Source organism: Lepisma saccharinum, chromosome 4, assembly GCF_977018435.1.
Source record: "Lepisma saccharinum chromosome 4, izLepSacc3.1, whole genome shotgun sequence".
NCBI lineage: Eukaryota > Metazoa > Arthropoda > Insecta > Zygentoma > Lepismatidae > Lepisma > Lepisma saccharinum.
Genome location: NC_139232.1, coordinates 76,243,523 through 76,365,223, shown reverse-complemented (window position 1 = coordinate 76,365,223; position 121,701 = coordinate 76,243,523). Strand labels below are relative to the sequence as shown.

The following is a 121,701-nucleotide window of genomic DNA, read 5'->3' as shown; positions in this document are numbered from 1 at the left end:
TGTGTATATGAAATAAAAACTTGGCCATTGAGTAAAATATTCTGATATGTGCGAATAACGAGGGAAATAAATATTATCCAGAGACTGTTGAGGATAATCTAATGAAAAAACAGGCCGTGAATGCATCTGTAGAACATCCTGGTATTCTTGACAAAACGAATTATACAATTCTATCCACATAGCAGATTTTCTGTTTGTTATTTTTCCCGTTTCATATAAGTGTATCATATTTGTTAGTACATTGTTGAAAGGATGCTCACAATATGATTTCACTTTGAAGAGCATATTTGCTGCTAACATCTTCTGTCTACATGAAATGGAACATTCACCCGCTTCCATGTATACTACTGCGTTTGGAGTGCTGTTCATAACTCCTAAACATCTTCTCAAGAATTTCCTCTGTATGACATCAATGGAATTCAATTTTCCTTCTGTCAAGTTACACATTGCCAATAGAGAATAATCTATCATAGGCCGAAAATAATTCTTGTAAAATAAAAGCATAACTCGAGGATGACATCCCCACTGAGTATTTGCTATTGCTTTGAACAAATTAAACACTTTTTCTGATTTGACTTGTATTGCTTTAATTTGGTCCTTCCAAGTTAGTTTTTCATCCAAGATGACACCTAAATATTTTACTCTGGATGTAATGGGAATTCTTGTTTTTCGGGACATTGAGTGAACTATTGGAGGTGTTCCCTTTTTACTAAAAATTGTAATATTAGATTTTTCCATTGAAATGGAGAGTTTTTTACTTTCAAGCCACTTTTGCACTTCCAATATTTGTTCCTCTAAAACAGGAAAATCAGTATGAATTTGTGTCGTGGACATATAGATACAGATATCATCTGCATATTGAAGATAATTGACTGTTGGAATTAATTTCCTTTTCATCCCGATCATATATATGTTGAATAACAAAGGACTTAAAGGACTTCCTTGAGGTAACCCTTTGCAGGCTGAATACGGTTCTCTACTTTCACTGAAAAAGTGGAAATATACAGATCTTTTAGTGAGTAACTTCCATAATATCAAAACATAGTTGTAAGGTATTTTTAGCTGTTGTATTGTTTGGATTAGGATATTAATATCTACATTATCATAAGCTGCGCTTACATCTAAGAATGCAGCTAGTACAATTCTGTTTCTTTTCAGTGAGTCGAAAATATACGAGGAAAGAGTGATTAATCCGTCTTGGCATCCTAATCCCTTTCGAAATCCTATTTGTTCGAACTGAAATATATTTTGGCTTTCTAAAAACCATTCTATTCTTTTTTGTATCAGTTTCTCAAATATCTTTCCTATAACTGACGTCAAAGCTATAGGTCTATATGATTTACCTACTTGAGGGTCCTTGCCTGTTTTTAAAATTGGAATAATCAACTCTTTGGACCAATCTTCTGGTACTTTTCCATTATTTAAGAATTTATTAAAAATTGTGCACATCGCCGTTAACGCTACATCTGGAAGGTGATTAATCATCGAATAAGTAATTCCATCCATCCCTGGAGCAGATTCCTTACTGTTGCCGATGATTTCATAGATTTCCTCTTTTGAAATTGGAGTTGCAAAACCTTTCGCCGAACGTAGTTTTGATGTGTAACTACATAATTCATTTGGTGTTTCAATTACTCCGTCTGACACTGTAGGTATGAGTTTCTGAATAAATTCAGTCTTCCAATTTGATTTCAAAGGGACCACATTTGCTGTACGAGGATTTTTGAGCGACCTAAACTTATTCTTTCTTTGATTTGGCCACAGAGCGTCTGAATGCTATCCTGTTCTCCGGATTTGGTTGACGTGAGTATATTCTTGCTAATTCGACTGTATGTAGTTTTGCTTCAGCACACTCCTCTGTCCACCAGTATATCTTTGGGAAGTGTTGCTGACTACTTTTTATCACCCTGGGACAACTCAAGTCCATCGCAGCCGAAATGATTTTTACGAACTCCTCATATGTAATATTATCAGGTTTTAATCCATCATTCTCTGAGAAATAAATATTTAAAAGTTTAGTATAATTAGACCAATTAGCTTTGAATACTTTCCATTTGCGAATAGTTAATATTCTTTCATTTGTTGCATGGCAATAAGCCAGATAAAAATAACATGGATAATGATCGCTTGTTCTCAAGTCCACATCGGCCTCCCATGTAAAGTCTGCACAATACTTTTCTGAAATTAATGTTAAGTCTATAGATGACGGATTACTTCCATTTCTAGGCATATGAGTAGGTGAACCATCATTTATTATAGTTAACTGTTCAGACTCCATCCATTCAACAAGAGTTCGACCCAACTTATCTGTTGCTTGTCGACCCCACAATGGGTGGTGGCAATTGAAATCTCCAGTTATGATTAATAGAGTCTTGAATGAACTAATCATAGACCTTAAATGTTTCACTGCAATTTTTTGCGATGTATAGGAAGATGGTATATAGGTCGAGATAACGGTAAATATTTTATTCAAAATTTGCACTTGTATTCCCACTACTTCCACCCGATATTCTCGAAGAATCACTAAATTGGGATTAAATGATATGGGTTTGAATGCCAGACTTTCATGTACAAATATACCCACTCCTTTTCCGCCTTTTTGATTAATTACTGCGTGATAATTTTTTATTTCAATTGAAACTCTTCCATCCCCCCATACTTCACATACACATATAATGAGAGGATGATGCTCTTCTATCAGTTTCATGAGTTCAAGTTTTCTTGAAGGAAACGAGCATAAATTCCATTGCACAAACAAAAACATATTTTGCATGTAATAACTTACTGATTATTATATTTAATGTTGAGCATCTTCATATGATTCAAGCTCTTCAATAAGTTTCAATAACTGTGAAGTAATATTTGCACAATCGACTAGAATATTTTCAATTCTCTGCACAGTTATGTTCGACGTTTTGCCATAACTTGTAACAAACTAATCATTATTTGCTTTTGAGAGTCATATTGTGGGATGCTAGTCCGTAATTTTTGTTTTTCCGTTGTTGTCACTAACGTTGGACTGCTTTGGGAATTTAGTAAAATATAATCTGGTCTTTCTTGTTCGTTTTGGGTTTGAGGATTGTCACACGACTTTAGATTTTGCACACCTTTATTTTTCATAACTTCTTTACTTTTAAATATCTTCCAAGTCTTCGATCAGCATAACTATTGCTCATGTTGTATAGATGAGGTTGAGAAGATTTCCAAGAACATAAGTTTCTTGATGTTCCTGATTCCTCATCTCTTAGAGTGGCCAGCACCTCATATCTGTTACCTGTTGTAATTGCTGACCTTGGACAAAGGAAGACTCTGCTTTAGTTGTTTTTAACTCTGGGAAATCTTGTAGTATGTTTGCATAAGAATAATCGTCTCTCTCGGTCATAAATGAACTACTAGAACTAACTTTTCTCTTTGCTTCTTGATATGAACAGCCCTCATGTGCTATCACCTTCTGAATTTCTCTTTCCTCTTCCCACTTACTGCACGACCTCTCAGTTGCAAGATGATTTCCTGAGCAATTTATGCATTTAGGTACTGCAGTACATATATCATCATGTTCATAATCACCGCACCTTGGACATATCGCTTTGGACTTACAAACATCCTTTGTGTGAGAGAAATGGAAACAATTCCTGCACTGCATCACAGATTTTATTTTAGGTTGTACCTGAAATATGTTACTGAGTAGCTTTACATGCGAGGGCAACCTTTGTGATTGAAACGTTACGCTGATCAATTTGGTCGGTTTGAACTCAAATTCCCCATTTTCTTGATAAATCTTTTTTTTCATTCTTTCCATTTTGATTATTGGAATATTTCTCTCAGCCTCTGCTTCATCTTGTACTTCTTCTAAATTTATATGTAACGGTAACCCATATATTAGTCCCATTCTGTGTAAAAGACTCTTCAGGATTTTGACATTTACCTTATATTTCTTCTGAAACTCTTATTTACCTTATATTTCTTCTGAAACTCTTTGTTCAAGTAAAAGTCATTTGCATCATTGGATGTTAAAAAGTAAACCTTTGCACGATTAGGACCCGATGCCTTAACAAAATTCACCTTAATTCTAGCTTCTCTTAAGTGACTACCTAACATAATAGCACTAAAGCTACCAACATTGTGTTCCACGCCTTCAACAAGAACAATATATGGGCCATCGTGCCCAGGATAGAATAAGTCATTTTTATTCACATTGTCCTTTGATTGCATTGTACGCTCTAATACGTTTGCTTTGAAAATTTTTGGAGCATTTATAGATTCCTCCTTTCCACTAACTTTTGCTCGATTTCGTTTTGAGTTCTGACTTTTTGGTTGCTTAGCAACCAATTCAACATCCATATTTTCTCCGCCTTTATTTGAAGACGTATCCTTTTTTACTTCCACTACTTCATTCATCTCCATTTGGACGTCCTCTCTGCTTTGATTAATAATTTCCTCGCTAGACATTTTCCCTCACTTGAATGAAATTTGTTGAATTTCTTACAAGCAGGAAACTTTATCTGGATGGCTCAGAGCCTTCCATGCTATCCAGATTTAACACTGATTTATCTTCTAAATCACAAGATTATTTAATACTAACTTACGTTTCAATAAATGTACTGTCTTGTAATAACACAGAACACTTTTACAATAAAAACGATGATTAAATCCACAATTTAAGCTTGAATTTGTCTAACGCAACTAGCTAATATTTCACCACAGACTATCATGAGCAATAAAGTACCAGTTATGCAAGTTCAGCCATACTTTTTTAAATCTAATTGAATGAAAAAAAAGTACAGCTTATATTCGACATACCTAAAAGTAGTGCATAATTTTAAGACAATTTATTCTTAATTAGCACTACATGCCTTCTAAAAACACGGCCAACAAATTTTAAACAATTTTCGGTAACATGTTAGCAAGTACTGTTTTACACTAATTTTGGGATGCTGATTGCAGATATAAACTCGAAAAACACCCGGCACATAAGGTTTTCTTGTTATGGTAATCTGTATTTTTACCTTTGCCATATAATTTATGTGTAGATTTGACCTATTACAAACACCATTCAGTAATCATTTTATATTGTTTTCTTTGATCTCTACATCTAAAGTATGTAAAATGATAATATACAAACACAGTTAAACATTAATATGAAATAATTATATTTTAATTTTATTTAATTATAATTTCATAAGTTAACATAAAAGTGAATAGTCACACATGAAATGACAACAGAAGTCCAAACGTCTTTTTGAGATTTACTTCTTTCTTTTGTGTGGTGTAAGGTCATCCTTCCGCAGAAACCAGCAGTAATCTACATCATCCCTGGATCCCATCTTCCATCACTCGAATGTCCTGGTGAAATCGCTCTCCTTCTTCATCATTGACGTCGCCCAAGTTTTCTGGCAAGGAGTTCAGATGCGAATGGAGAAAATGGATTTTCAGTGACATTCGACACCCAAAATATCTGTAATTTTGCAGAAGGTTGTCCACTAATAACTGCCAGTTGTCACCTTATGCTTTCTAAGGAAACCTTTCACCACCGATACAAAAGATTTCCACGGTACGAGTTGCTTAGTTAAAAGTCTGGTTTCAAAATGTGTATCGTTCAACAGTTTTCGGATTTCAGGCCCAACGAAAATTTCTTCTTTTAACTTAGCATCACTAAGTTTCGGAAAAATTCGCCTCAGATATTGGAATCCTTCTCCTTCCTTGTTCATTGCTTTGACAACATTTTTCATTAGTCCCAGTTTAATGTGAAGTGGGGGCAACAGAATTTTTTGAGTGTCAACCAATGGCTTCAACTTGATATTAGCTTCACCTGGAATGAATTCTGTCCTCTATGGCCAATCTTTCATTTTGTAATGCTTCTCTCTTGCTCTGCTGTCCCACAATCACTGTATTTCGTGAATACCCCTTGGAGACTAAGTAACAATGTTATTACCTTAAAATCTGCACATATCTGCCATTTGTGTTTCTCATGCTGTATGCTTGTGAGAATTCTTTCATACTTTCATAAGATTCTCGTAGGTCTACTGAATGTGCTACGGGAATTGACTTTTTTTTTTTTTTTTTGTTTCCATTGTGTAATAGGACAGCCCTCAAACTGAACTTCGACGAATCAATAAATAGATGCCAATTTGGATCATATGCGAGTCCCAAGTATTTCACAAGAACATTAATATCATTACAATAGCATAGAGAATTATCCATGCTAAAGTGGGACGACAACATGTCATTTCTCTTGCTAAAAGCTGACACTTTAGTGTTTGCAGCCAATAGATGCCATTCTTGCAAACGTGACGCTAAAAGTTCAGCTTTTTCTTTGGACAGGCATAGGTCTCGAACAAGATCATTTAGTTTCTGGAAAAAATAAAATCCTACCAGGGATGTTTATATCCCCTTAAAAAGAAAATGGAATTGAAAGCATATAGAATACCATTTTTTTAACTATGAACAAAATTGAAAAATCACTCATGTCCAGTCATGAAAGATTTCTCTACCGAAAAGAATGCAGCCTTGTTGATTAAAGGACACCATTCTGCAACTGACCAACCTCACGAAGCCTAGACAACAGCAGGCTGTTTTCCACTTAGGTTTTATGGCACAGTGCTGATATTTTATGTTTTAAAGGAATCACAAAAAAACTTGTCGATAGGTTAGATGGATACATGTTTGAACTTGGCAATAGAAATTTGGTTAAGTTTTCAGTGTTACTGGTTCGATAGCTCTTTTTGTGTACGAGTTTGGGTTTTCTTACAATGTAAATACACTAAGGGTTTCTAACTTACATGTAAATGTCATCATAAGACTTAATGACCGACCTAGGTTAGAAACAATGTTCTAAGATACTTAGCGATGCAAGATAATAGTTAATTTACCGACTCGTAACATATACAAATTTGCATACCCCGAAACACCTACCTCTTGAAATCACAAATATGCCATTGAGTTGGCACCCCCCAAAGCAAAATGCTTCATTCACATACTGGTGTCAGTACATCGAGTTCATTGGTGTACTGACAACACTGACTGTTCATCTTGACCCTAATGCACCATTTCCAACTGAAATTTCAAGATGTAACTTGCTTGTACTCAATCCACGTTTCATTGATCAGTGACCACTCAACTTGTGATACAGAAAGGAATGCTTACCACAGTTACAGCTTCTTCGATTGCTCAGTAGTGTTGAGGAGTACAAACTTAGGGATGTTCAATGATGGCTTCTGTAGCAGAATAGCATAATATACTACAAAAACAGAGATGACAGGTTTGTAACCTGCGTAATGCAAGAGTTCATTGTGTGTCAAATCATGCATTTCATCAGTTTATCTTTTATTCCAATTGAGATTAACCCAAGAATCATAAAGCAATATAAAATAACGAAAATAGAAAGAAAGCAGGAATTTGCAATGTTGCCATATATCTCAATATATTTCTGTTTCTGCTTTCTCCTTGAGGAAATTTCCAACTCCTGAAAGATATTCTAAAGAAAAGAAGAAGAAAAAGCAACTTTTCATATCTGTGGTCTATAGATTGTAAATATGGTAGTCTGATAATTATTATTTTTCATTTGTTTTTTATAGCAACTCAGAACTTGCTTTCTGGATACACTATGTACAGTGGGAAGCATAAGTATTTCCAAGCAAAATGTGGATTGACATGTTCATGCTCATTTTTTTAACCAATGAGAGTTCCAAGAGTGAAACAAAATGTCAAACAAATTGCTGACAGCCCCTCCACCCGCATACTTAAAAATCTATTCCTTAAAGACACGTAGGATGTAAGAGAAAAATTATTGAAAATAGTCTTCGACAATTTGCTGAGCAATACTTGTGCATCCCACTGTACTTCTGCAGCAGGTGCTTTAGGAAATTTAAAGCCAACGCATAAATATACAATGTATCATCATCTTTATTTGACTTGTCACCATTATTTTATTTACCAACAATAGAATGACTGAGAACAGAGCTTAAACTCTAATTGATAGCACCATTTCCAGTATGGCTTAATATTCAATTTGGCTGCCATTGAAACTTTGCAACCATTACAATAATAGTAATATTACTGAGGAAATACATTCCCCTACAGAAATGTACAATTCTTGTGTAAAATTTTAAAATAAATCCATGGAAATAATATGTATAAATTTCTGTACATGAAAACAATAATCAAATTTGTACTGCAAACTTTACTTCATATATAATCAGTCTATCTGGTTATGCAATGTGGGGGGAAAACAACGCAATAAGTAAAAAGTTTGTTTGCATTTGAGTTTGAATCTTTCCTTACAGGAAGAAAAAAATCCATCACCCATATACATATCTAATGTTTAATGCAGAAAAGTTTCAACAACTACTAAAACAATCACAACAAAAGTGCATGAAAATAGTTTGCAATTATAAAAAGGAGAAAGACAAAAAAAGAAAAGACAAGGCACCACTAGCAAAGTTAGTTCTGCAAATTGTGGAACTTTCATGATTGTATCTCATACCACAAAACAAAACAAAAAAAAAAACAATAGTATGTGTATCCATGATAATATTATAATGTATGCGCATTTGTGTGTATATATATATAATGTAAAAGTATATATATAAAAAGAAATTCAAGTATACATCATTATTATTTAGTCCAAAACTACTACCTCGTATGTTTGCTTAATTTTTGTGTTTAACAGAAACTATATTTATTTTTTAATATATGAAATCAGAAGTTTTGGACCAAAAACAAATTATGTTTCCTGGGAAGACTCAAGTCAACATCCTATTAGTCAACCAACTATCAGAGTCCAATAACAAAGGCCAGGGTCATCTCTGCAGCAAGACAGTGAGGGGAAGTGAGAGCCATTCCCATATTATGTGTTTATATATGTGAGTGTGTGTGTATATATATAATATATATATAATAATATATATATATATATACACACACACACACTTACTTACTTATGTAAGACGTATGAGCAGAGGAATTGTTGATATATCCTCATTGATTTCTTAAGGTTAGTAATTAAATATCCCCTTTTATAATCCCAAATTAAATATGTATCTGTCTTCTTTACATGTCTTCAACATATTTTTTAAATCTATGAAACTAATCAAAAGATGTCTTCAAAGACAATTTAGCTATATGGGATATATATAAATATTTTTTTGGTTAATTTCTAAAAAAAAAAAACAAAGAAAGAAAGAAAGATACATATTACTGGTAATAAGTTTCATCAAGAATTCCAAGAATCACATCGAATCCCGTTGCATACTGGATGAGAACACACTGTAATTAACGACGTGGTCCCCAGGGACTGGGTGCGGTTGGAGGTGCACCAACTTCTCCAAAAGATGGGAACTCCTCTGTGCTGGCTGTGTTGGGAGCCTGCTGTTCCCACGGCCCTCCCTTCACAACAAATCCCTGTCCTCCCTGGCGAGATGGTGCTGAGTCATCCTCACGGGAGAAGCCTCTTGTGTAGTGATTTCTGAGCTCTGCATCAGCAACATCCTGCAACTGTTTGTGCAAAATCCAGTTAACAGTTATTCGTAGTAGGTGTATTCATATTAATAAATAGGGGCATGCATATTTTGTTTTTAATGAAAACACGAAATGTGAAATAACACACTGAAGTGTTAATTTTTTATGTATTTGAAAGGTGTGAGGTGGATTTTGCTACCATGTTTTGTCACGAAATGATGCAAAATGAACCGCAAAATGCCAAATAAACTCAAACATGAAAATTACGGTTTATTTACCGACGTGACACCTTCTGAGGTCTGAATTATCCTCTGCATTATGTAAATCACAGAAAATTGATTAATTCTACTGTAAATAATTGAGAAGCAAAAATGGACTCCCTTTACACACGAATAAACTTAATACTATGATAACTATATAAATGTACTATAAAAGTGAAATGTTAATTTTATGTAATAATTAAGGCCCGGGACTTTATGTTATAACATATATTTTATTTGGCATCGGCTCGAATAATGGGGTGAGATCTTTACGTACCTGATGAAAATCAGCCAAAATAGATGAACTTGATGGGGCATGTTTCGACATATTTTACCAATATTTTAACAATACTCAAGGACTGGACGTGAATATGGTACAGGTGGAGGAGATGATTCGAGCTGACAAGCGTGTGACGATAGACCGCATAGCAACTGCAATAGGGTATTCTCGCAGTTTAGCGTAAAGTATAACATATGCTCATTTGTATTTCCGAAAAGTGTGCACGTGGTGGCAGCAAATGTATCATGGATGAAGATGAACATGAATTCTGGCTGGGACAGCAGTCCAAAGTCTTCTATGCAGCAGGTTTTGAGGCTGATAAGCGATGGAATAAGTGTATCAACGTTGGTGGAGATTATGTTGAACAATAACTGTTTTCAAGTCAGTATCTCGCTTAGTATTTTTTTTAATAAATGTTTGTGACCTACTTACTGAATTACCATATCTCATAATTTTTACATTATTATTTCATTTCTATTCTTCCAAAATTTCAAATTGTAAAATCCAAGTAGTATTTAATTGTTATCAAGGAAAATATTTCAACTACCATTACTATGATGTATTGTTAACATGCGTAAAAGATAAACACTGCTTGCAAATATTACAGGAGTAACTTGACAAAAATACAGCAATTTTGTATTGAAATATCACCAATTCAAGAATGCATGCTTCTTTATATAACATATATGATTAATTGATTGATTTGGTGTTTGTAAGTCCACTTTATGCACATTAAGGCTAATCGGGACTGGGCCTACAGTTTAAAATGAGATCCAAACCACTATGTGCCTCTACCGGATATTGAACCCGAGACCCCTTGATTACAAGGCTATGATGCAACCACTTTGCCATCAGGGAGGCACTGTAACATATATGATTCTATTGTATTGAAGTATAAGTACAACAAGCAACGAACACCATTAAATAGTAGTTTGGGAATTTTGTACCCAATCGTTCTTAGATATATTCATTATTTCCATAATGAAAATGTGTTAATTTCACATTATATGCTAACCTTTGTAATATATATACAATTTACTGTGAACATGAGGATGACCTACATTTTAACTACGTTTTGAGACAATGTGTACTACTTTTTACTTTAAGTTATCTGCTACTTTATGTGAGGCAGAAATAGCCATGTCTTCACATATGTTAATAAGTGTAAATTAAAGTATGCTACTTACATATTCTTCTTCCAAGTTCAGAAGGTGATCTTTAGCATCAAAAACATTCTCTTCAAGACCAATAATTGTGACAATATCTGGGTCCGGATCAGTGTTGCGTGGAAATTTTATATCAACTTTAAATTGCTCCATTATTTTACGAATATTGCGCCCACGAGAACCAATCAGGCGAGAATGCACTCTGTGATCAATTCTTGTCTCCTCTTTGACCATTTCATCCTGGAGAAGAGAACACCTAAAATCATTATTCAGTTCTTGGCACTTAGCTAATAAAATTTGGAGTTATTTGAGTCCGTAGTGTAATATTTGTGAATCAGATCATTTTTTTGGAGCTGTGGCATTGTAATCTCAAAGACAAAATATACATAGAAATTTCAATGCCTACTGTACTCACCATTACATTCTTTTTGTAGCTTCCAAAGCATTTTTAAAAAAGTGTACCCTAAAAGGTGGAAAAATATTTTTGGACATGTTTATTTCATTGTTTTGTTTGTTCACGCTTAACATGCTTTTGTTCCTGAAAAGAAACTTCCTCCATAGCTATCTTCCAAGACATTTTACAAACACAGGCTTTCACATTATTTTCTTCACTTTCTTTCCAGTTACAAATTTCAAAATCAAACTTTGTTGTGGCATACTCATCTTCACATGCATAAAAACTAATATTTTTATGCAAATATACGACAATACTTTTATTACTGTACCATTATTTTGTCAGTACAACAATTGTTATTACTAGGTTATGGAAAATTAACAGAAAAACTATCATCTGTGAGAATAGCAATAGCAAAAACAACCAAAAGTCACAAATTGCAGTCATACACACAAATATTACTGACTTTACTGACCATTCTCCACCCCTAAAAATGGTAACATTCACTTGTATGAATTCAAAACTCTGTCATATACCAATGAACTAATTGCATGGCTTACCAATTCATTAACTATTTTCATGATAGCATCCCTTGCTGTGTAAGTGTTCTCTTCATAGCCAGTAATTGTTATGATGTGCTCATCAGGGTCTCCCTTCTTTGGGAAGTTAATTGAAACATTATGATCTTCACGGATTTTAGTGATAACTGCTCCTCTTCTTCCAATTACTTTTGGATGATACTCAGGATCCACTTCAATCTGAAAAGTAGAATTGAAAGAACAGTTCTGTTACTTCCATCTTTTTATAAATTATGAACATGTTCAACATGGTAAATATAATAAAATATATAGAATTATTAACTACATTATTTATTTATAAACAACACATGGATTATATTACAGCATACGTGGCCTGTCTAAAAAGCATCCGACCTTTCCTTTTCCTGCGGAAAATATCTATGGTAGGTTGACTACACTCTGCACAGAGGTGAAGGGAACATTCATGCACGTGCACACATGTTGGGCATGTCGAACCCATCAGTTGATGAGAGGCAGCTGGAGAGTGAGGTAGTGTTTCTGGGTAATGTCGCATTTTCTTGTTCGCTAGGATGACTGAATGAATAGAGCAGTGATACTGTATCAAGTTTTAGCAGAAGCTTCGGGATACACAAACGGAAACAATTCGCAAAATTTAACAGGTGTTTGGTGATGATGTCATGGGAGTTACCCATATAAGGGCTGGTACAACCGCATCAAAAATGGCCGCACATCGGCATTCGGGGAGGCCATCATCAAGCAAGAATGTAGAAAACATTGAGAAAGTGAGGTCCTTGATAATGGAAGATCGTCATTTTGCAGTTAGGGTAATTGCTGATGACATTGGTATTAGCAAAGATTCTGTGCATGCAATTTTATGGGAGGATTTAGGCATGCACAAGGTAGCAGCAAAACTTGTGCCCAAGCTGCTTTCGCAGGAACAGCGAGCAATTCAACATGAAGTCAAGACATGCTGGACTGTCAACAGGGATGCAGAGTTTCTCAACATCTTGATAACTGGAGATTATGATGATGGACATGGCTCCATGTGAGTTCTGGTAGTTCCCGAAGCTAAAATCTCCACAGCCGACAGGACATTATGCGCAACGCGATGGCAGAGTTGAGACACATTCCAAAAGAGGCATTCCAGGAGTGTTTCCAGCAATGGCAGGTTTGTTGGGCTAAGGTGTGTGAAATCCCAAGGGGACTACTTTGAAGGGGATTAGGACGTGAACCATACCAGCCAAGTGACTTTCTTTTCCTGGCATAAAGTCGGATATTTTTTTAGACAGGCCATGTATAACACTTCAGAAATTTAATTTCTGCATCTTCAGACCCAATGAACTACGAAGAAAAACACTTTTATGTGACATAGTTTGTTGAGTTAACAGTTTGCTGTTAATAATATATTGTCCCATCAAATGTGCAAGACACTAATTCAAAATGTTTGTGGAACTCAATTCTAATTTAAAATGTTGCATCAAAAATAGTTATGATACAAAACAACAAATAATAAGCTTAGTAAGAGGATAAAAATTACACATGGCAAGCATTTATGTGAAAGATTTGTTTCCTTTATACATGTTGCAATCACAGAGGTTGAGAAACTCTTATCAAAGAAGAAAGTACCAGCAATGTATGCAGAAGAAATGCTAATTAGCTTTAAAACTATCTTTAGAAAGTTGATCTTTTTTTTTTTCAATTTGAGAACAAAATTTACCAGTTATCAATCATGGGCTTGCAAACTTAGTTATGGGGTATTTCATAAAGAAATCAGAAAAGACAATGAATTAATAAATTTTACAGTATGCAATTTTTTCTTTTTAATTTATGAAGAAAACTTCCGCTCATATATACAGAAATGGAGTACCATCACACCTTTGATAAAAGTAACAGTGAAAAAAATACAGTCAACTCTCGATTCAACGACCTTTCACAGTTCCCGGGAAAAGGGTCGTTATTTTGAAGGGGTCGTTATTGGAATTTGCACCAATTTTCAGCTTAAATGGAGCTCAAACAGACACAAAGATGCCTAGGAGATTGTAACACCATTTATCCTGGTAGTTATACAACCTGTTATGCACCTGTTATGTTGTGAGAAGGAAAATAGAACATGAAAAGTTTTCACAAAAAAGAATTTAAAATAATGTTACTTTCTTCCAATTGTGCACAGTCGTTGCTTTTCCAGGAAATTTTTACAATTCTAGTTCATGTGAAACCCGTTTGCACCGAGACCAATGGAAAGGAAAACAATCTCTCGCTTATTGCAAGCGAAACTCGAAGAATCTTGACACCAGTCAGACTGGCGCCAGCAAAAGTCGGGAGATAATCGGGCAGAATGAATGTTGGATTTTATACGGGTCTACTGGAGCATTGTCTGTTACAACTTGTAAGATTGGATCTCTTGGGAGAAACAACGCCCTGGATGAGTCATTGCTGTTATCAGCAATCAAGAGCTTTGCAGACGCTAGACAAAACACTGGCGCCAGCTGCATCGTAAAAACAAGGAGACCGGCTGGAAGTTCGAGCAACAGGTGCCGGAAAAGAAAAACCCAAGCATTTTAAAGATCACGCAACAGTAACTGTCGAAGACGGAACTTTTAACAGCAGTGTAAAGATGAAAGAAATGACCCTTTCTTTACGTTTTACCATGCAACAGACAATAATACGGGCAATATTTCCTATGCAGACAACAGCATTAAAAAAAATAAGAAGAAATAATAAAAAAAGAAAGGACCTGAATTCTGCAATTATCAACATTGCCGTGCACACCAGTGGCGGAGAATGAGCCAGGGAAAGGGGGGGAGGGTCCTTTTTTTTTTTTACTTGTTCTATGGTTTTTGTTCGTTTTCAAGAATATATCCAGAACTGGTTGCCCCATTTTAGACGTCAAAGGAAAGGAAGAGGGGTGGGTCCTCTTCCACCCTCGCCTGTAATCAGACCGTGTGCACACACGAGCAAGAAAATCGTGGCTGAAACAATCTGCATCCCCCCCCCCCCCCCCACACCCAACGTTTGCTGACAGGGAGAAGTCAGTCAGCCAATGGAACACTTTTTTGGCAGATAGTACTACGTCGACACAATTAGGAAAACGTATGAAGTGGGAAACGGGAGTTATGATGCACGTAAGATCAAAGTAAACTTTTGTGGAAACCTGGATGACAACGCATTAAGTGGGTTGACGATCTTCAGTTCGCCTATGTGGTTTTGATTATCTCTAACAGTTTCGCTTTTTTATGAAGTGTTGCAGGGAACAAAGAACACGTTTTGAATGAAAGCGGTTACTATTAGTTGTCGGCTACAAGGCCGAGAGTTGCTCACTCACGGGAACCTGTTGAACTGTAGGTCAGAGCTGAACAGATGGGCAAGACTACCAGGCGATACGCATCTGTATTTTGGAACATTCCTGCGATCTTATCTCTCAAGGTGGTATATTTATCAATGAGAGAGATTGACCTGCCATACACATTGGCAAAGACTCCAAGTCCAGCAGTCATTTCACAAAATAATTCTGCTTGTATGCTTTATAATTTTGTCATTAGGAGACATTAAATCTCCATCCTGCAAAGTATACTTTACAGCTAGACCCTTGTTGCTGCAAAAACTTAAATCACCTCTTTCAATATTATTTTAGACCTTATTTATAGTTTTACTGTTCTTGTTAAAATAAAAAATGTTCTTTACTTACCAATTCATGTATAGTTCCCAGAATTCAAGGAATTTCCAGTATATGGGCATCCTCCACTTGTAAAACTTTTGGTTCCCAGTGCAACTGTGCAACATGGATGATAGTTTTGCAGTATGTTTTGCACTGTTTGCTTCACACATTCCAATTTGTATTTTTGTACAAATATGTTCCTCTCCTACCAAAATGTTTACATGAGTAGGTTAGGCAGGATTTGTTAATTTTTGCCTTCGGTTTTCCCCATTTTTGCTTTTCTTTACGTTGGATGCCACATGAAAATGCAATCATTTAAAGTGTTGCCCAGGAGTTGCAGTTTGAATGTGTATGGATTGAACTTTGTTGGACTCCAAGCTATTTGTCAAGTGTTAGTAGCAGAACCCAGATTATCTGATTGCATTTTAATAGATATTCCCTCCATGTTAATATCCTGCAAAAATAAGGAAATCTTACCTTTAATTCATAGGAACGAGCTAACTTATCCTGGCGTTCAGCCTCCAATTGCTCACATCTCTCTTCAATGGCTTTCTTTGCAAGTTCCACACATTCTGGAGTTCCTGTCACCTAGAAACATAGAGAAGTATGAATTAATATCAGTTGTGCACACAAATCAGGATAAACGTTTTGGTTGTGGGTTTATTGAGAACTCGCCAAAAATAATTACTTACGTGAAATTTTGAAATTTCATATTTCCGCATTGCACAATTTAATGGTAATATCCTATTAAATTAAATTATATTGTGCAACGTGGCAATACAAAATTTCACGTAAGTAATTTTAAACTGCATTTACCGCATCCATCATGAAGTCACCAAAAATAATCCACCAAAAGAACTTACTGTTAACTAGGGCTAGGATTTTCATGACAGCATATTTATTTTGGTAAGGGTGATGTGTTCCTAAATGTATAGAAATTCATATTATGAAGAAACTAATTAAATTAAGGTGCTTTTTAAGGGCATATTTTGGCATATTTAACCATTTCTGTATGATAGAGCATATTTTGAATGATTTTCGGTCATATTCAGAATATTTTCACTTTTTCAAGTAATATACAGTCATTTTCGAAGTGGATTCATTCTTACTCCCAGGTTTACTGGAGGTGTGTTTTTTTTTTTCTGCAGCAACATCTCTCTCATTTTCATTTGAAAATTTACATAAAGTATTGATTGTGGATTGCAATTCAGGGCCCATAAAGTGAACTAAAGATAGTACGTATGTGAAAATATCTCCGCATTTAGATATTGATGTCTGAAACAGTCCGGTTATAAGGGCATAGTTTTAAAATTATAGTGCATATTTTGTACAATTTTAGGTCATGAGAGCATATTTTATTTTGCATATTTTGGTGATTTTTAGGTCATAAAAATCCTAGCCCTACTGATAATGCTTAGCAGAGCTTATAATATTCCACTGAAGGAAAATAGTTTTTTTTTTCTTTCAGGAAGTTACGTTCATTCTGTTATTGTCCCTCAGAAAGGCGAATGTTCTGGCACAAGTCTTTTAATAGGCCAATTGAGACTGGACCTATAGTCTGAAGTGGGGTCTGAACCACCAACAACCTGTACCAGGAATCATAACATGGGACACCTTGATGGCAAGGTAACAGCATTAATCACATGCTTATCAAGGAGGTGAATATTTTTGTACTGATTGTATTAATTATTTACTTGTTGGTTTGACTGAGTGAATGTCAGCGTGACCATAATTTCACAAAATTATCACATGAGTGAAATGGGAATTGATTAAATTCAAGAGTAATCAGAACTTCTGTGGAATCCTAGATTCTAATAGGGTGTACAGTCATGGAAAAAAACACTTCCCCCATATAGGCTTAATACAAGTAGTCTTATGGGGGAAGCATTTCTTTCCACGACTGTACACAGAAATTGGGTGTGAATGGCATGATTTTTCATGATCACATGCAGGATTATACTGATTGGTACAACAAGGTTCAAGGTAAAACAAGATACTTTCTAATACAGACACCGCTAGTATTGGCCAATATACAGATATATCAGCATCAGTATCGGCTCAGCCCTAATAACATTGCTTTTGACTTACCTTTATTATATCCAATTTTTGATCAGCAGGGGACAAAACAATGTGAACATCATATCTATCCATCAACTCTCTCACATCTCTGCCTTTCTGCCCAATAATTGATCGATGAAAATCAAAAGGAACATTTACCTGGAAACAGAAATGGAGAAATTATTTGTGGAAGAAGAATATCAATATGACATATCAAGAGGGAGTACTGATATTAGTATCTGTAATAGACTACTTAGCAAAATTCAAGATTGTTACTCTACAATGGTGTGTGTGTGTGTGTGTGTGTTAGCTTGCTAAATTCTTGAGTTTCAGAGTAATGAGTTGCTACGTGTATCAAGTAATAGTAACATGTTGCTTTTTGAAGAAAACTAAAGAAACTTGTAGTGCTTTTTTTTTTAACTGTTCAACTCTACCTTTAAATTCCTGTTTTTGTCTGTTACTTTGCCAATTATAACTGCCCAAGCTGACTTGTGAACAAATATACAGAACAATTTAAAGAAGAATGTAAAATATGTAAACATATAATGAAGATTATGTAGTATAGATCATTGTTTAGACAAACTGATATTCACAGGGGTGAAAACCAGTGTTCGAAACTGGACCTTAACATGTAGGCACCATTTTGACCTTAAAGTATTAAACCAAGTTGCCAAACTGTAAACTTAAATCACCAAATTATATCCTCATTAAGAAAGAAAGAAAAATCTACGTAGACAAAAAGATTATTTTTCACTTTAGTAGAGACTCAAAATTATAAAAAAAACATTAATAGCATTAGCCGTTTATTAAAAAAACACAGGCAGTTAATCAACAACTTTGTTACAAAAGCTGTCTCAAATTCCAATCAATCACTACATAGTGCATTGTGTTTGGCAAGGACATGTTTAAAAATAAACAGAATGTAAATGAAATTTGCAACAAATTTACATATTTTCCCATCCCTTGCTACATATTTTGAAAGTCTAGTCCCTACGTATACTGCAGGCAAAACAAATGCATCAAGTAAGAATGTGAACTGCTTTGGGAATGCTCTGTCCATTGAGCTAAAACAAATATTTTTGTGAAGAGTACAAGGTTTACAAAATTGTACTACGAGGGCCACTATTTATATTTTGAGCCTTGGCAACACTGATTGAAGTTAGGTGCGATTTGACGTTTGCATGGAATCGTCTGGCATTATTGACCATAACGTACTTCAAATGTTTTGTCAATAGCTTCATTTGTGTTGTTTATGTTGCCTTGAAGATTGCGCGACAACAATAAAATGGAATTAACTCGTGAACATTTTCGTGCGATGATTTTTTACGTTTTTCGACGTGGATTATCAAGACAAGAGTGCATCGATCAACTTACTTCCACATTTGGCGATGAAGCCCCATCCTTTGCTACTGTGAAACGTTGGTATAACGAATTTAATCATGGCTGCCATTCGCTCACCGACGAGATTCGCGAAAGTCGTCCAAAATCAGTTGTTGTTCAAGAAAACATTGATGCTGTGCAAAACCTAATACTGCAAGATCGTGTTGTGACATACTGTGAGATTGAGGCAACCATAGGCATCAGTTCCACCAACATATATAAAATATTACATGATCATTTAGCTGTGAGAAAGGTATGTTCTCGTTGGATCCCACACAATTTGACAAAAACTCAAAAAGACGCTCGCGTCAATTGGTGCAAACAAATGCTCAATAAATACAATCGTGGTGCTTCAAAAGACGTATATAAGATTGTAACAGGTGACGAATCATGGATATATGCATATGAGCCGGAACGTAAACAGCAGTCGACTGTATGGGTGTTTCAAGATGAACCCAATCCAACAAAAGTTGTTCTCGCTCGAAGCACATCGAAACAAATGGTCGCCTGTTTTTTTCGGGAAAACTGGTCATGTGGCAACTGTGCCTTTAGAGGAACGTAGAACGGTCAACTCTGAATGGTACACAACAATTTGTTTGCCAGAGGTCTTCGGTCAAATACGGAAAACAAACAAACGCCGTCGGATCATTCTTCATCAAGACAATGCCAGCTGTCACACATCTCGTCTAACAACCGACTTTATGAACAGTCAAAAAATCGAATTGATGGGTCATCCGCCGTACAGTCCTGATTTGGCACCCAATGACTTCTTCTTGTTCCCGAATGTCAAGAATAAATTGCGTGGACAACGATTTTCGTTGGCGGAAGATGCCGTTGATGCGTTCAAAAACCATATTATGGAGGTGTCTCAAGAAGATTGGAAAAACTGCTTTGACAAATGGTTCGAACGAATGCAAAAGTGCAAAAGTGTATTGACCATAAAGGAGAATACTTCGAAAAACAATAAAGCAGTTTTCAATGCCAAATTCCTGTTTTTTCATTGTTAGGCTCAAAATATAAATAGTGACCCTCGTATACGTTCTCGTTTTGTACTTAACAAGAAGCAGATAATAAAACCTGCCCTTTACAAAAAGTCAGTGCTCAAGAAATTCTTTCATAATTGGACTACTCTGTCAGTGGAACGGTAGTTATTACCAGGTTAAGAAAAATAATAACTGTTACTTGACTGGGAAGTTATCCTGTAATCCCCAAAATGTAATAACAAATATACAAAAAAATACCAAATTTTATCAATTTTAAAAAAAAAAGACATACTGATTACTGTCCCTATTCCATTCCTACATTCATAAATTTCCATAAAACTTACCTCTACAGTCACAGGAACAAGGTTCAAAAGGGCTTGCTTAGCTGCCTCACAGTTCTCTTTCTTTCCTGTAATTCTGATTACATCACACTTCTTGGGCTCATTGCCATCAATGTCACCATTCATCTGCTGCTCATCTTGTTCATTGTAATCATCTGGAAATATAATCATACATCACATAGGAATACTCTGTCTAAAAAGTACAGTAACAAAAAAATAACATGAACTACAAAAACTTTTATTGAATTATCAAGTTGTACAATAAGTTAACTCAATATTATGGCAAGGTTGAGTCAAAATTTAAGTAAGTACCTGAAGCTTGTTTCTCAAAAATGTGGTGTATCAATTGTTTGTAGCCAGTAGTTTGTTCTCATTTGTAACTATTTCTTCACAGAAATAATCACGCTGCATTGTTCGATTTGATATTGAAAACTTTACTTAAAATGATGGATGCTGCAATATATGGGCTGATACATGGCTTGATCGACTCATGAATGTTGTAGTCTGATATCATAAGAAGTATAGTAGTCCGCACGTGTGGGAACATCCATTTAAACCAAATATGGATGGAGAAACACAAGAATCCTGATACATGATATAAAGGGTTCAGAGCACATGTGGCGTAACTTCACTTTTCATGGAAATTGAGTTACATGTATAACTTAGAACTGTGCTACAAGTATCTCCCAAATTTCAAATTCTTGCTCATAAAGGAGTCATTATGTTTGTGCTCCAACAGCTAAACATAGTACTAAGTTATTTAAATGTGCCTTTTTCTCAAACCTGTCTTGAATGGAGTTACTTCACTTGTGCTCTGAACTCATATAGGAAAGGGGGGGGGGGGCTTGTTAGGGTAGGTTACTCATGTGTTCATCTTAGTCATTTTCATTAAATAGAAAGGTGGTCATGCAACATCAAAATGGGCTAGGATTTCACAATAAATGCAATATTTTTTCCAACATAACTGTAACCCTTCTGATGCTTGAACCCAAAATATTTATTGTAACATATCGCTTGATTGAAGACGATCAGGTTCCATTGAGAAATGGGTCTAATGATTTAACAAAATGTATATGTTGTTTGGGGCTCCGGCGTAGCCAAGTGGTTAGCACTCTCATCTTTGGTGCGAGAGGTCCCAGGTGTCCGCAAAATTTCAGCGTTGACCCAGCGTCGTAAGGACAACTGGGAAGTTTCTTCAAGAAATAGCAGGCTCCGGACACGAAAGCCAGAAAATAGTGGTGATCAGATCCGATGCACTGACCACGTGTCACCCAATGAAAAGCCCTGAAGTTTAGTGATCCTACATTTTTGCGGAAAGTTGGGATTGTTGTTTGATACAATCATGCAACGCAGCACTGTAATTGTTAAAGAGCATCCAGAAAACGTGTCAAGTATCATGACAACCAAAATAATTCAATTTTTTGAGATTCCTTCTCTTTCTTTTGAAGTATTCAAACATGGTGTCTAATGTCTTTAATTGGGGACAATTTGTCTGGTCCAAGGTTGAGACAAAGCTTGGAGGAATAAAAAAAAAAAGGGAGAGCTGGCGTAGACGCACAAAAAATAGTGCGAAAGTTCGCACAGGTGTGTTTGCTTATTTTGTTGAAGTGGAACAACAATAGATTGTTGAAATATAAAGGATTCCTTAGCACACACAACTATGTTGTAGTTTGGCAGTTTGGTAAGTGCATTATTATCCTGGTGTTGGCAAAAACTGCAGAAGCAACAAGGGAAGTGTGCAAGTTGTGCTCGCGATGAGAAAGATGGCAACTGGAAAAAGCTTTATGCAGAGGTGTAAAAATCTCGTGTTTTCATAAATCGCATGGTCATCAGGGTGTTGCTTAGATATACGACCTGACAAGTACAGTTTAAGGAACAAGTTGCTCCAGTGTTTAACCTTGGAGATAGGTCGACGTTCAGATTTCTGTACTGAAAAAGCTGCAATGACAACAAGAACTGACGCCATGTAATGAGATAAGGTTCTTTTACTATAACCTTAAGTGTTCGCGAGAAGTTGTACACGATGCTAGTTTGCCATCTATTTCATTCAAGTGGAAGTTTTGTTCTAACTTCGCTTGAACTTAACATTATACTTGCTACTATTCTTCGTCACGTGTGCAAAGAAAGTTGATGATTACATCACACAATATTGATCAACTCCACTAAGATAAATCGCGAGTTGAATAATTAACAATTCATCACACAATTACATTGTTTAACTTGAAGTAAGAAATGGAGAATTACATATAGGCTAGTTGTGCCTTTGGTGATGTGTTTCGTCTGCAATTCCAAAAATAATGGTTTAATATACAAATATGTCTTGCAGAAACACTTCACAATCTTCTTTCGTCTCCTGCGAGACGTATGCAGTGCGTCATTCATTTGTTGAAGTAGCACTGGAATTTGCTGCTAGTTGTCTCTGTAGCTGCTCTTCGTTTTGCAGCTGCCCTTCGTAACCGCACGTACAGTAGTACAGCCACAGTGAGCATACACGTTGGTTTTACATGAAATAGCAGCATGACCACACACTTGGGGGGGGGATATCGACGCGTAATATCTAGTCAAGTGGTTAGTCGTCGAGTGAAATGGATTTCTAATAAGTATATTTCAACGAGGAAATGTAACAGTCAAAACTTGTGGACGATTAGTGTGTGTGAAGTAAGTACTGTGTTTCTCGCTGAATTAAGTGTCTATTACTATTTTTGAATGAAAATAAGATGACGTAAAATTAGTATCCTTTGGCTTTTGACTTTGATTCTTGCTTCATAAAACAGTCAGCACTAGTTAACACAAGAGAACTTTTGACAGCGTTTCAACGTCCGTCCACACTTTTATTAGAGTTCGAACGTTAATTATTGTTTCCGAAAATTTGACTCTTGCCTCAGCTAATCAAGTAATATACCTTACGAACATTTCATCAACATATATTAGACCAAGTTGGCTGCACGAGCAGGTAGTCCGTTGATGACCAGATACATCGAGTCAAGAAATGTAACTAAATGAAGAGGTTACACCAAGTGGATGACCATTCCTGGAAGTTTCCATTAGACGTAGTGCCCGATTTGAAAGAAAGAAGTACCACGAATGCCAATACTGCATATTCGAGGACCCCGATTGTGTGGAAAGGAGGTATGTACAGTGTCAGCAATAATTGCTGTGTTTGACTAAGTAGATCACGAGTGGAACATATATATATAAAAGTGTGCTTTTTGCACCTTTGTCCCATTTCAATGGTTACAATGTTTGACAATACTAAGAGTAGTGGAATGCATGTCGAATTTACGTACGTCTGATTGTCGGTGAACCTTATAGTGTAATGTGCAGATTAATCTAGTCAGAATAGACCTATTGTCCATGATACGGCATTATCCAGAGAAAACTGTAATGAGAGCGACTTTCGCGTTATTTACGTAAAATTGCAATATGTAATCCAAAGATTATTGTAAGGGTTATTGAGTATCAGATAACTCTATTTTTAAGTAAACCTTGCAAGTGTACAGTATCTTAATAATATACAAGCTTTAATTTGATTAGATACGTTGAACTCGTGCATACATATTTATACGTCGCACGATAATGAATTGTGGAAATTTGACAGATCTTCATCTATTCTAATAGTCTGTTTAAATGTTGATATTTGATGATTTATGTACCAAAGGAGACCTGAAGGTCAATTCTTGTATTAGTAACGCTCGGCGTTGTAATTTATATTTGCTCATGAATGTATTTGATATTGCACGATAGTCGTACTACGTTGCGTTGGCTAATCGTAATAAAGAAAGATAAATTATAAATTGGACTTGCAATCTTGATATACCTTTACGAGAGAAAAAATACAATCCAATACCAAGTCTTGATTAACGGAGAGAATACAAAATTATATTTGGTATTATTGTTTTGTAGGAAAAGTAGACGTACGCTGGTTATTAGTACGTAAGCAATTTTCTGAGAGTTCCATGACACAACCTTGGAGATTGTTTGCTAGTAATTTGGGGGTTCTGAAAAAAACAGATGAGCTTTACGTAACTTTTTTCTTGTTTTTGATTTATTTTGACCGCATGTATTTGCCGGTAGGTTGGATCTCATAAGAGACTGGGACAGAGCATTACAATGCATCCAAAGGTTCCACAAATAAGTAAGACTTTGGTGACTGGTAGTTTAGTGGCATAGCTATTTCGATTACCACTCTCTGGGTAGGCTTCCAATTTGTTGCTATTTTTTGATGCCCGGCTACTACGTTACTCTTTGTGGCATGTAATTAAAGAACATTACGTCACGTTGCGTAGTACAAGAAAAATATATACACAGAGAAATAAGACTATTTTTACCGTATTGGTTGATCATTCACCACATTTAAGAAGAGGATTTTGTCGGAAAATTGAAGTGGATATAGATATAAAAAACATGAATATTTCTTTTTTTTTGAGTGCATATTTGATTGCAAATATCAGGATTCAAAGTTACATTTTATGTAATGGCTACGATATATAGACCGAAGTGTTTGGGTCTTTCTCACATTTGAGCCATAAACCAAATTATATTTCAGAACATTTAATATAATTGTAATGTTGGAATTTGTATTTAACGAAAATTACTGTAACGATAACGTTATATTCTGATCAATGAGTCTGATCACAGAGTTTTCTTCTTCATGTTGACTGATATAAGTAGTTTGCAATAAACACATATTTATCGTTATACAAACAAGTTAGAATTTCACAAACAACTTTGATGCATATTATACAGAATGTGACTTTGTGTATCTTTCTTCATATGTATATTAAGAATGTGTTCCCTTACTGAAAAGAGCTGAAGTACATATTGGACATAATAACTAACCAGTAAATCATACGAGGTTTGTTCAATTAGTACCAAAAAAAGAACAATTTTTAGAAGAATAGAAAGAGTGTCTTTTTTTTTCAGGTTATTTATCTTTGGGAATTCTTTGGATTACAGAGTTATGATCCTCCAAACTGCATAGCCACAGTCACGTACCGTAGTAATAATTACACAAATGCACATACTTATCTATATCTTTTGTTAATAGAAATAAATGTCACCTTGGCGGCTGACTGCGTTAAGTGTCTGAATCACAATCTTGCCACCTATCATCCCAGGTTTGAGCTAATATAGTATTCATTTATATAATGGATATAACACATTTATATTACATGCACTCTTTGAGTTTCTCTCATGAAATCCATGTTTCACCTTATCATCAAATTAACCTAAGAGGTAGAAAAGCATGGCAAATTATGAATACAAAACAAATAATTCCTAGTTCTCATTCTAGCACATGAAAAAAGGTGCCCATACAGCTTACTGTTCCATATTACCAGAAAAAAAACACTGCATAAAAGAATACACAAATCTTACCTTGAGTATCCCGATCAGGAAACTTAATTTGCACATTATGTTCGGCAGTGACATTCTGAACTTTGTAGCCTTTTGCTCCCATCACTGTACGGTGGTGTTTTTGTGGAATCACACACTCAATAGTTATCATTTGCTCCTACAAAAGCAAAACAGGTTATCAATATGTATGAATGGAAAGTCTCATTTTAAGAATGAAAAAAATTAAATATACAGTGGAATCTCAATTTTTCAAAGGACCACGGTGTGCGATGGGTTTCGGGAGCTGTAGTTTTAGGTTTGAACTTGACTTGATCCTAAAAATGCAACTCCCAGGCTACTCTATGCAGCCACACGTCTCCCATGTGTGACATGTGGTTCCCAGATTAGCAGCGAGTATTCCAGAGAAGACCCGTTGGTATCTAAAAGAACTTCCAGCCTGAATATCTGGTAATGGAGGAGAACTTAGCACAATTAAGTATTCAAAAATGAATTAGATCTCTTTCATTGGACAGACATATTTATTGGCCAACTAGGACATAGACATTTGGATATAATATAGGCCCGAACAAAAATATATGCACTCACATAAAAACGTCCCATAATTATAGTCCGGTATGCCAAAATGGTAGTACAGAAATGACAGATGAAGAGGCAGATGGAAAGCACAATTTGTACTGATCCTTGAGTAGTAAAGTTGTATGACTCATTCCCTTGTTTCATGTTCTTCTTCTGTATACACCAATGTCACAGTTTGAATATCGGGCAATTATTATGAGACAACAAACAAAGGTGTACCGGACAATAATTATGGGACAGAGGGAGTACTTACAATAACTGGAATCAGCAACGTATAGATACAGACACTTTATACCTTATTTGAGGCCTTTGTTGCACACGCACACACTTATGTTAGGAGATGGCTCGTTTTGGGGGGAAAAACAGATTTTAGCGGTACACAACCACATGCTCCTGGACATCCTGCAACCTCTCCCAACTGTAGAGGAGATCATAGGTGGCGGATGGCTCCTACGAGCTTGGATTGAAGTGGATTCCCTTAGCTATGCATCCGATAGTCCCGCTAACATAGCCACGTGGCCATATGCGAGAAAAACGGGGATCGCAAACTGCGCATTTTCAGTTTTGAGCAAATTCCTGCATGCTCTAGTCCAGATTTTTGGCATAGATAGCTTTTCCTGGTACTATCTATTCTTTTGGCCCATACTAGGCACTTGAGGGACTCTACTTTACTATTACGGCAGTTAAATAGTAAGTTCGGGGCCATTGTACGCACTCGCGTATCTTAACAACAGCACTTTTCTTGGTCAAAAACTAACACAGAAGAGAAGCGTGAGGGCTGATCTCATACATAATAAAGGCATTTGCTACCTTTCCTCATGACGTCATAGCCAGGGATGCTTCCCATTGGCTGACTGAGGTCACCTGTAGCTTGGATCAAGTAGTTCCAAGTCTGGCCACCAGGTATCAGACTAGGATAGGAGCTTTTAAGCTTTCGAATGTTTTTACCAAAAAACATCAATTTTTGGGTTTTTTATGCATATTTATGCTAACTAAGTTAAATGGATGGTATTTTCAAGATAACGGTTATTCTGCACCTACACAAATATTATCTTGAAAATGCGTAAATAAATAAAAATTTCATCTAATAAGTAAATTATAGCACATGGTGCTCATGCATAAAAAATGGCTTTGGCATGTTGATAGTAACTTATTTTGACATGAATTGCAGCTTTTACTTGAATTTGGGCAGTTTCATATGGTTTTTGGGTGAAAATCTTAATTTCTGCTAGTATCACTAGTAAACAAAATAGCTTCCCATGGCATTATGGGAAAAACTTAAAATGCAGGAAAATGTAAAATTTACGAACATAAAATATATATAATTTACTTTGATAAGTTTACAATTTATTTTTTCCAAGCAAATTTTTCTTTCGCGATTGATTTTGACACCCGTCTGGTGGCTTCGTCAGGCATTTTCTGCCTTGCTGTGGGTGATATGGTTCCTTCTTCTTCCACTTGTGTTCGTGGCGGTGCTAGTTGATGCGGTCCTTTCACTTTCTGCTGTTCTGGTGTGGATGTAGTGCTTCCTTCTTTTGCAGCGCATCGGGGTTTTGGTGCTGTACGAGTCGGCTCTCAGCCTCGTCATCTACTTCCGTGGAATGGCATTTTTTCGCATGCGCGGGCGGGCTTTTTTTGCAAATGCTGAAGGCCTGTGCTTGATTTCTTGTTGTGTGGGGAGAGCAGGTTGGGTGGGTATGCATAGTCCTGATAGCGGGAAGCCAGGTTTTATTGAGGGCCTCAGGGTAAGTGTTGAGATTGGCGGGAGTGGTCACTATTGCATACGTTTATTTTGAGAACCTTTCCAAGGTGGTCCTTTTCTTGCATGACTATTTTAGCAGAGTATATGTTATGGTTTTCATCTATAAGGTAGCAGGAAAGGCCTGTTCTTCTCCTCCCGAGTCGGAGGTCAGCATCATGCTCCTTGGGGGCCTGATAAAGTGCCGACTTGATGATAGTAGATCATCAAACACGCAAGACTTCTCGCGTGCTCGCAGACATCCCTCCCACCGGTTGGTTTGTAATGGAAGGGAGGGGAAGGGGGAGATGAACAGGTGGATGAGCAGTGCTGAACAAGTCTTATCAGAAGTGTCCTTATTCCCGGCCAAGTTGCAGGAAGAAACAAGGAAAGGGGGGGGGAGGGAGGGAGAAGGATCACTGCTTGAAGTTCTCCAATGTTGTCATGTCAATGCTTCAGACATATGAGCAAGATTTCCGATGCGGGGCATTAAAAAATTAGAAAGGGGCTGAATCCTTCAATTACTGCATAGCTCTGCACAGTGCCCAAGTAATGAGCTCATGTTGGGGAAGATGGGCATCTTTCTTTTCACTTGCAGTACGCTATGTTCGTTGAATGTGCGTATTCAGGTTGAAGAGCAACTAAGTAATTTTAGACGCCAGAGGAAAGTCTGTTTGCCTTTATGTTAATTGGTTAAGTTGTCTCATGTAAGGGTGCTCACTTCCACAGGAGCAAGAAAATCAGGGCAGAAATACTTGGTGGCACTTTTCAGTAATTACAAGACTTAGTGATTAGGGATGGGCGATATCAGAAATTTGATATCGCGATATATCGTCAAGAAAATATCGTCACAGATGATACGATACTATATTTTTTCCGTATCGTGATATTGGCAATATATTGTCTCCATGATATATATCGCTGACACGAAATATATCGCTAAAATATTGTGATGATATATTGCCAATATATCATCTAGTTGATATCGCATGGATGATATTTTTTTCAAAATAGCAATATATTGTCTGGAAGATATATCGCCAAGCACTACTAGTGATGATACCATAGGGGGCATGACAAAGCAAACGCCCTTCCCCTGCAAATGAGAAAAAGGTGAAGGTAAAGTTTCCCATGCACTTTGCACCATGCCGTGACGCATAGGGGATGTGGGAGATGGTGTGATCAGTACCATGCTCCGGCCACCTTTGCCCCACATCTTCGATTTTTTTTTGGGGCCAATTTGAAGCTGATGTGATCAGCACCACGCTTGGCCAACCCCCGTGCTCTTTTGGCCCAAATACGCATTTTAATGACATTTAGATGTGCACTAAATTTGGCTGCTCTCAGAAAATATTGCCGCACATCTCACATCTCGTTCATTCACTCATTTTCCTGGCCCCATCACTTTACAACATACGAGTTACGCAATATGAATAGAGAAAACATTCTCTACCTCACGTAGAAGTATCATTAATTCTAACCTTGCCCCCAATTCCCCCCCCCCCCCCCCAACACACAATTCATTTGACACAAATATTTTTCCATCAGTGAGTAAAATATCGCCCTATCTGCCCATAGAAAAAATGATCACTATAACTTGTGAGTTTTCAGCTTCATTCTGATAACCAAATGATATAGCATTCGTTTGTGAAAAAACTTCAGATTAAAAATAATCTAACAACATCCAATCATATTGCCTAAGGAATCTAAACGAATTTCCATTCAAGAAAAAGTGCAGTTGTTATCCGGTATGGCAAATCCTTAATTTTTTCCATTTTCAACGTTGCAAACAAGAAGAAAGGAAAAGTTTTTACAAACAAGACCCACTCTTTTTTTTGTTCTCGTCAACTATGAAGAATTCAGTAAATGTGTGGTCAAAGAAGCAAATGGTGATTGAGTCTCATTGTCAATTTTCCACTTGCGTTTTTTGTGGAGGGGAAGGGCAAACAAAGATACCTCAGTCACACACATTGTGTCCAAACTCTAGGGAAGGCAGCATTTAGAGAGAATCAGTTTGGCAACAGTGCGCTTGTTGTTTGAACCCACGGCAGAAGGATCGGCCCATTTCATCTTCACGGGGAATGCAAGAAGTGCAGTTTTCCCTTCCTGTCCCTCAAGGGAGGTATGACAAATGCAAGTTGTACCCTGCCTCTCCCCCTCCCCCACCTTCCACCTCTTCACTCCCTCCTCTTGCACGAAAGCCTAACATCTGGAAGTTCAGGGTCGCGTGGTGAATGAACCAGCTGCAAAAGCAATGGAGAAATTGCGTAGTCAATAGAACAGGTTTCTGCCAAATTTTAAGACATTGTCACGGATCGGAAAATGTATAAAGCGGGAAACGGGAGTTTGAGCGAACGTAAAATCGAGGGAAACTTCCTATTATTTAACAAGGCCTTTTTGCCAGGGCCTGACTGGATGAACGTAATGAGCGGGAAAATGTATAATGCGGGAATGTACAATCGGGGTTTCACTGTACTCTTATTCCCAGGACACAAGAGCATTTTTTTTATAGCAGGTCATGTTATTGGTAAAAAAGTGTGAGGTATTTCAGTTGCAATTTTCTTGCTTGTGTGCACTCATGTGTAATTATGAAAGACAGCAAAGACCTGTACAAATTTTACTTGCTAAACTGAATGAATAGGATTCAGTTGTGAATAAAATATTTTATATTTAACAAATATATTGACAATGTATTCAAGAGATAGTTCTTGTGACAAGTACTGATTAACTGCTACTACTTGTGATAATTTGATTTTTTTGTTTGTTTTTATAATTCTACTTTATGCAGATAGGCTAATTGCGGCTGGAATTACAATTGAAAGTGGGAATCAGAACCACTGTGACCGAGTTGAACTCGGTACCCCCTGATTACAAGGTAACAACGTTTCCACTATGCCATCGGGGAGTCTCATGTATTTGTGATAAACTTTAAAAACTAGTTACTAATTTTGAATGACCAAGTGAAAAATAATGATTGTCATTTATACCTAACAATCATACCTAACTGTCAAGCTCCAGTTTGAAACACTACAGTAAACCTACATGTAACCAAACTGGTAGGAGCTAAAAGCAAGCAGTAACCTCCATGACATAAGAGTATTCATTTGCTATGCTTACAGATTTTTTCTGTTAGGATTCCATCAAATTTACTAGTTTTCCTTTGTTAGAATACTTTTCGATACATTACATACCCAAAAGTCAGTTGTATCATCATTCCTTACCTGCACTTAGAGTTTAACCACTTCCCCTAATGGTTTTCCCCTTTTTTACATTTCCCACGTTTGCCCACTTTTTTTATCGGGGTTCCGTTGTATATGCAAAAGAAATAAATTTCAATATTACTCACCAGTTCTTCAACAATTTCTTGAATTCTCAGTTTAGCTGCCTCCACACATTCTTTGGCACCCTTAAGTACAACTTTGTCACTGATGACTCCAGGACGTGGAAATGAGATCAAAACACCACCATATTGCTCTGAAATTTCATGCAACACTTCTCCTCTGCGAGCCACAAAATGGCGGTGGTGTTTAGAGTCTACTCTCATATCAGTTTCTACAATGTTATCCTACAAAAGAAAGAGCAAATCTATCTTCAGGGCAAAAAAAAAGGAACTTATCAGTCTATTGTTATCACGCCATAACAAAATACTTAAAAAAAAAAAGGTAAAGTGCTCCCCTGTGCTTAGCACCACGCCATGAAGGCGTATAGGGTGTGTGGGGGTAACGCCCCACACTTTCTTGATCCGGTCATGAGTGGGGGTGATGTGATCAGCATCACGCCCCTGACCGCCTTTACCCCCCAGGTACCCAATGTTATTCGACGCTGGGTGGGTGCCGGGGCCGCTTCCATCGTTAGAAAAGTTCCCGAATTTGAACCGGCCGGGGATCGAACCCGGGACCTTGAGCATGGTAGTCAGACGCGTTACCGACTGAGCCACCGTGGCCACAAAATACTTAGCAGCATTAATGCAATCAACCAATGTTTCTTTACATGAAAAACTGAATATTATTTTTCTAACTTCAATAGCCACTGTCAATAAAATCAAGAGAACCAGTAGTAATAAGTTTTGCAGTTAAAGTGAGAACTGTACTTCTTTTGACTATATTAATGTACATGGAAATGTACTGAATTTTTTGCACACATTTCAAAGTGTGGTCTTGAAAACCTCCTGTCCAGGGTTACAATAAAGATTTGGTTTTCTCCAGATACTTTGAGACAGTGTAGAGTTTAAAATTTCTTCCTACTGAAATACATTCAAAATTCTATCTTATCAGCTTGGGATGGGAACAACTTTAAATTAAAAGGCACCGAATTAAGAAGGTTTTCCTGAATACTTAACATTTAAATAGAAATATTAGCTGTACAGAAATGGTAGCAAATTGTAATGTGCAAACTTTAAATAAGCATCCCACATAGCTTTAATGATTTATCATACAAAAGAAAGAGCAAATCTATCTTCACGGCAACAAAAAAGGAATTTTTACTAAGTTATCATCCCAAATTAAATCTTGATTACAAAAATAAATAAAATGAAACTTCCAAAATTCAGTTTTCAACTTAAGCTTTCAAGTCAATTTTTTGTGGAGGTAACATTTGTGCTCTTTTAAATGAATATAGCACTCGTACATACGAGTGTTTGTTCTTATTTTTAAATATAGACCAGTATTTTTGACACAAACGACTTTGCACAAGAAATCACTCACAATTTCCTTTATTGTTGCTTCCAATTCAGCCTTGGCCTTTTCCACTGCTTCCTTTTTCCCAATGATAGTTATCACTTCTTTATCTTCATCCTTCTCTGTTGGGAAAACAATGCGGGCACCAGTAGCATCACGTATCTGAAAATATCAAGTTGAAGCTTACTTAAAAATTTAGAACACAACTCTACTTCCTGTAATTCAATAATCAAAACATTTGCATGTCCTTTCAAAACAATGGCTTCCATCACAAGCAAACAAAATTATATTTGTGTCTTGTTAAATGAGTATAAAGAGTATACACCACAAATGATTGCTGATATCCAAGCCAGTGAGTGATAACTAACACCAAACCTCTTCATGGAAATTGGTCTTTGTAACAGAATTGAACATGCATACGGTGAAAGAAATTAACTTTTTTTAGTATTTTATGAAACCTGAAATAAGGACTGAGATGATAATGATGACAATGTATTGGAATCAAATAAATGTAATATTGGCTGAGCCTGAGTATCTCATGAAGCCTGCAAAACTCACACATAACACTTTTATGGAGTCTGATGTAAAATTTAAAACATCCATTTATTTTGTTAGACAATGGTGTGTAAAAATTAATTTTGATTGAATAACAGTTTTTTTAATATTCTGCTTGAATTCTTTATATTTTAAACCAAAAGCATTGCAATGGAATGCTTATAAATTAATGTTCATTATTATTCTAAACAACTTATGTTACAATGTTCAACTATTGGTTATCAGCTCAACTCTAATTCAAATGTGTTCTTCTACAGGAATGCAAATTACAAAATTATATGGAGCTTTCCCCAAAAAGAAACCTATTGGGAGGAAAAATTTGAAATATGTTTTTTGTTTTGAATCCAGGCAAGAAAAAACATTTGCCAAGTTTTCAAACACTTTTACAAAATTCTCAGACTTGTCCAGATTTTCCCGGTCACTGGGAATCCTGTAAGCTATATAAAATAGGTGAGCCACATGCAAGGAAATTCTAGCTTTCTACAAACCTTCTTGATGTTGACTCCATTTCTTCCAATCAAAAACTTGTGATGTTGAGGTCTTGCTCTCACTTCAGCTGAAAAGCCTGAAAGTTGCCGTTCTGAGCTTAATTCCAGAAGCTGTTGCTTAGCTTTTTCCACATCCTCTTTTGGGCCACGAATTGTGACCTGTAAAACAAAATAGTCAATCATATTTACCGTACTTACGCATGTATAATGCACGTGCGTATATAATACGCACCCTCGTATTTGATGAGGAAAAGCAACAAAAAAATATATATATCTCGTATATAATTCGCAGTACAATTCAGGTCCTAACATCTACATATTTCATTTAAAATTAATCAGTAGATCATAAAAACCAGCTTTTCCTTGCTTTCGTAGCTGCTGCATTCACCATGCGACCTTGAACTTCCACATGTTAGGCTTTTCATAGGAGAGGGGGGAGCAAAGTTATCAACCAGCTGTTCAAGGTCGCAGTGTGTAATGCTTACAATAGATGGATGACATCAACGCAGCATGAACTCGCACCAAGCTGGAGGGTGAAACGTGTGTCGCTGCCAATTGTTTGTGAATGGGTTCGTGAGGCATGGAACTCCATCTCCCTGGAAATGGTGATAAAAAGTTTTAAGGTAATGGGAATATCAAACAAGATGGATGGAAGTGAGGACATTTCAGACAGCTTATATTAGTAACTGGGAGTGAATGACGAAATTAAGTGTAAACGTTATTTATTTATTTATTTACGTGAGTCAAGCTGCAATAGTGCAGTAAATATACAGTAGTTACCGTATTTACGCGAGTATAATGCGCGTGCGTGTATAATACGCACCCTCGTTTTTGATGAGGAAAAGCAACAAAAAAAATATATCTCGTATATAATGCGCAGTACAATTCAGGTTCCAGAAATGGCTTTCTTAGCGTCGGACTAACATTTACGTATTTCATTTAAAATTAATCAGTAGATCATAAAAACGATCTTTTCCTTGCTTTCGTAGCTGATGCATTCACCACGTGACCTTGAACTTCCAGATGTTGAGCTTTTCATAGGAGAGGAGGGAGCAAAGTTATCAACCACCCGTTCAAGGTCGCAGTGCGTGATGCTTACAATAGATGGATGACATCAAGGCAGCATGAACTCGCATCAAGCGGGAGGGTGAAACAGTGTGTCGCTGCCGATTGTTTGTGAATGGGTTCGTGAGGCATGGAACTCCATCTCCCTTGAAATGATGATCAAAAATTTTAAGGTAACGGGAATATCGAACAAGATGGATGGAAGTGAGGACATTTCAGACTGCTTGTACTAGTAACTGGGAGTGAATGACGAAATTAAGTGTAAACGTTATTTATTTATTTACGTGAGTCAAGCCGCAATAGCGCAGTAAATATACAGTAATTATTTCTATTTGGTAAGTGTTGACGTAATTATTTTACCTTCATATTTGTTACAGTCAACTCTCGATACAACGACCTTTCGTAGTTCCCAGAAAAAAGGTAGTTATTTCGAAGGGATTGTTATTGGAATTTGCACCAAAAACGATTATTAGGAGATAATCGGGCAGAATGAATGTTGGATTTAATACGGGTCTACTAGAGCATTGTCTGTTACAAGATGAACTGGTAAGATATGATCTCTCGGAAGATCTCATCTTTCTAGGCACAAAAAAGGGGCTGTAAATTTCATTTTGGTTCGGCTGTGTAAAATACGTCGTAAAAATGTCACGTTTTCCTTCCTTCGACCAACTTCTAATTCACCCCCTCCCCCATTCCAGGGAGCAGTCCTTCCTCTTCCTCGACTTGCATTGTAAGCCAGCCTGAAAAAGGAAACGGGCAACTTGCGATCTATTTGCACCCAATGCGTATTCTAAGACACATTGAACAGTGTCGCACTCGATAATCATTTTGGTTTGGAATTAGATTTCACTAAAGTGAAACTGTATATTTAGTCCCGATTAGCCCAAAAGCATAAAATGAACTGAAAACAAGCTTTATGAAACCTGCGCATTTTCAGATATCAAAATGGGAGATCTTTATTTACTCTCACGTTAATCGACGATAATCGGTGTCAGCTTATACATTGAGCATTTTTTAAAAAATCGTTCGCAGCTTACACATTGAGGTTCTGAAGATAAAGGTGCAGAACATGAAGTTGTTTTAACTCTACTTTTTCTTTCTGAAGATCGAATTTCGTTATCGTCAAATCAAAACAGCTTTGCGAGATACAAAACAATGACTTGCCTTCGCGCTGGATGAGTCATTGCTGTTATCCACAAGCGACAACTTCGCAGACGCTAGACAAAACACTGGCGCCAGTTGCAGCGTAAAAACAAGGCGACCGGCTGGAAGTTCGAGCAACAGGTGGTCACGGAAAATCCTCCGTATTTCAAAGATAACACAACTGTCGAAGGCTGAACTTTTATCAGCTGTGTGAAGAAGAAAGAATAAACCCTTTCTTTACGTTTTACCATGCAACAGACAATAATACGGGCAATATTTCAATACAATAGCATCATAAAAAGAAAAAAATAGGACCTGAATTCTGCAATTATTACATTGCCGTGCAGACCAGTGGCGGAGAAAGCTGGGTAGGGGGGCATTTTTTTTATACTTGTCCTATGGTTTTTGTTCGTTTTCAAGAATGTATCCTGAACTGGTTGACCATTTTAGAAGTCAAAGGAAAGAAAGAGCGGTCCACTTCCACCCTTGCCTGTAATCAGCCTGTGTGCACACACGAGCAGGAAGACAATCGGCATTGACCCCCCCCCCCTAAACGTTTGCTGAGAAGAAAAGAGGGAGAAGTCACTCTGCCAACGGAACACTTTTGGCAAATATTAGGACATCGGCACAGTCATGAAAATGGTAAACGGGAGTTATGATGCAAGTAAGATCGAAGTGAACTTTTGCGGAAACCTGGATGAAAATGCATTAAGAGTGTTGACGATCTTTAGTTGGCCTATGTGGCTTTGGTTATCTATAACAGTTTCACTTCTTTATGAAGTGTTACAGGGAACAAAGAATACGTTTTGAATGAAAGCGATTACCGGAAGTTGTACGCTACAAAGTCGATTTAAAATAACATCCAAGCATATTCGATCTCTTCTCATGTATCCAAGAGCAAACGAAATCACAATGGCAAAACAAGCCTGGCATGTTGGGTAGCAGCCGTCGGCTGCGGGTAACATTGGTACGCTTGGGGGAGGGGAGGGCAGAGGTCAAGTGCTATTGGATATAACTGATGTGTGGTCTGGTGTTTATTTTTAGATCAGACCCACTTGCGAGCGGTAGAGTGCTTCTGAAGGGAATGAGTGCAAAAAACGTATTTTTCGCCCGATCTCTGTTCATGACCATGTCTAAGGCGAAAACAATTTTTGTGGAAGTTTTTCTCCCGCGAAAAATACCGCTTGATACATCTCCCGTGTGACGGGAGGCGCGTGCTTGAATGCCGCCAGAACGGGTGCTGCTTGTCGCAAAACTTTCCATTACTAAGTGACAACTCATGGAAAACTGCCATTTCGCATTAAAAAGTTATTTTTTAAAATTATTATTTCTAAAGAAAGGCAATCTGTAGATATATACATGTTATACGCAGTGACATAGTGAAAAAAAAATGCGTGATTTCATTTTGACTGTCCGAATTATTCCGTGCATAATACGCACCACAGTTTTGAAGGGCAAAAATTTTGGAAAAAAGTGCGCATTATACACGCGTAAATACGGTATTTCTATTTCGAAAAGTGTTGACGTAATTATTTTACCTTCATATTTGTTGCAGTCAACTCTCGATACAACGACAGTTCCTAGGAAAAAGGCAGTTATTTCGAAGGGGTAGTTATTGGAATTTGCACCAATAACGATTATCGGGAGATAATCGGGCGGAATGAATGTTGGATTTAATACGGGTCTACTAGAGCATTGTCTGTTACAAGATGAACTGGTAAGATAAGATCTTTTGAAGATCTTACCTTTCTAGGCACAAAAAAAAAGTGGGGCTGTAAATTTCGTTCTGGTTCGGCTGTGTAAAATACATCGTAAAAAAGTAGTTTTCCTTCTTCTAATTCACCCCTCCCCAATTCCAGGGAGCAGTCCATACTCTTCCTCGACATGCACTGTAAGCCAGCCTGAAAAAGGAAGCATGCAACTTGCGATCTGTTTTCACCCAATGCGTATTCTAAGACACATTGAACAATGTCGCACTCGATAATCATTTTGGTTTGGTATTGGATTTCACTAAAGTGAAACTGGATATTTAGTCCCGATTAGCCCAAAAGCAAAAAATGAACTCAAAACAAGCTTTATGAAACCTGTGAATTTTCAGATATCAAAATGGGAGATCCTCATTTACTCTCACCTTAATCGACGATAATCCCTGTCAACTTATACATTGAGCACTTTTTTTTTAAAATCCTTCTCAGCTTACACATTGAGCACCCCCCATCCTCCCCATGAATGGTTCTGAAGATAAGCGGCAATTATATTGTGTGCATTTCCTTGCTCTGAGTTCAGGAAGTTTATCCTTGTGTCAGATGCAAATCGAATTTTGTTATCATCAAATCAAAACAGCTTTGCGAGATTCAAAACAATGACTTTTGCCTTCCCCTGGATGAGTCATTGCTGTTATCGGCAAGCAACAACTTGGCAGACGCTAGACAAAACACTGACGCTAGACAAAACACTGGTGCCAGTTGCAGCGTAAAAACAAGACGAGGGGCTGGAAGTTCGAGCAACAGGTGGTCCAAGGGAAAATCCTCAGTATTTCAGAGATAATGCAACTGTCAAAGGCGGAACTTTTATCAGCTGTGTGAAGAAGAAAGAAATGACCCTTTCTTTAAGTTTTACCTTGCAACAGACAATAATACGGGCAATATTTCAATAGCATTAAAAAAAGAAAAAAAAATAGGACCTGAATTCTGCAATTATTACATTGCCGTGCAGACCAGTGACGGAGAATGAGCTGGGAAGGGGGGATTTTTTTTTAAGAATGCAGGGGGAATTGGTTGTCCATTTTAGAAGTCAAAGAAAAGGAAGAGCCGTCCACTTCCACCCTTGCCTGTAATCAGCCTGTGTGCACACACCAGCAAGAAAACAATCGGCATTGCACCACCCCCCCTAAACGTTTGCGAAGAAGAAAAGAGGGAGAAGTCACTCGGCCAAAGGAACACTTTTGGCAAATATTAGGACATTGGCATAGTTATGAAAATGTATAAAGTGGTAAACGGGAGTTATGATGCATGATTGAAGTGAACTTTTGCGGAAACCTGGATGAAAATGCATTAAGAGGGTTGACGATCTTTAGTTGGCCTATGTGGCTTTGATTATCTCTACCAGTTTCCCTTCTTTATGAAGTGTTCCAGGGAACAAAGAACACATTTTGAATGAAAGCGGTTACCGGAAGTTGTCCGCTACAAGGTCGATTTAAAATAACATCCAAGCATATTCGATCTCTTCTTGCGTATCCAAGAGCAAACGAAATCGCAATGGCAAAACAAGCCTGGCATGTTGGGTAGCGGCCGTCGGCTGCGGGGTAAAATTGGTGCGCTTGGGGGAGGGAAGGGCAGAGGTCAAGTGCTATTGGATATCACTGAAGCGTGATCTGGTGTTTATTTTTAGATCAGACCCACCTGCGAGCGGTAGAGTGCTTGTGAAGGGAATGAGTGCGAATAAAATGAGTGCAAAAAAGCTATTTTTTGCCCAATCTCTAGAGGCACATATTTTTGGTAAATAAAAAAGCAAAATTTCGGTATAAAAACTGAGTCAATTTCGGGATCAAAAGCGGTAAATAAAATAAAATATCGGTGTTATAGCGGTGAATAATCACATTAAAAATGCTATATAAAATGACATTTTGGTTTTAAAATTGTGAATATAATCCTAAATTTGATTTAAAAACTACACTTATTCCACAAAATTAACATTTCACTTCTACTAGCCCATTTATGTAGTTATCCGTGTATTAAGTTTATTTCTGTGTAAAGGAGTCAATTTTTGTTTCTCCAATATTAACAGCAGAATTAATCAATTTTCCGGGAATTGCATAACTCTCAGGATAATTCAGACCTCAGAAGGTGTCGCGTCTGTGAATAAATCCTAAATTTCGTGTTTAAGAGTTAATTTCGCTTTTTACAGTTCATTTCGCATTATTTCGTGACAAAACATGGTCACAAAATGCATCTCACACCTTTCAAAAACATTAAAAAATAACACTACAATGTGTTTTTTCAAATTTCGTTTTTTCGTCAAAAACGAAATATGTATGCCCCTACCAATCTCTGTTTATGACAGTTTCTAAGCGAAAACAATTTTTGTGGAAGTTATTTCTCCCGCGAAAAATACCGCTTCATATGCCTCCCATGTGACTGGACGTACAAGCTTGAATGCCGTCAGAACGGTGCTCCTTTTCTCGATGTTGCAAAACTTTCCAATACTAAGTGAAAACTCATGGAAAACGGCCATTTCACTTTCAAAAGTTATTTTTTAAAATTATTATTGCTAAAGAAAGACAATCTGTAGATATATACATGTTATACGCAGTGACATAGTGAAAAAAAAATGTGTGATTTCATTTTGGCTTTCCGAATTATTCCATGCATAATACGCACCACAGTTTTGGGGGACAAAATTTTTGGAAAAAAGTGTGCATTATACACACGTAAATACGTATATATGGAGTACGGTTTTAGAAGAAATATCGAGTGGAACCATGCAGAGCCTGTCCGTGGTGACCAGCCAATGGTAGGAGTGCAATGTTGTAGTTAGGAAACTGCGGCACACAAGTTAAACACAGTGTTCTCTATTTCTCTTGCACATTTGGCAAATATCAGATTTCAGTCAGTTCAACATCAACAAAGGCTTACCTTCTTCACTGTAGGGAAAGTTAAAGTAAACAAAAATTGCAGATTAGGCATTTTAGGCACAATTAAGCAAAATAGGCACTAACCCTCCAAATAGGCATTTATAGGCACTATAAAAGTGAATTTTTGGAGTAGAAACACCATGAAACGAACAAAAAACATTAAAGCCTATGTTTTACTATAAAGGAGTAAATAAGGCAAATAGGCACAAATCCGCACATTACTAATGGCCTACTGATATAGAACAGCCAAGTTAAAAAAAAGGAAAAGACAAAAATATACAATTTGGCAGGAAAAATTGCATTTGAAAAAAAAGTGCAAGAATTTGAGGCAAATTTTAATTTTAGTCCTTTGTTAGTTTCTTTTACCTTCCTAACAGCATATTCTAACGCAAAATTAAAGAGCAATGGAGATAATGCATCTCCTTGTTTTAACCCATCATGAATTGTAAATTTGTCAGGATATATTAATACCCAAACGAATTTTACTTTCTGTTTCACTGGTGCATACTTTTATCATACTAACAAGCTAAAATATTCATCTTTAACTTGATATTCAAAATTTAAAACAAGAAATGACCAGAATTAAGAAAAACGCTTTCTTCTGCACACGGTATTACCTTGTCACTGTTGCTCTCTGCAGTTGGAAACTTGATAGCTACTCCACCACAATCTTCCATGATGGAATGGATTAACTTTCCACCAGCTCCAATCAATGAATTGTAGTACTTGGGAGGGATAACTATTTCTTCAGTGACAATATTTGCCTGTAAATGAAAATTACAAAGTTTAGATGTAGCCTGTTAAAAAATACTACAAAAGATAGAACACAGATTAAAATGAAAGGTTATAACATTTGTTTCACCAGCAAACTAGATAGTGTGTTTATCAAAGTGTGACCACAAGGAAAAGAACCTCCAACGAAAAGTCTCTGTGCAACTTCCCTTTCTTCCATTCAACTTGGGCCATAAAGAAGCATTGCTCAAGTCTGCCCCTCCCTCCACGCGGGAGTGCAGATCTGCGCAGGCTTTTTTGCTTGTGGTTCCACTATAGAATGATTCATAAATCACATATTCGTTTTATATATAAAATACAATATAGTGTATTACAAGACCCTGGAAAGTGCCTGTATCTATCTAAAAGGCTATGCATTTTAGAATGCATGAATACATAGCTTGAGTCATGATAAACATGTCCATATTACAGAAGGTATTGAAAAATGTTGCAATACACATGCTCAGCTACTGTGAAACCCATTCCTCTGCATTAACCTCAGACTAAGCAATAACTGAAAAGAAACCTGTATGCCAGCAAATGTGCACTCTACCCTGTACTCCACAGAAGCCAATGACACCATGGCAAGTGCCAACTACAGTAAAAAGGAAGAGCGTAATTGCTAATAATGTGGCAGGTCATTGTCACGGAGGTACATTGCTACTCACTGTTACAGCCACAAATTGTTACTCACGGTCAGCTGACCTTATTTCCTTCCTTTTTCATTTTTTTCTCCTCCTTCTTCATATTTGTATATTTTCAATGAGCAAAGTTATTCACAATTTCTAGGGTCTTGCAGCGGAAAAAGCACCATGTATCTTCCAGTGATTGGGACATTGCAGGTAGCCACAACAAATTAAGGACTCTACATAAGATATGTTAACCTTGTGCAGAATCTGAAGAGTGCCAAGAGAAATTCCATATCATCCCTATGGTGTGGAAAGAACTTAGTATTACTGAGATGACTGCTACCTTTGTGCCCTTAAGTGAGAGATTACAACACAAAAAGTCAAAAGGATAGTTTTCATGGTGGTTGCGGTAAACGCGGTTTAAAATTACTTACGTGAAATTTAGAAGATTTCGTACTTCCGCGTTGCACAATTTAATGGTTCAATCCTATTAATTTCGAAGATCCACTGTCTTCATTCACAAAAGGGTACGGCGTTTGAAGCGGAGATGGTACCGCGTCACTACTTTGTTTGTTCCCGGGCGGCGGTGGTTGCGATTTTTCCCGTTCGGCAGCACTGGCGCGCGCATCTTGGTTTGTGTCGTCTGCTTCCTGTTGTCCGGTGGCGTTGTCAGTTGGGGGTTGGGGGGCTGGGCAGAATTGCTCGGTAATGTGCCGTTCCTGTTCCCCGCGTGACTGGAGGGGGGTCGGGTAGGTGCATAGCATCTTTTCTTTTTCGGGTCGGGGATCTTTCTGAGGACAGGGTGCCAAGTTGGGTGTGCTTGCCCATTGTCCAGGTTTAGTGCTGGTTTCTGCTGGATGATGGCATGGGTTTCTTTGATGGTGTTTTCTATGACAGAGCCGGTTGGGTGAAGTATGGATATGGAGGAGATGGTGTGGTTCGTGGAGTGGAGGTGTTGGGAGAGGCCTGATTTAGGTGTGTCGTTTTTGGCATCTTTTACATGTTCGTTAATCCGTTCTTGGACGGTGCGGATGGTTCTGCCAATGTAGGTGTTGTGGCATTGGCATGTGGTCTTGTAGACACCGGGGGATGCAAGTTTGGGTAGGTAGTATCTCTTGAAGTTGGGTAGTGCCCTTCCGATTTGGGATATGGGTTTGTGCGCTACTCGGATGTTGAAGGGTTTGAGGGCTTTGGCAAATTTTCCAGATGTGGTGGGGTGGTATGGAAAGGCGATCCATTTGGGTTTAGGATTTTGGTTCGGGTTATCTCTGTTTCTTGGGTGTCTGAACTGGGCTTCTGTTTTTGCGCACCACATGGATAGTTGGCGCTCGGTGTAACCGTTGTTTAAGCCTATTTCCGTTACGCACGCTATTTCATCTTGCAGGTCATCTTCTGTGCAGCTGTGTGTGAATGCTCTTCTGTAAAAGTTCATCCATACTCCAGCTTTCTGTTTTGGTGGGTGGTTGGATTTTGCATGGATATACTGGGTGCCCGAACCTGGTTTCCTGTATACGGATGTGACGAACTTGTCTTGGAGTCGTCGGATGCTGAGGTCGAGAAAGTTGAGGTGGCCATTTTGTTCCTTTTCAACGGTGAAGTTTATGTTGGGATGTATGTTATTGAGGGCAGTTAGGAGATGGGTTAGGTCCTCTTCCTGCTTGTAAATGACTATGGTGTCATCGGCATATCTTTTGTATCTTATATGAGCAAACTCTGGTTGGGTGAGAATTGACTTCTCGGCCACATGCAGCACTATGTTGGATAGGGGTGCGGAAAGGGGGTTGCCCATCGCTAGTCCCCCTGTCTGGTGGAAGAAACTGTCCTCGAACTGGAAATAGTTGTGGGTGAGGCAGGCTTGTAGAAGGTTGCAGATTTCATCAGTTACAAATGGAGGCATGCTATTGCTGAGTAGCCATGTTCTGGTGGAGTCAAGTGCAAGGCTGATCGGGATGGAGGAGTACATGTCCACTACGTCTATGCTGGCTAGTTTGCAGCTGTCGGCTTTGACAAAAGAGGTGACAAATTCTTTTGCTTCGAGGCTGTTTTTTAGGCAGTAGGTGAGTTTGTCATTGTGGGCGGTCAGTTTCTGGAGGAGCCATTTGGTCAGGTGGACACTTGGTTGATTGAAGCCGGCCACTATGATTCTCAAGGGGGTTCCTGGTTTGTGAGTTTTTGGTATGCCATATGCACAGGGAAGGCTGGGGTGGGTGTTCCTTAGTTTCTTCTTTTCACTATCTTGAAGGAGGGCGCAGTTATCTATGGCTCGGCGGATTGCTGTATTGTATCTGCTTGTGGGGTCACGTTTCAGCTTTTTGTAGCCATCAGAGTTTAGTTTTGCTTGCATTTTGTCACTGTATTGGCCTTTTCCCATTATGACGTATTGGTTACCCTTGTCCGATTTTATGCACCAACATTTGTTGTCCTGTAGCCACTTTCGGAATTCCTGTGTTGTGTTCCTTAGTTTATTGTGCACTGTGGGTTTAGGTTTGCTAGTAGGTTGGGCGTGTTGGCGGAGGATGATGGAAGCACAGGTAAGGCGTACACACTCGGCATCTTGGTTAGTTTTCGTTGCAAACGCTGTTTTTTCGGCAGAGCAGATTAAGTCTAGGGAGGGGGGGGAGTCATTTAGGAGGTTGAATTTGAGGCCGTGTTGGAGGAGGGAGTGGAATTCTGTCGGCACGGTGAGGTTGAACCCCGACGACTGGAAAAAAGCCCAGCAAAACATCGACTTCATGCTAAAAACGTCGCAAAACAAGAAAACAGCGATCCTAACACAGAAACTGCAAACCCTTGGTGCCCAACCTCCGGCCCTCACCACCACACCAGTGAACCCCAACACCCCCGCCAGCACCATAATCAACCTCACCAACCTCACCGTGCCGACAGAATTCCACTCCCTCCTCCAACACGGCCTCAAATTCAACCTCCTAAATGACTCCCCCCCCTCCCTAGACTTAATCTGCTCTGCCGAAAAAACAGCGTTTGCAACGAAAACTAACCAAGATGCCGAGTGTGTACGCCTTACCTGTGCTTCCATCATCCTCCGCCAACACGCCCAACCTACTAGCAAACCTAAACCCACAGTGCACAATAAACTAAGGAACACAACACAGGAATTCCGAAAGTGGCTACAGGACAACAAATGTTGGTGCATAAAATCGGACAAGGGTAACCAATACGTCATAATGGGAAAAGGCCAATACAGTGACAAAATGCAAGCAAAACTAAACTCTGATGGCTACAAAAAGCTGAAACGTGACCCCACAAGCAGATACAATACAGCAATCCGCCGAGCCATAGATAACTGCGCCCTCCTTCAAGATAGTGAAAAGAAGAAACTAAGGAACACCCACCCCAGCCTTCCCTGTGCATATGGCATACCAAAAACTCACAAACCAGGAACCCCCTTGAGAATCATAGTGGCCGGCTTCAATCAACCAAGTGTCCACCTGACCAAATGGCTCCTCCAGAAACTGACCGCCCACAATGACAAACTCACCTACTGCCTAAAAAACAGCCTCGAAGCAAAAGAATTTGTCACCTCTTTTGTCAAAGCCGACAGCTGCAAACTAGCCAGCATAGACGTAGTGGACATGTACTCCTCCATCCCGATCAGCCTTGCACTTGACTCCACCAGAACATGGCTACTCAGCAATAGCATGCCTCCATTTGTAACTGATGAAATCTGCAACCTTCTACAAGCCTGCCTCACCCACAACTATTTCCAGTTCGAGGACAGTTTCTTCCACCAGACAGGGGGACTAGCGATGGGCAACCCCCTTTCCGCACCCCTATCCAACATAGTGCTGCATGTGGCCGAGAAGTCAATTCTCACCCAACCAGAGTTTGCTCATATAAGATACAAAAGATATGCCGATGACACCATAGTCATTTACAAGCAGGAAGAGGACCTAACCCATCTCCTAACTGCCCTCAATAACATACATCCCAACATAAACTTCACCGTTGAAAAGGAACAAAATGGCCACCTCAACTTTCTCGACCTCAGCATCCGACGACTCCAAGACAAGTTCGTCACATCCGTATACAGGAAACCAGGTTCGGGCACCCAGTATATCCATGCAAAATCCAACCACCCACCAAAACAGAAAGCTGGAGTATGGATGAACTTTTACAGAAGAGCATTCACACACAGCTGCACAGAAGATGACCTGCAAGATGAAATAGCGTGCGTAACGGAAATAGGCTTAAACAACGGTTACACCGAGCGCCAACTATCCATGTGGTGCGCAAAAACAGAAGCCCAGTTCAGACACCCAAGAAACAGAGATAACCCGAACCAAAATCCTAAACCCAAATGGATCGCCTTTCCATACCACCCCACCACATCTGGAAAATTTGCCAAAGCCCTCAAACCCTTCAACATCCGAGTAGCGCACAAACCCATATCCCAAATCGGAAGGGCACTACCCAACTTCAAGAGATACTACCTACCCAAACTTGCATCCCCCGGTGTCTACAAGACCACATGCCAATGCCACAACACCTACATTGGCAGAACCATCCGCACCGTCCAAGAACGGATTAACGAACATGTAAAAGATGCCAAAAACGACACACCTAAATCAGGCCTCTCCCAACACCTCCACTCCACGAACCACACCATCTCCTCCATATCCATACTTCACCCAACCGGCTCTGTCATAGAAAACACCATCAAAGAAACCCATGCCATCATCCAGCAGAAACCAGCACTAAACCTGGACAATGGGCAAGCACACCCAACTTGGCACCCTGTCCTCAGAAAGATCCCCGACCCGAAAAAGAAAAGATGCTATGCACCTACCCGACCCCCCTCCAGTCACGCGGGGAACAGGAACGGCACATTACCGAGCAATTCTGCCCAGCCCCCCAACCCCCAACTGACAACGCCACCGGACAACAGGAAGCAGACGACACAAACCAAGATGCGCGCGCCAGTGCTGCCGAACGGGAAAAATCGCAACCACCGCCGCCCGGGAACAAACAAAGTAGTGACGCGGTACCATCTCCGCTTCAAACGCCGTACCCTTTTGTGAATGAAGACAGTGGATCTTCGAAATTAATAGGATTGAACCATTAAATTGTGCAACGCGGAAGTACGAAATCTTCTAAATTTCACGTAAGTAAAAAGGATAGTATTTATCCAAACTGCCTCCTTCTGCGAGACCAATTTCTCAATGGCCTGAAGTCTAGCATAGCACTATGCCTGTCAGCTATAATGCAATCTACATCCAACACTTCAAAAACCAGACAATATACCTGAACGATTGAAACAGATAATGGCACACTGTCAGTAACGTGTAAATAGAGTTTGCAACTTTGAGAAGTACGACGGATGAATGTTTCAGTTTTCTGATGTAGATCAGCACTATTCCTAAAACTTTCATGATATAGTAAATAACTTGTATTTGCCAAAAGACCACTGAATCTGGTTTCTAGCCTTGAAGATGACTATCTGCAGTAGAATGTGTAAGTATTACCAAGGAAATATTCCATCACCATGTTTATATTATTTTGTTCCATGCAAAGAGATCTTCCAAGAATTGAATGAAAATGTCAAACAAGCTGCTGACAACCTCTACACTGACATATGTAAAAAAATAGTCATGAGCAATTGTGGAGCAATACTTGTGCATCGCACTGTACAAGTGGAGTGTTATAGCTCCACTGAGTATATGGACAGGCTGATATGGAGTGAATCCATGCAGTTTGTCAGAACCAAATATTGGAACAACAGATAGCAGTCCTTAACAAAATAAAAAAGCAATAACTTTCATTCATCAGGGTAAAAAAGTATAGTTATTCCCTAATCAAAGCACTGTGCCATGAACGGACATGCTGTTGCATGTTATGCTGCAGATACTGTTTGGTGCTTCATGAAAGTTTTGTGGCTCTCGTGGCTGGCTGGGACAAGTGCTATCCCAACTCCTGTAACCCCATTCAGGATGGTTGAGATAGCAGTTGTCCCAGGAACATTATTATTTTTATTAGTAGTAGTAGTAGTAGTAATAATATACATATGGAAGTATGACATACTCAAATATCAATATCTCCAGTACCAATATCAAATACTCACCAGTTCATTTTGAATTTTAAGAATTCTGTCTCTAGCTTCTTCGGCATTCTCTTTCTTCCCTGTAATTGAGATCACATCACTCTTCTCACCCTCAGCAGGTAAATCTATTTTGGTCTGGGTCTCATCCCTTATCTGTAAAGAAAAAAAGCATAAGCTGTCTTCACATCAATGAGGTACAAGTTGCATTGGTCGCACTTCCATTGAGCACCACAAAGGAAATAAAGGAGCTTCATTGACCATGATGATGAGGAAATGCAAACTGTTCAATCCTGGCTCCAGTATACTGCAAATCTTTCTACACAACGGTACCAAGTACCACTGTTCGGACAAGTGCAGGGAATTTTTGCTATTCCGTACACTGAAGTTTCTAGGTTCGAATTCAAGCCTGGGTATTGTCACATTTTGTAATATATTTGAGTAAAAAGCCAAAAATAAATTAAAAAGTTAATTTGGGCGTTTTTACACACAGAAATAGTTTACTTACATGCGAGTCAAAAAAGTCAACAAATTGTAAAGTAAAGTGCTCCCCTGTGCATAGCACCATGCCATGAAGGTATATAGGGGGTGTGGGGGTAACGCCCCACACTTTCTTGATCCGGTCATGAGTGGGGGTGATGTGATCAGCATCACGCCCCTGACTGCCTTAACCCCCCAGGTAGCCATGTCATTCGATGCTGGGTGGGCGCTGGGGCCGCTTCCAACGTTAGAAAAGTTCCCGGATTTGAACCGGCCAGGGATCGAACCCGGGACCTTTAGCATGGTAGTCAGATGCGTTACAGACTGACTGAGCCACCACCATGTGGCTCAACAAATTGTATGTCAAGATAATAATTTCCTTTGGAGGTAGATGGCATAGCTGTTCAAAAAATGCACAGGTATTCAACAGAAACAGGTACTGAGGTAAGCCAAAGAGAGACATAACATTCACAGATTATTACAAGCAAATTAGTTGCAGAAGTGCCAGATATCAAAAAATGATTTCCAAAGATATTAAATTTCACAGGGCTTTCACAGAGAGATATAAATCATCACATAATGAGTGGATAGAAGAACTTTATAATTAACACCAAAAAGCTAATATGACACTTCTGTAATTGTTACACTGCCAGTCAGTAGTGTTGGGGGGGGGGAGGGGGAGGAGGGCTCGTAAAATATCTACAACCTACCTTACGTATATTTGCTCCTCCTTTTCCAATGATAAATTTATGGAACTGTTTGTAAATTGGAACCTCTAGGATAAAGCTGTTCTCATTTAACTCCTTCACCAACTTCTGAAGGTATTTGTAGCACTTGTCAACATCTTCCTTAGGTCCACGGATTTTCACCACATCCCTCTTTTCGCCTAGGGAAAGCAAATAATATTAGAGCATATAAATATTGTATTTCTGCATTATTCTCTTATCTTGCACTTGAAAATTGCATTTATCTTTCATCTCACTACCTAAGAACCATTTGCACAATGGGATCTGTATGAGCAAACATTTGTCTTCTCAAGAAAGTACATGAGGAACTGCATGCTTGTTTCATGCACACTTGTCCAGTGCTGTAATCATTACTGATGGTTACAGGCATGCATATTTCATTTTTGACGAAAACACGAAATGTGAAATAACACATTGTAATGTTAATTTTTCTTGTTTCTGAAAGGTGGTAGGTGCATTTTCCTACCCTGTTTTGTCACAAAATGATGCGAAATGTGAAATATACTCTTAACCTTTACTGGCTCGATGATACCATATGGTATCATGGTGCTGATTACGAACTGGATGTGCTTTTTGGACCTTCATACTCTTATGTTTGGGTGGAAACTTTGACACAGGTCTGGAGCAAGGCTGGGAAATTCACAGTGATAATTTTCTGAGCAATATGCCAATTACTTATTTTTCATAAAAAACAGAGTTTCACATTTTGGCTTATTATTCAACTTGTATGGCACCCAGGAACATGAAACATGTTTCACTCTCTTTGGAAATGTCCATTCTTTGAAAAGAATACTAAAGTTCGCACCCTCTCCCAATAGCGGGAGAAGAGGGGGGGGCAAACTCCCGATTTTTATGTTGTTTTTTTTTCCATTGAAATTCGGGGGTCATGCCCCCCAAGCCCCTCTTCCTCGGTCCGGCATTTTGAATTGTACACTGTTGCATGCGCTGATGTTTTAGCTGCAAAACAAAAGTTATCCGAAGTAGATTGCTCTCATAGTGCCAGAGTTATAACAATTTTCCTCCAAAGAGTGTTCGAATTTAAAATTCCTGCCGAGAAGCCTGGGCTCCACCGTCTAAAGGTCAAACACGAAATTTAGAGTTTATTTACAGACGCAACCCTTTCTGAAGTCAGAATTATCCTGAGAGTTATGCAATTCACGGAAAATTTATTAATTCTGCTGTAAATATTTGAGAAGCAAAAATGGACCAATTTATACAGAAATAAACTTATTATTCTGGTAAGGACATAAATGTGCTATTAGAAGGAATATGTTTATTTTGTGTAGTTAGTGGTTTTTAAATCAAATATTGGATTATATTCACATTTTTAAAACCAAAATGTCATATATACATTCACAGCTAAAACAACAAAATTTTATTTAATTTACTGCTTTGGAACCCAAAATTGGCTCTGCTTTTGTACCAAAATTCTGCTTTTTTATTTACGAAACACATGTGCCTCTACTGATGGTTCTTGGCTGAACTTAGTTCCATCAACTAACGCCCCCCCCCCCCCTTTTTCTGCTACCTCTATGTTCAGCAATAAATCTCACAACCAGTCAATCACGTAACAATTCCATTTCAGTAATAGGCGTAATACAGACAAAACAAAATGTATCACTTTAAACCCACTGTTGTCACACACCTACCTTGACCAGGAAATGTGATCTGAACTTGATTAAATTTTTCCCTTATTTCCTTCACTTTCTCTCCTTTGGCACCAATAATATTCTTGTAAAATCTGTGGTCGATTATTATGTCTTTTTCCTTCTCATTTTCAAGCTTATGGACCATTTCTTGCAGTTCCTAAAAAATTAGATATTGCCATTCAGAACATTTTCTCAAGTACTACATCCTTAAATCACAATGTATCACACAAAGGAAACTTGCTTCTCTACTTTCTGGATTCCATACTACAATGCAATATGTTCAGCTCACATTCTGATGTGCTCTCTCTCACAAAATGAGCACATGTACAGCATACACATACATGCATGTGAGTGTACCTGTATGTACTAGAGCAAATCAAAAAATAAGTTACACCCCCCTGTATAAAACAAACAACACACATTAGAAAAAAAAATATTATTGGAGAAAAATGCATGAACATTTAACTTTTTAGTAACCTTGAGGTGAGAACCACATGACAAATACCTCACACTTCCTACGATTTTGTACGTTCTACTAATTCCTGATTAAAATCCCGGCCTCCAATTTATGATATTTAAAATTAAAGTAAGTAGATCGTTACAAACTACAAAAAAAATGCACACACACCTAAAAATGCAACTCCCAGGCTACTCTACGCAGCCACACGTCTCCCATGTGTGACGTGTTGTGTTCCCAGATCATGAGCGAGTTTTTCCCAGGAGACTCGTTGGTATCTAAAAGAACTTTTAGCCTAATTATCCGGTAGTGGAGGAGAAATTAGGTGAATTACGTATCCAGGAATGAAACAAGATCCCTTTCAATGGACCGACATATTTATTTGCCAATTTAACACAGACATTTTGAAATAACATAGGCCCGCACAAAAACATATGCACTTTTGCACTCACAGCACTTACATAAAAACAACATATTGGTACTTACAGTAACTGGAATCAGCAATATATAGATATCGACTCTTTATACCTTGTTTGGGGCCTTTGTTGCACATGCACACACTATGTTCGGAGATGGTTCGTTTTGGGAGAAAAACAGATTTTAGCGGCACAAAAACACATGCTCCTGGACGTTTCTGACTAATTTCTATCCTTTTAGCCCATGCTAGGCATTCGAGGGACTATAATTCGCCATTACGATAGTTAATAGTGAGATCGGGGGGCCTTGTGCCCGCTTGCGTTACTGAAAAACCGCACCCTCTTTTTTCGTGACTTTACTCGGTCAAAAACTAACACAGAAGAAGAGCGTGAGAGTTTACCTCACACATAATAAAGGAATTTGTGTATCTTTCCTCATGACGTCATGGCCTGGGATGTTTCCCATTAGCTGACTGAGGTCACCTGTAGCTTGGATCAAGTAGTTCCAAGTCTGGCCACCAGGTGTCAGACTAGGATGGGAGCTTTTTAAACTCGCAAATGTTTTTACCAAAAAACATCGATTTTTCTTCTTTTTTATGCATATTTATGCTAACTAAGTTAAATGGATGGTATTTTCAAGACAAGCAGGTTATTCTGCCCCTACACAAATGTTATCTTGAAAATACGTAAAAAAATAAAAATTTCTTCTAATAAGTAAATTGTAGCACATGGTGCTCATGCATGAAAAATGGCTTTGGCATGTTGATGATAACTTATTTTGACATGGATTGCAGCTTTTACTTGGTTTTAGGCTGTTTCTTATGGTTTTTGGTTATAAACCTTAATTTCCACTAGTATTATTAGTGAACAAAATGGCTTCCCATGGCATTTTAGCCATGGTAGCAATAAGCCTTGCACTTGGGTGGAGTAGTGTGGTGTTTTGCTTGTACACAAATATATATATAAAACTACCTATACACATCAATGTACTATTTTGAACGACCCTGTTTATTATGCGATACTCAACTTGTATGATTTCCTGTACTGAGTGTTTAACAAAATCATTCTAAGTTATTTTATGAAAATCAAATTTCCAATTTATCATTTTCCCAAATCTTCTTTTTGTTGGTCGTCCACCAAAAATGTTAGATCAGAGTCATGTAAAATATACTGGGTCTCCCACATAAAACCAACCCAGACACGTTTCCATGCGGGCCGGTTTTACGTGGGACACCCAGTAGTAGAAAGAAGTAAGATATATATATATATATTACCTTTTTGGCTTGAGAAACACCAGTAGTATTTCCTTCAATGCGAATAATATTGTTGCCGTCATGTTCACTGATGTTAATTACTACACCAGTTTCATCCTTCAGTCTATTCACTGAAATAGGCAAATTAAAACATTAATAATACTTTAACACCTATGGTAAAAATCAATGACAATAATTTTTGTTATCAGACATGTTATTTTCATTCAGAACAGTCAAATCGTCTAGGGCTTGTTGTATTCATCATTTGGTAAACACCTTGCACTAATACATATCATTTAACAAACATCTAATGGAATAAAAACAACAACCATTAATACTACAGAGAGATCGGGTTCATTTTACTGATTTAATATTTGATTTAGGGGTGGGACAGATCTATTGATGCCCGAGCTCTATGTCAAAATTTCAACACCTGAGGTGAGAACAGAATTTAGGAGCTTCCAATATTCAAAATGTTCCTGTACATACTATAGTCATATCTCAATACCTTGCACATAATATTATCATGAAAAAATTGTATATAATAACAGCTTTTAAGCAAAACACATAAACTTGCTGTGACTATTAGAGATAAGGTTGCATTGTGAGTGAAGCACGATAGAAAATGTTTAGATTTATTTCTCTGCAAAAAAAATGCCAATAATATTAATTACTCTGGGCTACGCTGATGCCACTTTGAATCAATACCCACATCATTGCCAATACTCTTACCCATTCCCACCAATACCAATAAAGATGCTTGAAAATTGTAAGAATTAAAAAAGGTTGTCTACAATTAGAAAGAAAAAAACCCTGACTTTTGCAGGTTTTCAAATCATTACCTCAATTAGCATACAGAAACATGGAAGGAGTTCACTATATTTTGGCTGCACACTCCTGGGATCATACTTAACCAAGTTATATAAAATCAACTTCAAATTTTAAGGTAATAATAGCAAAAAGGGAAACTCAACAATTACTGGTTGAAGTGATAGAGAGAGACAAGCAAGTATGACCCCCAAAAAGTTGAAACAAGGAAGTGGTAAATACCTACAACAACTTTTTGTAGTAGATTTCTTCATGATAAAGGGTTCAAACTATGAGTCCTTTTCCCACAGTTATTTAATATAAAATGTCTAACCACTGGTAATACTCACTATATCAAACTGAACAAATTTAGACTCCTACAAAACACAGATTCTTTTTCCAGAAAAAGAGTAACTTTCCCTAACATTTCAAAAAAAAGAGTAACTTTCCCTAACATTTCCAGAAAAAGTACATTCCCTGACTTTGTCAGGATTTCCAGACTGGTGGACACGTCACCCTGTTAAAAGTTGTTCAACATTTTTGATTAATATTAGTGGGTGAGTATTTCATTGAATTATAGGCATCAATTCACTCAAGTTTCATTTCGAAATATTCAAGAATTACATCAGAATATTAAAATACGAGATGAATTATCAAGCCTGTTGCATTTCAATGCAGAAAACCTGATCTGTATATGTATATACAGGGTATCCGAAAAGTCCCGAACCATAGGCCAGATGGTAAAAATCTGGATATAATATATATATATATATATATATATATATATATATATATATACACACACACACACACAGTCAACTCTCGATTCAACGACCTTTCACAGTTCCCGGGAAAAGGGTCCTTATTTCGAAGGGGTCGTTATTGGAATTTGCACCAATTTGCAGCTTAAAGGGAGCTCAAACGGACACAAAGATGCCTAGGAGATGGTAACACCATTTATCCTGGTAGTTATACAACCTGTTATGCACAGGATGCGTGTTGCGAGAAGGAAAATAGAACATGAAAAAGTTTTCACAAAAGAGAATTTAAAATAATGTAACTTTATTTCAATTGTGCACAGTCGTTGCTTTTCCAGGAAATTCTTACAATTCTAGTTCATGAGAAACCCGTTTGCACCGAGACCAATGGAAAGGAAAACAATCTCTCGCTTATTGCAAGCGAAACTCGAAGAATCTTGACACCAGTCAGACTAGTGCCAGCTAAAGTTGGGAGATAATCGGGCAGAATGAATGTTGGATTTTATACGGGTTTACTGGAGCATTGTCTGTTACAAGATTAACTGGTAAGATTAGATCTCTCGGGAGAAACAACACAACCTCTCTAGGTACCAGACAAAAAAAAATAAAGGCAGGGCTGTAATTTTCGTTCTGGTTCAGCTGTGTAAAATACATCGTAAAAAAAAGTCACTTTTCTTTGCTTCAACCAACTTCATTCACGCTCCTTCCCCATTCAAGGGAGCAGTCCAAACTCCTTCATTGACTTGCATTGTAATCCAGCCTGTAAAAGGAAACGGGCAACTTGCGATCTGTTTTTCTTTTCACCCAATGCGTATTCTAGGACAAGTCATTAAACAGGGTGGCAGTCGATAATCATTCGGGTTTGGAATTGAATTTCACTTTGAACTGTATATTTAGTCCCGATTAGCCCATCAGCATAAAATGAACTGAAAACAAGCTTTATGAAACTGCGCATTTTCACATATCAAAATGGTAGATCTTTATTTACTCTCACGTTAATGGACGTGGACGTTTCGATTTAATGTCCGCGACCATTCCTACATTGAACACACTTTTTTTTTTCCTCCACATGAATGGTTCTGAAGAAAAGCGGATACAAATTAAATTTACAGATTTGCTTATCAGAAGGTGCAGAACATGAAGTTATTTTAACTCTTGTTTTCCTTTCTGGAGATCGAATTTGGTTATCAAAACAGCTTTGCGAGATTCAAAACAATAACTTTTGCCTTCCCGCTAGATGAGTCATCGCTGTTATCGGCAAGCAAGAGCTTTGCTCACGCTAGACAAAACACTGGCGCCAGCTGCATCGTAAAAACGAGGAGACCGGCTGGAAGTTCGAGCAACAGGTGGCGGAAGAGAAAAGTCCCAGCATTTTAAAGATAACGCAACTGTCGAAGACGGAACTTTTAACAGCAGTGTAAAGAAGAAAGAAATGACCCTTGCTTTACATTTTACCATGCAACAGACAATAATACGGGCAATATTTCCTATGGAGACAACAGCATTAAAAAATAATAATAATAAATAAAAAAAACTGAAATCTCCAATTATCAACATTGCCGTGCACACCAGTGGCGGAGAATGAGCTAGGGAAAGGGTAGAGGGTCACTTTTTTTTTTTTACTTGTTCTATGGTTTTTGTTCGTTTTCAAGAATATAACCAGAACTGGTTGCCCCATTTTAGACGTCAAAGGAAAGGAAGAGGGGTGGTTCCTTTTCCACCCTTGCCTGTAATCAGCCCGCATCAGCAAGAAAATCCTGGCTGAAACAATCTGCATCGCACCCCCCCCCCCTACGTTTCCTGACAGGAAAAGAGGGAGAAGTCAGTCGTTTAACGGAACACTTTTTTGGCAGATATTACGACATCGACACAATTAGGAAAACGTATGAAGTGGGAAACGGGAGTTATGATACACGTAAGATCGAAGTAAACTTTTGTGCAAACCTGGATGACAACGCATTAGCGGGTTGACGATCTTTAGTTCACCTATGTGGTTTTGATTATCTCTAACAGTTTCGCTTTTTTATGAAGTGTTGCAGGGAACAAAGAACACGTTTTGAATGAAAGTGGTTACCGGAAGTTGTCGGCCTTTTGCTCACTCACGGGAACCTGCTCAACTCTAGGTCAGAGCTGGACAGATGGGCCAGACTTCCAGGCGCCACGCATCTGTATTTTCGAACATTCCTGCGATCTTATCTCTCAAGGTGGTGTATTTATCGATGAAAGAGCTTGACCTGCCATACACATTGGCAAAAACTGCAAGTCCAGCAGTCATTTCGGGCTGCTCCCACCCTCCCCCGCAAGTTTTCAGCAGCTCTTAGGACAAGGAAACAAGTCAAGTCGATTTACAATAACATCCAAGCACATTCGATCTTCTCTTCTCGCCTATCCAAGAGCAAGCGTGGCAAAACAAGCCTGGCGCTTTGGGTAGCGGCAGTCTGGTGCGGGGTAACATTGGTGCACCTGAGGGAGGGGAGGGCAGAGGTCAAGTGCTATTGGATATCACTCAAGCATGGTGTGGTGGTGTCTATTTTTAGTTCAGACCTAACTGTGAGCGGTAGAGCGCTCGTAAAGGGAATGAGTGGAGGAAAAAACAACGCATTTTTCGGCCGATTTCCTTCAATTTTTCAACTTTTTTTTTTCCAAATCTTTCTAATTTTTTCTAAATTTTTCACGGTTCCCGGGAAAAGGGTCGTTACTTCGAGAGGGTCGTTATACCCGGGGTCGTAGAATCGATACTCTATCGGTAGAGGCAAATATTTTTAGTAAATAAAATAGCAAAATTTCGGTACAAAAACAGAGTCAATTTTGGGTTCAAAAGCAGTAAATAAAATAAGATTTCGGTGTTATAGCAGTGAATAATCACATCAAAAGTGCTATATAAAATGACATTTTGGTTTTAAAATTGTGAATATAATCCTAAATTTGATTTAAAAACTGCACTTATTACACAAAATAAATATATCGTTTCTAATAACACATTTATGTAATTACCAGAGTATTAAGTTTATTTCTGTGTAAAGGGGTCCATTTTTGCTGCTCAAATATTTACAGCAGAACTAATCAATTTTCCATGAATTGCATAACTTACAGAATACTTCAGACTTCAGAAAGTGTCGCGTCGGTATATAAATGGTAACTTTCGTGTTTAAGAGTATATTTCGCATTTTGCAGTTCATTTCACATTATTTAGTGACAAAAAAGGGTAGAAAAATGCACCTCACACCTTTCAGAAACATGAAAAGTAAACATTACAGCATGTTATTTCATATTTCGTGTTTTCGGCAAAAACGAAATTTGCATGCCTCTATCTATTGGCAGTGGTCGGATGTAGGGCACTACTTGTAGCGATGCTACTGTAGCTAGCTACAAAATTCCTGTAGTTGTAGCGAAAATTTTGCTACAGCTACATTTCTTCTCGGAGTTTTGAGGTAAATTTTATATGCGGCAACAGTGTCAAGAAAAATTCGACAATAATGCTTACTTGTGTATGAGGTTTAAAACGACCACGTCTATTACTAGATAATGGCAATACGAATAATCTAGATGATAAATGTCCTGATATCGCAGATGATAGATATCCACGTAATGTATTTCATTGATATATAAATAATTCTGATATCCAGATAACCAAATGACATTCATCAATATGATCCGACCAACAGCTATTTATCTTCAAGAAAAATATGTTGATATAAAAACCTAAATAAAAATATGTTAATGAAAAATATGTCAGATTTTAGTAACACCCTAATGGTAATACTCGGATATCAAATTTGAATTAATGTGCCCCTTCTCAAACACTTTAGTAAAAATAGGTTACTGCGGCAATACTGCTATCAAAATGATAGAATGATGGGTATCATAATAATAAGTAACTGAATCTATTTTCTAGTAAGTACAACTGCAAGGGGCTTCTTTTGAATACCCATACTTTTTTAAAATAAAAAAGTAGTGAAGTAGCGAAAAGGAGTAGTGTAGCGAGTTACTTTTCGGTGAATGTAGCTGTAGCAAAGCTACATTTTCGGACGAGTAGCTGTAGCTGTAATGAAGCTACTTTTAAAATGTAGCATTCTGATCACTGTCTATCGGTATCAGCCGATAAGAGGCATATCGGTGTATCAGTTTATCGGTAAAATTACCGATTATTTTACCGATCCGATATATCTATAAATATCTTATAATTTAGTAAAAAATTATACCCTTTTGTTATAATTTTTATGAAGAATCCCCATGTCATACTTTTTAAAAATGTAAATGTCGAAATATGCAACTTCTTTTGCACTGCAGTCACCTCGAAACACACATGTATTAAGGATGTCAATGAACCATTCAGGTCTTCACGGAACATTTGGAATTTTATATTGGATCGGTAGAATATCGGTTATCGGTATTGGAAAATTTTGTATCGGTACTTTATCGTTATCGGGCAAAATTTCATATCGTCCCATCCCTACAACATAGTAGAAACAATACCATGAAGCTGCAAGGATCTGAAAGAAACTCATGCTTTTACTTTTTCTAAATTTTCATGAAACAGACAATATCAACTTACCATTGGTTCCATTTTTGCCTATTATGTGCTTGTAATATTTTGGGTCCACATGAATTTCTTCAAAAGTCAATTTTGAAATCAAATCCTTCGACATTTCTTCCAAATGTTCCTGTGCTTTCTCTACTTCCTCGGGCGGTCCTTCAATCTTGATTTTATCTTCCTTATCTGTGAACTCTACATGAACCTGAAATTCAACAGATAGTTTTCCTTACAATAAGATTATCTTGGACACCTGTGCTTCTATACAGTATGTACAGCATCACAAAACACCACATTCCCACTTACGTTTCATTGTCATCTTTCCATTATGAGTAAGGAGAGAAGAAGAAAAGTGGGAAGGTGTTTTGCTGAAGCTTTTCTACAGACAACTTAATCTGTGAATTCTGACATGTTACTGAATTTCCACAGGATTTAATTCTAATGGTATGAAATCAATGTTGGATGCTCTGTTGCTAGTCAACTTCTTAATAACATATTAAACTTCAGTAATATTACATTAAATAATCAAAGGTTCTGCTCCGTAAATTTCATTTATTTCTGATTTGTCTCTTGCATGTACATTTAAAACTTCATTTATCCACTGTTTAAAATTTACATTGGATTAGCCAAAAATTCACCATTTTTACTTGTTAACAAAGTTTATTTCACATCGTCTTTATCTTAACTCATTTTCACCTTTATATAAATCTGGTATCTATAGCCATTTAACTTTTATTAATATGAAGATTAAAATAAGAGTACCTTCGGCAAATCTTGTGTGATTCTTCTAATATTTGCTCCTTTTCGGCCAATTATATATTTATGAATCCATGATGGAGCTTCCACAGTAGCAGTTCTCACACTGTTTGCTTTCTCGTAAACCATATTCAAAGCTGGAACAAGAAAAAGTGAACTAGTTATATGTGATCACTTGTGGCACACAGAGTACACAACTTTTCAGTAGTTATAAAATTAAAATCAGGATAATACAAGAAGTATAATTGAAAAAAGTGAAACAATAGGGTAAAACAAAGTGCTAGGTGACTGATATAGAACATAGTCATGCCTATGAAAAGCAAGAAGGTAATACCGTATTTACTCATGTATAATGTACACTTTTTTCCAAACTTTTTGCCCCCAAAAACTGTGGTGCGTATTATGCACGGAATAATTTGGACAGCCAACATGAAACTGTACAGGGTCATTCCATGATTTTGTGACACTTGTATTGATTTTTCATGTTTACGGAACGCTATCATGTTATACATTTCAAAAGTTTAAATCCTGCAGTTTATGAATATGGCAACAGTTTCCCATTCAAGATAGTGACACTAATGTGAAATGTGGTCGAAATAAGTTTTCCACAAAATGAAGGAACGTTCCGATTTTAATGGTACTATGGATGAAAGAAAAGATAAGAAAAGAAAATAATAAATAAAATGTATTACTGGCCAAATAATATGACACATATGGAGTCTGTAAATGCCTTAATGGAAGAAATCTTGTGCTGCTAAATGCTAGTTTGAGGGTCCTGAATGTGCCTCGTATAAATGTTACATTAGTTATGGGAAAAGTACATATTTTGAGTTTTTTTTAGAAAAGGTAAAGGAGGAATGAGCAAAATCACAGAAAAAAATTTGAAGGGCATTTTCCACAATTTTTCACTTTGTAATGTAATGTTCTGCGACACCAAGAAGAGCAGTGCCATTCTGGTGGAATTCGAGCATGAACCTCCCATCACATGGGATGCATATCAGCAGTATTTGTTGGGCGAGAAATAATAGAAAATAACTGAGCACTGCAAATCCATAACGTAACTTGATCTCGCTTTCTCCTATTACAAAATAAATAAGGTGGTTAAAGTGCAGCTTTTGGATGCTAAACACAGTGGAGGGAGAGGGGGAAGTGGTGTGGGTTGGTGGCTTATTGTTTACACAAGAGGATATTCTCCTCTTCCTCCACATAGCAACAGGTGACTCATTGAATAGGTATGATGTCATTCACTCTTTATCAGCATAGCAACAGCTTTACGACCTACAACTAAGAAAGCTAATTTCTTGAAAGTGGATTGTACTGCGCATTATATACGAGATATAATTATTTGTCACTTTTCCCCATCAAAATCCAGGGTGTGCATTATACACACGTAAATATGGTATTTAACACACAATACATAATTATACAGGGTGACAAGAAATAACCCGTACAAAGTTTGGTGTATCCTGCCAAGAATGTAGTGTACCGTAGCCAAATAATTGTTGTGTTATTGGATTCTCCATAGTCTTTTGTAAGTGTACCTGTTGTTTCGGTTTCATAACGATTACAGTCTTTGTGTTTCAGACTGTCAACCAAACCCAGTGCAATTTTGGAACTGTGGCGTCAAGGAAAGCGCCAATGTGAAATTGTTCGTTTGCTGGGTGTTCCAAAAATGACAGTCTCAGATGCAGTTCGGCGATTCAAGGAGCTCGGCCATGAAGGCGACCGTCCCGGAAGAGGAAGAAAGCCTGCTGTCAACACGTCCCAGAACCGCAAGAGCATCAAAAAGCGAGTTCAGCGAAATCCGAGGGTCTCCATGAGAAAAGTCGCCCGTGAGATCGGGACCAACCGCGAATCGGTGCGGCAAATGGCGAAAAAGAACCTCAACCTCAAGGTGTACAAGCTCCAAAAATTTCAGCTTCTCACGGACGAAAACAAGCGCCTGCCACTCAAAAGATGCCGCCTTCTGAAGCGCTGGGCCGCAGGTCAGCGATGGGAGCGCATTCTCTTCAGCGATGAGGAGCTGTTCACCGTGGAGCAGGCGCACAACCACCAAAACGACAGTACCTGATCTGCAGAGGCTCCCGGTACCTCAGCCATCGTCGAACACCGCTAAAATCAGCAGTCGGTCATGGCGTGGGGCGGAAATTGCGCAAGCGTCAAGATGCCCCTGGTTTTCGTGTATCAAGGGGTCAAAATCAACCAAGAAGTGTACCACCGTGACATTCTCGAGAACGTCGTCCTTCCGTGGGCCCAGCAGCACTTCGGCAATAAACAATGGACATTCTAGCAAGACTCCGCTCCGGCCCACAGGGCGAAAATGACGCAAGCGTGGTGCAGAACCCCCAATGGACTACAGTATCTGGTCGATTTTGGAGGCCAGGGTATGTGCTAAACGCCACCAAAGTTTGGAGTTGCTGAAGCAATCGCTGCGTCATGAGTGGAACCGATTGTCGCCCGAGGACCTGCGGCCCATCGCCAAAAATTTCAAAGCCTGTTTGGACCTCTGTATCGCCGCACAGGGAGGCCACTTCGAAACCGGCTGAACATCCTGTTCCTAAGGTCCCATGTCATTGTTCTTCAGTGTTGTTTTGCTCAATTGTTTCAGTTTAATAAATTTATGATCACAAACATTAGTACGGGTTATTTCTTGTCACCCTGTAATTATGTACAGAATGGGTAGTGAAGACGAAAATCTTAGAGTATAGCAGGAAAGAGTAGAGACACAGAAGGAATGAAATTTGACAGGGAGGGTAGAGAAGATGCAGAACAGAATGGTTCAGGCATGGCTGAGGTGGTTTGGATGTATGAGAATGGGGCCAGAAAGGAGAGCATATAATTGCATAAGGAGTAGGAAAAGAAACCAGGAGATCAAGATGTTGATAGAAGGAGCATGTAGTGGAGAATGAGAAAAAACGGTCAGGATTGGAATACAGTAGAAAGAGATGTTCTGACTGAACATCAGAAGACTATGGAAAGACTTGTCACGTATACTGACCCAGCCTGAAACTGGATGGAAGGATTATGGTCATCTCTCTAGGTAGATGAGTGTTTAGGGAATAACTGTGTTAAGCTAAGACTGAGCAAATGAAAACAAGGATACAAATAATGTGAACCTGTTATTGAACTAGTAACTTGATATTATTCTCTCTTGAAAATCGATTATCTTCTTTACAAATCAAATATATGTATGTATATATTCTTGATGGTTTTGAGAGCACCACATTGTATGAGGTAAATTATATTCACTGCCACTATACCTAGGAAATAAATAGAATAAATAGTAATTTCGCTGATCGTTACATAATTCCAGCTCATGAAGCATAATAGAATGAACAGAGCAATGAAACTTACACTTCAGAATTAAAAAAGGAATTTATTTCCATTTGAACTCTATGTAAACTCTCCTCCTTATTAACTACTTACCTAAACCAAGTTTATCATGTGGACCTCTCAAGGTAATTGTTCCTGTTGGTGAATCACTAGATGGCATTTCCACACTAACGCCAGTCATTTGAAGAATCTCCTGAATAGTATTGCCTTTTGGCCCAATAACATACTTGTGCTGTGACTTGGGAACTTCCACAGACACAAATGTACACTTTCTTTCCTATAAAGAAAATAAAAATTCATTATTTAAAAAAAAATCTGATTACATAAACACATACAATCAACTCTCAATACATCGACCTTTCACAGTTCCCAGAAAAAGGGTCGTTATTGGAATTTGCACCAATTTTCAGCTCAAACGGACACAATGCCTAGGAGACAGTAACATCATTTATCCTGGTAGTTATGCAACCTGTTATGCACAGGATGTGTGTTGTGATAAGGAAAATAGAACATCAAAACATTTACACAAAAAAAGGATATAAAATAATATTATTTTCTTTCAATTGTGCACAGTCGTCGTTCTTCCAGGAAATTCTTACAATTCTAGTTCATGAGAAACCCGTTTGCACAGAGACCTATTCCTTCAATTTTTCAACTTTTTTTCCAAATTTTTCACGGTTCCCGGAAAAAGGGTCAGTTGACTGTAACTAGGACTGAGTTAACACTGATGTTCTTGCATGTATGTGTGTAGACCAGTACTAGTGGTGTCGATAGCAGACAGTATTAGTTCCAATTTAATCACCAATATTGGGTGATACTTTACTGGAGTGCAGGAATCTTGCAGGGTCCACAAAAATGTTGCCACAACATTTTTCCAGTCTTTATGCTGGAAATTATGCAGCCCGTGAGGGCCAGTGTCTACCTACCAACTGCCAGAGGTGGAAAATTATTCAACCAGTTATGGGATTATGTGGGGTAAGCACCGCAATTTGTTTGAAACCAGTTTTCTACTAAAGGTTAAATAATTACAAATCAGAATGATTTCCATGATAATTGTGTGTTAAGCTTACACAGCTTGTTGAAATATATTACCATTGTGTTGCTTGAAAATCTTGCATGCTTGAAGCAACAAAGCAATGAGATATGTTATGAGAATATGTTAGTTATACCACAGTAGGAACATTGTGTTGACAAACCAAAATTCATAAAAAGCAAATTAAAGTTTACGATGATAGTCATTACACTTACCATTTCCTTTTGAATACTTAGGATCCGTTCCTTTGCAATCATCACACCTTCTTTCTCTCCTGCAATAGTAAGTTCATCTTTCTGAACAGATGGGGGAGGAATATTTATCCGCACACCGGTTTCATTCATCAGAGCACTGACCTTCTCGTTGTGAGCTCCAGAAATAAATGGATGATACATTTTTGGAATTGAGAGACGTTCATATGCTTGCTTTGACTAGAAAATGAAAATAACCTGGATTAAAAACTGAAGAACTTTGAATCTAATACTTATCTGCATCTATTAATTTCAGAAAACATGCAAATTTCAGTCAATTAAACAAGATAAGTTACAATTGCTGATTTTGGAAGACAAAAAAAATATACCTTTTTGTGTGTTTTTCTACAGGCAGACATTACCCCAGGGATAATCGAGGATATGATTTTCCGTAGATATTATCCTGCATATATGCACCATGCCATTTCAAGTAAATCCGGTATACATCTGCACTTTGCTTATGAAAATATGGAACATTTTCTAATCTTCAAAACACAATCTAGAGTACATCATAAGCAACAAAATCTAAAAGTTCTAAAATTTGATACAGGAAAGTTTACTGATGAAAGAATTAAGAAAGATTACCAAATTAAACTGTCAAATAGATTTGATGTTTTGCAGGATTCAAATAATGATGAAAATACAAATGAAACAGCGTAAATAAGAATTTGGAGCACATACGTAATGCAATAGAATCAGCAGCTAAAGAAAGTATAGGATACCATAAACCGAGAAAAAGTAAGCCATGGTTTGATAATGAATGTCATAATCTAATAGAAATAAGAAATCAGGCCAGACTTAGGTGGTTAAATAACTCTGATGATACAAATCTAAACAATTATAATAGAATAAAGCGAGAAGTTAACCGCACGTTTAGAAGTAAAAAAAAGAGATTACTTGAAAAGCAAAATTAACAAAATTGAAACAAACAGCAAAAATAAAAATATCAGAGATTTATATAAAGGTGTAAATGAGTTTAGAAAGGGGTGGCAACCTAAAGTAAACTTGATAAAAGACTGTGATTTTCTAGCTGACCCAAGCGATATTCTAAATAGATGGAAGAACTACTTTAATGACCTTTTAAATGTCCATGTAGGAGATAAATCAGAAGTAAATGAAGTACACACAGCAGAACCTTTAGTTCCAGAACCTAACTTGATTGAAGTTAAGGATGCTATTAAAAGGCTAAAGAATAACAAAGCACATGGCATTGATTTAATACCAGCTGAGTTAATTAAATATGGTGGAAATTCATTAATATGTTAAATTCATAAATTAATTTGTTTAATATGGAATAAAGAAGAACTCCCTCAACAGTGGAAAGAATCCATAATTGTTCCTGTGTTTAAGAAAGGTGATAAAATGAACTGCAATAATTACCGTGGAATTTCTCTACTCTCAACAACATATAAAATATTATCTAACATTCTTTTAACAAGACTAACTCCATATGCTAATGAAATTATAGGTGATTATCAATGTGGATTTAAACGTAACAGATCAACTACAGATCAAATTTTTCACATCAGACAGACACTTGAAAAAAAGTGGGAATATAATCAAAATGTCCATCTGCTATTCATTGATTTCAAAAAAGCATATGATTCGATCAAGAGAGATAAATTATATAATATATTAGTAGAGTTTGGAATACCTAAGAAGCTTGTTAGTATGATAAAAATATGCACCAGTGAAACAGAAAGTAAAATTCGTGTAGGTATTAATATGTCTGACAAATTTACAATTCATGATGGGTTAAAACAAGATGCATTATCTCCATTGCTCTTTAATTTTGCCTTAGAATATGCTGTTAGGAAGGTAAAAGAAACTAAAGAACGACTAAAATTAAACGGTGTGACTCAGTTGTTAGCATATGCAGATGATATAGACTTACTGGGGGATGATGTGAATACAATTAAGAATAATGCTAAAATATTTTTCAAAACTGCTAAAGAGATAGGTTTGGAAGTTAACAAAGAGAAAACTAAATATATGCTTACAGGCTGAAACCAAGTGTTAGGTAATAATCAAAATCTAATTATTGATAACTCGTTTGAACAAGTTTCCAAATTCAAATACTTAAGAGTAATATTAACAAATGAAAATAATATTAAAGAGGAAATAAAAAGTAGGCTTAATTCAGGAAATGCATGTTACTTCTCTCTTCATAAACTTTTGTCTTCTCGTTTAATATCTAAGAAACTAAAAGTTAAAATATACAAAACAGTAATTTTGCCTGTAGTATTATATGGATGTGAAACTTGGTCACTTACATTGAAAGGGGAACATAAATTGAGAGTATTTGAAAATAAGATCCTTAGGAAAATATTTGGACCTAAAAGGGATGAGGAGACAGGTGAGTGGAGAAGGTTACATAATTTAGAACTACATAATTTGTATTCATGTCCAGATATTATTAGTATAATTAAATCAAGAAGACTTAGGTAGGCAGGCCATGTGGCACGAATGGGAGAGGAAAGAGGAGTTCACAGGATTCTTGTTGGGAAACCTGATGGTAAGAGACCTGTAGGAAGGCCAAGACGAAGATGGAGGGAGAACGTTGAGATGGACCTAAGGGAAATCGGTAGGGATGGAAAAGAGTATATAGAACTTGCTCAAGATAGGGAAAGATGGAAGGCCTGTGTTGCTGCAGCCATGAACCTTCGGGTTTAAGAAGGCTAGGGAGTTAACAGTTGGGCTGAAAAGTTCGTAGGCTGACTCATAGATGGCATTACTAGAATTTAATCCATGTGATTTTTACTTAGTACTAACCTTCAAAAGATACGTGTATAAATTTCACAGCTGCCGGATAATTAGTTCGTGAGATATAGCATTGTGAGTGAAGGAGCTTTTGTTATTGTGAAAAAATGGATAAAAAAGAATTTCGTGTGTTAATATAGCATTGCTTTTTGGCAAAAAAAAATACTGTTGAAGCCAAGGCTTGACTTGATAAACATTATTCGGACTCTGCACCAGGAAAATCAACTGTTGAGAAGTGGTTTGCTAAATTTAAACGAGGCGAAATGAGCATCGAAGACGATGCACGCAGTGGATGCCCCAAAGAGGCTGTTACCGACGAAAACATCAAAAAAGTCCACAAAATAATTTTAAATGATCGTAAAGTGAAGTTGATCGAGATAGCTGAGACTTTAAAAATATCAAAGGAACGTGTTGGACATATTGTGCATGAATATTTGAACATGCGAAAGCTGTGTGCAAAATGGGTGCCGCGCGTGCTCACAATCGATCAAAAGCAACAACGTTTTGATGATTCGGAGCAATGTTTAGCGATATTCAACCGTAATAAACACGAATTTTTCCGTCGATATATTACAATGGATGAAACATGGCTCCATAACTACACTCCAGAGTCCAATCGACAGTCAGCCGAGTGGACTGCACGAGATGAAACGAATCCAAAGCGTGGAAAGACGCAACAGTCGGCTGGCAAGGTTATGGCATCAGTATTCTGGGATGCGCATGGTATTATATTCATCGATTACCTCAAAAAGGGGCCAGACCATCAACAGCGATTATTACATAGCGTTGTTGGAGCGTTTAAAGGATGAAATCACGAAAAAACTGCCCCATTTGAAGAAGAAAAAAGTGCTGTTTCATCAAGACAATGCACCGTGTCACAAATCAATGAAAACGATGGCAAAATTATATGAATTAGACTACGAATTGCTTCCCCATCCACCATATTCTCCAGATCTGGCCCCCAGTGACTTTTTCCTGTTTGCAGACCTTAAAAGAATGCTCGCTGGAAAGAAATTTAGCACTGATGAAGAGGTAATCGACGAAACTGAGGCCTATTTTGAGGCTAAAGAGAAATCGTACTATAAAAATGGCATCGAAAAATTGTATGACCGCTATAATCGTTGCATCGCCCTCGAAGGCAACTATATTGAATAATAAAATCGAATTTTGTCAAAAAAATATTTTTTACTATGTTAGCCTACGAACTTTTCAGCCCAACTGTTAGTTAGTTAGAGTACGTCTGTATGTTAGGATCGGCAAAACACCAGATTTGGGAAATAATCACACACTGATAACCATAGCCGTAAGTACGGGAGAGGAGGGTGGTTGTCCTGGGTGCCACGACAAAGAGAAAAAATTTGGAAAAAGACTATAAATGGCAGAGTCCTTCAACAGTATTGAAGTTACATTAGATTTGCTTGCTCCCTTCACTTGCAATATTAGATACATGAAGTTTAAACTTATTACCTAAAAATAGTAACACTCATGATTGGTCCACTTTTCTATAAAACAGGGAAAGGTCTAAAATTAAATTGGGAGGGGGTCGGAAATGAGTGTATGAGGTTTTTAATGAAGTGATTAGGAAGGTAAAGCTGCATTAGAAGATAAATATATTTTCAGTATTAATAATGTCAATTTCAAAATTATGTTTCATTGTAAATTTCCCCATAGAACAGAGAAATAAATAATGCCAAATGTACAATTTCCTACCTTTTGTTGCATGAGAATTTTGTCTTAGTAAGTGAGCTTTGTTACAGCTAAGGGACATTTTATGGTACAAGAGTGTGCACATTTATGTACAAGAAATGTAATGATATTAATTAACAGACTGAGATCGGGTCATTTATGTACTAGGCAACATTTATTCAGAATTGGAATAACAAACAATAAGAGATGTGAATGTGGCTGGGGAAGTGCAGACTTGTACCATATAATACTGGAATGCCCAAAATATAATAGAGAGACAAATATATAAAACTTTATATAATTTAAAGGTTAAGTTTTCAATAAATTTGACAAGTTTTATTGTCAATCCGGATGTTCGGATGGGTCTGTTAACATTTTTTAAGAAAGTGTAACATACAATTGTAAAGGGGGAATGATTTTCTTTTTGAATCAAATGTCTGTGAAATAGGGGAAAAAAGATGGATACTTGTAATGTAGTGTATGTTTTATATGCATATTATAATGGACAAAAAAGGGCTTAAAAGCTTAGGTCCAAAATAAAATAACAAAAAGGCAAAGAAAAATTGATATCATTCTTGCTATGGATTCCTTACAAGGTTGAGGAATTCCTGTTTACACACAAATTTTGAAAGTTGATGTAAAGTGTACAACAACATTTCTCCCCCAAGCAAGTGGGTAGGGGGTTTGCAGAAAACGTTGCAAGGGATGGCAAATTATATTTTTACCCAGGATGCAGAAACCTCTAGCTACTTCTGCTAATAATCCCATCGTGCTAAGTAATTAATGGTCTATTAACATCAATTCAACAAATGAAATAATCCAATACTTTACTTAAGGAAAGAAATGAAGATTGTAAAAATGTAACCTGGTTAACATTTTAAAATTTCTAAAAACTTACCTGCTCATCAGAAATTACACGTATTTCATGTACAGCCTTTTCAATTCCTTCTTTTGGGCCTACAATTGTGATCCGGTCAGACTGATCCTGCACAGTTGGGACTGATATCTTGGTTGCTGTGTTCTTTTCCAAATCTCTCAGTTTGGTTCCACTTTTTCCTAGAATAAATCTGTGATGTTCTTTGGGGATTGAGATGCTCACACTGGCCTACAAATAACAGAGAAACTTAATTGCAGTACAAAGCTACAAAACTATGGCACACTTCTATTTAATTATACAGGGTGGCTACTCTATGGGAAGAGTACTCCATTTACAAGGGTGGCAACTAGTCGAAGAGACCAAATTACCGACTAAACTAACCAAAATGCATTAATTCATTCATTCATGAAGTCCTTGCCTTTACTCATCCATAGTCCCAGTTTCTCCATACAAAAAAGTCTTTACTGAATTATATTGTAGCTCTCCATGTGGGCAAATCTGAAACTTGCTTGTTTATCTGTCATCATAACTAATGGCTAGAGGCATGCAAATTTAGTTTTTGACGAAAACACGAAATATGAAATAACGTGCTGTAATGTTCATTTTTCATGTTTCTGAAAGGTCCGAGGTGCATTTTTCTACCCTGTTTTGTCACGAAATAATGCGAAATGAACTGCAAAATGCGAAATTGACTCTAAACACGAAATTTACCGTTTATATACCGACGCGACACTTTCTGAAGTCTGAAGTATCCTGTGAGTTATGCAATTCACGGAAAATTGATTAATTTTGCTGTAAATATTTGAGAAGCAAAAATAAACCCCTTTACACAGGAATAAACTTAATACTCTGGTAACTTCATAAATGTGCTATTAGAAGGGATAAGTTTATTTTGCGTATTAAGGGCAGTTTTTAAATCAAACTTAGAATTATATTCACAATTTTAAAACCAAAATGTCATTTTATATAGCACTTTTGAAGTGATTATTCACCGCTATAACACCGAAATTTTATTTTATTTACCGCTTTTGAACCCGAAATCGACTCTTTTTGAACCGAAATTTTGCTTTTTTATTTACCAAAAATATGTGCCTCTACTAATGGCACACATCTCAGTCTAAATGCTTTGCTTTAATTTTAATAATACTGCAATGCTTCCCACTTTCTTGTTAGTTTTTGAACATAAATAATAATAATAATAATAACCCCACCTGCCTCACTCCCACCTCAGTGTGGGAGATCATCCAACAAGTTATAGGGTGACATGTGGTGAGCACAACAAACCCCCGGTCTTGTTATAGGTTTCCGTGACCATATTACGCTACTCATTCGTAGCTCCCCAAATTCCTCATGATGGTGTGTGGCCACCAATCCCATACACAGGCCGAAATCTCAGGATAAAAGTTGTTATGCTTCCCACCAGGAGACTCTAACCTGAGCACGTCCCGTAGATGAAGCTCAAAGCATGACAGCTTAGACTGCACGGCCATGGTAAATGACTTTTGAACAAAAAAAGGACAATATCTGGTTCGCTGGTTAGTACAGCTAAGTTTAGTGGCTCCATTTTCATGCATTGCAATGGTATCAAGAAATTCGATAGATTACATACAGTCTACATCCTAGATCCAAATTAATCAGCCAATTGTGAGTAGCAACACACAAATCATTATTATTTTACCTCATATTACCATAATAATAATAATACCTGAGTTTGAAAGTGGGTCAGTATCTTCCTACGAGCCTCCAGTACAGCATTCTGTTTGCCTGTTACAAGGAAAGTTAAGGATTGATCCTTGGATGATGAAATCTCAATGTGTGCACCAGTTTCTTTCATAATATCCAAACAAGTTTTCATTGAATCGCCTTCTCCAAATTTATCACTGTGGTCAAATTTTCTTTCTTCAAATGGCACACGGAATACCTACAAAATTAAATACAAATGCAGTATTGAAAGAGAAGTTTACCCAACATTAATTTATTTATTTATTTATTTCACCTATAACAGAGCTTTCGCTCCAATTACAATAGGCTTACATATATATATATATTTTAAACAATTAAAAAATTATTAAATTATTAAAAAATTATAATTCCAAATGTGTTATAAAATGTTATTCCAGCAAACACACAAAATCAATACAATGAATAAGAACAGATAAACAAAAGTCAAAAGGAACAAATATTACAGATAATAATTAAGCCTGGGACTAATAAGTACAGAGTAGAATAGAGTGGTAGAAGCAATAAGTACAACCTCTTTTGCTTAGGTAGCTGTAATGAGCTGCACCTCACAGTTATATACATATTTCCTATACCATTGAAGTGTCACAGTGTTTTTTCCATGGCTCCCAAACCATTTTGAATCAATGACAATGCAGCAGTATATGTTGGTCGGGAGATTTTTTTTTTTGTTGCACACCTCACCTTTATATGTCTAATATCAAGACACTCATTTCTAAATGTAAAATAATTTTAACATGTAATTCATAGTTAGACATAAGCGGTCAATTTGCAAAACAAAAATGGAAGGTTTATTCTGGTTAATAAGTCAGCAGACTTATTAAATATATCTACATGGCTGGGGTAGCTCAGTTGGTAGAGAATCTGGCTAGCACACGAAAGACCCAGGTTCGAATCCCGGGACAGGTGATCTGGAACAGGAAATTTCCCAGTCATTTCCTTTTCTGCATGGCTCTGAGGCCCACCAAGCCTCATATCAATGGGTATCTTGGAGCAGCCCTTGGAGGTAAAGGCAACCAGGCATGATGCAGATCATATCATGTCAACTATTGCAGAGATCAAGAATATATGGAGCTCTACCTCTATATGACCCCATGTGTCTTCATGGCATATGTCCACCTTTACCTTAGTACCATATATTTCCAGTGTTAAACATCAACATCCCCCAGACAAGAGTAAAATAAAAAGATAAAAAGACAAAATTATAGTACAGGCATCATCCATGATCAGCAGTGAAAACAATGAAAGATGGAAGTAAGTTCTCCAACATACAAAACTGAAGAAACATCTACATCCTATGTACAAAGCTGCATCAAGTTGTGAAACAATGTTTCTAGCACAATACAAATGAAATGTATTTTTGTGAATCGGTGAGAAAAACAATTTACAAACATACAACACACAAGTCAAAAGCCATGTAAAGGTACTATAATGATATGATTTTCACATTAATGTTGTTTTCGTTTATAAAATTATGGACTTATCAGAAGAGTTTAAAAACACTGCAAGCATAATTTCTGGTATATTTGGAAGAAATTTGTGATAAAATGTAAGGGTCAGTCAGTGGAAAACAGGCCACCTCGTATATCTCAACATGTAGATGCTGCAGCTACACAAAACTCCTGCCACTGGAAGGGGGTTCTGTTGTTATGTGAAATTCTGCGAGGCTCAACAGTTGGTGCTTGACCTGGATCTTCAATTTCGTTGTCTTCGCAACTGACAAGAGAGAGAATTTCTTCATCAGTTATTTCATACTGATCATCACCCTTCATCCATTTTTCTATTTCTATTTGTTATCTTTTCCAATCTCCTACTGTTACCCATCCAATGCCAAAATCGTCAGCTACCTTCTGCATTGTCTCTCCCTTGTCCAGTGTCTTGATTGCCTCAAGTTTTTGTTCCATCGATACCAAAACTTTCTTTCTTTTCGTCGCCATTCTGTACTTGCGTAAATTTCAACTTTTAAACAACACAACGTTTGTCAAATTAACACACACAGACACATATGCATGTAACAGACGATAAACCGATCCGCATACAATGATAAACTGCACTGCACTGAGTAGCAAATGACAGACACATGAGCCATAGTGTAGGCGGGCGCGCCACACGGTAGAGTTGGGAGAAACTAAAAATAGACTGTGCACGCTCCCAACTTGCTGTTCTTGTTGCCAATTGATGATTTTTTTTCCGGTGGTATGTCGGATAATACGGAATGTTGGATAAGCGAAGGTCGGATAAACGAGACTCTACTGTAATACTAAAATTGATGTCACTAGTTTATAAGCGAGTTAGTGCTGTATGTTACTTGAAGAGTGAGTAAATATAATAAACTAATTACATACAAAAACATTGTACATATACAAAAAGCATGTGAAAATTTAAGCTTATATACCAGCTTGCTAGTCAATGATCCTGCTTCATAACAGTCCAGAATTTCTTCAACAGTATATCTGATACAAGCTTTCAATAAATCATGGCTGTAGACAGAAATAACTTAATGGGAGTTCACCCAAAAGTCATCCCGCGTTTAACAGTATTGTGTGCAGTCACAATGCACTATACAAGCATGTTTTTTGTGGGACCGAATATGCACTAAATCTATCTAGGTATGTACTATGAAGACCACTGAGGAGAGAAGGGGAGAGGGGAGGATAAACATAATGTGCTATGAAGCTAGAGGTCTCAGATAGAAGTCTTGACAGATGAACATTAAAACAAAATTAATCGAACATTTACAAGTAATTTTCATGGATATATCTTTAGTAACTTCCTTACGTCTTATATTATCAACCACGTTGTTTATTCCCCTCAACATGAAAACAAGAGGGTTATTAGACTGATTAACAGATGGCAAGATTATTCAGGCTCTACATAAATGTTTGCAACTTCTTATCTGATTGGTATACTCTCAGTAATTAATACTGGTGAAAATCTAACACTAGTATTATACCAGTGCTGGTCAGAAATTCTATTGGCCACCCATTGTACTTTTATTAGGAACTGCCTGATATGAAATTGTCACTGATAGCTATAAAGTACCAATATAAGATTTACAGATATTCTGCCCATCTGATATAAAATTGAAAATGATCCCTGAAGAACTAATACAGTGAAACCTTGATTTTATGTTTTCTAGGGGACAAACGTGATAAAACTTTAAAAATATGGGAGAATGTAAAATCTACGAAAATTTGATAACATTTTGCTATGTTGGGCGTTTTAGAAATAATTGAGGGGTTACAAAAAAAATACTGGAAGTAAACTATTGAACTTACGTATATGAAACCAGTTCAAAATGAACAAGGAATGTAAACAGAGTTTTCTTTTTCTTCCCCCCTACAAATGTTCACTGTGTGCACCACAGGTGACAAGGAACACATGGTTTGAAGGACAAATGCTTACGAAGAACTCTCCGCACACTTCTTTTTGACATGTCCAGTTCTGTAGCTGCAGTTTCAATTAATTTCTGTGGGCTACACACAAAACATGCCTGCACGCAATCCCTGTCTTCCTCGGAGGTTGATGGGCGACCGGGTGGTTTTCCTTTGCACACACAACCTGTTTCTGTAAACCGTTTGTACCATGCACCGAGCAGCAGCTGAACAAAACACTGAGTGATGTGAGGGTCGCCTAGTGGCAGGAATATGAACTCTCAGTTTAACAAAACTTACACGCACAAGATGTTTGTGTGCCTTGTTCGTTCTGAACTGGTTTCATAAACGTAAGTTCAATAGTTTACTTGCAATAATTTTTTGAAACCTCTCAATTATTTGTGAAACACCTGGTATATATGTGGGAAAATGTAAAACCAGGGTTCACTGTGATTATAACTAATTCATATAATAATTAATAATAATAATAATAAATTTATAATTAATTCATAATTGGGAAAAGAGACACGCGGTAGTATATAAATACGGAGAAACTAGTAGAACTCAATCTTCTAGTGAACAAGCTAAATAACATCCATCCCATGCTCAACTTCACCGTAGAACAAGAAAAACATGGTAAAATCAACTTTCTGGACATCACCATCAGCCGTGCACTTGACAGCGCACCTAGCAGAAGCCAGAGAACTACAAACAAAAGACGCACACCAAGCAACAGTACAGGAAGTGGATGGTGTCAAGTGGCCACTGAAATTAATCGAAAAAGAAGAAAAAACAGCTTCGCGGATAAAAGTGACTACTAGTTTCTCCGTATTTATATGTTCATATTTATAAAAACAGTACAAAATGGCAGAATTTTGCTATAAACTAAAGGTTCCGCTGATACTGATAGATTACCGATTAACTTGTCCAATCCCTAACGTTAATGAGTATCTCAAAACACAAAAGTATGAGTGGAATGATGCAGAAAAATGATGAGAGTAAATTTTGTTCCAAATGTTCCAGTCATCATAGTTAATTAAATGTATGTTCCACACATACGAAACCGCATTCAATATTTGATCTTACCTGGGTGACAACAGAAGAGCCAATTCTCATTTTTGTGTTCCATTGTCCAAGAGGATTAACATTGGTTTGTGTAACATTCATGGATTCTGGTAGTGCTGGAAAGACTTCATCATAGCTGTACGTGGTAGGCTCATAGGCAGCTTCACCTTCCATCACTGCTTGCTGCATTTTGGGAATGTCCTTATTCGCGCCAAGTCGTTACAGTAACACTGCAAAGCAAGAGACAGAATCTTTCAAGTAATTTGCATTGCAAGGTCTCTATGAAAAGATGTTGGGAAAATTAGTCTGGTAAATAAAGGCCAGAAAAATTTAGCTGAATTTTGGGAAGAGGTTAGATCATAATAAGAGGTGAATTCGTACAAAAGTATCTGCTTCTCCCCCTCCCCTAAACAACAAATTTGCACCCATTCTTTTGCCATCTCTGCTAACAATGTTCTTCATGACTTGCCAATTTTTAAGAAATATTTTACAACTTTTCTGGATCTCGCACAGAATTTGTGTTCATGAATAAAGTTGAAAAATATAAAATTTGATACTTGCTTGAACGTTAATGACAACAGTTCTATACTAGCACGCAATGTTAATTGCATATAATCCATTTGTGGTTTTCTACTTTACTTATTCTACCACAGTCTTGAAACGCAGTGTTACAATAAGTGCAGAGAGCAAGCCCCAGACAGCGGATAATGTCCAACGTTGCATGCTAATTAAGATGCAAGAAGTTATCTGAATGTGTTAGTAACACTCAAGCAATGCATATTAACTGGTTCAACATTCAGAAAATATATACTAAGTTGTTTCAAACACATTAATGCAGGTAAAGCTTCCCTAACAGTACATTACCTGTGTTAGTATTATTATAAAGGTTCTTTAAGGAGAATGATGTCATTGTTACTTTATTTGCAGTACTATGTCAGGAATATTCTAAAGGTGGGATATGAAAATAAAGGCCTGTTATGGCTTCTTTCTTGTCAACATGCAGCTGCAATTTTATTTCATAAAAAGCTTGGGCTACAGAAAGTTACTCTGTCCACCCTATTGCCTTAGGTAGGAACGAATTTAATATTTAAGAAAAACAAATCCCAAGTAAAATCAGCAAATCAAAAGAATAGTTTTAATTTTTTGTCTAATAAATGTCAATAATAAAGAATACATTAAATTCTACTACATCCCAACGAAGAGGAGGGGGTATTATCCATGACATGAGATTTGAACCAACTGGGGCACCTTCTTACCATTTTGGCACTTTCTTGGTCAAATATGGTCAGTACAAATTTTGTCTTACAAGTCATTAGCATTTATGCAACCTTTATAAACCTACTTGTTGTTCCTCACTAGTTTATCTTACAAGTTGAAATAGACTTTGAGGTGGGTAACTCAGAACTACACTTCTGTGGTAACTTCTCCTCACCCACCTACTCTCATATCTCATGGGACTGTAAATGTGGGGTGGCAGCGATACATGTTCCAAACAATATCTTATTCCTGAACATTAGCTCCAGAACTGCCCACAGACACTATTCATTTACTTTCTAGACAGATTGCACATTATGTCAATTACCTAAAGAAAGAAATGTGCCTCAAAGGTGTTATCATGAAATTATGAAGTAGCCCTTGCAACAAGCATTTGCAAATTTTCAGATCCTTTTCCTAACTTAAGTGAATAGAAATCGTTAAGTTTATTTCGAAAGCCAGTGAGATATCTTGTGGAATGAAGGCTAATAGCCTGATCTATTTCTAGGAAAAAACAGATATCTCCTGTTTGATTTTTATTAAAGTTTATTAACATTTAAAGAAAACAACTAAGACAACTAAATTCATTTGACATTTCTCCTGACACTCAGTAAGTCCAATTCCTTAGAGCCTTTTTATATGTAGTAACCACCTTGATTGTTATTTGTTCCTTGCACTATTTGCCACTAAAAGGCATACTGTCTTCTCTTGATGCCTGTTGCCAATGTTATTACAATTTATTCAGAGTTTTAGGAAAACCTTGATATTTTGCAACTAAATTTAATGACGGGTTTGTTTTTAAATGTACAATTAAGGTTCAAGTTAGCACATAATTGGAAATTGTGAAAATCTGGTTTTTTCAATGTAGAGTTAGCTTGAAACTGGAAGTTGCAAAGCAACATGGATGCTTCATGGAACTGTCAAAGGCCCACCCAACAACAGGGGTGGCGCCAGGAGGGCCTTGCACGTGCACCCCTTAATTTTCTTCCACACCCCCTATCCAAAACCTATACCTGTTACAGCGTCATATTATGCCATGTTGTTGTCATATCGAGGGCCGAATGTTAGGTACTGAAGTGAGATTGTTGTTATTATTTACAATATTTTCCTGTGCTGTTGGCAGTCTATAAAGATCAGCGCCTCTTGTCTTTATTTCTTCTTGTGTTTCAAGTAGTCTGTTTGTGTTTTTCGATAAATGTTTGTAGCTCAGTGTCAGTTGTTGTTGGGACTGTTGATACACGGTTTTGTTGTCCGCCTACTTGTTCTTCCTCTTTTCTTCAAGTCACATTGGGAAAAAAAAATCAGTTGCTTTTGAGTATCATCAGGTCGTTCTCGGGCAATTATTTAATGTGAGTGAGTTGTATCATCACGGCCGTTTCCTTGTTAATTCGTTCTATTAAATGTACCATTTCAGACTTTTCCAATGACTGGTACGAAGATGGCAAAAATTTGCGAAGAAATGTTGTGGTTAGTTGTTGGGAAGAGTGCGGCCCAAGGGATTTTAACTAAGAAGTTGCTGTGCACTTAGCATTTTGTCCTTACACCACAGCATCTGGTCAGACGGAAGGGAGGCTATGTATTATGTATAACGAATGCAACGGAACATTTTCAGAAAAGTGATGCGGTCCAAAAAGAGTGAATTGATAATTACATGAAAGTGACTACATAATTTCGTACTTATTGCGTTATTTTATTTTCCGTATTGCAGAACTTTAGGTTGCCTTTCTTTTACCCAATGCACACAAACTGAACACTCAACAGTTGTTGTCACCTATACAATACATTTGACAGTGATTAATAACTACATAATGGGCCCGTTCCGAAAGTCGCACGAGTTTAACGCGTTAAACGAGTTATGGTAACTGACCGTTCCATAAGTGCTTCCGTGCGTTTCGTGAGTTTCATTATGCTGTCCCAAAAGTCGCATTCCGTGCGTTTCGTGCAAGAACGAGATTCACCAAACGCACGGGCCAGGATGCTGGTTTGTTCCGTGAAAATCGTCTGCTCCTTGCAGACAAAGCGCGTGCTGATGGATTCAAACTGCACTAGTTCGGAAAATGTATTATAATTTTAACAGATAGCGATATGAAGCAACATGCACAAGATAAGCATGCCTTGACCGTTCTTTGAATGTGATTAAAATGAGTAACAGTGGCCATAATAGAGTTTATTTTTGCCATAAGGACATTTCTTCCGCTGACGCCATGCGGAAACTTTCTCTAAACAAAACGCTGCGCCTGCGCTTTCGCCTAGAGTGTCCCATAAGTCCGTAAAATAACTGGTTTCACCAGATTCACGAGCCCAGTTATTTTCGTTGAATGCGTTCGTTTCGTTAAGACTTTCGGAACGCACCCATTGTACCTCAATTGGTTGTGCCTTGTGATCAAGGGATCCTGGTTTCGATAACCTGTGGATGCACATAGTGGTTCGGATCCCACTTTAAACTGTAGGTCCAATCCCGATTAGCCGATGTGCATAAAACAATGGATGTCAATTTAAAAGTGTACATTTCAGTCACGGTCATTTATGTTAATTATTATAAGAGCGTTACAGGACCATGGTAACTTCAGATTGAAGGATTTATTTTAGGGAGAGTGACCATCACTATTAGGGGGGAAATATACTTCAACCCCTCTCCGTGGCAATATCCTCCAGTCGTCCATATATGTCATTGAACTCCCTTGACCAAGCTGTTCTTTTCAAATTACCAATGGTCCTCGTTGTGCTAAATTCAGGCAAAAATGAAGCAAGTCTTCAGTTTCATTAGCATATTATCATAGATGACTATACTAAAAGTTGATAGATATTTGATTTAGGGACTGAAACATGCATACATATTTCAGGTTTTCTTTATTTTCAACGTCACACCCCCTAAATTTCATTCTGCACCCCATCAGCACAACCAGATGATTAATCCTGGCGCCGTCGCTGCCCAACAACTTCACGGTCAGATTACACAAGATACAGTGCAACCCCAATTAACCTTCACAGTTTCAATAGAGCAAGTTACAACTTTTCATGCATTTTAGGTCTTCATGTTGGTTCCCTGAAATGTTACATTGGTACACAAGATGATTTGTTTTCTTTGGCATAGCTCAATCAATGTCCATACAAACAGGACATTTATGCAGCATAGTTAGCAGAATTCGATTGGCAAGACAGTGTTGGAGAATTTGTGACAAACTGTCTTCGGTTTACCAGATGCTCCAGTGTGCGAGTGGTAATTTGGTGCCGTAGTTCCAAGCAGCAGCTTGCAGAACACACAAATCAAACTATTTACAATACAAGTTCATGGCCCAATTTTTTTTTTTTTTTTTTAAGTTATATTCACTTTGTACCTTCATATTTTTAGATATTGGATTACAATGCTCACATAAAGTTTATTTTTCTCTCATGCAACTAGCATGCACTGAGACAGTTCAAAGCTTGAGGTCAAAAAACATGAAAAATTTGTACATATATTACAAGAGTTTACATCAACAGGCAGGAATTATTAATGTTTAGACTTTCGAGTTCTTCATGCTTCTGTAAGAAAGCATTTGGCATGTATGAGATTGACCTGTATTAGAAGAAAGGCAAATTTGTAGGACTTGCTTTCCATAAATTTATTATGTAATCATACAGAATGAACATGCAGCCATTGTTCCAATTATTTGCAATGCTAAAACATGTTTCAAGAGCAACATGTACATATGCGCTTCTAGTTCTACATTTAAACACCAGGCTGTGTGCTAATCAATTTGGTTTGAACCTATACCAGGAGATGGTGCACAGTTTGATTTCCTAACATTTCCATGCTTCAGCTCTGTGAACTCGCTGATCTTGAGATTACTTAACTGTTGCTTACTTTCACAATGAATAACCCACTGCTGGCTAAGAATGACAATTACCTCCAACTGGCAGATAGTTAACAAAAAAAAGATTAACTAAACATTGAAAAACAGGCACTTCCTAATCCATATTTCTCCAAATTTTTCACTTCTACATGTTTATTTATTTTTGAAAGCTGTGGAAGTGAATGTGGGAACTGAATTGCAGGATCTTTATTTGCTGTCCAGACGTTTCTTCAGATACAAACTATTTTACTCACCAAAATGTAGGTACGCTCTCTCAGTTAATTAAAAAATATAAGATGTCCGGAATGGGACTGACGGTTTTTAAAAGTGTGTGGTTTTAATATGGGCAGAGATATGGAAGAAAGAAAACACACATTTTGAAGGAAAACTCAAAAAGTTATGTTCAGCAAATATTCATAGTTGTACGACTACCAGTGATGGCGCTAGTATCGCCGAAACAAAAAATGGTATCGGTACTCGAAAGGGCGCAATGCGTGTGGTGGTTTGCAGAGACAAAAAGTGTTGTTCAAGTGCACTTCCGACGTGTTTACCACAAGGATCCTCCATCACGCAACAGTATCCAGGCATGGAAGGAACAATTTTTATCGACAGGGAGTATAGTGAAACCTCACAGTGGTGGTCAATAGTGTGTCAGACGAACGGATGGAGTCAGTAAGTGTGTGTTTCACACGTAGCCCAAAGAAGTCAATTTGCGCAGCGAGCAGGCAGCTGGGAATTCCAAGGTCAAATGTGCACGATGTGGTACATAAACGATTATGTTTGCGTGCGTATAAGTTGCAAGAAATTAAGCCTAACGACAAGCCAAAAAGATTAGAATTTTCTATCGAACATTGCTTTCTCAGATAAAGCAACTTTTCACTTGTCTGGCTGTGTTAACAGACACAATGTTAGGATATGGGGATCTGAGAATCCGCATGCGTATGTGGAACATTCCCGAGACAGTCCAAAATTGAATGTTTGGTGTGCTTCAACACTTAATGAAGTTATAGGCCCCTTCTTTTTCATTGATCAAACCATAACAGGAAATGTATTCCTAGACATGCTTCAAAACTCTGCAGTTCCCCAATTACAACATTTGCAACCTCAAGTGATTTTCCAATTGAATGGTGCCCTGCCACATTGGAGACTACAAGTGAGGGGCTATCTTGATACGGAATTTCCAGAATGTTGGATATGCCGTGATGGGCTAATTAGGTGGCCACCACGCTCCCCTGATGTAACCCCCTCTGGACTTTTTCCTGTGGGGGTATGTGAAATACATTGTGTAGTCTGGTGAAAAGGTTCGTAACCTTGATGAAATGATGACCCGTACTCGGAATGAGATTGCTTGTCACACTTCAGATGTTACACAATACGTGGAGAGAGATTGAATTCAGGCTGGATATTCTCCGAGTCACAAATGGAGCTCACGTGGAGTTATACTGAGTTACAATGACTTGTAACTAATACCAATAAAACTTTTTGAGTTTTCCTTCAAAATGCATGTTTTCTTTCTTCCCTATTTCTAACCATGTTAAAACCACACACTTTTAAAAACCGTCAGTCCCATTCCGGAGACCACTAAAAAAATATTATCAACCTTTTGTTATGCAGTTCGGACAATTTCTACATAAAGCGCATCATTTTGGCATCTATTTTTCTTGAACAGCTGTTTTGATTTTCCATATGCCACAGATTACATCCCACATATTTTATAATTGCACTTTTTAAGATTCCTAACAATGAGTATAGTTGAACTTTACTGAACAAAATGTATCCTCTTCATATGTAACAAACCCAACACAACAGTTACCTAGCTTACTAGGAACAAATTCTCCAACCAGTCAACAGTTACTGACTTCACTGGTTTAAAAGGCAGCTTTAAGACTGAATCAGCATGTGATTGGGGTTTCACACTGGACTGACAAGCCACATGGGCCCTTCCAGTCTAAGAGTATGCAGAGAATATGATGCATGCTATTTAGATTTGATTTGCTTTATTTTACTTAGTTTTTGTGCCACTTCTGGCTAATTTGTGAAGATGGGGATGAGTGATGAAATTGACGAATGAACATTCGCAAACATCCACGCCCAGGCTGGGATTCAAACCCGGGACCCCCACTGGCATCATAGGGCAATGTGTGTAAATACATGAATAGAAATCAAACCATATTAAAAGTGCATGTGTACCATGATTAGTTTGGAATTAAACAATAGGGCCAATAAAATAAATATAGACTCTATGGACATTAAAAAGAAATGCTACTTTACTAACCATGTCCACTTCAGGAATATAGGCCTTGACCCATAATTTACAGGAAATATATATTTGCTGATGATTAGATCTCAGAGGGAGATCATTTCGTCAACAATCCTCAAGTACCTCCCAAGTTGCATCAACTAAATTATAAGAACAACATGCAAGATCATAATTTAAGTAAGTAACTTTTACTCCCACTTTCACTATACATCTGGCCAGGAAGCAATAAATAGCAAGTCTCAATCAGCAGTACAGAATTATTTTGACACCAAATGTTTCATTTTCTTACAGGTATCTGTGTGTTTAAAGTTCACTGTGTCTACAAATCAACTTTACAGAACTCATCACTGAAGCACACAGTCACTCATACCAAGACCCTGCTTGATACCGCTTATCCCTGAATCATAGTACAAGAGCATTGAACGCAATTCGAATTTAACGAGAAAACTACAGTGGTAATTCCCTTTAATATATTGTACATAGTGCATGACATGTAGCATTTAACATAAATCAAATCGAATTTCTTGAAATAAGATGACTCTGGTGCGTCGACGTGTCACTATAGATATGGTAAACGTGTGCACAAGCGAACCCAGAGATACCCACTTATTAAATTCTACTCACTGTACTGTATATAGTAGATCCGGCCTAAGAAATTCTCCTCCCTTTTTCCAGCTCCAGTTTGACTGGGTGTCTTAACCTAAAAGATAAAGAAAATACATTTTAAATACAGATAAAATATAGCCTCCTCGTTCTGAACTTTCTACAACTACGAGTTTACCTACCTACGGTTAAGCTCTAAATGATTACGTACGTACTTACGTAGTACCAAATGGCAGCATGTACTGCGCACATCATCAAGAGGGAATGAATTATTATGCTCAAGTTCGATGATGACAATTTCATCAGAAAGAATTGATAACCTTTTCAAAATCATATACGCTTATTTATAGTTTATAAAATAACAGAATTAAGAAAAACTCACACCGATATCGATATTTAAAGACTTTTCTTCATAGGAAATGAGCATAAAATTATCATGAATTTAGAACGTGATATGCATTCCAAAATAAACCAGATAGAATGGGTACAAAACATACCGTGTGTCAATAATAAGTAATTCTACATGAGAAGTATCTTGATTGATTGAGTTTATTTTACTTCGCGTTTTGTGTCTCTTGGCTAATTTGCGAAGATGGGGATGAGTGATGAAATTGATGAATGGATATTCACAAACAACCAAGCCCGAGCGAGATTCGTACCCGGAACCCTTGGAGTCGCAGCATAGATCGCAGTAAGGAATACCCCTATTCGCGATTAAAATTAACCGATATGCCATCTGGTGGGACTTTCAGGAACTGGTCTACGTAGGATACGTTGTTTTGAGTCGTTTAAAGCATGGGGAATAGTAAGGTCTACTGTGTTTTTTTTGTGCTCTGCATAAATCACGTAATTGATTGACAGAAGATTGCTCACTTTATTTTTCGAGAGATAAATATATATTGCCATGAAAGTAAATTTTTAAATTTTATTTTATAAATAAAGCTTTTTCTTTTTCGAAAAGTCATGAAGCGTCTTACCCAATGCATCCATGTATTATGTATGTATGAAATTTGGAACGGGTGCAAGTCGAGAGAAGATGAAAATAGTTTGACAATGAATTAATGTCAAATGTAACCAGAAAATGCTAATGTTGCTGCTGGGTCAATCCATATGAAGTCATACAACATGGTTGCTTGACCATTTTTAAAAAAGTTTATTATAACAGAACCACTGTTATTTTATTTTTACTATCACCGATTTGAAGATGGCAGGCATTTCTTTATCATGGCGCGCGTCATTTTCTCCATTCGTAAGCATCAGCGGCAACTTTTTTTATCTCAACTGTGGTAAGTCCTACGACAATGAGACAAATTCTGTGATGTTAAGTACATTATAGGCTACAACAGTGACGTGCACTGAGGAGTAGCTAGTCTAGCAGAGATAGATCAATCAATCTCACATTTCGAATTATATTCAAATCACAATATTTATTGTCTTGTTAAAGCCATCACAGCTCATATGCAACACTTTCTTTCCCACGCACTTTTCGTCCATCGGTGTGATCCGCGGGCAAAGTTGGCTGGATACCCTAGCTCGCTCTTCTTCCGCCAGACCAGTTTCCAGGTAGAAACGGCCGGCCCAAGGAAAAGGAAGATTTCTACCTCTACCTCCCTTGTCCCCTCGCCCCCCGCTGCAATGGTTGAAAGCCCAGGCTTTCAGGTCCCCCAGTCTATCTCCTATAGGACAGATAGGGGATTGGTTTCTCATAGATTTTTTTGTAAATCCTCTAAACAACTCAGGGTAAAATTTTCTGAAGTACTTATCTTCTCTGTATTTACACAACATTTTACACGTTGTACAATATGTATGTATAATATGGGATGTAGTTTTATTATTTATGAAATGGGAACGTGTTATGTGCAGACAATAATGTTATGCTTTCTTTCTCTTTTTTTTCAAGTATGGAATATATAATGATTAAATTACAAATATGTGCTCGGGCTCTCTCTCACTCTCGTTTTAGTAGTTTTTTTTTTTAAATATACTACTTTTGGCTTCTAACAGTCATAAATACGGATGTATTTATTTGGGCAAGAGAACGCGTGTTCATATTGTTGTTGGTTTGGTTTATTTTACTTCTCTTTTCTGCCACATTTGGTTATCGCGAATATGAGGATGAGTGATGATATGATGAAATTGATGAAGGGACCTCATATGAACAATCCAGGCCAGGATTCGAACCCGTGATGAGTGCGCATTCTTGTCCTATGTATTGTAGGTACTCTGCAGTGAATAATGAAATAATTTGGAATGAAAAATGTATCTCAGAACTCAAAAAGCCAAATGAATATTATTGAAGAAACTACAAAAAAGTGTGTTTTGTTACCTGTTTTGTTTCTGTGCATAAAGTGTGCTTAAAACACCAAATCAACCAACCGTGGGGGGAGTGGTTATCACAGCGCGCTACGACGCCAGGAGTTCCGGGTTCGAACCCCGACCTGGGCATGGGTGTTCTTTGTGTTTGTCCCTTCATTAATTTTATCGTATCATCTTCGCAATTAACCAAATGTGACAAAAAGGCAACGCTAAGTAACAAAAATGAAATCAAATCATTGATTGATTGCTTGATTTGGTTTATTTTACTTCGCTTTTCCGCCACTTTTGGCTAATCGCAAAGATGATACGATAAAATTGACGAAGGGACACACACAAAGAATACCCATGACCAAGCTAAGATTCGAACCCAGGATCTCTGGCTTAGTAGTCAAATCAAATAGTTTTTTATTTTCGAATGTGGGTGGGGTTTACGTGTACTTTCTTTAGTATTCGTTCATCATTTTGCAATCTTTTCCTGTTATTGACATTCTTTTTTTTTAGGAATACTGGACCCTAAAGGGGGGAGGTGTGTGACCCACACCAACCCCACCCCCCCTTGAGCACACCACTGACTGCTACCCCAAGTGTCGACGTCACCGCACGTCACTGGGCTACAATTATATTTCTGTGTAATTTTCTAAATATTATTCCTTCATAATAAATTTTAAGGTCAAAATTGTGTATTTTAATCGCTCAAAATGACATTTTTGGACATTTTTTTAGGGGGAAGGCAGTTTGTTTGACACTTGAATTTTTTTGTGCCAGTACCTGTGTACGTGCCAAAATTATTTGAAGCTTGAGACTTTAATCCTTTTTTTCTACAGGGTCATAAACATGTACTTTTTGTTAAAAAAATCCAAGTTCAGGGTTAAATATCTCTGGTGGGCAGTTGTTTAAAAATCTGAAATTTGTACACAATACAGTACTCCCATGATAAGTAACTTCAGTAAAAATTTTGAGTTTGAGATTTAATTGGTTTAAGAGATACAAAACTCGTGAAAAATTCAATATTTTGCATTAAATATGGTATGCCTAATTTCATTTCTTATTAACATTTTGTGTTAAAATTCTGCAAACTGTAATTTAGAATGTTAATGAACAACATTACAATCCTGAAATGGCTCTGCAAATAAAGTATATATACGAGGGCGTGCTGAAAAGTAAAGCTTCCTATGCTTTTCTCTTCTTTGTTACCTTGTAAACGCATTTTAAATTTTGAGCAAACATACATTGCACTTATAAGACTTTCCAGCTTCTCCATTGAATGTTTCAAACTTCTATCGCCAAGGGATGCTGAACTATTGCAAGGAAAATGGCAGCATGTAACCATGCAATGTCGGTGGAGTGTCTGAAGTAGCGTGCCGTGATCATGTTTCTAACCACAGAAAATGTGCTACAAATTGACATTCATCTGAGACTGAGGGCATTTTATGGGGATGAATGTATATACATCAGTACTGTGCGATCTTGAGTTTATCATGCTCTTAAAGAAAACCCCAGCTGAAGAAATCTCAGCTATGTGAGAGAATGGAATGAAAGGCCGCGAACTGCAACTGATGGAGGTCATCGGATTCGTGTTCAGCTTGGGTTTTCTTTACAAGCATGAAGAGCCCAAGATCGCACAGTACTGATGTCTATACCACTCCGCCACGGAGGTTGACAACCAGCCGGCCACAGGGTCCGGCCCACTCAGTCACAGTTGATTGGTGATCGATTCGCGATATGAAAAATTGAAAAGGCAAATAATAAACACATATGGACAGGATAAGAATAATATCGAAATCGAATGCATACACAAATTAGTATAGTTGTGAGTGTTCAATGCTTTTTCTCTCTCAGGAGATCATTAACAAATCTACACCAATACTCACAGTAAAAGTAAAACAGAAATGCAAGAATAATAAGTATGAAATCTCATTGATTTACTGTATATTAACATAAAGCAAAAACTTAATAAAAACTTACACATAATAAAACCACTTCAATTATTTCATAATTTATTAACATCTTTAACCAGTTAGTAAAGGACATTTGCTACTTTATAATATCTGATATAGAAAAAGTAACAAATGTATGTATTTTTTTGTAATTAATAATAATAATATTTTTTAATTTAGTAATTTATTTTTACTTTTAATAACATTATAAATATGTATATCCTATAATTTATATGTATGTTTGTGGGGGAGCTAATATTTGTAGATTAAGATCTTTCTCCCCGCACCAGTCTTAAATGATTTCGCACCCTGGTGTAGTGTGTATTGTTTTCTCACTATTAGGAACCTTATTTGAAATAATGATTAAGTTGGTTTTTATTTATGTAGAAAATATTGTAATAATTAAAATAATTTTATATACCCTTAAAAACATGTGTATTTTTCCATCACAAGTTTATTTTTTTCCTTCAGCAGTTTTACATAATGATAATACAGAACAGGGCCCTCGGAACCGGGGGGGGGGGGCAGGGTGGGCGACTTGCCCCCTCCCCACTCATCATCAAGTGTAAGCTGCTTCCGTTTCCAGGTTTCCATTGAATGTACCAGGTTTTGTACGTACAGAATGGGTACTTACACTTCAAGACGAGACCCAGTACAAGATAAGCATTTACAACCAAAGGTGGTCATTTTCATTCAACCTCCCTCACCCTCACGGCTCGATCTCGCCCTTACAATTCGCCTATACCTCACCCTCACGATTCGACTCTTGCCGTCACCCTCACACCCCCTCACGACTCGACTTTGTCCTCACCCTCACACGCCCTCACTCTCACCATCACGACTCAACTTCGCCCTCACCCTCACAACTATACTTTCGCCCCGCCCTCACGACTCAACTTTCGCCCTCACCCTCATGACTCAACTTAGCCCTCACCTTCATGACTCTACTTTTGCCCTCACCTTCACAACTCAACTTTCTCCCTCGCCCTCACACAAACTCAACCTCATGGTTCGACTTTGTTCTCACCCTCACGACTTCAAATTCACCCTCACCCTCATGACTCACCTTTTGCCCTTACCCTCACACACCCTCACCCTCAGGGATCAACTTCGCCCTCACCCTCACAGATTGACTTCACCCTCACCCTCACGAGTCAACTTTCTCCCTCACAGCTCACCCTCACATGTCTTCTGAGGATGAGGTCTGCCCTCATGAGGGTCGCCATCCGGAGAGTGTTGGCGATGTTTGTAGAAATCACTGACTCTTTCCTTTACCACGTGCATTTCATACATGGAAATGACACGAAACTGAACTTATTCATGTAAAGGAAGTTAATAAAGAAAGCAATATGGTTTCAAAATGAGTAGCATTTTGAACTAAGATTATTTGAGTTATGCATTGCTTAATTAGATTAGTTTAAATCAATTATAATTATGATTGTTAATATAAATATTATTTTTAACTAATGTTGTCTCAAAAATCGTTCCATATTGTATATTGTAGGTGGGCAACTGACAAGATGCGTTCACTTTATAATCACCTTATCAATGGAAGATGCAACTGCTCCGTTCTTATTTCTTGATCATCTTAATATTTGTTTAACACACTATAACAATGATAATATGCAAGCATCTGAATTGTGGTATCACTTTATCCTCTGCACACAGATTTTGAACTTGATCTCACTACGTCACAATTACTGGAAGTCGGGAATTCCATGGATAAGAAAAACTTGCCCCGCAGGTGTTCAAAGCCCAACTCCCCCCCCCACCCCCTTCACCTTGGTTGCAAGAAGGGCAGTTTGGATTTGAAGAAAGACATTCACTCATCTTCTTGGAAATCGTGATGGTAATCTCACAGAGGGAACAGGAGCTTGGAAATGGAAATATGCTCACTGGGTAGAAGCTTTGAAAAGAGAATAAATTGACGAGCCATAAAGTTCGTGGTTATAAAGACAGAACAACAATCAAAGTGCAATAGTACTGTGCTACAATTTTGAATATGTCAGTCAATTTCTAAGATTATTTTCCATTGATTCATGAATCGTTGATTGTATCGTGTCAAGCATACTCCCCGATATTGTAATGTCCACGCTGTCGTTTTGAAATCCAAGAATGCCACTTGTAGATGGGGTACAATTTAGTACTTCTCCCATTGTAATTGTAGATCCAGTACATACTTGTATTAACTTAACTGAACATAAATTAAGTTTACGTCTAACAAACTACACCTCTTGATAATGAATATAAAATATTACTTCCTTGTTGGTGGGCAATGTGCATTCCTTCTTTATCATATTTTGAACCGGCCCCCGTTGTGGAGTGGTTAGCACATCGTGCTACGATGCAAGGGGTCCCGGCTTGGCAATGGATGTTTGCGAGTGACCATTAATTAATTTAATCATATCATCACTCATCTCCATCTTCGTAATTAGCCAAAAGTGGCACAAATGCGGAGTACAATCAATCAATCAAATCGTATTTTGGTTTCTTCACGTTCCAATTATACTCCTCTAGAATAGCAATGATAAAGATACATGAATAAGGAATATGTGAGAGAACACAAAGAAAAACCCATAACTAGGCACATTAAACTTCTCATTTCATTTTCTCCCCCCTCAAAAAACTGGTTCCCTTTTTTTTTCGAAAGGAAACTGTCATAATACACGGTCAGTGTATCGATTCCTATAACCACATGGTTCCATCATGCGTTTAACAGTGTGGACTATGGCAAATAGACTACAAACATCATTTGCTACTGCTGCCTACATCATTCCCCGTGTTCGATAGGCATGCGCAGACCCTCTGATTAGGGGAGGCAAAAGCTTTGATGAAAGTTCAATCAGCGCAAAAAACATCATTGTATCTCACTGTTTTAGTTTCACTGCATTCATTGCATGATGGGTATTTACAAACTGCAGCAACATAGAGGCACCATAATAAATAAATAAATTGTCTCTGAAATGTGCCGTGCTTCTTTTCCTCCAAACAATTGTGTTCATGCACTTAAGAGAAAACTGTTTAGCAGCAAGTCTCAAGTACTTAGTAGTTCTCGTATAACATCTCTCTCTGGTAATTTCCAATGCATTACAGAAAACAATAAAATTGCGAGCGAGGTGAGCAAGAAAATTTATAGATCCAAATTTTTGTAAACTGAAAAAAAAAAGTAAAAAGTAAAGTGCTCCCCTGTGCTTAGCACCACGCCATGAAGGCGTATAGGGGGTGTGGGGGTAACGCCCCACACTTTCTTGATCCGGTCGTGAGTGGGGGTGATGTGATCAGCATCACGCCCCTGACCGCCTTTACCCCCCAGGGTTTCCCCCAGGTACCCATGTTATTCGACGCTGGGTGGGCGCCGGGGCCGCTTCCATCGTTAGAAAAGTTCCCGGATTTGAAAACAATATTGATTTAATATGGCACAAAAAAATTCATGGGGCGCTATGGCATTCTCTTTTACATTTTTTTTCATTTAGATCATTCGGCGCCCAGGACCAAATCCCAACACCCCCTTGCTACAGCTCTGAACTTGACTATATGAAATGGAGAAGTAGAAAGTGAATCGAGCAGAAAAATTTCATGAAATTTATTTTCATTTGTATAAAATTTGATATCGAGGGGGGCAATTTCCCTTTGTGCCACCCTGCAGGTGCTCTTGGCCATATGGAAGGAATAATGCAAGAAAGACGTGAAAACTAATTCCATCTTGAGTATCCTTTTGTCCTGCTACTTTTAGATTCTACTAGTCTTGCTTTATGTTACCTCAATGTTTGGCTCCCCTGCACCTCTAGAATTGATTTCCATCCAAGGTTGGGGAGGGCAATGCTCATTGACTCCCCTGTCGCTGCAGCCCCTTCCCCCATAGTTGATTTAAACTTTAATCGGCTTGAAAATACTTTATTTTCTTTAAGAGTATAGCTAATATCCTTTAATAACAGCGATAAGATTCCTCTACACTAAATTTCTAGGTGAAAGTATAATAATGTAGGGACATGGACGTCTGGAAGGGGATGGGGCAAGGATGGCCTCACCTCCCTCTTCGAAAACGAATGTCAACCTAAAATTATATATTTCACACGTATAATTTGATTTCAGTCATAGTAATTTAGGGGGCAAAACTATTATCAGGAAATATGCCCCATGGGAAAATACCTTGCTTGTCCCTCCATTGAAGAAAATTTGTGGAAGTCCATGATTAGGGGGGGGGGGCAAGGCTTGCCCCCTTCCCCTTGCGCACGCCTATGCCGTGTTCTAATATGTCCCGGTTTTAAGATAAAACAACGTTGCAATTATCAAACATTTAGTTTATTTTCTTTTCTGTCAAGAATTTGTTGATTTAAACTCTACCAGCAGGGACGTCGTTAGGGAGGGGCACGCGGGGGCACCGGCCCCGGCAAACGTCCACGTGGCCCCGGGAAACTATTCTGTATTTGCTGGAAATTTTACTTTGATGACAAATATTGCAAAATAATTCTTCAGTAACTTTTGCTTGCAGTTTGAAACACTTCTTCAATTTTCAGTAGCACGAACCCAAGCAAGGCATTTATTTCCTATTTCCCTCTTTCTTGCTTGTGAACACAAACAGATGTATTGGCAGAAGATGCAGTTAATGGTTTTGTGGTCCGCCCCGGTCAGGGAAGTCTGAGACCTATTGAAAATGCACTTTTCCTCCCTGCTGCACACAGGCCCGTAGCTAGAATTGATCTCCAGAGGGGGCTCACTGGTTATCAGGGGGGGTGTTGTAAACCGAGTGCAATTTTCAAAAGTTGAACAGTATTAAATTAAATTAAATTATGTGGGGAAATATAATACAATACTACATTTTTCTATATCTTTTAAAACATCATTTTTTTAATGTTTTTTTTTTTTTACTGCTACTGAAATCATCCCTTGCTGCACACTCCATACTACTCTTGATGATACAGATATTTATATCACACAAGAAAAAATGCACAATATTCAATCATAGTGCTTACAGTAGTACATTCCACCCCCAGCTGAAGCAATGGAACTCTCCTTCGTTCCGAAAACTTGGGAGCTGTTGACCTTTGACACAGATGAGGAGGGAATTTGGATTATGTCAACAAAGTCACAGATTTCTGTCTAAATTGGAAGTCGCAACAGGGGCAGCGAAAGTACAGATAAAGAAGCTGCCCTGTTAAAGAACCTTCCAGAGTCTAGAGAAGAGAATCTTCTAAATACTTGCCGCTACTTATACTTCTTCTTACAAATAAGATGAAGAAATGTATCGGCTGTTGTTCATGTTCTGTGAATTTATCCTTCACCAAAGTTGTGAGCAAAATAATATCTGCTGTCTACATTTTCACTCTTCACTGCAAACAAATTACAGAAAATAGTTTTGCCTAATGCCAAGGGGACTTAAGGCAGTGCCAGGGGGGGGGCTGACGCCAGTTCCAGGGGGGGCTCAGCCCCCCCTGGCCCCTGCCTGGCTACGGGCCTGGCTGCACACCAGACCCAGGATCCCCCCAAAACCTCCACTTTCTCTTCATCTGGCCCTGCACTAGCACCATGGGCGCCGAAAGGACGACACAAACAGGAGGATTTAGCTACGGGTGGCTCGAACTTTCAGGGTTAATTATTTTATGGTTCAGAAAAGATATCCCCATGCGTTTCAAATTCCAAGAACAGAATTCTATTGCTTGTCCCTTTTTCAGCGCGGGAATGAATGACATAGCGGTTCTTCGCACATGCACTCAACCCTCCTGCTAATGACCTGCCCTGCAAAGGAGGAAAAGGCCACTTTCTGAAAATTCGGAGAAACATCGAAGCGGTCGGTTCATCTGTTGATTTGGTGGACAGTTGATATCTGTCAGTTTGAAGTAGGATTTGTTGTCCGTGGTAAACTTCTGTAAACGCGAAAAGATAGCATCACGAAGTGTTTGTGATCTCGTTTTCCTACATCGCGAGTAAAATATCGAATGAGAAGCTGCCAGATTGTCTTCCTCTGGAGACAATGGATCAGGATCGACTGATCGACCAAATATCCAACATATTGGCATTCTAAAAGAGAGTCTGACTAACACACAAGATCCTGGGTTCGACTCCCAGGGTGGTTGATCTCATGTATAATGAAGGATAAACCACGTTTCAATTAAGGAAGGAAACTAGGTATGTAGCAATTGTTTTTACAGCCGTCTGCAGGCTCTATGAATATTATGTTACAAAATTTGTATATCTTTCTGACTTTCTGTGATTTTTCTTCATTTAGCCTCCACCTCCAAATGCGGAAGCTGCTGTTGCTTAGGTGGCTAGGTTGGCTAGACATACAAATATAATTAACCCCTAGTTATACAGCGAATAGGGGACTCCCCGATGGCGCAGTGGTAGCGTCGTCACCTAGTAATCAGGGGGGCCCAGGTTCGATACCCGGTGGATGTACAAGTGGTTCGGATCCCACTTTAAACTGTAGGTCCAGTCCCGATTAGCCTTACTGTGCATAAAGTGGACTTAAAACAACACATCAATCAATCAATACAGCGAATAATACTTATATAATATAATCAGGAGTTATGGAGAAGCAAATTACTTATCAAGCATTTTCTGTTTCTATTTGCTGTGCTGTGGTTAACAATGTGCACTAAGATGCCAGTGGTCCTGGGTTCGAATCCCGGACTGGACGTGTGTTCTTTATGATGGTCCTCTCATCAATTTCGCATCATCTTCATCTTCACGATTAGTCAAAAAGTGTCAGAAAAGCGAAGTAAAATAAACCAAATCAATAATTTATATATTTCTATATTACGCCGCTTTTCTACCTTTTCGGTTAAATGCGACGATGAGGATGAATGATGAGCCGAAGGAATGGCGATGGGACAGACATGATACAACCATACCTGTCCAATGTCCGAACCTTGGACCTCTGGTTTCGTAACGTGTTATACTCAGTGAAATTCTTAGGAAGAAAAACTGTAAAAGTAGGGTGAAAAGAAGCAAAGTTGTACGATGCATAAAAAGCCATATTTAGTTCTTCTAAAACCTTCCAATTATCGAGTCCGTGTGTTAAGTCCACTGTATGCACAGTAAGGCTAATCGGGGATGCGAACCACTATGTGCCTCCACCGGGTATCGAACCGAGGACCCCTTGATTGCAAGGCGACGACGCTACCACTGCGTCATCGAGGAGGCCGAGAAAAACTTACAATTAGTCAGTAAAATTAATATTGAGGGACAAGGCCTGCCAAGAGTTCTTTCATTCGGTTGCACGTGGTCATCACATCGAGTCCCATAGTTTCGAGAGCAGAATTTGCTTCCATATCGCTTTCAAGTACTTCCCAAATTGTCTTCACGATGTTGGAACAGCACAGAAATTTTAGAACTAATACAAGCAGGCACATACCCAGGGAAGGGGCTCGGGGGCGGCAGTCCTTCCCCGAAATCCTACAAATATCTGATTTTAATAATGTGTAGTAGTAAATAAATTTACTTCATTAACAGGGATTAAACATATTGTATATGGTAAGTTGTAATATATCAAGAAATTCATCTTAGCCCATTTACTCCTCCCCCTAACCTTTTCGTCTTTAGATGGCGGTTCCCGATAAGGGATAAGCCACTTCCGAAATCAAATTCTGGCTACCTGCCTGACCACCAGCGATCGGACCTTGAACCTTTTGATTGATTGATAAATAGAACTGGTTTAAGTCTACTTTATGCACAGTAAGGCTAATCGGGACTGGACCTACAGTTTAAAGTGAGATCTGAACAACTATGTGCCTCCATCGGGAATCGAACCCGGGCAGGTTGTTGAGCCTGCCGAACCAAAGACGAGAGCGTAATTATTTGAGCGTGTGGGAACTTTGTTTTATCCAGTGCCATCATATATTCAGTTTTCCACACATAAATAAGATTAATTTTAAGAAATTAGACGTTTGCATATAATTTGTTATCGTCATCATTTCCAAAGTGAACAATCAGATGCCATACAAGACTCGGGCCCGCCCTTGAACTAAGAGATACCGGATTCGATTCCGGTATGAACTGTATACATGAGATGCCTAGCTTGAACTCATTACGCACACATTTCATATTTGCACTGTTGCCAATACTTGTAAACCTGGTTCCAGTCCTTCATATCTAAAACCACGGAAAGGGGTTTTATCTACTTCTCAATTTTCTTCCAGCAAATTTACAAATCTAAAGACTAAGAACATTGTTCTTGGTGTATCAGCCATTAAGCTAATGAGTTCATCCTGCATTTAGTTTCCCGAATAATGGCTGTGGATTTGGCGAGAGTATATCCGTAGACTGTTGGGGTCTAGAAGAAAATTATGTTCCTTTCCAATTTATTGATTGATTGAGTTGGTGTTTTAAGTCCACTTTATACACAGTAAGGCTAATCGGGATTCTACAGTGTAAAGTGGGATCCGAACCACATGAGCATCTACCAGGTATCGAACCCAGAACCCCTTGATTACAAAGCGACGATGCTACCATGCGCCACCGAGGAGGCCCTTGCTCCTTTTCTATATATATATATATATATATATATATATATATATATATATATATATATATACATACACACACACATACATATATATAATGTATGTATACAGTATAGGCCTATATGGTGTATAAATAGTTTGTTAATTTATAATAGTTTGATAGAAAAACAATTAACGTTTGGGCCCCCCCAAACTGATCAACCTAGCTACGTCTCTGTCTACCAGGTAAATGGAGATCTGATTATCATGATATGAATGCTTTTCTTTTAATGAATGTGGTTACAGTGACATCATTGTCAATAGGGGAAACAGTCGAGTAGTCGCTTGCACCTACCTGGCTTCCATATTAGGCTTCGATACTGAATGGGCATTATTAATTTCTTTATTTCCCATTCTCAATCCCTTTCCCTCTGTCTGCATATTCAACATCTATACGTAATGTGAATGAACACTGAAAAATATTTTACAGTATATATTGTACGAGACCTGAGCAGTATCAGAGGATAGCAACAACAAGTAAATCAACTGCCTAGCATTAAAAAATGAGAAACGTAGATAAAAAGGTCTGATATGGGGTGAGAATGCAATATGTTAAGACAAACAAGGAGGTCGGAAAAGAATGCATCCAAATATATATATATATATATATATATATATATATATACATACTGGGTGTCCCAGAAGTCTTTCCCTGTTTACAAACTTTATTCATATCCACTATGCAAGATAGAGATGTGAAAGTGGTGACAAAATGTTGGAAAACTAACCAAGTTTATTTGTTGCAGGTTTGAGTAACATGGCTGTAGTGTACCAGTGTCAGCGCCCAGAAAACCGGAAATGTTCAAACCAGGAAAAAGCTCAGCATGTCCTCTGGTATCACGAGACCCGGTCACCAATAACAGTGCAGAGGAACTTTCAAACGTACAGAATTATTTCGTCTAGAATATCTGCCATCAATAAGTTGGTATTTAAAAAATGGAATTTATCTTCATTTCCAAATCCTATCAAGTCCAAGAAACATTGTATGGAAAGATGCCACCCGATGTCAAGAGCATTAATTCCGGATTCCTTGGCACTGACACTGCTACACTACAGCCACATTACTGAAACCTGCAACAAATAAAGTTGGTTAGTTTTCCAACATTTTGGCACCACTTTCACATCTCTACCTTGCATAGCGGATATGAATAAAGTTTGTAATCAGGAAAATACTTCTGGGACACCCGTTATATATATATATTCCACTCTACTTTACTTTTGGGAAATAAAAAAATACTCATAGCAACCAAAACTAAAAGCCGGATGAAGAAACTTACAATTATAAAATTATTCATCATAACCATAGTAACAATATTCCATAAGTGGTTTATTTTCAAAAACCTTTATTTTAGGTCTGATATGTATTCAAAGCATTCAGCCCATTTTGTTCAAAAAGGGGAATCTTTCCCTTCTTGGTCTCACCCGTTCATATACATATATACTCTATGCGATCATAAGTATCCGGACACCTATCTGAAAAGAAAGTACAAGTTTGGGCAACCCTCCATCGGGAACATTGGCAGTAAATACAGTGTTGGCCCACCCTTAATCTTGATGACAGCGTTCACTCTCACAGGCATACTTTCAATCAGGTGCCGGAAGGTTTCCTAAGAAATGGCAGCCCATTCCTCGCAGAGCGCCAAAATGAGAAGAGGTATTGATGTGGATTGGTGTGGTCTAGCATGATGTCGGCATTCCAAAACAAGCCAGAGATGTTCTATGGGTTTCAAATCAGGACTCTGCGCAGGCCAGTTCATTAGTGGGACGTTGACGTCAAACCACTCCCCCACAAGCCCTGCAGTATGGACGTCTGCTCGGTGGTGTTAAAGACACAATGGTCATCCCCGAACTGGTCTTCGACGGTAGGCAGCATGAAAGCTGTTAAAATGTCAACGTAAGCTTGTGCCGTGACATTGCCATGTAAAGCAACAAGGGGGCCAAGCCCCCTTCAGGAGAAACATGACCACACTGTAACCCCACCACCTCCGAAGTTCACTGTCGGCACTATACAGGCTGGTAGATGTCGTTCACCAGGCATTCGCCACATCCACACCCTACCATCGGATCGCCACATTGTGTACTGTGATTCATCACTCCACACAAAGGTTTTCCACTGTTCTATGGTCCAGTTTCGACGCTCATTGCACCACACGAGGCGGCGTTTGGCATTTGTCTGTGTGATGTTTGACTTATGGGCAGCTGCTTGGCCATTGAAACCAAGTTGCCGCACCTTGCGCCAAACAGTAATGGTGCTTGGAGTAGATCCTGATGCAGTTCGGAATTCCTGTGTGATAGTGGCGATGGATGATTGACGATAATGCTGTACAGCCCTCTTCAACACTCGATGGTCTCTGGAGGTCAACATGGGAGGCTGGCATGCACGCTTTTGAGTTATACACATCCCTTCACTATAACATTGGAAACAGTGGACAGAGGGATGTTTAGGAGGGTGGAAATCTCACACACACACTTCCTACACAAGTGGCACCCAATCAACTGAACACGTTGAAAGTCTGTGAGTTCCTCAGACCATCCCATACTGCTGTCTCACACTGTCTGCAGACTACTGAGTTCGCTGACTATGTGTTCCAGGCGGTAGATGGCAGTACTGTGTCGCCCTCTTGATAAACACACGTTTGCGGTGTGTCCGGATACTTTTGATCACATAGAGTATATATATATACACACACACACTATATATGAAATGTAACTGATACTCTAATTGAGGAAATATTTCATTAATTAAAGAGTTTCTATTTATTTGTCAAGTGCCAAACAAACTATTTTGGATAGAACAGAAAAATTAACTAAATATGTGATTGTCATGCAGACACTGCGATGTTTTGTTTCACGATGTTGAAAACATTGGCAGACTGTTTTTAGATTTCTATCTACTAGAATATTCATCATATCAAGCAACAAGTTTTAATAATTTTTACGTTTGTCAGATCTTATCCACGACATCTTACAAAACTGAATTTTTTGTTCGCTTGATTTAAGACCTAGTGGACAGATATGTTCTTTAAAACTAAACTTGGTACTGTAAGACACACCAGGATCAGTTATTTGTCCTCCTCTTGTTACTTTGCTTTCCTCGCATTTGATTGAGTTGTTGTTTTAAGTCCACTTCATGCACAGGAAGGCTAATCAGGACTGGACCTACAGTTTAAAGTGGGATCCGAACCACTATGTGCCTCCACCGGCCATCGAACCTGGGACCCCTGGATTACAAGGCAATGACGCTACCACTGCACCATCGGGGAGGCCCTCCTCGCGTATGACAGTGAAAGTTTTTACGTTTTATGGATGTCACATGTTTGGCATCTAAAAACCACTGGAATATTGCTAAGTTCTCATTTTTATTTAAAACACTGTCGATTTATGATAATATTACATTACTTGATTATTAAGGGATAAGTGATGAGAACCACTCTGTGCCTCCACCTGGCATCGAACCTGGGACCCCTTGATTACAAGGCAATGACGCTACCACTGCACCATCGGGGAGGCCCTCCTTGCGTATGACAGTGAAAGTTTTTACGTTTTATGGATGTCACATGTTTGGCCTCTAAAAACCACTGAAATATTGCTAAGTTCTCATTTTTATTTAAAACACTGTCGATTTATGATAATATTACATTACTTGATTATTAAGGGATAAGTGATGAGAAATATGCATGTACGAGTATGAAGAGAATACAATAAAATGGGTAGTTGTCATTCCATGGACACAATTGAAGGGAAATTGGAAAGATCAAAGTCAACTTTTTAGTTGTTGAACCGAGCCCACAAAACAATAGATATTAATGTGTATAATGTCTAACTATTAGAGTGCAGATTTAATAGCACTAAATATCCCTCATATACGCAGACAAATGGGCACAAAAATAACAAAAACAGGCACTTCAAAAAACACACTAAAATCAAAAGACAAATTAATATTTCTTTCCCACATGTGACATAGATGTAATTTTATGTAATGGCCTTGTTTAAAACTATCAGCTGCTGACATGATTTCCGGCTACTCCGAAAACGTATCCAGGACAGGGTTTGTTTTTCTACCCATCACTTAAAACAAAAAAGGATAAGTAGTGCTCGAAGTGAAGGGGCATGGTTTCCCCGAGTTAGCAATATTTTCAAAGACATCCAACCTGCTGCCACACTGTCATCATGCCACCATTTTCGTCTTCTTCTTCTTCTAAGAGATCTGGCCCATCTCCGTGGCGGAGTAGTTAGCAGTACTGCACGCTACGATGGCACAGTTCTTGGGTTCGAATCCTGGCCTGAATTGGGTGTTCTTTGTGAGTGTCCCTTCTTCAATTTCAAAGTATCATCACTAGGGTGTGGATTCTTGCCCATTTGCCTTTTTTATTCCTTTGCAAAAAAACATAGCCTTTAACGCTTAAAGTTCGTTTCATGGTGTTTGTGGTCCGAAAATGCACTTTCATAAATGCCTATTTTGAGGGCTAGTGCCTATTTTGCTTAATCACACCTAAACATGCCTATTCTGCCATTTTTATAACTTCAATTTTTTTTTATGCATCTTTGGCTCTCCCTACATTGAGAAGGTAAGCCTTTGTTTATGTTGAACTGGCTGAAATCAGATATTCGGGAGATTTGAGGGTGTCAAGGGATGTCAGACAGATCTTTGGCAATACCAAATGTCGTTGAATGAGGGTAAGCAAACTGGACAACCTGTTGATGATTCATACTTGGACAAAACGACGCCAACCCACCCCTACCTTTTTTCCACCTGAAAGCCTCTAGGAGTCAACCAGTACTCATTGCTTTGTTGTGCATGTGAAAGAAGGTAGACAGTTATGTGTGGAGATACCATGTTCATATGTTTAAAAATGCCAAAGCACAAGGCAGCCAGAAGTGTATTAATCAAATAATGGATTGATGCAGAAGGTTGTTTTACTGCTGACGGAAAACTTGATTTTTGTTATTTAGCGCTGCTTTTCTCCATGTTTGGCTAATCGTATCGATGAGGATGAGTGATATGATGAAATTGACGAAGAGACACTCACAAGGAACAATAATGCACAGGCTGGGATTCCAACCTGGGACCCCTGGGTTGTAGCCTTATTGTACTAACCACTCCGTCACGGAGGTCGGCCCCATACAGAAAAGTAATTATCTGTCAAACTTGTATGAAGCAGACTTGTTTAACTGTTAAATTACTTCCAAATAAACATAATTTTTTTTTACATGGGAAGTACTACATGCACCTAGGTACTACATATGTATAGTTTTATGTATTGGACTTGTTCAAAACTCTGAGCTGCCACGTATAAAATCCCACTTCTCTGAAAATGTTTTTGTACCTCTGGCGTTATTCTGGAACAAGGATATATGGTGAACAATGCGCACTGTGACGAGCCTTCATCTTACATTACCTCAATTCTGAATATACCAATGCTAAGTTATGTGAAAAACTTGGTTTAGTGGCCTTGTGTTGAATATGGAGAATTACACTAAGCAGCGAGTCTTGGGGTTAATTGCGGGGATCCCATCTGCTCACTTGCCCACTCACTTCGAGCACTGACACTAAGTCAAACGATATTATTTTTTCTAAAATGTTATGCGCATGCACAGATGAACAGTTCATCTACTCGTGCAAAAAATGCAAGTAAAATACATTCAAATAAATAAATTAACCAGGTTGTGATGATTTGATTCAAACTATTGTCAATTGTTTGTGAAGCATATGTGCGCAATTAGTACAGTGGGTAACAGAAATTCATTTCTCCGGAGGAATTTTAATTGGAACATCCTTTAAAATATTTTTTTGTTAAAATGGTGCAAATCATTTTTTCATCACTTGGGAACAATTACTCATGTAACAATCGTTAGCACAAGTTCTTTCTGCGAGAATTACTTGTAACTTACGATTTCCTGACATTTGTGAATGGTTAGCGCACTTTTATATATAAACTGGAATGCTAATACAGTATGCATGAGCATTGGAAGTAGAAAATGCCTATTTTAATGTCTTTTTATTTTGGGTGCCTTTTAAGCACCTATTTTAGTGCCTTTATTATTTTATAGCACGTTAAGTGCCTATTTGCATAATTTTTGGTGCCTATTTGAGAGGTTTTTAGTGCCTATGAATCTGGACCATAATCACCACACATCCTCATCTTCGCGATCAGCCAAGAGTGGCAGAAAAGCTAAGTAAAATAAACAAAATCAATCAATGGAGATTCGTACATTAGGCTAAAACTTAATGAAGAAGATTTCAGGCTTAGTTCTGCTCCCTCCAGTGTGTCCGATATTGAGTTACATGTGCAAGTTATACTTCTTGTAAATAGATCTGCAAATAAGATTCGACTTCCTAGAGAATAACTTGATGAATATGTTTTCTGATTTTCCTGGGACAAGTTGTTTGTGTAAAAGGGTGTTATCTTAGGCGCACGTAATAACTAAATTTCTATCAACAATATGAGATACCCGTTTACATAACCACAAATTATCTGATGTTGCCTTATGTTGAGCAAAATCTTGCAGCGCAGGTATGGAGGTGTTTAAAACTCTTGTACCAACTGAAAGAAGGCAACAACACTGTAGTGTAAGATATTTTCGTTAAACTGTAGTACTTCATTCTAATGTTGGACTAACAGTGTTTCATATGCTATCCAATATTTGTCTCTATATGAAAACCCATGCTATGCTGCCCCACAATCCCGAGTTTCATTACACTTGCTTCAAATTATTTACACAGGTTATACTTTATATTAACATGTGATTCTATAGTGGCAGTAACTCCTGCCAAAATAAATAAAGAAACGGTATAATAATTATTTTTGGAAACATCAAATAAAATGTATTCATTCAAATACAAATTAATGTTAAAAGATACCATTATATTAAATTTTAATTTCAAACTGTGAAATGCGAGAAATTTCTCAATTTTCAAGTAAAATCATAATAATTGTATTTGCCATTTTTAACATTGCCATTTTTTCCACTTGCCATTTTCAATTTGCCACTTTTTCCGTTGTCATTATTTTCTTTGTAATTTTTACCTAAATTCCACCAGTTTCATGCCCAATTGTTTGCAAGTTATGAAAGAAACAATTTGCACCCTTAAAATGAATTGTGAATGTTCCCAATAAAATTTATCTCAAGAAATGAACTTGCGTTACTCATTGTGCTGATTGCGCACATTACACCAATACGTGAGCTGTTAATCTGTGTATGGCATTAAATTTTAGAATAAATAGCATCGTTTGACTTATGCAATAGAAAGGCACTACACTAAGTTTTTCACATAACCTAGCATGGTTCTATTCAGAACTGAGGTAATGTAAGAGGGTTCGTCTCAGTGTTCATTGTTCACCATATTCTTGTTTCCTAAGAACGTGATAGGTAGAAAAACATTTTCAAACGAACCGGAGGAGGACCTGAGAGTTTTGAACAAGGTCATTATGTAAAACTATGTATGTGTATGTGGGATAGAATATTTATTTGTATGTAATTTAGCACAAACTTGACAAAAAAATACTTTTCTGTCAGTGGGGCCGATCTCCGTGGGGAAGTGGTTAGCACAGTATGACAGCATGGTTACGATACCAGGGGTCCCAGGTTCGAATCCTGGCCTGGGCATGGATTTTCTTCATGAGTCATAAATTTCATCATAATCCGAATCCAAATCCTCGCGATTAGCCAAAAGTGGAAGAAAAACGACGCTGAATAACAAAAATAAAATTTTCCGTCAGTGGTTAAACAAACTTTTGCCGAAATCCATTTTAAAATTAATACACATCTGGCAGTCTTGTGCATTTGGCATTTTTAAACACATGAACATGATATCTTAACTGGTAACTGTCTACTTCCTTCACACACACACAAAAAGCAAAGAAGTACTGATTGACTGCTACAAGATTTCAGGTAGAAAAAAGAAAGGGTGGTTAGGCGGTAGGCATTGTTATGTCCACGGTGATGGAGTCACCAACATGTTCTCCAGTTTGCTTACCTCAATTGAGGCTTTCAGTCAGTTCAGTTCAACGTCAACGAAGGCTTACATTCTTCAATGTAGGTGAATAACAAAGATGCCTGAAGTTAGTAAAAATTGCAGAATCGGCATTTTAGGCACGATTAAGCAAAATAGGCACTAACATACCAAATAGGCATTTATAGGCACTATAAAAATAGTCAGGTGTTGCTCCTAAAAAGGAGCATTGTCACACAATCCAGCAGCTATGTGTACGGAAGACACTAGTGCACAAAAATAATCTTACTTGTTTAACATAAAATGTCAGAGGTGATTTTGTAAATGCCATTGAAACGAATATGTATTCATTCGAATGTATTGGAACTGAAAACACACATAAATGTGAGACATTCCATTCCAGGATGAAACCTTTAACACATTTAACAAGATAGAAACGTTATACAAAAATTATAAAATTTTCTACAGTTACAGTTTTAAAAATTAATATAAAACATTTTAATATATGCAGTGTTATATAATTACAAACTGTAAGACTAAGTGTAAAAATATTAATTAAAAATCATGCACACTCGCACACACTAAATATATGTGTGTGTGTATGTGTGTGTATATATATATATATATATATATATATATATATATATATATATATATATATATATACACACACACACACACACACACACACACACACACACACATACAGGGTGATTGGTAATTCGACCTATTCCTGAAAGGGGGTAATACTAGAGCACATTTGCAACAAATTTGACCCTATGCACCGGGGGTCGGAAATCAATGGGTATCGAGTTATTGCAGTTTGTAGATTTTCGTGAAATATTCCGACTTGCGACCAAAAAACTAATAATTGTGAAAAAACTACTAACAGTTAATTCTGACAACCTGGAATCATGAGAATGGTAAATAACATTATTATTTCATTCATTTTCGTCCCTTTATTTCTCACAACCGACAACTTCTTTTCACTGTACAAAGAGGTCTACAACGCACCTTCTCCGCTTTTTATTCAGATTTTTTCCCCAACCCGTGTCCCAGTTGACAACATTTGTATATTTTTGGAGAGCTTATGAAACGAGGAAGTTTTTTCCATAATTTTTATGCTAAGTGTGTTACCAATTTTTTTAGTAATCCTCTTCGATTTAAACGATAATTTCCAAATTTCTTCATGACGTGTGCACCAATGACTGTTTCTTTCTGTGGGTATGGGAATCATGGGTATGAATTTTTTCCACAGTAGTCACTTATTCGTCAGCTGTTAGCAACGTGTCGATTAAGTTTCCAGGGTGTAGTAGTTTTTTCACAATTATTAGCTTTTTGGTCGCAAGTCGGAATATTTCACGAAAATCTACAAACTGCAATAACTCGAAACCCATTGGTTTCCGACCCCTGGTGCATAGGGTCAAATTTGTTGCAAATGTGCTCTAGTATTACCCCTTTCCAGGAATAGGTCGAATTACCAATCACCCTGTATATATTACCCGGGAACAATTTGCCTGCTATTATCTTTGCTGTTGGCTGTACATAAATCAGGTCTAGCCAATAAAGTACTACCAACGCTGTCACCTTGTTTTCAAGATGCACGGGCTTCTAAGCCAGGTAAAGTCACAAGGAACAATTTTTCGGAATCCACCTTAACGTGTAATAAGCCCACGATTAACCCTCTAAGCATAAAATGCACTTAAACGTTTGACGCATGTAAACGGGTTTTGTCAATACTTACAAATTACAATATTTGGGCATGTGTGTACAAGTATGCACAATTCACATAAAGTCAGATGGGATATTCGTAACTGAACTTGGAACTTCGAGTAGTGTTATTTTTGAGCTTTCAGAAGTAGATCAAAATGGAATATAACTCAGGCGTTGTTGCTATATTTTTCATTGCGTGTAAAAATTGCATAATGGCTATTTCCTCCAGTTAAATGATTTCGTTGAAACTGGTACTGTTAAAACTCTTTACATTTAAACTTTATTTGACCATTTAAGAACCAAATGGAAGAATAATGCTCTGTTTACAGAACTGTCACCAGTGGTGGAATTTCGTGCAATATTTTGTACAGTAAAATGAAGTTCGAAGAGGATTCTAGACGTCATTGATGTCAAGAAACTCAAAACTACAGCATTGACAATAGCGGTGTTTGTTTGATTTGTTGTTTTAAGTCCACTTTATGAACAGAAGGCTAATCGTGACTGGGCCTACAGTTTAAAGTGGGATCTGAACCTCTAGTTGCCTCCACCGGGTATTCAACCAGGGACCCCTTGATTACAAGGCAATGACCTTAACACTACGCAGTAAGGGAAGCCCTGACCATAGTGTTGTAAGTAAGTAAGTAATGATATGATGAAACTGAACACACGTGCCCATTAGTGTGGTTCATGAGACAGACAAGGCAAAAGAAGATGGGGTCGCGTCTCTCGAGAGTGTGACGTTTTTCTGCGCAGATCGTAATAAATGTATTACGTTAATTTATTGCGTAGAAAAGCCTCACATTCTTCCTCATATCTTCGGTACGCCTTGCGTCAGCCTGTTATTGGGGGCTAGTTGGTCGATTGACCGCTAGAGGCCCTTAGTGGCATTCTTCTTGTTTTGTGCGATCACGATCGACGGAAAAGTCAGTTCCGAACGAGTTGGTCAGTTGTGAAGGAGTTGCAAGGGATGGCCTCGACTTGAGGAGAGCATGGACTCGTATGGCTAGACATACCTCTTCCTTTTCCGATGACCTTTGGTAATAGTGGGCTACCTTTATCTCTCGAACACGACAAGAAACTGCCCTGTTTTGGATTGCAAAGAGACTAATATGCGAGAGAGTTGGTGTTTTTCGAAAAAAGGTAGCAAGCAGCGACGATGACTACACAAAACACTTTTGACCGTTGGCTATTTTGATCATCGTTCTTCAGCGCACGAAGTGGGACATGAACTATGAAGACGCAATTGGACAAGTTCAAGGAAAAAGGATACAAGTAGCAGTACAGGATACTTTTACGTACGTGGATAGGACCTGTTTAGAAGGCGTCATTTGGCTCTCCAGTTCGCCACCACAGATAAACCACGCAGTCCTATTGATCCATTTATTGAGGTATGTACTTTTACGACCATTACGTAATGAACTGTGAAGTGTCGTTTGACGAATGTACGTGTTACTCTTGACCAAACTGCAAGTCGAAACATTAAGAGGGATTGTAAAAAAGGGAACTCAAACAAAAAGGATTTTTTAGTGATTTCCTCCCCAATTTTACGACAACGTCGTGATTGCACTTATAGCAACGTGGTGTGACGTTCGGTTCATTTTTTTTGTATATGCAAGGCGGGCACTAATCAGCATTAATTGGGCACAAAAAAAAGGGGGAACACAATTTACGTAATTCCTGGTTGGCACTCTTGTGGATAAATAAGTACATTACGTATGTTGGCAAAACGTATAAGAGCACAAAAAAAAAAAAATAGGTTTCTCTCAAAAAAGTCGTGTATATCAATGCCAATGATTGACTTTTCTAACTTTAATAGTATCCTTGTGTAAGTTATCCATATATGTTATCAGTTTATCTAGTTTATTGTATTACCTCCGGGGAATGTTAAACTTTTGAACAGACGCTGGTTTCGTCAAAAAAAAAAAAAGGAAATGTTATATTTATATCGATGTATTTGTTGTTGATGAGAAAATATTAACCATTCTTCGTTGCGGGGTTAATATAATAAATTGGACCACGTGTCGCAAATTACATATTGTAGTACATGTTTATCTTAAAAAAAAAACTGTACCTTAAATTAAAAATTGGGCAAATGAGATTGTAATTGTTCGGATACGGAATCGTGGCAGAATTCACGTTCTAGTTTAAGGGTTAACTTGGTCGCGAAAAAAGGAACATATTTTTGACTTTAGCACGAAGATATCATTTTGTTTAATAGATCGCTTTGTCCCGATTAATTGGTTCTCACACGAGACTGAGGTGACGGTACAAAATACACGTCATTAACCTCAAACGACGACTTTTGTAACTGTTAGGTTTGGGTATGTGTAACTTGTTTCCACGGCCTCTTTGCGCGTCTTCCCATTTTGCTAATTATTTGAGTACCCACCTAATTAGTTACAAAGTTCCTGGTACCAGAGCTGGTTGTATCTTATTTTTTTTGCTAAAGGAATTATTAATTGGGCTCAATTTTGGAATTTTTTTCCCCTTATATTGAAATTTTTGGTAATAGCATCACAACAAACCCCCCCCCATTTTTTTCCCGGAATTTTGATTTCACCTTTGCTGCTTTGGAAATTCATGGTTGCTAGTTTTTTCGGCTGGGTAGAAATTTAAAAATTGGAAACTTATTGGATTTTTATTACAACATACTCTCATGTTGCAGTTGCGGAATTTCATTGTATATATGATAGTACTGGTTAATCTTTTGTTTTGGTTATTTATCTTTTGGAATTTGGGGCACTCTCACCATGCGGTCCACATAATGTCAGTTCCCCTTAATGACCAATTGCATGGGTCGCCAACTTTTCCATTCCCACCTGTGAACGTACAACCTTCCCCCTTTTTGCATTCTCCAACTTTTCGTACAATGAGAGAACTTTTGCTACCCCCAGACCATTCATATATTACCAATCAGATTAGATATTCGGCAGCAGTAGACCTTTTACAGGCTTTACCGCATACGGATGGTTCAGATCCTGACCAATTGTTTCATTTTTTGTTAACTCTTTATAGAACCTTCAAATTAAACCTTTTAGACTTAGAATCATTATTGATTTCTCAATGACTCACTCATTGAGAAATTTCCATGGCCAATGTTTATAAGAGTTATCTGGTATCGATTAGTTCAGTTTTCCAAATTGCAAATGTTGCTGGACAAATATTTAACACACATTCAACGAACAGATGAATTTCTTTCTACTTATTTAAGTGATATTTATGACGCCTATCATACATTACCAATTGATTGGTCTGAATCTAGTTTATTGGAATCTCCATTGCAGAATTTACAGCATACAACCCGTTTGCATTAAATGGGATTTAATCGACCTGCATCAATGTTAAATTTCATGTGTTTGTCTAGGGAAATTTGGCCTATGGAATTACGCCATGTGGAGCAAAAATTGGATGAATGTAAGTTGCAAAAAATAGTTCCTCCTTCCAAAAAGGTGCAATTACCTGTCGAACGTTCAATACCTGCTTTGCCTGTACTTCCATCCTTCCCTTTCATTGGACGACTTAGATAAAAAAGAACATTCTCATTCTAATGTTGTTTCACAGACAAATAACAATTCACCAAATATTCTGTCCACTTCTTTGGGTACAGAACAAGTTCCGTCATCTGAGGCTACGACTATAACTCACATAGAGCATCCCTTGACTATTATTGAAAAAGCAGTGCCGATTATTCATGCCACCTTAAATTCTACACCGAGTCGTCTTCTTGTCGATTCGGGAAGTTCTGTGTCATTAATTGCGAGGGGATTTTTAGCCAGTTTACGTCCCAAGCCACCTGTTCTTAATGATACTACTCGTAAGTTACAAACAGTAAATAGTCAGGCTATTTACCTTGATTCACGTGTTGTTTTGACATTGAAATTCCAAGGTTTGTCTTGGAGGTGGAGCTTCTGGATTTCAGAAAATTTACCTTTTCCTGTTATCCTGGGATCAGATTTTCTTTCACATTCTAGGGGCACTATTTCCTTTGAACACTTAGTTGTCTCTTTTCCCTATTCCAAAGAATTAATTCCTTTTGCTTCACCAGTAACTCCAACAACGAAACATCAGGGGCGAACTAATAAGGAAGATAGTCTTTCTCATTCGATCAATTTACCTACTAACATAAAAAGTTAATTGCACGAATTCGACGACGTGGTTACAGAACGTGTTGGCAGTTGTACTTTAGAACCAGTTTCCATTCCTTTAATTACCAATGTTCCTTTCCGTTCTAAGCCATTTCAGCTAAACCCAACACAAACGAACATTCTTCGTCAACAAATTCAAGAATTGATGGACCAGAACATTATAGAGGCTTGCGCTTCTCCTTATGCATCCCCTTGTTTCCTCGTCGATAAGAAAGATGGCGGACATCGCCTTGTATGCAGTTACAAGCACTTAAACAGACTCATTGCCTATGACAACTTTCCGCAAAGCCGTATCGATTTGATCTTTCAACATTTACAATCTGCTAGGGTATTTTCTTGCTTGGATCTCTGCAAAATTTTCATCAGATACGGTTAGATGAGCCTAGTAAAGACCTAACTGCTTTCGTCACCTCTTTTGGTCAATATCGATATACCAGGGTTCCATTTGGCATCAATCTGGGTACTCAACTTTTGACATGTGCTCTGGATAAAATTCTGGGCCCTTTTAAATATAAATTTCTGGTAAATTACGCAGATGACGTATTGATTTTCAGTCCAGATGAGGAAACTCACCTGAAACATCTTAAATTGGTCCTTCAGGCATTTCGAGAAGCTGGATTAACTGTCAATCCCGTCAAATCAAAATGGATGCAAACTGAGATCAAATATCTGGGATATATTTTACGTGAGGGGCAACTTGTTTTAGACCCCGACGTATCTCTGCTATTCAGGACATTCCCCCCCTAGGAACCTCAAAGCCATCCAGCGCATTCTTGGATTATTGGGTTATTATTCCAGGTTTATACCGTCGTATTCGGAGCTTACCTCCTTTTTAACAGATAAAAAGAAAAAGGGCATTGCATTTACGTGGTCAGAGAGTGACCAACAACAATTTGATCATCTTAAGCAGGTTTTTCTTAAGCATACTGTGTTAGCTTTACCAGATTTTTCTAAAGAATTTGTATTACAATGTGATGCTTCAGGATTGGCATTGGGAGCTACCCTTAATCAATGTATGACCGACGGGTCATTACGCCCTATAGCTTTTGCATCTCGAAAACGTACAGACATAGAACGTCGACAATCCATTTATGAGGCAGAATGCTGCGCTATCGTTTATGGATTTAAAAAGTTTGAGACTTATTTAACTGAGAAGCATTTTAGCCTTCAGACAGATAACCAGGCTCTTTCTTGGCTTCTAAGCCACCCAGAACAATACGGCAAATTCGGTCGTTGGTTGCTTTACTTGTCTAGATTTTCTTATTCGGTCGAGCATATACCCTCTCGACTCAATCCCATTGCTGATTGTCTGTCAAGGATGTACTCACCTGAAGAATTCCAGGTTTCTCCTTTACCCGTTACCTCCCTTGCATGTGCCGCACCCAAATTTCAAATTATTCCCTTTAGTAGGTCAGACATCCTTGATCTTCAACAAAAAGATTCTAGTTTACTACCAATAGTACAACAATTACGCGCTTGGCAAAATTATAAACATTATGCTCTTTACCATGATTTACTTGTATGGCAACCCCCACGCTCTACGGCTTCATTAGTAGTTGTTCCTCAAACCCTTCAACACCTGATTTGCCGTTATTATCATGACACACCTTTGGGAGGTTCTCATTTAGGTATTCAAAAATGTACCAAGAAAATAATGTCTTTATTTTGGTGGCCATCATGTGTTCAAGACATCAAAGCGTATGTCAAGTCTTGTGACACTTGTCAAAAAGCAAAATTAGTCATACGAAAGCCTCCGGGATTTTTGTCACTGGAAATAATAAAACACCCTTGGCGACGTCTGTATATTGATCTTGTTGGTCCGCTTGTGCGTTCGTCCAAAGGTCATTCTTATATTCTGGTGGTTGTGGATGCATTTTCGAAGTGGGTTTCTCTTTATCCTCTTCGGGGGCCCACATCAAATCATATAGTGGAAAAACTTCGCTCTTTATTTCTTGTGTTTGGGGCTCCTTGTGAACTAGTGTCTGATAATGCTTCTTATTTTCGATCTTGTTACTTTAATTCCTTTTTGTTTGAGTCTCGGGTGAGGCATATCTATACTAGCTCCTACTACCCTAATCCATCATTGGCTGAAAGATTTATTCGTAATTTAAAGGCCTCTTTGATAGCGTATCATTCTGATGACCACACCAAATGGGATGTACACTTAAATGCTATTTCCTTTGCGTTTAATACAGCAGTACATGATGGCATTCAAACCACACCATCACAAATATTGTTTGGACGGGACATTGACGGGCCCATGAACTTTTTCTGGGAATTCCAATCAGATTCAGAATTGGCCGGTCCTCCTTCTGCCGACCGTGCTAAATGCTGGGCTCAGGCTTTTCACCATTTACAAAAGGCTTGGGTTACGCGGAGAGCTAGATATGACCCTAAAAGGCAACCTTCTTCCTTCAAGGTAGGGGATGGGGATATGGTTCTTTATAAAACATTTCCACAGAGCAATGCCTTCCAGAAAGTCACCGCCAAACTCCAAGAACGTTGGGCAGGTCCTGCCAAAATTTTCAAGCTTTTGGGTCCGGTAACAGTTCTTCTAGTGGATCCTGAAACTGAGGTTTTTCTTCGTAAGGTGCATATCGCACATATCAAGCCTTATTATATTAGGGATGAACCTTCATCAGATATAGATTTGTCGGATACTCAAATTGCTTCAGTATTGCAATCAACTCGGGGACGGAATTATAATCGCTCACAGCGTCAATTTCAAGCATTGTACTGCAATTTTTGCAGGAGAACCGGACACTCCTCACAGTACTGCCGACGTCGTCCCTCTCCAAATAACTACAATACTCGGGACCCTTGAGTTAGAATGTAACAGGTGCATTTGGCAATAAGAATATTGGTGCTGTATTGGTTTTGTTTATGTTAATATTAGTATATTAAGGGTTTTATTGTGATTTTTGTATAATGCATTTTCCATTATGTAGAGGTGTTCCCTTATGTTCATTTTTGGAACACTGTATAACTTATAAACATTTGTTAAAATACGCTCATTTAGAGATGATTTATTATTTCATACCAAATATTAAATTCATTTAGTAAATTTTTTTTTTGATATCACTTGTAGTAAATTCTTGAGGATATGTCTATGGTTGGCTGTTTAAAAAAACAATTTGTAATGGTGCTCTTATCTCCCTTTGTATTCCCTTCTTTTCATGTTTCCTCTCTTCTTTCCTATATTCTTCTATTTTTCCTTCTAATTTGCAGTTTTTGTTTATTTTCATGGTTTACGAGGAAACTTACAAATATTACGTACCAACTCGGAATTCAGGAATGAGGCATCAACTGGGATGGCCAGCCTATCTTCCATGAAATAAAATAGTGTTCATACGTGTTATCTGGGAATACTTCTCCCTACCAGTGTACATCAGGAATACTTCCTTAATCGTCAGCCCCCCCCCCCCCAAATACAAAAGTGCAAGGAATCAGGTATAATATGATCTTATTCTGTACAGTGCAAATTCATGCGCCTAACCAGTGAACATTATAGACTATTTATAGGCATATACGGGTAAATTTTTTTTTTGGAACTGTAATGTTATGTATTTTCATATTTAGTAATCGTCAAATGTTTTCATATTTCTTGTTCATTTTTCATTTTAAGATTGTAATCTGTTCACTCATGTCCATTTTAAATTCATATTAATTGTATTTATTAATCATCCCCATTTATTATGTTTCAATTTTATGGGATGTTTTATATATATTTATTATGATATTGGCTTTTGATTTATCAAAATGTAACAGGTTCTTTGGGAGAAATATTTTTGCAGTCATTACATATGTAACAAGACATTGTGTGTATTTGGCTCATCTATTTCGATGTTCATCGGGTTTTCAAAAATGTCATGAAGTGCTCTCATTATCTATATATCTATTTTTATTCTTTAGGGGTTTAATTATAATTATGGTGCTCTGGGATTATATACTATTTTGCTTGATTATGTGCCTTCCCAGCAAGGTTCTTGTTTGTGCCAATAGGGGGAGTTTGTGACGTTTTTCTGCGCAGATTGTAATAAATGTATTACGTTAATTTATCACATAGAAAAGCCTCACATTCTTCCTCATATCTTCGGTACGCCTTGCGTCAGCCTGTTATTGGGGGCTAGTTGGTCGATTGACCGCTAGAGGCCCTTAGTGGCATTCTTCTTGTTTTGTGCGATCACGATCGATGGAAAAGTCAGTTCCGAACGAGTTGGTCAGTTGTGAAGGAGTTGCAAGGGATGGCCTCGACTTGAGGAGAGCATGGACTCGTATGGCTAGACATACCTCTTCCTTTTCCGATGACCTTTGGTAATAGTGGGCTACCTTTATCTCTCGAACACGACAAGAAACTGCCCTGTTTTGGATTGCATGAGACTAATATGCGAGAGAGTTGGTGTTTTTCGAGAAAAGGTAGCAAGCAGCGACTATGACTACACAAAACACTTTTGACCGTTGGCTATTTTGATCATCGTTCTTCCACGCACGAAGTGGGACATGAACTATGAAGACGCAATTGGACAAGTTCAAGGAAAAAGGATACAAGTAGCAGTACAGGATACTTTTTACGTACGTGGATAGGACCCGTTGGAAGGCGTCATTTGGCTCTCCAGTTCGCCACCACAGATAAACCACGCAGTCCTATTGATCCATTTATTGAGGTATGTACTTTTACGACCATTACGTAATGAACTGTGAAGTGTCGTCTGACGAATGTACGTGTTACTCTTGACCAAACTGCAAGTCGAAACATTAAGAGGGATTGTAAAAAAAGGGAACTCAAACAAAAAGGATTTTTTAGTGATTTCCTCCCCAATTTTACGACAACGTCGTGATTGCACTTATAGCAACGTGGTGTGACGTTCGGTTCATTTTTTTGTATATGCAAGGCGGGCACTAATCAGCGTTAATTGGGCACAAAAAAGGGGGGGGAATACAATTTACGTAATTCCTGGTTAGCACTCTTGTGGATAAATAAGTACATTACATATGTTGGCAAAACGTATAAGAGCACCAAAAAAAAAAATAGGTTTCTCTCAAAAAAGTCGTGTATATCAATGCCAATGATTGACTTTTCTAACTTTAATAGTAGAGTCATTCCATGCGAAATCAACACAGCCTTTGACCTGACCATCTCCGATTTTCATGAAATTTGGGGAATTGAAACTATGCATGGGAACTTAGTAACTATGAAAATTTTTAGTTTCGTGCGTCTTGTAATTGTTAAATTATTCAAGGTCAAAGTTTGCATAAATTGCCTTTTTTGAGCCCGCTTAGCTATACTAAATGTGCTGTAACTCCGCCTCTATTTTGCCTAGGAAGCTCAAATAAAGCTTATTGTACAGGGAATTGAATACGCTTTCCAGTGATATATAACAAGCCTACCTTTGGATAAAAATATAATTTTGTCACGTGACCTTGACTTATGACCTTGAATATCTCAAAACATGTCATCACCAAAAATCGTGAAAAAAATATATTTGGTCCCTCATACCATACTATAAAACATACCAAAAAATCATTCTGGGACTGCAATGGGATCAGAAGATACAAAATAATATGTGTAACTATGTGACTGATAAAAGCCCCATTACATGAACTATGAAGAGTCAAATGTCCCTTAACACCCCCTACAAAATTTGAAGGAGTTATCCTGGGTATAATTGGTCATAAAAGAAATAGGTTAGGCACAGGGAGATCCCTAGCCATGTGTGTCAAGCGCAGATCCGACATATTGTTGACCGCCATATTGAATTCAACGCAAAAATTTCAAAGGAAACGGGGTTATGTGATATATCAAATGAGGCTAGAATTTCACGAGAAATGAAGTGACGAAGGATTTTCCAACGTATCTTACGCCAGCAAAAAGTTATACACATATCTTTCACTTACGATATATGCACATTATAATGTTGTCAATGTTCTTGTGAGCACACTCGTTGACGTCTCTCACACTCGCATAGAACATTTGGTAATGTAGCATGTGCAACAACAACTCAAGCAGCAACTATGCCTTCTCTCAGATGGTCAATATCAGGGATTTTTAGTGCATGCACCATTCTCTTCATATGTTTCTGAAGGTAAAAGTCCTCCTAAGATGTTAGATCTGGGGAATGTGCAGGTCTTTTAATAGATCCCCATCTGCCCATCAATCTACCTAGACATTTAACATGAAGAAATTGCGAAAACGTCTACATAGTGTGGTCACACTCTGTCCTGTTTCAAAACTCTCGAAAAGTGCCATATCCCGTAAGCAAGGGTGAAAAAACCTGTTCACTTAACAAATCCAAGAAGCCCTCACCATTTAAGGTTCCGTTGTGGAATATGGACCAACCATTTCCGTTCGCTATACATTATACCACATAATTAGCTTACCAGCAACAACCATTCGACTGAGCAAATCACAGGTATTGCATATTATTTTTATTAACTTCACCGTGAACATAAAAATTTGCCTCGTCACTGACGAATTTTTCATTCCAAAGGAAGTGTCACGTAATTGTTTGAAATACTTTTCTCAATATTCTTCACTATTCAACTATTTGGTGAATGTAGCTGATTAAAATCATATGCAATGGTGCGTATACTTCTTTCTCTCCCAAGATGTCAGCGTGATCTCGATGAGTTCCTAACACGTTAGGAGCATTCCAATGCTTTGTTTTTAACACCTCGAAAAGGAGAAAATGGTTACAAGCATGCAGTAATAAATTTTTGCTGGATAAATATATGTTGGAAAATCCTTCGTCACTTCATTTCTTGTGAAATTCTAGCCTGATTTGATATATCACATAACCCCGTTTCCTTTGAAATTTTTGCGTTGAATTCAATATGGAGGTCAACAATATGCCGGACCTGCGCTTGACACACATGGCTAGGGATCTCCCTGTGCCTAACCTATTTCTTTTATGACCAATTATACCCAGGATAACTCCTTCACATTTTGTAGGGGGTGTTAAGGGACATATGACTCTTCATAGTTCATGTAATGGGGCTTTTATCAGTCACATAGTTACACATATTATTTTGTATCTTCTGATCCCATTGCAGTCCCAGAATGATTTTTTGGTATGTTTTATAGTATGGTATGAGGGACCAAATATATTTTTTTCACGATTTTTGGTGATGACATGTTTTGAGATATTCAAGGTCAAAAGTCAAGGTCACGTGACAAAATTATATTTTTATCCAAAGGTAGGCTTGTTATATATCACTGGAAAGCGTGTTCAATTCCCTGTACAATAAGCTTTATTTGAGCTTCCTAGGCGAAATAGGGGCGGAGTTACAGCACATTTAGTATAGTTAAGCGGGCTCAAAAAAGGCAATTTCTGCAAACTTTGACCTTGAATAATTTAACAATTACAAGACGCACGAGACTAAAAATTTTCATAGTTACTAAGTTCTATGCATAGTTTCAACTCCCCAAATTTCATGAAAATCGGAGATGGTCAGGTTAAAAATTGCACATATCTGTGTTGATTTGGCATGGAATGACTCAGTATCCTTGTGTAAGTTATCCATATATGTTATCAGTTTATCTAGTTTATTGTATTACCTCCGGGGAATGTTAAACTTTTGAACAGACGCTGGTTTCGTCAAAAAAAAAAAAAAAGGAAATGTTATATTTATATCGATGTATTTGTTGTTGATGAGAAAATATTAACCATTCTTCGTTGCGGGGTTAATATAATAAATTGGACCACGTGTCGCAAATTACATATTGTAGTACATGTTTATCTTAAAAAAAAAAACTGTACCTTAAATTAAAAATTGGGCAAACGAGATTGTAATTGTTCGGATACGGAATCGTGGCAGAATTCACGTTCTAGTTTAAGGGTTAACTTGGTCGCGAAAAAAGGAACATATTTTTGACTTTAGCACGAAGATATCATTTTGTTTAATAGATCGCTTTGTCCCGATTAATTGGTTCTCACACGAGACTGAGGTGACGGTACAAAATACACGTCATTAACCTCAAACAACGACTTTTGTAACTGTTAGGTTTGGGTACGTGTAACTTGTTTCCACGGCCTCTTTGCGCGTCTTCCCATTTTGCTAATTATTTGAGTACCCACCTAATTAGTTACAAGAAAAGACATGCCAAAGTCTCCTACAGTGGCCATGTGGGACTAGACAAGAAAATAATATTTTCCGGGATGAGACAGATCAAAATCTCGTCTCACGAGCAACACTGGCATATTAAATAGAAACATCAAATCTGGATTTATATTTCCATATCATGGAGGCTCCTTTTTCAAATTCGTCTATCCTGCACCATGGTAACAAGCACATATGTTTTAGTTCGGCGGGCACAGCTCTTCCTCGGGAACTAGTTCCCGTTTCCCAGGCAATTAGCAAGTGACAAATCATAAACCTTTGGTTGCCAGGACACGAATCCTACATTGGCACTTCTCAGACATTTCCTTAGCCTTTCTGCCGAAATCCAGATCTGCTGATCCGAATATACTGGATCTGAAACAAAAAATACCGGATCCGAAACAAAAGATTCCGGATCTGTGGATCCGGATTTCTGATCTGCCTGGATCCGTATCTGGCCATCCTTAATTTGCCGGTTCTACCTGCAGTGGATCGACCCCAGGTCTCTCGCATGGTAGTCAGACACCCTAACGACTGAGCTCCATTATTTCTTGCTCGACAATGCCGATGGTGCACACTTAGCTTGGTAATTCAAAACACATCTCGCGAGACAAGTACTGTAGATGCTGCTCCCGTATGACGGTAGATACGCACTTGATCTCCTGTTAGAACCCTGCGACTTTGCTTTGTGATGCAAATTGTTTTGATAGAAGTTGAAAAAATCGTGGGAAATACATGATTTAATGTGGCTGTCGGAATTATTCCGTGTATAACAAGCATTGTAGTTTACTCTTGAATAAAATGTTGGAAAACTTGCACTTTCTATGGGGTGTAAAAGGTGCTCCTTCCATGTAGTGCACCCAATAGTCAACCTCACTTCCACATAGTACACCCTGGACTGCAGACTAATGAGGCTCTGGCGACTGCCCCATGGGCAGTATAATTCTGTGTCGTCTTGTGTTTTGTCCTTATTTGTGCTGAGTGCCCTTTTAAGCCTCAGCTTTTAACCCAGGTAAGGAAATTTTAGTTTTCAGACACGCTTTTATTTTTGTTATGTTAAGGGACTGGACCCCGTATACTGTGATGGGTGCAAAATAGCCTCAGTGCTGACGCACCCAAAAAATTTAATTCAAATTAAAAAAAATTGCACGTTCTATGTACACAAATATGGCACATTTTGTTTCTTTAAGCCTAGAAAGGACAAGAGTGTTGGATTTCACGGAATTTTTCATCGTTTTAGGACATTTTTTAAAAAAAATTGCTAAAAACAACAATTTGCATTTTACGCCAAATTCGCGTTATTTCGATATATTTCGAACAGGCGAAAAATGTATCCAGACATCACTGCACATTCTTAAACACAACTTCGCAGCAATTAACATTTTTCACGGTTTCAAGGTCCCTACTAATTGGAAATTACTTTCTGGTCACCCCTCATATAAATCAGTAGATGAAAAGTGAAAATTTAGCAGGGCTGGCAGAGAAAAGTCAATTCTTGAAGAAAGTGATATGCTTTTATGATTGAATGATTTGAGTAAATATGATATTAAAATATTTACGTATTTATCATTAGTATTTTATTTCATAATATTGGACATTAACTTCACTCAGTGAGAGATTAATGACCATCTCTCACGAGTTTAAACAGACAGGACAGAGAGTGGCGTTAGTTTCATTGCAATACTAGTGTTGCAGCAAATTTGAGGTTGGGAGCATGCACTTGCCAATTTGATAACGTTCACCAATGCAGATTTATGTTTCATTTCTTCGTGATAGTATTCAATATACCATTTTGTTGGATTCTTCTTGATATCTAAGAATAGTGCAATGTCATTGTAACCATATGTTAACTTGTGCGAAACCAGTAATACGTCAGGATGATGGAAGAAAACCTTCGCAAGCACTCCTACATTAAATAAGGTGAAGTGAGCCAGAACAGTAATAAAATTCCAGCAGCATATTTTGCAGTCTAAAGCTCTTCTTGTTTATGCATGCGATTTTTGTTGGATGTTGCAGTCCGAAGACATCCAATAAAAATAAATTCCATACAAGTGCCATGCATGCAATTTCTGTCGCATGTTGTAGTGAGATACTTTGTCGGGTGGCGATATTCGACAAAAATCGTATGTATCAATGGAGCCTATTTGTTTCCATGTTCCTTCAGTTTGTCCAACAAAATGCCTTACTATGACGTCCGACAACTATCCGACGGCGCCACCTGCTCCCATCCCCTCCATCTGTTGACAGTTCTGTCACCTTACTACTCCCATAACGACAAGAAAAAATGATAATTCAATGCATTTTCCACGTAATATTTAGAGGCTTAACACATTTTGCTGCCCCTCCGGAAATTTCTCTCTCTTTCTCTCTCTCTCTCTCCTCCTGCCATCACTGGTTTCTGGCGCCATGGTTGTGTCGTGCCTAAAAGGGGCTTCAAAGTTGAGGCCGAAACTTAGCAACAAGATTTCCTGTTCCCGTGCAGTGTGTATATATATATACAGGGTGTATACAAACATGTGTCAGAAACTTTAGGGATTTATTCGTGACATCAAAACATAACAAAAAGTTCATATGAACATGGGTCCGAAAATCCTTCGTTAGGGAGGTATGAAAGGAATTCGCTGTAGTGACTCCTGGTTGTGTAATGTACCTCAAATGTGCATTTGTACTCACTTTCTTGTGTACAGTTGGGCGTGGCATTTGTTTTTTGTTTATTTTCTCATTGTTGTTTGTTTTGTTTTACAGTAACTTCCATCACAACACATCACAACGATGTATTCAGTGTCTGAAATGACGGATATGCACTACATGTACGGCCTAGCAGATGGGAATGCGGACGCAGCACGTCAACGTTATGCTGAACGTTACCCTGGGAGGCAGTTACCTTGTGCACGAACGTTTGTACGACTACAAC

At 37.9% G+C, this 121,701-nt stretch overlaps 1 protein-coding gene across 2 annotated transcripts; it reads right to left on the bottom strand.

Moving 5' to 3' along the window:
• Positions 1-7,884: 7,884 nt before the first annotated feature.
• Dp1 (satellite-binding protein 1 Dp1) lies at positions 7,885-84,325 on the bottom strand. Of its 2 annotated transcripts, XM_083120792.1 has the most exons (24): positions 84,307-84,325; positions 84,146-84,221; positions 76,193-76,401; positions 71,698-71,913; positions 70,014-70,220; positions 64,634-64,849; positions 63,479-63,662; positions 60,059-60,189; positions 59,318-59,501; positions 53,219-53,328; positions 51,072-51,228; positions 49,387-49,562; positions 48,221-48,352; positions 41,359-41,505; positions 33,901-34,059; positions 32,885-33,019; positions 31,528-31,746; positions 25,889-26,024; positions 20,516-20,667; positions 17,839-17,967; positions 16,228-16,338; positions 12,117-12,314; positions 11,184-11,402; positions 7,885-9,492 (listed from the first exon to the last, which is right to left on the bottom strand). In XM_083120792.1, the coding sequence occupies exons 3-24, from the start codon at positions 76,358-76,360 to the stop codon at positions 9,271-9,273; spliced, it is 3,708 nt and encodes a 1,235-aa protein (XP_082976918.1). In that variant the 5' UTR covers positions 76,361-76,401; positions 84,146-84,221; positions 84,307-84,325; the 3' UTR covers positions 7,885-9,270. The 2 variants fall into 2 exon arrangements, with proteins under 2 accessions (XP_082976918.1, XP_082976917.1); XM_083120791.1 differs by lacking the exon at positions 84,307-84,325 and having other exon boundaries at positions 84,146-84,294.
• Positions 84,326-121,701: the final 37,376 nt, after the last annotated feature.

Coding starts and splice junctions, on each gene's coding strand:
- Dp1 (XM_083120792.1), bottom strand. CDS start 76,360: ATGCAGCAAGCAGTGATGGAAGGTGAAGCTGCCTATGAGCCTACCACG. Junction 64,850..70,013: donor GTGTAATTTCTGATGAGCAG/GTAAGTTTTTAG, acceptor TTCATTTTCTAG/TCAAAGCAAGCATATGAACG. Junction 60,190..63,478: donor ACATGATAAACTTGGTTTAG/GTAAGTAGTTAA, acceptor TTCTTGTTCCAG/CTTTGAATATGGTTTACGAG.